At 52.6% G+C, this 121,896-nt stretch overlaps 1 protein-coding gene and 1 long non-coding RNA gene across 3 annotated transcripts; one reads left to right on the forward strand and one right to left on the reverse strand.

Moving 5' to 3' along the window:
* Nucleotides 1-28,664: 28,664 nt before the first annotated feature.
* LOC116597549 lies at nucleotides 28,665-34,834 on the reverse strand. Its single transcript, XR_004288662.1, has 2 exons — nucleotides 33,613-34,834; nucleotides 28,665-28,952 (listed from the first exon to the last, which is right to left on the reverse strand). It is a non-coding gene; the product is annotated as an uncharacterized LOC116597549 (long non-coding RNA).
* A 124-nt stretch (nucleotides 34,835-34,958) lies between these two features.
* Nucleotides 34,959-116,265, forward strand: BACE2 (beta-secretase 2). Of its 2 annotated transcripts, none has more exons than XM_032355404.1 (9): nucleotides 34,959-35,284; nucleotides 69,746-69,834; nucleotides 79,552-79,768; nucleotides 83,153-83,281; nucleotides 84,434-84,568; nucleotides 86,134-86,235; nucleotides 90,569-90,718; nucleotides 96,374-96,542; nucleotides 99,606-99,847. In XM_032355404.1, exons 1-9 carry the CDS (start codon nucleotides 34,994-34,996, stop codon nucleotides 99,656-99,658), a joined length of 1,335 nt encoding a protein of 444 aa, XP_032211295.1. In that variant the 5' UTR covers nucleotides 34,959-34,993; the 3' UTR covers nucleotides 99,659-99,847. The 2 variants fall into 2 exon arrangements, with proteins under 2 accessions (XP_032211295.1, XP_032211289.1); XM_032355398.1 differs by lacking the exon at nucleotides 99,606-99,847 and adding an exon at nucleotides 112,467-116,265 and having other exon boundaries at nucleotides 34,962-35,284.
* Nucleotides 116,266-121,896: the final 5,631 nt, after the last annotated feature.

Below are 121,896 nucleotides of genomic sequence, written 5' to 3' on the forward strand. Positions count from 1 at the left end.
CTGTGTGCTAAATGTGTGCGTTACACGAGTTCACCCACGTTCATTTCACTTTTTGGTCAGTATATTTTCACTTCACAGGGCACCATCTCAGACCACAACACCCTTTCCCGTCCAGGCCCCCAGAATTTTTGATTCTTAGCTATAAGGAGAACTGGACAAAATCCTCACACTAAAGGGAAACTTCTGCAGAAATGCACATGGCTCTTCCTCCTGCATCATGAAAAAATAATGCAATAGCCGAGGTCTACGGAGCGCTTTCTGGGCTGGGCTCCGTGCCACGCGCTTCACAGGTGCTGTGTCTGCGACTTCATCCCGCGACAGCCCACCCTGCTCTGCGGGAGGATACGGTGTGGTCTTCAACTTCAAATAAAGAAACTGTGGTCTGGGGAGGTTAAGTAACTTGCTGGAGGCACACAGCCCAGGGGTGGTGGGGCGGAGATGAGGACCTCAGCCGTCTGGCCGCAGGGTCCTGTCCTTAGCCGTCGGGTCATGGCACTGTCCTCGCTGACCTAAGCTAAAGAGTGCTGCTGTTCGAGCTGTAGCAGACACCACCAGCGTCCGCGGAAGCCGTGCAGCAACATCTGCCTGGGGGTAAAGGGAAGCTTTTCAGAGAAAATGATGCTCTGGGTCGGGAAGGATGAGCAGGAGTCGGTGGAGGCCGGAAGGAGCGAGTGGGGAGGGGGGAGGGGGGAGGGGCATTCCCGGCAGGAGGAACAGGAGCTGGATGGACAGACGCAGCAGTGGGGAAAGCCCGCTCCCGTGGGAGACCCGTGCAGGGATCGGTATCCAAACCCAGAAGAGGGAGGATTTGGGGTGGGATAAGCAGAAGAACGTAAGGGAAGGGGTGGGGGGAGGGGAGGAAGGAGGCAGAGGAAGGAAGGGGACAGAAGAAGGAAGAAGAGAAAACAACTCTAACAGGTCACACACTGAATCAAATCTAGAATTTGTTGGCCTCTTCTGCCCAGGGGTGGATTTTGAGCAAAACTAGTCTCCAATTAGTTAGGCAAAGAAGAGTCTGGAATCAACAAGCTCCCCTTCTTTCAAGCCAATAACCATAAAGTGAATTCTGGAGAGACTCAAGAGGTCCCTAAAAAACATTACTGAGAAGCTGTTATGCTCCAGGGACGGAGCTGGACCTAGACATGGCCACTGTTGTCACAGAGCGCACAGCCTGGGGAGCACACAGACCAGAAGACGGGCAGATCTAATGCAGTGTGTGCTGGGGTAGGGGAGTTCCCGGCTCTAGGCTTCATTTCTCCAGGGGCAACCCTTGAGACAAGAAGTTGATCTAACGGTCTATTTGGGAGGTGACCCCAAGTAGCACTGGTAGGGGATGGAGAGACGCGACAGAGGAGAGAAGGAGCCCATTGGTGGCGCCTGGTTGCCACTGTCGAGGCTCTAGCTCCCCCCACCCCGGGCATGTCTGGGGGACCTAGGGTCCTGCCAAGGGGAAAGGACCTGGGTGTTTAGCACCATCTCCCATCCACCACTGACGAAGGGCTGCTCTGGAACATTCAGATAGCCTAGAACGTTCAGAGAGCCCTATGCGCTGGCTGTGCAAAGGTCCTGGGACTGCAACGTGAATGGTGTCCCTAGGCAACAGGAAGAGCTCAAGAAGGCCTCCTGGGTGGCTCGGTGGGTTAAGCCTCTGCCTTCGGCTCAGGTCATGATCTCAGGGTATTGAGATCGAGCCCCGCGTCAGGCTCTCTGCTCAGCAGGGAGCCTGCTTCCCTTCCCCTCTCTCTGCCTGCCTCTCTGCCTACCTGTGATCTCTCTCTGTGTCAAATTAATTAATTAATTAATTTTAAAAAGAAGAAGAAGAAGGCCTCCTGGAGATACTGGTGCATAAGCATAAGTCAGTCCGAGTAAGGAGGAGGAGGGAGCAGAGCGTCCCTGGCAAAAGAACAACACTAACCATACTTATTAGAAGTGTGTGTGTGTGTGTGTGTGTGTGCGCACACGTGCGTGTGTGTCAGTCCCCGCTCCAAGTAAGTGTCTGCGGGACGTGCTTAAATCTCATTGATCTTTTTATTCAATTCGTCTTTCTCAAGCAACTGTTCCTTCTGTGCTGGACTAGGAAAATCTAAGATCAAAAAAACACAGGACAAGGTATAAAGGGGACACCTGGTCTACCCCCGTTCTAGCCCCAGAAAGAGATACCCCCCACGGAAGGACAACCTGAAACTCCCGTCACCACAGAGAAAGTTTAAAAATGTTTCCATGGGTATAACTTCGTGTGAAAGAAGCCACGCAGTTTGCTTCCTCAAAAACTTCATTATTTGTGTCCCAAAGAAAATATTTTTTTAAATTAAAATGTATAGAATGTACATTTTATAAAAGGATCACATTATACATGTTAATTTAACCTATTTTTTAAAAATATCAACAACATGCTATAGACACCGTGTATAGCCCCAAACATCTTTCTAGAAGGTTCTGGAACACCAGATCATGTCAGATTTCTTTGCCTTTTCTTAAGCCTATACTTACTTTGAGGCCTTCCACTGAGGTCAACAGAGGTCAATTTTTGCTTTCTGCTTTCTTCAATCCTTTGGAGATCTCGTGACTGTTCTCGAGACTAGGAAGCAAGTTCCCCCAAACCCTTGCTCGCGCTCTGGCAAAGGCAGGAATACAGGCCGCCATGATTTTGCAGGTGTGGACCCGTCGTTTATTCCTGGGGCTTTGGACATGCGAGAGCTGCTCTACCAGAGCCCTTGGCTTTGTCTGGCCGCCGGTCCTGCTGGACCTGCACTATACTGACATCTGGTGGCCGCCGAGAGGTCGCGGTTGGTAACGGCTACTCAGAATCAAGAAGGAAGCTCGTTGCTTTCCCTGTGTATGCGGAACTTAATTTTTATCCAGTTCTCGGGGCTTCAGTTAGCATCTGTACCAGTCTCCGCGCACAGCTACGCCTGTAATTGAAGGCTGCTTCTGAATGCAATTGGTGGGACCAGCCAAGGTCACTCAGCCACCACCCGAGAGTGTTCGTGGTGGAAACCGTGGACAGAGGGAAAACTTCCACAGGCTGTTACCAATGTACCTTATTTTCACGAGCTCTTCAGAGCCCAGGCTCGTGGGTCTGCCTCAGAGGAGGTGGGGTATGGGGCTGGAGGCTGCATGGGTTGAGTTTACGATTTATGATCCAGCTTCAGGCACATCTTCTAAATGCGGCACGCCCCTGAAAACACAGGCAGGCCACCACCTTTGCTCATCAGCATCTCTGCTGCTTGTCCCTCTCTGACCGTTCCCCCAGTCATCCCTCTCCAAGTGTGGGTCAGGAGGCCTCTGGAAGGAGCTCCTGCATCGCCTGCCGCAGAGTCCTGGGAGGTCACGGTCAACACAGAGAACCCTGAGCTCCAGAACTGGACCTCAGAACCACACTTCCTGGGTTTGGGCTGTCCATCTACACTCCCTGGGCTGTTGCCCACCCTGGGCGATTCTTTTTTTAAAATTTATTTATTTATGAGAGAGAGAGAGAGAGAGAGAATGAGTGGGGGGAGGGGCAGGGGGAAAGGGAGAGACTCTCAAGCAGGTCCCCCACTGAGGGCGGAGCTGGAGTCGGGGCTCGATCCCGCAACCCTGAGATCAGGAGCTGAGCAGAAATTAAAAGCCTCCTGCCCAGCCAGCTGAGCCACGCAGGCCCCTCTCCCTCCCCCTGGTTGATTCTTAAGTACATTAGAAAGTGAGAACTACCAGACTAGGGCCTCTAACTCGGGACATTGGACGGTGCATTCTGGAAAACGGGGAGACAATCAGCAGAAACCCTTCCTCGGTCTGGGGATCCGGAAGGCCAATGGTCCAGGCTGGCCTTCCCCTGGGCATGCCTGCGCACTGACTCCCGCGTCACCCAGAGCGCCCACTGCCCTGTAAGGGCAGCTCGGCGGTGCCGGGCATCTGCACGTGACCCCAGCTGCAGGTGAAGGAGCCCCGCCTCCTGCCTCGAGCTGCTGCTGCAGGAACAGCGGGTCCGGGCCACACTGGGTCCCCTGCCGCCTCTCCACCTCTATACCTGGGAACTGGCAGCACCCCCACACGGCCTGCGGCACACCAGCTCCCAGAGAGCACCGCCTGAGGAAAGGGGGTGCGACAGAGGTGGTGCAGGTGGGGACAGAGGAGAAGGGGGGCCAGAGGTGATGGAGCAGGGACAGAGGAGACGCAGGCCTGGACAGAGCACCAGGGAGGTGAGGACCTCTGGGCCAAGCGGTGGCCCCCGCCGGAGCGCCCCTCCTCCCTTCAAGCAGGTTGCGACCCTGCGGGGCAGCCCCATCCACCTCGCCCCCAGCTCCACCGGATTCTGACTTTTCCCGGCCCGGGCATTCGGGGTTCCAGTGGCAGGCCCCGAGCTCTGCTGGCAGGCCTTCGGGGCGGGGTCATGGCTTCACCACCTACTGCCTGGCTGAATGGCCTTCTGCAGGTGGGTATGGCCTGACTCGACGGTCCCCCAAGTTGGGGACTAACTGCAGGAGTGTCCCTGGGCTCTTGTCAGACGGAGGTACCCAGCTTTAAGGTGGGCCTGTAGTGTCTCCATAAACCAATCAATCCAGAAAGGCGGGCAGTCCCCTCCCTCTGTGGAACGCTCTCTGCAGGCCGCCTCCCCACCCCCCAACCTCCCCCTGCCCAGGCCCGCTATGAGCCGAACCCAAAGGCAGGCAGGTGGGAGTCCGGTGACCTCTGCACTCAGGCTCTTCCCAGGTCAGAGATGGTGGACCCCAGTGCCCCTGGCAGCTCAGGACTTCTAGACCCTCCCCAGGACAGAAGGGCCAGCTGGAACACAGAGACCCAGACACAGACACAGACATGACAGCCAGTTGTCCAACAAAAGAAGGGTCTCCACCCCCTGGCGAGCTAAGAAAGCCCTGGGATCTCCTCACGCCTCACCCTGACCTCTCCCAGCCAGCCTGGTCTGTGGGGCAGCCCCTTCCCCCGCAGGCTCTGGGCACAGCCCCCTCACTGCTGCCATGCTTCCAGAAGGTGGGCAGCGACCACAGCTCCGGCCCTCTGTTTCTGGCTTCCAGGCAAACGACAGGGGGACCTGGGCACCCAGGACTTTGGCGAGCCCCCTGGAGAGGGAGGCCCTCGCAGCAGCCGGAGCCGGAGCTTTCCCTTCGAGCTCCTCGGGTCTGAGATGCCAGGAAAAACTGTAAGCCTGGTGGGCCCTCGCTGGACAGTAACTCTGTCCCTGTTCTCATGCCATCTCTGTGGAAAGGTGTCAGCGCCGTCTGACGTGTGTGAAGACTGAGTCTCAGAGGGGTTGAGCTGATCCAGGGCCACCAGCGGGCAGCACAGCCTCAGTCGGAAGCCAGCTGTATCTGTTTCCCAAAAGAAGGCGGAGCTGGGGGCTCTTGTCTGCACGGGGGAGCCAGGGGTGCGGAGCCAGAGACAGGACGAGGAAGTCAGAAGCACGACGGGAGAGTCCCGGACAGGTCCCTGGCCCCCCGCCACAGGTGATGGACCGTGGTTGTGGCTGCCTGCAGTGGGGCATCTCCTGGGCCTCCACTCTCCACCCCTGCCCAAAAGGTCAGTTACCCACAGCCATGCTTTTTTCCTGCATTTTGAGTGCTGGATTCCCAGCGCCTCAACCGCCGTCTGGCTAGAGGGGGCGCTCAGCAGGAGTGGAACGCATCCGTCTGTCAGTCGGCGGGTGGCTGACCGGGCCAGGCAGAGAACTGAGCCGGCTAAGAACTCGGGACTCTGCCTCCTGACTCTCACAGAATTAATCGCAACTGGTGTCCACTGCAGGTCTCTTGAACACCCCTACATAGTGTGTCTTACACGCGCGCACACGCGCGCACACACACACACTCCTTAGCAAAAACCCCATCCGCGCACTTCTTGAATTAGGGGCGGTGAAAAGCACGGGGAGGGTGTGGTCTGCGCCTTGGGGAGAGAAATCCCTCAAGAAATGGCAGTTCCTTCCCATTCCTGCTCTACCACCTCCAACACCTCGCTGGAAGGGGAGAGGGGAAGATTTTAAATTGTGTCTGCATACGAAACCTCTCAAAACGGAAAAGGTAAAACAAGGGGTGTTTGTTTCCTCTCTGTGTACTTCCAAATTGGCTCCGAAGGAAGTTGGAGAAAAATCTCTGTCCATCTGCCGCCCAGACTTCGCTCCTCGGAACACGGCTCAGTCAGGGTTACGCGGAGCTGGAGAAATAATGGAAATGCACAGAAAGCCTCATGCCAACCCACACTGCTGATCATTTTCCAAAACAGCATTCTTGCCAAATGGGCTTTTGGCTTTATTCACTCAAACGACTTTCTTGTTCACTGCTTAGAAGAGGCGTTTTGGCAGGAAAAGGAACCCACCGTGTGAGTCTGACATGACATTTCCATTCTGATCGAGAGAACCGAGGTAGGAAACAAATACTGTGAAGCAGGTAGGGTTTATCTAGTGTTCCCTTTGCGGGGCTCTGCTCCCCGGAGTGCCTGTCCTCTTGTCACTCAGGGGCCCCGGGCAGCTGCCCCTCCGCCCCCCGCTGCCCACGGCCAGCTGCTGGTGTATGCGTTGGCCTCACAGATATACCTGCTTAGGACTTACGGTCAGTCTATTCTGATCGCCGCTATACAAACTGGAAGGTCGATATCATTCTCATACCCATTTTACAGATGAGGACACTGAGGCTCAAAGAGTTCAGGAACTTGCCTGAGGCCACACAGCTGGCAGAGGGCAGAGCCAGGCTCTACCAAGGCCCCTGTTCCAGATCCTCTTCTTGCTCCGCCAGCCCTGGAGAGGTGGACCGGCCTGGATCTCATCCCAGCAGAGCCCAGCATGGTCAGGGAGTTGGTCTGATCGCCCTTCTGCTCTGGGCGGGGGTGGGAGGGGGGAGTTAAAAGATGGTCTCCAGAAGAGTTTCCACCACTCAGAAGCCATTTGTCCTTCGAACTGAGGGTCAGGGCTCCCCCACGAGATTTTTCGGACCACCTTAGATCAACCGCTCATGCACTGGGACCCCTGTGGGCCAGGTTCTTCCACACTCTTCATTCCAGAAAATCCAAGACAACTCTCCCGTCCTTGCTTTGCTCAGAGGACCGTTTGAGAGACGAGGCTGGGAGCAGGCGGCACATGTTTGGGGACGTGTTTTTCAAGTGCGGTTTAGACTCTAGCGTTTGGCAGCAGATCTTGTATGAAACATCAGGAAGGCACAGTTTCCAATGTCCTTGGTTTTATTGCTGTTGGTCACCATTGGCGTTTGCTTTGTGGATAATTTCAGTATTTATTTGGTTATAAATGCCAATCTGCCTTCCAAATAGCTCGATATCGGCCCCGGGGGCACTAGGATCTCAGAAACACTGGGGGCTCGATGTAGGAAAGCCAGCCAGGGGAAAATGTTTAGCTACGTCCACTATGTCCTCATCAGGAGAAAAGAGAAGAGGAATTGGTAACACGGACGCATCCAAGTCCTGAGTGAGAAGGAAGGGTCGGATCTGAGCGTGGACGCACATCTGCCCAGGAAGGGCGGAGGGGGTGCTGGCTGTACCCGCTTGGGCAGCTAGAGCAGACGTCCACGAGAACCAGCCGCCACAGCACAGGACGGAGAAAGCCCCGGATGAGGGTGGAGGTGGCAGGTGCCCAGGCATGTCCCAGCCCCTGGGTCAGAGGGGAACGGCTTGAATCAGCTGTGCCACGTTTCCCCCCCAGAGCTCTTCCTTCCAGAGACCTTCCTGGGAACACGGTGTTCTACCAGCCAGCAGGAGGAGGGATGCTCCTCAACGGCTAGAAGTTTCAGGACCAGAAGCCACCCTGGGGCCTCCGGCTTCCGCCATACGGGAGTCCTGTCTGTCCCAGCGGCTCAGGAAACCCTGCCCGACCCAGAGTCTGGGGTCAGCTGTCAAAGGGGCAGAAGTGTGTGGCACACGGGGTGAAGCCTGGGGACAGGAGGTCTAGCTCGGAGGCAGTAGGGCTTCTCCCCGAGCAAGCTTGTCCCCGGGACAGAAACCAGGGCACAGAACTGGTCTCTGGGCATGATCCTTATACAAAGGTCCTAGGCCTGCCGTGACAAGGCACCCCCAGAGGCTTAAAACAACAGAAACGCACGGCCTCTCAGTGCGGGAGGCCAGAAGTCTGAGATGAAGGGGTCCGCAGGGCTGGGTGTCCCTGAGAGAGGGAGAATCTGCTCCAGGCTCTGCCCCAGATTCCGGGGCTTTGCTGACAGTCTTTGGCCCCACAGCTTGCCCCCGCATCTCTGCCTGAAGCACCCGACCAGGGAATAATCCTGTGCCTCCCACCCAGCCCCATGCAAACCTCACCAGCCCCGGGGGCAGCCGGGCTTCATTTGCCTGAAAGGATGTCACAGAGCAGGTCCCCACCGACGGAGCATGGAGGGCCTCACGGGGCCCCTTCAGGGGTCGAGATGCCCCCACTCAGCCTGCTATAGCCTCCCCCTCCATCACGGCCTGCACCCCGAACTCCAGGGGGCAGCAGCACAGGCTGGGACAGCAGGGCCCAGCCCCGCAGCAGGGCCCAGCCCCGCAGGGAGGAGCGCTGGGTTCATGTCCCCGTTGTGCTCCGCGGAAGGGCTTGGCCTGGTGTCTGGAGCCCTCCTGGACCTGAGCAACTTCTGTGCAAGGCGGGGCTTCTGGGAACGGCGCAGTCGGGCCGGTTAGACAAAGCAGGTGCAGGTGCAGGTGACGGGCAAGGGCTCCCTGCGTGTACGTTAGCCAAGCCCGGACGTGCCTTCTCTGGGGGGAACCCGACCACCTCACCGCGTGCCCGGAAATTGCGCATCAAGTCACCGTCCTGGGAGTCCACGCTGCCACCATCACCTGGCGGACCCGACTTCAGAAGAGAGGGCGGAAGCTCTCCTACGTCAGCAGAAACCAGCCGCAGGAAGGAGGCGGTGAAGGAGCCCTGTCTGTCCCCGGAGAGCGCCCAGGCCCGCAGCTCCAGCCGCCTACCCACACAGACAACCGGGCTCGGTGCGCAGGAGCGCCAGCGGACGTTTTAGCAAGCCTCCCTCTCCCTCTGCCTCTCTCTGTCTCTCCCTCAAATACATAAAAAATAAAATAAAACAAAACAAAACAAAATGTGAAGCTGTTCTGCATTTGTCCTGTGTACACAGGAAGGACAGAGCAGACCCGTGTTCTGGTTTTAAGTCGTGTCGTCACTGATGATTCTCAAATGACTCCCAAGAATAAACTGTGAGTGTTCCCAGTGCCCTTGGTCCCTGGGCTGGCAAGGTAGGAAGAGGCAGGGAAATGAGGTCCCCTTGTGGGGAACCCGCGTGCCCAGCTCTGGGTACCAGCCGAGCTTGGCGCCAGGATGGCCAAAGTCTCGTTTGCCCTCCTGGTCCGTGCCCTTCCTAGACAAGAAACAGGACCGTTGGGAACACGATGCCGAGCTCATCTGCCCCACCGACCTTTACAGAAACGAATGCCACACATCAGCCGAGTCTCCAGAAACCAGGGCTCGCCGTTCACATCCAACGAGGCGGGAACGGAAAGCAAACGCGTTTCGGGAATTGTGATAAAATGGAGGTGGCTTCTTCCCTGACGAACGTGACTGCTGGATGTTCGCCCTGAAAAGGAAACAAGAGAGGACAGCCGAGTTCAAAACATCCTCGCGCGCCCAGTTCAGAGAGGGGCCTGGGACCACCAGCAGGACCCAGCCGAAGCGGGCATGGCGCCGAGGGCCTGCTGCTTTGTGCCAAGGGGTGGAGAGACCTCGGAGTTTCCTGCAGCAAAGCATGCAGAGTTCAGTTGGAAAAGTACAAACAAGAAGAAAGCAGTGTATCAGGTCACAAAACTAGTTTTTCTGGTTTTTTCTTCCATCTCAGAGTGAGCTCGGAGTGAGCTCAGTAGCCCGGGGATCAGCAGCGCCCCCTCATTCAGCCAGGACCGACCGGCCGCAGCCTAGCCCTTGGCCACCTGCTCTGCCAAGACTCTAGCTGAAGCCTCCTCCTTACGGTCCCCCCACTGCCCTCCCTTCTTCCCCAGGCCCAGGGGTGTCTCTGACCCAACAGCCTTTGGCCTTCAGTCCCTACTGGAGCTAACCCTGCAGGTGCCATCTCTCGAGGCCCCCTTCCTGGGCTCCCCGGGCCCCGTGTCCACGGAGCCCCGGGCAGACACCCTGTCCCTCCCCCACAAGCTCGCAGCACAGGGGGCTCGGCGGCCCTCAGGGCGGAAAAGACGTCCCTCTGCTCACCGTCCCGTAAAAGGGTCATCCCACTGGGACCATCCTGCCATGGGCCAGCGGGAAAAGCAGTGGCCAGGATTTTCTTCAATCACCCACTTACCCAGCTGCCCTCGCTTACTGCCCAGGAAAATTTTCCAGAAAGACGCCATTTCCAGCTCCGAAGGCAAATCCAGCCAGGCCATGTTCTGCCACCCGTGGGGCGACAGCTCGGTCCTCGGGCCCCCGCCCGGGAGCCTGGGGCCACCCCAGACTGAGTGTGTATCAGGGTATCAGGTTCCGCGTGTTAGCAAGAAAACCACAGGCCCACAGTGGAATTGCTTAGGCCAAGCCACTGAACGGGGCTCCATCCCCAACTAACTTCAGTCCCAGTCTCCGTCCTCTCCAACGAGGTAAGCCTTCCCCTGGGGCCTCTCCCTCCATACTCTCCCGACCCTAGGAGAAGACCCCCTGGTCTTCCCTCGGAGGGAAGGTGACCCCGCCTGAAATGACCCTTTCTTTTCTTTTGCTAATTACGCCCTTGCCTCCATGGCCTTCCTATTAAAACCTTCCGTTTAGTCACAGTTTCCCAGAGCTCCCTTTCACTCACGGGACGGGATGCTCCCTAATTCATGAGCCGCTTAATAAAGCCCATTAGACCTTCCAAAGGACTCGGGTGAATTTTGTTTTTTAACTCGAGGAGCAACGTAGACAAAGCGTGAGGGTAGAGTGTGCTCAGGGCACGGGCACTTGCCTTTTCGTAACTACACCCAGAAACCGCAGTTTTAGGAAAGAAATTAGGTCTTTAGTAGAAAGAGTCAGAATATCCAAATTAAATGTTGGCTGTGGTAGCTCCTCGTTATTTGGGAGTTCAAACGGATCATCTGGGCTTACGCAAGCCCCAGGGAACTCCGTGTGGAAGCCAGAGGGGCTCCTCAGCTCCAGAGACTGTGAAGAAAATCCAGTTACATTGCGAAGTGAATATGGGTTTGTTTTTAATGTAAAGACCTGCAAAAGTGCGCGGTGTTTATTCTTGCCCCGCAGTAAAACAGAATTAATGTGATGGGTGTTACAGCCACAATCTCCCAGGTTTTGTAACAGTTAAGACAGGATGAGGATCGTGTAACCCCGGAAGAGCTTTCCTCTATCTTGACCGATGACAACAACAGACCGTTTTTCAAATATGTGATTAAAACCTCATAGGGGCGCCTGGGTGGCTGTCGGTTAAGTGTCTGCTTTCAGCTCAAGTCATGGTCTTGGGGTCCGCGGATCGAGTCCCCACTGGGGCTCTCTGCTCAGCGGGGAGTCTGCTTCTCCCTCACCAACTGCCCTCATGCTCTCTCTCTCTCTCTCTCTCTCTCATAAATCGATAAAATATTTTTAAATCAATCAATCAATCAATCAATAGAACCTAATAAACACGGGGCACCTGGCCAGCTCCGTCCAGGGGAAATACCACTCTTGAGCTCAGGGTTGTGAATTCGAGTCTCACATTGGGGGGGTAGGGATTACCTAAAAATAAAATCTGTAAAGATTAATTAATTAATTCCTTAATCTTAAAAAAACAAAAACAAAAACGAATAAATGCCTCTCTAAGAAAACAATCTAGAGCTACCCATTTCCACATGGCTATCATGAGGAACAAAGGGTATCGTGCAGGGACAGCTTCTGTGATCTCTGAAGAGCGGTCTGTATGTCCCTGGTGGCGGAGGCTGGGGGCTGCTGCCGTGACCCGTCCGAGAGCCACCGGCCACTGGAGGAGAAGGGAAGGTGGGGTGGCTGGGGCATGGTAGCCATAAGAGGGAGGAAGATGGACAAGCGTGCAGAGTCCCCTGGGAGGGAGAGAGCCCTCACTGGCCCCTGACGGATACTGTTACCTCCCTCCCAAGACTGGCCTAGAAGCCCGTCAGCCGGGGACAGCCCTAGGCAGAGGACAGGACTATCCAGAGCCCCTGGCTCAGGGAAAGTCTGCAAACAGATCAAGCCCTGAAACCCCTGCCTTACCTCAGTGAACACCATCAAACCATGAGGCTCGAAAATTCTAAGACTAGGTACTTGCCCCCTTCTTCCCTGATCTGTGAGCCGACAGCTGCCGAACCTCGTCACCTCTCGCTACTGAGCGCTCGGACCCCGTTCTGCTGCAGGAGCACAATTACGGTGTCACCTTTGCATCCCAGAACACCTGCCAGGAGGGGCTAATGAAGCAGGTGACACCTGAGAGGGTCACCGAGCCAGCTGACAGTCCCCCCAGGAGCGAATGACTGTTGGACACATTCCTGGGGGTGGCGGCAGGATGGGCAGCTCGGGTTCCCGGAGGAGCTGTCCATGCTCAGCGGGGTGGTCAAAGCAAACGCCGAAGGCCAGTGGATCATTGACCTAATTAGCATGACAAACGGGTGTTTTCCTGCGGCTGGAAGCCAGGAGTTAAAGCAGACGCGGCCCCCTGAGGAAGAGGGTGTGGACTGGGCTGGCCCAAGCGTCCCCATTCCAATGGAAATTGCTCCCCGGGGCTCCCCTGGGCCACCATCCAGAGCCGGGTCTGGAACGTGGCTTCTGGACGCTCAGGTCGCTCAGGGTGAGGAATGACCCCACGCCAGAGACTGCTGTTTGGGGAGGAAAGAAAATAAGCAGCTGGGTACGATGGCTTGCAGCTTCTTAGCCCAGCTTTGCTTTCCAGAATTCACGGTGCTTGGCCACTTGCTTCTGGGAACTCACTCGCTTCGAAATAGCCCCTCTCTGTGGTTCCTTGGAAACAAAGAACAGAAACATTAGAAAAACCCCTTCGTTACCTGGTACAGTGCTGCACATGGACACAACCGTGGGGGAGAGAAAAGCCTTGGCTTGTAGCCGGGAACAAAGAGGGATTCATGGACCCTGCTGAAAGAAACGCATACAGCAGACAAACCAATGCACCCTCCCCCCCCCCCCCCCGCCACCACCCCCCCACCCCGCCAATATATTTTAGCTGGAAGATAAAGCTTAATTTGGGAGAGGAAAAAATCAGTTGGGGACCAAACTTAATCAAACCAATTGGATATCCACATCCATATTTTAAAAATGAACCCCATGGACAAGCACCCTGCCCACTGAGGCAGAGGACCCTGGAGAGAGCAAACATTGGCCATAATAAAAGTGATTTCCCAAGACGGACCTGCTTACAAACTGGTGCTGGGGTCACAGGAGCTCATTTCCACTGTGTCTGCAGACAAGACCCAGCTGATCCCTTCAGCCCCAGAGCCTGGATGGCAGGCCAAAGAGAAAGTGCCAGAGCTAGAGAGACTGCATGGCCTGCCCAGCCCAGGAAGTGATTGGGAAGTGGGGAGAAGTACTTGCAGACAGAGTGGGGTCCAGGTTTATAAACCCCTGCCACGGGTAGAGGCATCTCGGGTATGCACACACTTAACTTTCCTCAACACAAGGCATTTCCTGGGAGTTAAGTGCCTGAGCAGCTGGTGCTGAGCTGGGGGGTGGGGAACGTGTGGAGGGTGGGCCTGGACACAGCAGGTGAGTGGAGGGAGCAGTGGTGGCACAGCCTCTCATGGAGAACACTGTGGTGTTCCCTGAGAACAGTGACCCTGAGTTCCAAACTGTGACCCCACATGCCCAGAGAAAGTCAGACCAACTTGTTCCTGCTGCTGCCCTTGGCAGACTGGCCTTTCTTCATTCTAGAGACACCTGCCCCATGTCAGAGCACACCGAGAGCAGAGTCCCAGGGGCAGAGGGCTTACATTCAACCCTGATGGTCTGCTCCTGGGCAGGGTGTGTGTGTGTGTGTGTGAGAGAGAGAGAGAGCGAGCGATGAAGGACAGCAGAGGCCACTGTGGACCAGGTGGCCGAGAAGCCTTCCAAGGGCATGAGTACAAACAGAGTTAAGCATCCCCAGAAAAAGAAAGACTTGAGATGCAGCCTTCTTGACATAAGAAAGACCATTTCAGGCCCCGGCCACCCTGGGATGTGTACCTGACCAGCACTACTCGCCCAGAGCACATTTCTTGCAGAACCTCCGGAGATCTGGCGAAATTGCAGAAGAACAGAGCCCCGTAGTTAAGGATTTTAGGGGAAGAGAAGAACATGAGGACGAGCGGCCACTGGCAGGCCAGGAGAGAGCGCAATGCTATCGGGGACAATTATCAGTGATGAAACTCCCAGGGCTGGTTCAAAAGTAAAGATTGGCCCAGCACGTTATGATTGTTTTTTAAAATTGTATTTATTTATTTGACACAACAAGAGACACAGCGAGAGAGGGAACACAAGCAAGGGGAGCAGGAGAGGGAGAAGCAGGCTTCCCACCGAGCAGAGAGCCTGATGCAGGGCTGATCCCAGGACCCCAGGATTATGACCTGAGCCAAAGGCAGATGCTCAACTGCTGAGCCACCCAGACACCCCCCAACACGTTATTATTTTTTAAAATATTTTATTTTTAAGGAATCCCTGCACCCAGGATGGGGCTCGAACTCACAACCCTGAGATAGGGAGTTGAACGCTGCCCCTACAGAGCCATCCGGGCATCTGGTCCAACACACTCTCGAGATATCACTGCGGGATCTCAACGCCGAGAACACTTAGACCCCAGAGCAACCGGACCCAGAGAACTGACACTGTCACCCCCGGCAGCCCCTGGCTTCCATCACTCAGGACCTGGACCCTGTCCCTTAAGATGGCTTTGCCCCAAGTCCATGCTGCCGTCCCGCTGCCCGGTGTGTTCTTCGCTTGCCCCAAGTACCACCTTCCTCGTCCTGTTCTTGGGCTGGTTTGGTTGTGCCTTTTGGCTCAAGACAGCCAACAAGAGGCGAACCCAGTTTCGGGTACCGTAAGGACTTGGTAGTGCTTTTCAGACGGGGATAGACAGAGCCAGGTTGGAGCTGCCGTCTGGGAGAAGCGCGTCGTAGATGGCTCGCTCAAGCAGCTGTGGACGGGAGGTCCTGGCCCGCAGGAGCACAGGATACCCCGCAGAACGGACTGAGCCCCAGTGTGGGATCTCCTCGCCTCTACAGCCATAGTGAAGGGACCTCGGGATTGTTGTGACCTTGGGGAGATACAGAAAGCTCTTGTTACAGAGGAAGACCCCAGAGTTGCTAGCAAAGTCCTTAAGGATACCATTCATCATACCCGGCAATACTGTTTTTTGTTGTTGTTGTTGTTTATTGTTTTCTTTTTTTTTTTAATATTGTAAAACACTCATGCAGCAAAATATTTTATTCAGGCATTGGAATCATCTATTCTTCCTACCCTCTAGAGATGGACAAGCAGCAAATCCCGGATGCCGTTTTTAAATTTGTGTGGGATCTCACATTTTGCCAAGCATTGTCAATACAGAATCACCGTGTACCAATACCCCGCGGGTCGTTTACAGAACCCCCTGCCCCACCGTCCCAGACGCACCACGAAGGTGGCCCCGCCAGCTGTGTCTTTCCGCAACGCCAGCTGCCGCAATCAGGAAGCCAGGTGCACTCACAGTTAGGAAGCAGGTTCAGGATTCCGGGCTCTCGGGGCAAGTGCCCCTGTGATTAGACGTGGCTTCTTACGCGGCACCCAGCGCAGGACAGAAGACCGGCCACACCAGGAACGAGACCACAGAAGGGAGCAGGCGGCGAGCAAAGCAAACGCGGCGTCGGTCCATGGGTCCGTGGTGCGCGCTTGAGATAAGGCCTCAGTCCGCCTCGGTCAGCTCTGGGCGCTTCTGCTGCGCACGGTCCACCGCAGGAGAATCTCTGCGCCTCTTGGGGACCAGACCGGCAGAGCGTCCGGTGGCAGCTGCCCTGTCTGGGTGGTAAGACATGGAGGCATGGAGGGGTCAGTCTGAAGAGTCTGACTGTTTGCTGTCAGACTATTTATTTTTAAGAGTTTGGTTATTTACTTGAGAGCGAGCACACGGGTGAGGCCAAGGGAGAAGCACGGAGCCTGACGTGGGACTCCATCCCAGACTCTGGGATCATGACCTGAGCCGATGACAGACACTCAACTCAGCAAGACACCCATAGGCGTGTAGTCCTTCCCTTTTTATGTATTTATTTTTAAAGATTTTATGTATTTATCTGACAGATCACAAGTAGGCAGAGAGGCAGGCAGAGAGAGAGGAGGAAGCAGGCTCCCTGCCAAGCAGAGAGCCCGATGCGGGACTCAATTCCAGGGCCCTAAGATCAATGACCTGAGCCGAAGGCAGAGGCTTTAACCCACTGAGCCACCCAGACACCCCAGTCCTTCCCTTTTTAAAGAGATTTAAGCAGTTTCGGGGTCTCTGCAAACCTCCTCTGTTTCTGCTGGGGTATCTGCCGAGGCTGGTCCCAGGAGTATCTTGTTGCTGCAGGACCTTAACTCCTTGCGTCATTGCTTGTCATGGGTTCCCGCTTGACATCAGAGCCTCTGTATCCCTCTCCACACCCATGGTTTCCTCTTCTGTGAAACCCGGGTGCTGGTTTATAAATGACTTAGTGAAGGTGGGGCGTTCATACCTGTGTACCAACCGAGGGCCAGCCCCTGCACCCCCAAGCTGGTCTCCATCGGGCAAGCTCTCTGCTTTATTTCTGATGCTAGGTTCCAGGACCTGTCGGCCTGGGGGTAGAAGACCCCCATGGACGTGAGGCCCAGGACGTGTCAAGGAGCAAAAAGGAAGGAGGAAGAGAGAAAGGCCCGGCTGAGCCAAGTACAGGAAAGATAAGCAGACTGGGCGTGGAGCCAGATACACGGGAGTACGTCTGTACACTCCTGCCCGCTTCCCAGCAGGATTTCCAAGCACACAGAAGTCTGGCCACATCCCGCCCCATCCCCGGTCCTCGTCCACTAGAGGTACAACTGAAAACCATTCCCCCGAAAGCCCGTATCCAGACCTGCTCACATTAACAGCATTTTTCAGAGATTGTATATCTTATTTCTAGAAGAACACAAGGACATTGTTTTTTAAGATTTTTTATTCATTGGGGACGCCTGGGTGGCTCAGTTGGTGAAGCGTCTGTCTGCCTTTGATACAGATCATGATCCCAGGGTCCTGGGATTGAGCTCCGTGTTGGGCTCCGTGGCTTCTCCTTCTGCCCCTCCCTGCCACCTGTGCAGGCTCGCTCTATCTCTCTCTCTCTCTCAAATAAATATTTGATCAAGAGAACACGAGCAGAGGGGAGGGGCAGAGGGAGAGGGAGAAGCAGGATCCCAGCTGAGCAGGGGCCTGACACAGGGATCTATCCCAGGATCCTGGGATCATGACCTGAGCAGAAGGCAGATGCTTCACCAAGTGAGCCACCCCGGAACCCCTTACTAGGATATTCTCATTAATATCTGCAGAATCCAAGCAAGAGTTTTTGTTTCTAGGGGCGCCTGGGTGGCTCAGTCAGTTAAGTGTCCAACTCTTCAAGTCATGATCTCAGGCTTGTGAGATCAAGCCCCACCTCCGGCTCCACACGGGGCATGGAGGCTGTAAGATTCTCCCTCTCCCTCTGCCCTCCCCCTTTTAAGAAAGAAAGAAAGAAAGAAAGAAAGGAAGGAAGGAAGGAACAAGACTTCTGGTGCCCTCAGCTTGCTCTTTTTAGTCTCTCCTTGACAGAGCTTTCTTTCTGTCCATACTTGGAGTCTCTCCTGCCCAGAAGATGAAGAGTGGGTTCCCACCACAGGTGTTGGGCCCAAGGCACTGCCATTGTCCTAGTCTAGTGGATGGTCCCACTCAACCTGAGAGCGGCACAGCCTCCCACGCACGAGAGCAGCGTGGCTGGGCTCACCCCGGCGATGCTTCGAGAGCCGCCCGTGGTGGCGACGATGTGCTAGGAGCAGCGCTGATGGGGTCTGGAGACCCCAGCCAGGAAAGAATTGTTGAGACCTCTTCGGGGAACAGGACCGGTGAGCAGAAAGAGCTTCTGCGGGAGACTGATTATATACTCTGGGGTTGGAGGAAGTCGAGGTAAAGGAAATCCCAAAAGGACTTTCATAGGCTAAAGAAGACTCGCAGGATACCCGTGGCCCTGCCTTTGTCACATCCAAGTGGTTTGACCCTCTGGCCAGGCGTTCCCATGAAGAGAGTCACTCTGCCCACCTCAAATATTTGTCAACGAGCTGCAGGTCATAAGGACATTTAATGTTGTCTCCGTTTCCTTCGGACTTTGTTTCCCAAGTCAGTGGCAGGAACCACAGGGGCCAAAAGAACTTTGAAGGACCACCCAGGCTGTAGGACACGCTGGGACTCTAGGAAGGAAGAGGAGTCTGGGGGTAACTTTGGGACCCAGCAACTCCTTCCTTCCTTCATTAGTTAAATATGTGCTGAGCCCCTCCGCCTGCCAACCTCTGTCCTAGGCATTTGGCGTGTGTCAATACGCAAGACCGGCCCAGACATGGGGGAGGGCAGCTGGAGGGCAAAATGGCAGAGGAGCATAAGGGCAGGGAAGCACCTGTGCAGGGGTCCCTGGGCAGGGCAGGGAGAGCGCGGCCGGCTGGGGCTGGAAACAGAGGGGTCACCTCTGAGCAGGGCCTGAGGGAGGCTGGGGGTGCAGGGCAGAGCAATTGCTGTGGAGGGAATGGGCAGCAAAGAGGCCTTGGGCGGGGAAGGGCTCCCCTGAACCCCAGAACAGCTGGAGGCTGAGCCCGAGAGGAGAGAGAGAAAGGCCTCCCCGTCCCTGGAGAATGTAGATCCCACAGAAACCACCGCAGGGGGCGGACGGAGAGGCCATGAGGAGCAGCACGTTTTAACAGGACCGCTGCGGTGGCTGGGCAGAGGACAGACCCCAGGGACAGAGGTGCCGGCCGGGAGCCCCGCTGGGAGCCTAGGGCAGGTGGGCTCAGTGGTGGCACTGAATGGCAGCGGAGGAGCTGGAAGCGAACGGCCTGTTTCGGCTGAGTTTTGCAGGTAGAGTCGGCCTGATCGCTGACGCCTGGATGGGACGTGTGCGGGGAGGAAGGGTCCCGAGGCCGCCCGCACCTGTAGGCCTGGGTGAGTGTGACGTTCACGGAGGTGGAGAAGACAGGATACCGGGAGAAAGGAAGGCAGAAGCCCCACGCTGACCCTGGTGAATCTGAGCTGTCCCCGTGGAGAAAGAGGCCGCAGTGTCTTGGTGCTGGGAGCTGAGGAGGGAGGGGCTGGGTGGGTCACGGTTCTGGGTGAGCAGGGCAAGGGAGAGGACCCCGTACTGCAAGCCGAGCCGGCATCTCCTGCAGCAATTGCTCCAGGAGGAGGAACCAGAGCCCGAGGAGGGCCTGGAGAGGCCTGAGGGGAACAGAGGGGCAGAGGTGGCAGAGAAGTCAGGAGAAAAAAGAATGAAGACAGAACGGTCCTCTCTGGCTGGAATGCTGCCCAGGGCTCGGCGCAGACGGGAATGCCCGACTCCTTTCTGGGGCTTGGAGCCAAGGATAATGTCCGTAACCTTGATTGCCCTTCCCTGGGCTGTGCAGGCCCATCCCCAGGGGTCACACTTGGTTTCCGTCAAGGAGCTCCATCAAGTTCAATGTCCAAAGTGGTGACAACAGGTTCTCAAGGATAGAAGCTTCTTTATTTAGCCTCCAGCTATGGGTACAAAAACACTCAGCCAAGGTTACCTCGAAGAAGCTGGAGAAGTAGAAACACTGCAGCCAGCACTTTCCAGGGAGAGAGCCAAGCTCACCGCCCAATGGCCACATTCTAGTAGAACACCGCCCGCCTTCCAGAACCGGTGGGCAAGACTGCGTTGCGTGCATGGAATACTGCTGGCCTACACCCTTGTAAAGGGCAGACACATCCGAGTGTTTTCTTTCAAAAACAAACAAAAGCTTCCCCCAAATGGAAACACTCTTAAAAGATTGATGAAGGGAAGACCCTCAAATTCTTCCTGAAGTTATTGGGGGATCCGGGACTAGGGTCGGGCATCCCCTCCACCCAGTATGGGGCAAGCACCGACCTCTCCAGGCCCCAGTGGCCTGGCCTGTAAATTGAGGACGATAATACTCACTGCGCACCGCTGCTTACGGAGCAGATGAGAGAAAGCGTGTGAGAGCCGGCCTGTGGGTATGAACGGCTCGAGACCGGCCGGCTTTAGACACGGCCCAAGAAGATAAACTTGTTTTTTAAGAAGATAAACTTTGACCAGAGGGATTCTCCCCCAAGCCCCCAAGAAGCCCCCCCAAAGTCCAGTCCTGACAGCGGCAGGCCCCAAGTGACCCTTAAGGGAGGGACGTCCTGGTAGAGCCTTTGGTGCCCAGGCCTTGGGGACAGGCCATTCAGGACCTTTCCTCAGCCACCTGGAAGGGCGTATGGCCCTTTGCCAGAGTTTGGACGGCTGAAGGGAGCTGCTGAGGACAGAGCTGATTTCTCATTCAAATCCTATGACTGTGATTTAACATCGAATAGTCAGGGACGTCTGGGTGGCTCCGTGGGTTAAGGGTCTGCCTTCAGCTCCGCTCATGGTCTCAGGGTCCAGCCCCGTGGCGGGCTCCCTGCCCCGAGGGCAGCTTCTTCCTCGCCCTCTCCTCCCTGCTGCTCGTGCTCTCTAATAAATAAATAAAATTTAAAAAAAAAAAAAAGTTGCCATCCCGCTGTGTACACAGGCCTACATCCAGCTCTTGGCACGAAGCAGAACTTTCCTGTGACTTTCTTATTGGCTCTGGACTCGGCTCCCACCCACCTGGGGAAACAGCCCCAACCTCCCAGAGAAAAGCAAACACGTATCCAGCCTCCAAAGCCGACCCCACCCAGCGCTGGGCCGCCAGACGCCTCGCCACGGGCTTAGTCAGGGACCAGCACACCCCACCGGCCTCTTCCTGGGCTTCCGGAAAGTGTTTCATGCCCCAGGCCCCCGCAGGGGCACCCGTTTTGTCCATGGGGCAGGGAGGCCAATATCCCACACCCAGAATGGTACTCGGAAAGGGTCTCGGGGAACTTTTTTTTTTTTTTTTTTTCAAGTGAGCTGTGGGCAGGACACGGGGCTGAACTCATGCCCTGGAGACAAAGAGTCACATGCTCCGCCAACTGAGCTCCCGAGCTGCTGGTCCCGTTTTATAACGGCATCGCTGAAATCCTAGGATTTTAAATTTTAAGAAACTTAAAAATACACTTTAACCTCTCTTTTCCTATCACCGTCAATAATGATAATTGCTATTCAATTAATAGCTAAAAAGCCCTTAAAACGTGCCCGTTCTAAAAAAAAAAAAAAAAAAAAAAAAAAAAGTGCCCGTCCTGTGTGAGGCGATTGGGCTGTATGTGTCTACGTCTCTCGGTGTCCGACGAAGAAGGCTTTAGCTCCCACATGACAGACGGGGAAGCCAAGGCAGCGTGAGGAGGCACAGCAGATGGTGTCAGGATTCAGCCCTCGTGTGTGTGTGCGCATGTGTGCGTGAGAGAGAGAGAGGGAGAGGGAGAGAGGCACGGAGTGTCTCCCTCTCCAGATAATCCTCCCCTACTCCCCTACCCCCACCCCCGCCAGCCCCATCCAGCCCCCCCCACCCCCGGCCAGATCCTGGGCTCTTCCTTCTTGTTCCTTCTTGTCCTTACCCCCTCCCGCCCGACTAGAAGAGTGGGTGAAATCTGCAGTTCTGTGCTCCACCAGCCTCTTCTGTTTCAAGAATTCATTCTTTTTTTATTATTTATTTAAATTCAATTAGTTCACATAAAGTTCTAGAGGCAGAGGTCCGTGGTCCATCGATTGTATGCAGCAGCCAGGGCTCATCACATCAGGTGCCCTCCTCAATGCCCATCCCCCATCCCCCCCACCTCCCCTCCAGAAACCCTCTTTATTTCCTGGAGTTTAGCATCTCTTACGGTTTGTTTCCTTCTCTGGTTTCCATCTTGTTTTGCTTTTTCCTCTCTTCCTCTATGATCCTCTGTTTTGTTTCTTTAATTCCTCGTATCAGAGAGATCGTATGATAATTGCCTTTCTCTGATTGACTTATTTCACTTTGCATAATACCCTCTAGTTCCATTCACATTGTTGCAAATGACAAGATTTCATTTTGTTAAAGTTTTCATTTACTTATTTGAGACAGAGAGAGAGAGAGATCACAGAGGGAGAGGGAGAAGCAGACTTGCCACTGAGCAGGAAGCCTGAAGAGGGACCCTGAGATCAAGACCTGAGCCGAAGGCAGACACTGCGTTGACAGCCATCCAGGCACTGCCAAGATTTTGTTCTTTGTGAAGGCTGAGTAGTATTCATTGTCTCCATATCCCACAACTTCTTTATCCATTCATCTGTTGGTGGACATCTGGGCTCTTTCCTTAGTTTGGCTATTGTAGACATTGCTGCTATAAACATTCAGGTGCACATGCCCCTTCGGATCACTACATTTGTATCTCTGGGGTAAATACCCAGTAGTGGAATTCCTGGGTTGTAGGATAGCTCTATTTTCAGCTTTTTGAGGACCCTCCATGCTGTTTTCCAGAGTGGTTGCACCAGCTTGCCTTCCCACCAATAGTGCAGGAGGCTCCCCTTTCTCCACATCCTCGCCAGCATCTGTTGTTTCCTGACTTGTTGATTTTAGCCATTCTGACTGGTGTGAGGTGGTATCTCACTGTGGTTTTGATTTGTATTTCCCTGATGCCGAGTGATATTGAGCCCTTTTTCATGTGTCTGTTGGCCATCTGGATAGCTTCTTTGCAGAAATGTCTGTTCATGTCCTCTGCCCATTTCTTTTTTTCTTTTTTTAAATATTTTATTTATTTATTTGACCAAGAGAGACACAGCGAGAGAGGGAACACAAGCAGTGGGAGGGGCAGAGGGAGAGGGAGAAGCAGGCTTCCAGCTGAGCAGGGAGTCCAATGTGTGGCTTAATCCCAGGACTCTGGGATCATGAACTGAGCTGAAGGCAGATGCTTAATAACTAAGCCACCCAGGTGTCCCTCTTCTGCCCATTTCTTGACTGGATTATTTGCTCTTTGGGTGTTGAGTTTAATAAGTTCTTTATAGATTTTAGATACTGGAGTTTTATCTGATATGTCATTTGAAAATATCTTCTTCCATTCTGTCAGTTGTCTTTTAGTTTTGTTGACTGTTTCCTTCACTATTTTTTTTATTTTGATGAAGTCCCAATAGTTCAATTTTGTCAAGAATTTGTTCTTAATTGTACTGCTTACATCTCTCGGTCATACTGTCAAAAGCCACTGAAATTCAGCTGCCATCTTTACTGCTGTCCTTTGTCACTGTTGCTTATACACCACATCTTCACTGTCTGGAATGCCTCCTCCTGGTTCATTTCTTTTTCATTTGGTTGGTGTGTGTCTTGAGGAAGAGCTTTGCCTGGCATGGCCCGTTTCTGTACCCCATGCTCCCTTCACACAGGGAAGATGGAGTCGGGGACCAATCCCTCCATCTCAGACCTGCTGTGCTCCTGTCTCCTGCTCTTCAGGATCTTAGAGATGAGCCCGTGTCACCCAGCACACAGGGCAAATGATTTTTATCTTTGCAATTCCTAAGTGCCTTCAAAATAATCCCACCCAGCCTTGGTGAGCCTTTGTGATCCCACATCTTCAGCCCAGCTAACGCTGGTTTCTCCGATCACCTCTCCCTTCTCTGTTCTCCCTTCCTAGGCTCAAGCGATGTGAAAGACAAGATCTCATGGGTTTCCCTTGGTGGTAAATACTGCCTTTCATGGTTCTCCCCCCACTCGGTCCTTTTGCTTTGGGGTGGCACCAATTCCTTGACTTATGTCGAGCCGCTTTCTGCCGTTTGCTGTCTCTCCTCAGTTTTTCTTTTATTTTCAAAAATTATGGCCTTTTCTCCAAGAATTCTTCTTTGAGCTCCAATTGCTCATTTCTTTTTAAACAGTAAAATCTCTTCTTTCCTTCACATAATAGCTTCTGAAATTTCCCTAGGGGAGGAAAAAAATAGCTCAAAATTAGTTCAAAAATCTTGGCTCAGTGGCCTTTTTCAGGCACTGACTCTCCTCATGTGTCTGGGAGCTTCTTGTTGTCTGTGCATACTTAGAAGCCGAAGCTAAGCCGATGAATTCTGGTGGCTGGCATGGGCTCTTTCTGCAACTAGTTGAGTGGGAGTCTTCGGGAGAGTAGAGACTGAAATTGGAGGTGGGGGTGAGCTGACATGCTTCCTCTTGGAAATGGTGCAGAGGCAGGATGGGGACAGGTGGGCAAGAGCTAAGACACCCGCTCGCAGGGGGTGGCTGCCATTTTGAGCCAAGTGGGTGGCTGTGAGCCCTTGAGTCTGCAGGCAAAGGCTGACGGTCACTCCGCATGCGACGCTCTGACGGAATTTCTCATGTTTCTCATGAGTATTCCCATAACTCCTCCAGGTTTGCCCACCCACCCTTCCAGCCTCTGTGTTAATGGGACATCTCTAAGAGATCAGAGGGGAAGCCAGAGAAGCTCATGGTCGGTCCGAGCATGCTTGGGCAATTTAGGGCTGCCTGAGCCTCCCTCCCCTTTCTTTTCATTGTGGTATCCTAAAGGGATCTGCAGCCCTACCCTCTCCCCTCTGGGTCCTTGCCTTTCTCTAAGGGCCGTGCCAGACCAGAAGTCCCACACACTCAACAGGCAGTCCATAGGGACAAGCAGGTCAAACACTAGGTCTCGTTACTGTCTCAGGAGCTCTTTTGCTCTCGGGGCCTCCTCCAAGCCCACCCAGATGATCCACTGTGGGCTGCTGCATGCTGAGCTTGTTGGCTGGGGTGGGGCTCTGTATGCGAGCTTGATGGGCACGTAGTTTCCTGGCCCACGTTGCTACTTTCTCAAGCAGAGATGAGAGATCTGAGCTGCAGAAGACCAGCTTGGGGGCTCTGAAACCCCACTGAGCCCAAGACCCACAGGAACAGGGGTGACAGTGCAGAGACTGGCAATTTCTCTGCACTTTCTTTGTCTCCTCCCCTGCGTCCGTTCTGCACTCTGTGTGCCTCCAACAAACTCATAAATCCCCACAGAGGACAGGCCCATTCCCCAAATGGCCCCTGTCCAAACAGATGCTTGAATTTGTCTTCCTCCAGACTTTTACCAGGAAAGGGACACCATCAAGCCTTTCCAAAGGTGACCAGAATAAATACGGCACATTAAAGAAGACGTGTGTGCCGCTGAAGGCACTGTCTACAGCCACGGAGCCACTCCTGGTTTTGGCCACTCGGGGCTCCACCTGCCTTGGTGTTGGTATCAGTTAGTTCTGACGATGCGAAGATGGAAGCCTGCAGGACAGCTATGAACTCCAGAAGGACGCTGACTCGGGTAAAGAGGACCACCCCTCCGCCAACCTGCGGGATCCTAGCCTAATGAGTTCTAGGCTCCAAGATGAGGATGGGAAGTGGTTCCCAGAGCAATGGGAATGGCTCAGCAGCTAGGTTACAGACGGGGGGAGACCATTCAGACAGATCCCTAGAACCGAGAAAAGATGACACTGCAGGTAGGCCCTCCAAATTCTTGGAAACACACAGCCAAGGGGCCAAGTCTTACCATCCAAGACATTTTCAGGGAAGCAAGTGTTAGTCCAGTGACTCCTATGTAAAAAGCAAGCCCACATGGGTTACGCTATGTCACTGACTATTGGGAAGGTAAAGTACACACCAGGGGCATCTGGGTGGCTCAGTCGGTTGAGCGTCTGACTCTTGGATCCAGCTCAGGTCACGATCTCATGGTCATGAGATCGAGCCTCCCATCAGGCTCCACACTCGGTGGGGAGTCAGTCTGAGAATCTCTCTCTCCCCCACCCTCTGTGCCCCCATCTAAAACAATTAATTAAAAAATACATGCCTAAGCCGAAAGAACCCTTATTTCGTGAACCACTAAGAAAAGGATACATTCCCATTAACCCGTGACAAGATACTTTCTTATCACTTGGGATTTCTGTTTCTTACCTATGAAAGAGGATTGGAGCCCTATGTAGACACTCCTGTGAGGACGTAAAACACAGGTGAACAGACTGGGTAAGTCATTCTTAACATTCTTCATGTTCCGGCACATTCTTCAAACCATCCTGGACTCGGTGGTCAATATCCGTGTTTTTCCGTATAACATCACCCTGTGTACCAGGAAGGTGTGAGGTGATGGTCTCCTGAAAAGGGAAGTCTTGGCTTCTGCTTGCTGGTGTCATAAACCGCCACAGGCTTCATGGTTGGAACACACGAATTTTATCCTCTGACCCTTGTATGACACGAGGTCCGAGGTCTCACCTGGGCCTCTCTGGGCCAAGGTCAAGGTGTAGATGGGGTGGCTTTGTTTCCCGGTGGCTCTGGGGACAGTGGCTTTTCTCACCCTTGCAAGTTTCTGAGGCCACCTGCGTTTCGTGACTTGTGGCCCCTTCCTCCTTCAAACCTCTAACCTCAGCTGGGAACGGTTCTCTGGTTTTGAAGATGCACAAGAATAGACTGGGCCCCACTGGGTAACCCAGGATGCCTTGTTCCTCCCAAGGGCCTTAACTTAGTCACATCTCAGAGTCCCTCCTGGCACAGAAGGTAATGACTTGCAGACCCTGGGGGTTTGGATGTGGGCATTCTAGGAGGCCACTATCCCGCTTCCCACAGGAGATTCCCGGCTCTAGTCTCCAGGGGACTCCCAGCCCCAGACGCCTTCTTGTAAGCATTCGTGGTGGGCTTTCTTGGCACTGCCTGCAAGCTCAGCAGAAAGTTTCAGACAACCCCCAAACTCACACACCTTTCACAAATGATGCTTCAGTTGTCTGGTAACTGGAATGCAGAGGGGAGTGGTCTTCCATCATGGCAACAGGAGTCCAGACCGAATCCGTCCCTTCACAGGTAAAGGCATCTGTGCCCCTGCTTCGGAGCGCTTAAAATGTGGATAGAATCAAGAGGTTATGGGATATGATTTAATTCTAACAAGGAGCCCCCCAAAGCAAGTAGATAAGCCATACGGCTGAACAATGTCCGGGGACCTCATCCATGCTGGATCTCTGAGAATGCGCAGCGGAGGTGGGCACCCGACACACATGGAAGGAAATCCGAGTCTGGGAGCAATAGAGAGGTCCTGGGCACAATCCCAGGGCTAAGGCCAAATCAGAAGTTGATCCCAGGTCTCGGGGCTCGGGACTCGGGACTATGCCCTTGCCATTGGTCTTTCTCTCCACACCGGCTGCAAGAGCGGGGTTGCTGGTGGAGAAACACGTGAGAACCTCCGTGGTTGGGGAGCCCATCTCTCCCGGCACAGCCTTCCCTGGTGGGTCCCAGCTGATGGAGTGTTGCCCTGACGGGCCCGATTTACCCAGCCGCTGTGTTGCAGAGAGTGGACAGGCTTCTTGGTTGGGGGTACCTATTTCACACGCATGAGAGGTAGTTGGTATTTAAAGGGAAGTTGGAGGTGAGTCTTATCTCCTTCTGTCCTAAATAAAATGTGCCTGCTTAGTCATTTTAAGAAGGCAGCTTGCTTCAGGTGAAAGAACACAGTTTCAGGGCCTGACTCACCGGGGGCGAATCTGGCTCATCACCACCTGCTGGGATCTCAGGCCCATCTTCAGGGCTCTGGGCCCTGGCGTTCTCCCGTGTGCCGTGGGCACAGGGAGCAGGCCCCGAGGTGGCAGAGAAGCCAGCAGCATCCGTGGGAGCTCGGGGTTGCTGACCTTGACTGTCCTCCTAAGTGGGGACATCCTCCATCCCCGTTCTCACTGTCCAAGAGTCAGAATGAGGCCGGGGTGTGACCGCGCGGTAGGGCTGGGCCGGCCCCAAGCCCACGGAAGGAATGCCCATGTCTGTCTAGCGCTCATGAGACCCCTCTGTCTACACTCGATGCTAACTTCTCCCTCTCTGTGCCGCCTGACACCTCAGGGATTCCTGTGGCGGCCTACTACTTGTCTCCCAGTCTCTGGGCTCACCCCCACCCACCTCTCCTCCACCGAGCTGGAGTGCTGTTTCCATAATGAACATGAACTTGTGGCGTGTCCTGCTACGCTGTCACCTCTCATGGAAGGGGCTACTCGAGAGGCAGCTCTAACTTGGTCAGTGGCACAGGAGGGGGGCCTTGGCTTCTCCATTAAACGAGCCGCGGGGATGCTGCCTACGGGATCTCCTGGGGGCTTCACCTTCTGGATGCTCCCCAGGCAGCGGTTCTGGGATCCTCTCCAGCTAGACCATCCTGTGATCCTTCAGAAAGGCCACATGGCAGGGGAGGTAAAGAGCACGGGCTCTGAAGTCTCCAGAATCGGAATCCCAGTCCCACCACTCAGCAGTCAGGTATCAGTTCTGTGCCTCGGTTTCTCATCTGTAAAATGGGAATAATAACGGTGCCTGCTAACAGAGTTATTAGTAAGATTGTATGTTTCACGGAGAATACTGACTGGCATGTTTTCTATCAACCCATATTGTTGTTGTTTTGAAAGAAATCTCATTTCATTCATAAATACCAGCATGTCTACCCTAAATTATACCTCTTCCACACACACATACACACACACTCAATACCATTATTACACCTAAAATTATTAATAATAATTCCATAACATCATCCAACCAGTGTTCAAATTTCCCCAATTATCTTATAACTAACTTTTCCTTTTTGTTCAATCAGAATTCAAGTGACATCCCAATATGACGACTCATTGATAAGAGTTTTGGGGCTCTCTTGATCTATAGCAAAAGGCTGGCAAACTTTTTCTGTGAAGAATTAGACAGTAAACATTTTAGCTCTCCAAGCCGAATCGTCTCTCTTGCCACTACTTCAACACATGTGCATGGCTGTGTTTCAATAAAGCTTTATTCGCAAAAACAGGCAGCAGGGCTGAGCTGGCCCCCAAGATGTGATGTAGAGCCTTAGTCAGATTCAGGTTTGATTTTCTGGTGAGAACATTTCACTGGCAGCTCTGTGGACTTCCATCAGGAAGCACAGAACGTTGGTGGTCTCTGTTTTTTGTGTGTAAAGTTATCAGCCATGTACGCTCAATGCCCCGATCTCTGAACTCATTAGGGTCTGCTCAGTGGCGACGTTGCAGTCCCATTTCTTCTTTATTTATTAGTGGCAATCCTCCTATAAAGAGAAATTTCCCCTCATCAATTATTTGGTTATACTGAGGTAGAGCTTGTTGAGGGAAGTCAAGATAAAATGCTTGATTCTTTCCCTTTCTCTGCCAGTTTTTAAAAATAATGCGTTGGGCTCCCTCTCCGTCTTCAAAAATAATCGGTGTACTTTCTCAAAGAACATTATGAACGAATAGGTTTCAACATAATTGAAGTGTTTTGAACCCTTATTGTTACTCCTTTTAATGGTGTTTGAATTGTCCCGGTTCTGTCCCAGCCCTGGACAGGGCCTCCAGAGTCTTTGGTCACATTCTTGCTTTCTGGGATGACAAAATGCTCCGGGGTGACCTTGCTCCGTTTCTTCCCCAGACCTGGAATCAGCCTTCTTGAGAGGAGGGGCACAGTTTGCTTTACAGGGAAGTGATATTTAGAAGCCCTAATGTAGGATCTGTGGGTGTTCATTGCATGTAGCCCTTTCCAGTAGACACAGCAAGGCTTATTACTATTTTTTTAAAAGACTTGATTTATTCATCTGAGAGAGAGAGAGAACACAAACAGGGAGAGGAGCAGAAAGAGAGGGAAAGAGAATGGGAGAAAATCTCCACAGACTCAGTACTGGGTGCCGAGCCCAACGTGGGGCTCGATCCCACCATCCCAAGATCACGACCCAAGCCCAAACGGAGAGTCAGAGCTCAACCAACGGAGACACCCAGGCACTCCCAAGCTTGTTTTTTAAAATATGAACGATCTCAGGGCACCTGGGGGGCTCCATCGGTGAAGCGTCTGCCTTCGGCTCAGGACATGGTCCCGGGGTTCTGGGATCAAGTCCCACATTGGGCTCCCTGCTCAGCGGGGAGCGTGCTTCTCCCTCTCCCTGAGTGCCAGCCCCTCTCCCCCGCCCCGCGCTCATGTGCTCTCTCTCCCTCTCTTTCTTTCTCTCAAATAGATAAAATCTCTCATTAAAAAAAAAAAAGAGGGGTGCCTGGGTGGCTCAGTGGGTTATGCCTCTACCATCAGCTCAGGTCATGATCCCAGGGTCCTGGGATCGAGTCCCGCATCGGGCTCTCTGCTCAGCGGGGAGCCTGCTTCCTCTCTCTCTTTCTCTCTGCCTACTTGTCTGTCAAATAAATAAATCAAATCTTCAAAAAAAAAAAAAAAAGGATCTCGGGAATACCTTCTGACATTTCCAAATCAATTCAGGACCACGTGGCTCCTGCATCTCTTCCGTCTGACACCTGCTCCCCTTTCTCCCGAGCTCTACTTCTGGTTCACCGGGGGAGCTTTTAGAAATCGCAGTGCTGGAGGCTGGTCCCAAACCAGCCGAATGGGAAGGATCCCCCAGGTGACTCGCTCAGCAGCCAGGCTTGGCTCGGAGGAACCAGCTGGAGTGCTGCCCAGGGGCCGGGTGGGAATGCGGACGGAGAAATGCTGAGCGGCCAGTCCCTTTGGGAGTGGAGGTCTGCAGGGTTAGGAGTGGCTGTCGTCGGAAGGAGCCCAAGCAGCTCGTCCACCCAGTGCGGCTCGAAGGGGAGGGAGATCAGGGCTGGTAACCGGCAGAAGTGGGATGAAGATGGGTTTAAAAAAAGAGAAGTGGGGGCTGCAAGCGTGTTTGGAAGTTTCTGAGAAGGAAGCAGGCGGCAGGCAGAAAATGAAGCTACGGGAGAATAAAGAGATGAGCTGACGGGCTCTCAGGGGCCTCGGTGGCTTCCTCTTGCTGAGTGCGGGAGGCGCTCAGGTAGCGAAGGAGCCCCTGACTGAGTCTGCAGTCGAGGGCAAGGACCAAACCTTCCTCCGCTGTTCTCTCCCAGTAGCCCGACACCATACCTGACCCCGAGCAGTCATTACATGCGGAAAATGGAGATGCAAACATAGAAACCGAAGACAGGACCAAACAGCGGGGCGCCAAGTCCGCTCTGACCCTTGCGCAGGGCCTCCCAGCTCAGAACGGTTTTTATCATGATTCTGAAGTGTTGTCTTTTTCACTTTTGTTCGGTTCTATGTGCTGGATAGAATTTTCCAGAGGCTTCCAAACAGACTGAATGCAGAAGCCTATAGGAGAACCCAGCTGCCTTCCATTAAGCCGGATAAAGAGACTTGCAAAAATGCAAAATAGCCATTCTTCTCGCTTTTTGAATAGATTAGTTTTCATTAAAATGTTATTTTATGTTGTTGTATAATGGGTTTATTGCATTATTTTTAAATACACTGTTACATATTGTTAAAATGTCTGTTTTAACCCCTAATTTGGTAACTACTGATAGATATGATCTATATAAATAAAAACTCCTTGGGGTCCTCCGCCTTTAAGTAATCTCTATATCCTACGTTGGGCTTGAACTCATGACCCTGATATCAAGACCTGAGCTGAGATCAAGAGTCGGATGCTTAACCCACTGAGACACCCAGGGGCCCCATGGGGGGTCCCCAATTTTTGAAGGGTTCTGAGACCCCAAATTTGAGGATTGCTGGTGTAAGAAGAGCTCAAAGCTAGCAGCGAGAGCTGGTGAACAGCCAACACATGGGTGACAATCTTCCCAGCCACGCAGCACGTACTTCTGGAAGGATTCCCTGGTTGGCTGCTTGGACAGGACGTAAGAACCACGCTCACTGTCTGCTGTCCAGGACAGTTCTTTTTTTTTTTTTTTTTTTTTTAAGATTTTATTTATTTAAGCATGGAGGACATGGGGACTTAGAGTGGAGAAGGGAGTTGGGGGAAATTGGAAGGGGAGGTGAACCATGAGAGACTATGGACTCTGAAAAACAATCTGAGGGTTTTGAAGGGACGGGGGGTGGGAGGTTGGGGTACCAGGTGGTGGGTATTATAGAGGGCACGGATTGCATGGAGCACGGGGTGTGGTGCAAAAATAATGAATACTGTTATGCTGGAAATAAAAAAAAAATAAAATAAATTAAATATTAAAAAAAAAAAAAAAAAAAAAAAAAAAAAAAAAAAAAAAAAAAAAAAAGATTTTATTTATTTATTTATTTGACAGAGAGAGAGAGAGAGAGATTGATCATAAGCAGGCAGAGAGGCAGGCAGAGAGAGAGGAGGAAGCAGGCTCCCTGCTGAGCAGAGAGCCCTATGTGGGGCTAGATCGCAGGACTCTGAGATCATAACCTGAGTCAAAGGCAGAGGATTAACCCACTGAGCCACCCAGGCGCCCCCAGAACAGTTCTTGGTCAGGAGGTTTGCTCTTTCCAAGGAGGATGGGCCAGTCTCACTTGTAGGCCCTGGTTTTTCTGAGTGGCCCAGGAAGTGCGTGGCTGGGGGCCTCAGGGCATGGAGGGGGAAAGGGGCAGTTTGAAGAGGGTGTGGCGCGTGAGGGGTCCCCCTTCTCCCCCTGTCTCGCTCACCCATGCAATGGGAAGTGGCTTCTTTCTTAGAGAAGCTTCTGGAAGGATAAAAAGACTCTCTAATCCTGCCCCCTGAGAGGCCTGCCCCAGAGGGTCTGTCTTCCTTCCTTCTCTCTCTCTCTCTCTCTTTCCTTCCTTCCTCTCTCTTTCTTTCTTTCATGTTAGTCACCATACAGTAGTACATCATTGGTTTTTTTTTTTTTAAAGATTTTATTCATCTATTTGACAGAGAGAGATCACAAGTAGTCAGAGAGGCAGGCAGAGAGAGAGGAGGAAGCAGGCTCCCTGCTGAGCAGAGAGCCCGATGCGGGACTCGATCCCAGGACCCCGAGATCATGACCTGAGCCGAAGGCAGCGGCTTAACCCACTGAGCCACCCAGGCGCCCACATCATTGGTTTTTGATGTCGTGTTCCGTGATTCATTGTTTGCGTGTGACCCCCGGTGCTCCCTGCAGTCTGTGCCCTCCCTAACCCCCACCGCCGGGCTCACCCATCTCCCTGCCCCCCTCAGAGAGAACACCTGGCAGGTGAAATGATTGTTTCCCAGACACAGGCAGAGCCATTGCTCTGAGGGGTTAAGAACCACCATCCACGAACCCATTCATAAAACGAAGACGGCCAAGGGCACGGTCATCTGAGGCTGTCGCTTCAGCCCACGTTCTTTTCTGACGAGAGAGCTCCTCTGCGACTAGACTTGAATGCATCCGTTTTCCCGTAAACCTACACTAGCCCTTTCAAAATGAAAAGTTCACAACGACTCCTCACACTGGGTGGAGTCAGGAGCCCGGTGAAGGACAAACCTTAATTAGACTTGATTTTTTAAGTTTTCCCTCGTGGTTTTTAATTATTAGAGCAAATGTCTCTGATGTTGAACTTCACGTCAGGGAGCCCCAATGCCAAGGCCCTTAATAAATTCCATGCACTTTTTACAAGGTTATGTTCTTCGGAGAACTGTCTGCACGTCTTTCCAAACCCCTCAAGACTGGACACTAAGGAGTATAAATAATCATTCTTTAAAAATTATACTTCCTCTACAACCTTGAATTTGAAATGTGAATATATGAATATAATAGGTCTGGAATTACTATGCAGATTTATGGGGATATCAATTTAGGTTATATCACAGGCCCAACTAGGCCTTTCATTCTGAGGCTGGGGATTTGTTAAAGCTGGGATAGAGTTTGGGGAAAACGTGATTCTCACAGACGCGACTGAAGCTCTCTGCCATGGGGGTCCTTTGCAGAGTTAGACCTGATTCTGAAATTGAGAAGACAGGAATAAAAATCAAATCTTGAACAGAAGTAGCTGGAAATTACAGGGAGGAGTGACGCTTTGCTCCAACCTTCCCACTGTTTCGAAGATGGGTTTGTTTGTTTTTTAAAACAGCCAGCATAATTCAGCTGGAGGAGGTAGAGAGATTTTTCTGCTCCTTGTTTCAGTAGAAATCGATGGGCTTTAGCAGGTGCAGCTGTCCCCCCCTGCGTTTAGTACCTCAAATAAAATCACCCTCCTTGTTGGCACGACTGATACTTCTTTGGTCTTCGTGTCCGCGGCTAAACAAGTATTAATTAGATAATCCGCCGAGGGCTGGCGGAGGGGGAGGCGACGGAGGGAAGGCAGCGGCCCAGACTTGGCCGCCCTGATTTGTGCATCGTGACTGCGAGTTGCTCGGTGGACGGAGGGAGTCCTGAGGGAGCTGAAGGAGCGGCTCCGGGCAGCTTCTCACCTGCATGACGGACGGTCCTGGGGAGGAGAAGCCCAAGTTCAAAGCCAGCGGCGGACACCACCTCCCGGGAGGTGACGACCGGCGCCTGGGGGAGCCGAGGCCCCCTCCCCCCTCCCCCCCCCCCCAAGATTTCTAGGGCGAGGTCTCGAAAGCTCTCGCGCTCTCCCTGGCCACCCCCAACCCACCCCCACCCCCCGCCGCTAGGGGCCGAAGTGGGGAGAGGGGAGAGGGAAGGAGCAGGATCCGGGGTGGGGGCGGGGCCTCGGCGCACTAGAAATGCCCAGAGACGCTGCCAGACTCGGGTGGGTGTAAGTGCGGCGGGGATGAACTTAGCGAGGGCAGGCGCTGACTCCCGAAGATGCTCGCGGCTCTCTGACGATTCTCTCTTCTCCTCTCCGACCCTCAGGTCACCCCCCACCGCTGCGGGGCTCCCTCGCGCGCGGGGCCACAGGGCCAGTTCAGGCCCTCGCTGCCCCTTTAAGGGTTCCCGAAACTTTCCCCCTGGTATCAGAGGAGCCTCGTCACATCCGTTGGCCGTAGCAGCGGGGCGCATTCCGAGGAAATTCAGGACTCGAGTTTCCCGGGGAAGAGGCGCGGCCCGACACGAGCGAGAGCGGGTAGGGCGCGCCCGGTGCGTTCCGGCGGACCCAGCGCTCCGCTGTGACCTTGGCCGCGGGGGAGGGGCCCGGCCCCTGCGGGGCAGCCGCCGCCCGCCAGAGGGGGCAGCGGCGACCAACTTGCTCAAGTTGGCGGCGCGGGCTGGGGCGGCTCCGGCTCCGGCGCCTCCTCCCGCTTCCCCGGTCCTCCTCCCGCGGCGCTCCTCCCAGCGGCCGCCGCCCGCCGGGTGCGCGCCCAGCCCTGCCCGCAGCCCCGCGCCGAGCCGCCGCGCCGCCGCCACCACCGCCACCGCCGCCACCAGCGCCGGACGGGACGGGCCGGGCCGGGCGCGCCCCCCGGGCCCCGCAGCGGGCATGGGCGCGCAGGCCCGGGCGCTGCTGCTGCCGCTGCTGGCCCAGTGGCTCCTGCGCGCAGCCCCGGCGCCAGCCCCCGCACCCCTCACGCTGCCCCTCCGCGTGGCCGCGCCCACCCCCGGGCCCGGGACCCCCGCCGCGCCCCGCGCTGCGCCCCAAGCCGACGGCCTGGCGCTCGCCCTGGAGCCCGCCGGCGGCCCAGCCAACTTCTTGGCCATGGTGGACAACCTGCAGGGGGACTCCGGCCGTGGCTACTACCTGGAGATGCTGATCGGAACCCCCCCGCAGAAGGTAGGTTGGCGGGCGCTCGCACACCCAGCGGACCCGCGCCCCACCACCCCTGCGGTCCCCCAGGCTGCAGCCGCGGGTTTTCCGGGGTTCGGGGGGGAGCGCCCAGCGGAGCGTGTGCGCGGTTTAGCGTCGCCCCCAACCACACCTCGGTAGAGCAGAGTGGGGACACGCCGGGAGGTCCCTCCGCGCCAGGAGCGGGGCGCGCGCCCTGGGGACGCGGAGCGCCGACCGTCCTGCCCCGGGCTCAGCCCAGGGTGTGCGCGAGTGTTTCAGAACTTGTTAGTCCTCCCCTCCGAGCGGCGGGGCGGCGAGCGCCTCCAACGGGCAGCCCTTCTGGCGAGCGGGGAGCCGGCACCGTGGGCCTCGGGCGCGATGCTGTGGCTCTTGGGGGCTCACCTTGGATGCCCGATCTCCTCCCCCCCCTCCCACCCCCTTGCTGTCTCATTGCTACGGGGGCTGGTGGCCGGCTCCGGAGGCGCAGTGCCTGGAGTGGGATCTGTGCGCGAGCCCCGCCGAGCCGCCCAGTACGCGGAGGCTCGCTGGCTGCGGGCGGAGGGGGCCGCGTGGCCGCCGCGCGGCTCTGCTCTCCCAGAGTTGGCTCGTCGGCTTCCTCCCGCCCGCCCAGCCGCCCAGCCTCGCTGCACCGAGCCAGCGTCTGCACACGTGTGTGTGCAATGTACTAAATGCGGTCCAGCTCCTGCGGAAAAATCCAGGCTGAGTAAGGCTTCCGGGGACCGAGTGGCCTCCGATGACCAAATAAAAATAAAACCCAGCAGCCTTCTTTTTATTTTAATCTGATTTTATTTATTAGCACTTCTTGTAGCAAGAAACGAATGCCCCCCCCCTCACCCCTCACCCCCGGCTCAGTAATCTTAAGAGAAACAATTCCCCAAGTCGATTTGGTCCCCCCCTTTCCACGTTTACCTGATCTAAGTGTGATTTGAAGTCAGGTTTTTCTTATCAATTGAGTACAGTCCCAAGATACTTTGTTTTTATTTTTAACATTGTCATTTGAGTTTCAATTCAGCTATGATTCCCCCATAAATAGAACATACTCATGACTTTGGTGTAATTCTAATTAAATTATTCAAGACTTGCTTAAGAGGAAAGACGCGCCATGCTAATTCTTTTTAAAAAAAGAAACTCTACTGAGTAACTTCTATACTTGCTTAATTAGTCTTTTAAAAAAAAAACCCTCCAGAAATGTGTTCTGCTCAAAACTTGAACTCTGGTTGCCTTTCCTCTAAGCCTTGCCTTCCCGGGTGGAGGGTGGGCAGGGAGGGGGAGGGTGTCAGCTGAGGGAGCTTAACTTGACCGCAGGAGTGTGGTTGCTGGTCAGAGCCGCCACGTGAAGACACGCACTCCTGGTGAGAACCTTGTACTTTCTGCCTTCCCAAGATTTCCCAGTATTTTGTGGATGACCCTCTTTTGTGGCTTTCGAACAGGAAATGACTCTCTGTTTATGAAATATGTGCTTTGTGGAGAAGTGCTCTTGTTAATTTTTGAGTGGAAGGGAAGTCTTTGTACTAAAGTAAAGATTTGGGCACTTTGGGCACTGTGATAAAAGGGGTCCTAGATATCTCCCTCCAGGGAAGACGGGAAGGGGGAAAAAAGCCTCAAGAGAAGGGGGCGGGGAATGGGAAGATTTCTCTTGGGCTCTCAAAAAAAAAAAAGCCTTTCATAAATAATACCTTTTCTTTACTAATTAATCCAGTGACCTTTATTTTATTATTTTTTTTAAAGTAAGCTCTAGGCCCACCGTGGGGCTTGAACTTACCTCCCGGAGATTGAGAGTCGCGTGGTCTGTGGGCTGAGCCAGCCAGGCATCCCAGTGACCTTTACTTTAAAATGATGAAGTTTAATTAACAGGATCATATTGCATGCCTAGTGCTTGTATCTTTACCTTGGCCAAGGAGGTAGTTCATTCAAGGTTATTTCTCAGTTAAAGATGAGCATGTTTCCAGGGAAGGCTGTTTTTAACAATCCAGATTTAATTTTTACATTTGACGGGGAATGAAATATTCTGTTCCTCCTTCTTGGCCTGATTTAGTAATAAGTTGTTTTATAGCACAATCCTTGCGTACGATCTCTCCAAAGGCCTACTATAAACTCTTGGGTACTAGTGACAAGCACATTGGGATTCATTTCTTCCCTCTCTCCTCCTGAAATGTCTCTGGCCACCAGCAAGATGTTCGCCGCAGGCCCTGGGGTGACTTCTGAACTCGGAGTGAGGTTTCCTGCTCTATTAACGGCCAAGAGTTATGCATTTATTCTTTGCTGATTCTCCTAAGCCTAAAATAAAACTTGCTTAGGTGGAGAGAAAAATGCAATTGTAAATTCAGGCATTAAATAACCAGGAGTTTTTGGAGAGGTAACAGTCCCTAGCCATGGGGAGGGCTCCCCTCGCGTCGAGCGCCGTGCCGTGGGGGTGTTGTCCTGGGGGGATCCTCGCAACCACCCCACGGCTCTGATACCCATTTAGGGGTTGGGAAAACAAGGGTGGAGAGGTTGAATGACTGGCCCAGGGAGCAGGACAAGAAAGCGGGAGAGCCAGCAGTGGACTGCGAGTAGTCCACGCGGCTGGACTCCAGAAGCTAGGTGGCTAGACTCCACTGGGCATATACCTGCCTGCTCCCTTTCTTCCCTGCTTCCTTTTCTTTTTCCCTTTTTTCTTTTTAAGATTTATTTATTTATTTGACAGAGAGCACAAGCAGGGGAGCGAGAGGGGGAGGGAAAAGCAGACTCCCCGCTGAGCAGGAAGCCCCAGGTGGGGCTCAACCCCAGGACCCTGGGATCATGACCTGAACCAAAGGCCGATGCTTGATCGACAGAGCCACCCCAGCACCCCTATTTTTCTCTTTTTAAACAAAATTTGGCCTTTAACTACCCTATCCAGGGAGAGATCCCTGGACCTTAAAGCCCAAGGTGTTAGGGACTTAATGGGTGACCAGCGATGGACTCCAGCCCCGTGCCGCCCTGCAGCCCTTCCCTCCCTGCAGGGCAACCTGCTGCATCGTTGGCTACAGGGACGCATGGGAGAGGGAAAGGTCAACAGGACCAGCGCTGCCCAGACCCCGCTCTCCTGTGGGAAAACCCCACTGTTGGACAGGTGCTCGTTCCCTGAATGCTTCCACCAAGAACTGGGGGGGTCCGTCGTTCTGCCTGCCACCGCTGAAGACATCACAGGCATGTGCCCCGAAGCCCGTGCGAGAGCAGGGCCACGTTGGCATGGAGATGAGTGCCAGGTGTTCGATACCATCACGTGACTCCTTGTGAACAGTAGAGAACCAGCCGCTTGAACCATGCAATTTGGTCTTATTAATAATAATAATGGTGTTCTAAAGTGATTATAATTATAGCAATTTCCATTATTTTAAAAAAAGGCTTTCACCCTGACGCAATCAATCTGCCTGGAAATGCTAAGGGTCTGCAGCTCTATACCTTGTAATGGCCTCAAAAAGCCCTTAGGGATTTCTGTTGAAAGATTTTCTGTCATCTCCGCTAATACGGAGGAAACAGACGGCAACACGATTTTCGTGTTTAAACATTCTACTGTAAGGAGCTAAGAAATTATTTTGGGGACTCACATTTTAATCATGGCGCATTGGCTTACCACTTCTTAGTACACAATTGTTTGGAAGACTTTGGATTGAAGATATGTGCCAAGTATATGCAATTTAGGAGTTTGTCTTTTTTAGAATAAGCAATCCAGTGTCCCTAAATTACATGAAACTCACTGCAGGCGAGGCTGGAAAAAGGAAGGCGATGGGCACCGAGAATAAACTTGATGGAACGCAGCGAGACGGTGAAGACGGAGGACAATGGGAAGCGGAGAGATGGCAGGGGTTCGAAGAACAGGAAAGGCAGAGCAAGTCTCCCCCCAGCTCCAGGGAGTGGCACATGGTAGTGGCGACTCTGAGCGTCGTGGAGGAGTTCAAGATGCAGGTCCTCCTTCGGAAGGCAGAAAAGCCAGGCCAAGGCACCTGCTGAAAGCACCTTAGAGGGACAGTCTGAGAAGTCACTAACAACCGTTAATATTAACAGCTAACCTTTATCCCAGGCTCACTGGATGGTGGGTACCATGCTAAGCGTTTTGCACAGATCACTTCATTTATTCTCCGAACAGCCCTAGGAAGGAGGTGTAAGTTGTGCGAGTTAATTATCAGACGGAGAGAGCAGAGCACAGAGAGGCCCAGTAATCTGTCCAAGGTCCCCCGGTGAGTGGCAGAGCTGGGGTGTCCGTCAGGGAGTCTGCCAGTTCCGTCCTGCAGACCCAGCCCTTCGCTCCTGCTCCCCTGTGCACTTGGACTTTAAAAAAAAAAACATTTTCATTCACCTGTGGAGGACTTGGGTGTGGCTGGAAGCATCCCGGATGCTGGTGGCTTTACACTGGTGATGGCAGTGGGCAGGTGATCGCACGTGCTGCCTTTCCCTTGTTGGTTGGAGATCTTTTGAGCTTTTAGCCTCCTACAGCCGCTGTCACAGATCCCACAAAGCAGGTGACTTAAGACAACAGAAGTATATTCTCTTGCAGTGCTGGAGGTCAGTCACCCCGAGGGAGATGCCGCCAGGGCCCTGTCCCTCCCCTGACTCTCCCAGCTTTGGTGGCTGCCTGGAGTCCTCCTCCTGTTCCACGGCTCCGGGCTGCATCTCTCCGGTCTCTGTGTCTGTCTGCAAATGAAATCCTCCCACCACCCCGTGTGTAAGTCTCTAGGTCCAAACTGGCTTCTGAAAATGACACCTGTCATTGCATTAGGGTTCACCCCGCTCTGTTCTGACCTTATCTCAGCTTCGTTACAACTGTAGAGACAGAGATTAGGATTTCAACCTATTTTTTTTTGTAATGCATTTTAGGGCCACCTGGGTGGCTCAGTTGGTTAAGCATCTGACTCTTGGTTTCTGCTTAGCTCTTGATCTCAGGGTTGAAATCAAGCCCCGTGTCAGCCTCCGTGCTCAACACGGAGCCTGCTTTTCCCTTTCCCTCTGCCCTTCCTCGCCGCTCCTGCTCTCTCTTTCAAATAAACAAAATATTTTTAAAAGGAAAAAAAAAAAAGACTCTAAAGCATCCATCACTCCTCTTTATTGAAGACGTTTGATAGAGAGTACAGACCTTTCTCCTCTAGTATGTCTTCCTGTCCCATAACACTTTCTTGACTTCTGATGTCCTCTGTTGAAGACAGGTGGGCATCACCTCATCCGGGCTTTCTGTTCCTCCTAGAACATTGCTGGCCCCTCTTAACTAAAAACCAAACGGGGGAGCTTAAGGTTGGTTCTTGTCGTGTTGGACCGACCCGAGGACAGACGTGTCAGGGCAGGGTTTTCCCTTCCCGCTGGTGCCTGGCAGCGTGCCTTGGGGTTCGTAGCTCAGACACAGAATGGAACAGGTCAGGCCTTTTGTGTCCGGATTCAGGGTCCACCTAGGCTAAAGGTCGGGGTTGGTGACTGCTGACCTTTGTCCCAACCCAGGCAGGATGTGGCGGGAGTACACAGGTCCATGGTGATGGTGGGCACTTCTGTCTCCAGCCGAACAGCTCCTCCAATGACCAGCAGTGGGGCCCCTGCTCACGCTCGGCTCCATGGCCCTACATCCTGGATTCCTTCTTGCCCAGCCTGGGCTTGGTGTGGCTTAGTGCACGTTGGTGACGATGGACACTATCTAGGAAACCAGTGCAGCTGCGAGGCAGGTGCGTGGCCCAGCTTGCCTTCTGTGACTTCGTGTATATATGTTCATGGGCAAAATGTGAGGAAGGGTGTATACCTCGTATTCCGGGCTAGTTTCCTGAGCCGTGGAGAATGTGCGTGATTCACAGTTGGATGGGCTATCGCTTGGCGCCCCATTGGCCCCTTCTGGTCCAAATGGACTATTTGATTTTTTGCCTGTGGCTGCTCAGTTGCTTTTTTGCTCTTGGAATTCTCAAAGAGGAAAAAAAAAAAAATACTCTTGGTGTAACCAAGTGAAAGAAACAAAACTGGTGTAACCGCATTTAAGAAACCAGGAGGTTTGTTTATGGGTTAATGTGTGCTAGCCAACACGGGTCCCGGGTTGGACATTTTTGGATTTTTATTATATGGTGCGTCATATACCTGTACCTGGAAATACACAGTCTTAGCATTTCCATTTTAGAAAGATAAAGAGGACTGTCGGAGGCGTAAAGCGAGTGCTGCCCTGGGCAAGCTTCATCATTCTGTGGAGCCGTAAAGGCTGTGGGAAACTTCTCTCCTTCCCTTTCACACTAGACCGGGAATGGCCCAGCGGGAGGATTTATACCTGGTCTCGCTCAGGCCAGGCTCGTGCTCCCACTGCTGAAGCCCTCCAGAGCCCGCACTGGATAGATGGCCTCAGTCGGCGGTGGGCAGGGGACTACCTCAGGCTGCCAGCCATGCAGACCCCCTGCCAGGAACAAAACAACAAACCCAAATGCCCCCAAACCCCCAAAACCCAGCCCTAAGCCAGCCCCTCAGAAAGTGGTGACGTGGGGGGCGAATGGAGGAGAATACTGAATCAGAAAGTCTTCCAGGCAGCAGAGAGGTGGGGACAATCAGGACCCTTGCCGGAAGGGACGCTGCCGCTTGGGGAAGGTGGATGTGGATTCCCGAAGCGTCTGTGGGCATCCAGAGCCCCTTCCGTGACGCCAGGCTGCCCCCTGGAAACCAGAAGCATCTTCCAGTCGGACAAGTTGCTGGGAAGCTGGCTGAACTGCATTCATTTGGGAATTGGGTGTTTGGGTGCTGATCCCGGAGGTGGGGCTTGCCGAGTGCTTGGTGTGGGAGAGCCTCTTGGCGCCTCATTCCTCAGCTTGTAAATGAGGAGATTGGACCGGGTGACCTGAGAGCCCTGCTAGGACTCGAACACTCAACGGCTATGATCTGTTGTAGTTCTGAGTGCTTTCAGAAGTTCGAATTTTCAGCAGGTGTGTGCAGGCAAGTCACCTAGATGTCTGTCAAAATGCAGAATCTATCTCGGTGTCCTGGGAAGGGCGGAGGGGCCAGAGGAGAATGGGTGCTGCAGGCTCCCCGGTCCCTGCTACAGCTTTTGTCCCCAAGCCCAGCAGGCCTAGGAAGGACTAAGGGCGCCTGCTACAGCTGGTTAAACACAGTTTCCCGGGATCCAGCCCAGATGGACCAGATGAGACACTGGGCCTGAGAATCTGCACTTTTACCCTGCCCTCCTGGTACCCTACCCCCACCCCCCATCAGTCGCTCGCCCCCCATCCATGGATGCTGTTTGGGAGCCACGAGAGAAGCGAGATCTTCTTCTGCTTCATGGTTCCCTGCGTGGAAGGGGTTGGTTCTTTTATCTTCCTAAGTGTGGTTGTTTGGTTAGCGTTGCCCTCTGCGGGTTTATTAGCAAAATCTCTACCTCAAGCAGATTGTGTTCCAAAAACTTCTTGTTTGGCAGGTTGGAAACACGGCTTGCGTTTTCTCTAGGGCGAATGTTCTAAAGGCGTGTGTGCTGACGGTGTCCTTTTTAAATTTCCTTCTGTCACAGAGCGATAATTTGTAAATCAATAAACATGAATTAGTAGGAAAACGAAATGAAAATAAAAAAATGTCTAGATAACAAGGGCTACTTTTTCAGTTATTGGGTTCAGCAGACATGGAGTTCTGGAGGGGAGCTGATGTCGGTTTCAGGCCCCCCATCCTGTGGCTACCTTGTTGCCGACTGGTAACTGTTGCTTTGTGGCTTGGTGCCCCTGCCAGCAGCGTGTGCTCTAGAAAGTGTCCTTGCTCTGGAAGAGGACGAATCGAATCAGAAGTTGTTACCAAAGGTTCAGTAACAGATTTGTGTTGCTGCCCCTCCCCCTAGTGGGAGGGTGGTTATTTTTGTTTAAGCGAAAAGGAAATGTGATAGTGTTGGTTTCTCTGCTTCCTAGTCCTCTCCACGGAGGGTGGGCAGAGAGCTTTTACCCAGGGCAGCAAATAGGTCTAACACAGACGTTTTTCCATCCCCCGTCCCCAGAAGCTGTGCCCTAGCTGGGGGACAAATGGTGCTGTCTTGAGACGTTTGGGTTGTTCCATATTGGGTGGTTTCACCAGGATGCTGCTGAAGGTCCTGCAAGGCACGGGACAGCCCCCCGTGACAAATAATGATGTAGTCACCCCTGGTGACTGAAATGTCACCAGGGGTGAGAAATCCTGGAAACAACCTGGCCTGGGAGCAGGGAGGGGAGAGTGTGCAGGAGGGGCAGGAGCAGGGAGTGACCGCTACGACACCTGCGGCTCGCCCCTGAGCCTCACCGCCCTGTCTCATTCCAGCATCGTGGTTCTGCTCATTCAGCATCTTTACTGAGCACCTACTGTGTGCCAGGCCCTGTGTGAAGCCCTGGGATGCACCACTGGTTGACAAGGACAGAGATGGTCCTTGATTTTCTAGAACCCATGTGCTCATTGGCAAGATAGACTGTCAGCACAATAAACAGAATTTCCAGTAACTGCTGGGACAGTCCAGCCTGGTGATGGGCATGGGTCAGAACAGACTGCTCCAGCCCGGCCGGGAGAGGAAAGCTCTTCGAGGAGGCACAGCTAGACGGTGACCAGCAGCGTGGAAGACCCAGCCTTGAGCAGTTGGGGAGAACTGGGTTCCAGGGTGAAGCCAGGCAGGTGAAGGCGCCTCCTGTACCCCCGGCGGGTGGGCAGGGGGAGACACATGCCGAGAGTGCACGTGGCAGGGGGAGACACACGCCGAGAGTGCACGTGGGCCCTGGGCACCTCTGAGGAGGTGCCGGCTTTGGGAGCAGCTCCTCTTTCCTCTATTTTAAAATTGGGTTTTGGGGTTAGATTTTATTACAACAAAGTCCTTATAGAGGCAGTGCGCGCACGCGCACGTGTGTGTGTGTGTGTGTGTGTGTGTGTGTGTGTGTGTGTGTGTGTGTCTAGTGAAGAGTTGGGGGAAGGGAGCTGAATATGGTTAGCCAGGAGTTTCTGACTTAAAAAGGAAAATTAAGCTCAGCCTGCCCGGGGACGAGGGGCTGCCAGGAGATCACTGTCAGGTTCCCCAGACACAGACGGAGACCAGCGTGCGAGCGGGCAGTGTGTTTGGGAGCGGATCTCGGGAATCGCACGTAGTGGGTGAAGTGAGAGGGAAGGGAAGCATGTAGCAGGGGAGGGTGCCGGTGTGGGCAGCGGGCACGGCCCCCGAGGATCCCTGGGAGCGGATGCCGGAGAGACTCAGTCCCAGCTGAGGACAAGGGCACGGGCATCCCTCCCCCTTCACCCCGACTCCCGCCCGGGCTCCTGCCAGGTATGGGCTGCCGCCGCGCGGGCTCACCTTCAGCGTCTGGGGTCCTCCGGCTGCTTAGAGAAGGCGGTCAGGCGGCGTGCAGGGTCGTGCACCCGGAGGCTGGAGGGTCACAGAACTGTTGGCTCAGTCTGCGGCCCTCCTGCGGGCACTGTGGCTGGCCAGGTTGGCCTCCTGTCTGGGGAATGAGGGAAGGAATGCTCTCTGTCCCTGAAGCTTTTTGAGAGCCTCATTCTGGCCCTGCAGAAAAACACTTTTAAAGCTTTGCTTTATTTATTTGTTTATTTTTAAGGCTCTGTACTTTAAAATCCTAACTCCCTAAAGTGATCTAGAATCTAACTCACAGAAGCTTCTGTGAGTCAGTCCGGAGTGTACCTCTCATTGATATCTGTCCTTTGAACTTTTTTCCAGAAGGGGAGAATGTGGGCACTGAGCCAGAGAAAATGGTTGGGGGTAGGGAGGGGGCAAAGGGAGATGATGTTTGAGGTTAAAAACAACCACAAAACCTCCTTTGAAGATCGAGTGCTCTGAACCAAAGACTTTCAACATCCCTTGCGTGCCTGGTGCCTTGCGATGCCCGAGAACAGGGTGACAAGGGGTACAGGATGGGGCCAGGTCCCCAGACCCACTGACACTCACATGTAATCCACGAGCTTCCTGGTGGCCTAAGAATTGATCACCCAGCTGTGTGCTTATTCCAGCATATGCACTCATTTCAGAAATAGATGAGATACTTTGTCACCCTTTGGTCAGATGACTTCTTAACCCTGTGCGACATGGTACTTTCTGGTACCCACTTCCCTGTTCATTCCACCCAAATGGGAGGGACTGTGGGCCGGCGGGTTGCAAGCCTTGCGCCGGGCGCTTGGTAGAGGGCCAACCGTGTGTCTGAGGACCATCGTCACCTTCCCCTGCACACCTGAGCTGGTGCCTTGCTCGGGGTTGCTTATCCCAGGGGCTGTGAACGCACGCCTCTCTGTCCTGCGTTTATGAGCCGGCCCAGCCGGAGAACTGAAACATCCTAGTGTCTGCGTTCAAGGCCTTGGGGCAAAGGCAGGGGCCTGCCTAGCCTAAAACCTCAGCCTCATGTCCCACCCCAGCGTCTGCAGAGCTGTGCATGGGGCTCCTGGCAGGGCCCAGGGAGAGGCACAGGGATCCTGTGGCTCCTTGGATCCGCATGACCTCTGATCCCTGCCCTGGGAGCGCGTGTGGACCCCAGGGCCCAGAGGTCCTGGATCTTCCAGCCAGCCCCCAGCCCCCTGCGTCCTGCAGAGATTAGCGCTCGCACTTTCACTCTGTGTGTACGGATCGTGTGTAAGCTAGTGAGCCGTGGGGGTGCCCACGTGCCGGATTCTGAGCGCTGGTCTTCTGAGATTCACCACGTGTCTTAGTATGGCTGGGGGCGGGGGGGGGGGGAGGGGGGATTTTGTTTTGTTTTTATGTTAGCACTTGGTCTTTTCAGGCTAGAAGCTCAGGATGTTGAATTCTAAGAAATCTTCTAGTAAAACATTCTTTTTTTTTTTTTTTTCAGGTCTTATTTGTTTACTTGACATAGAGAGAGAGAAAGAGAGGGAACATAAGCCAGGGGGCGGGGGGGGGGGGGGGGGGCGGGAGAGGGAGAAGCTGAGGTCCTGCTGAGCCGGGAGCCCGATGCGGGGCTCGATCCCAGGGCTCCGGGATCATGACCCGAGCCGAAGGCAGACGCCCAACAACCAAGCCCCCCAGGCACCCCCAGAACGTTCTCTTTCTTTGGGCTTCCCGTTATCCAGATGTTGGCCTTCTGGTTGGTCTCCTCCTAGTTCCCGTCCTTGGTCTTTGAGTTCTGGTCTGGGTTCATTTCTGCCACTTTCACTTTAATTTTCAAGAGCACTTCCTTTTCATCTCTGAATGTTCCTTTTTATGGTTGTACTTTACTCTCGCTTCAGAATTGCAGATTTGCTGTTTCTCTGAGGAAATAACTTACGATTTTTTTTTTTTTTTAATTTTTCTTTCGGCTTCCTGCCTTTTTTTCTTTTGGCCCCGAGTCCTTCTCTTGGGTTCTGCGTCTGGGCGTCTGGTCTGCGTCTCTCGCCAGAAGCTTTCCACAAATGTCCGGGGATTATTGGCTGACTGTTCGTGTTTAAAAAGGAAGTGTCAGGGGCGCCTGGCTGGCTCAGGCGGTGGAACACGTGACTCTTGATCTCCAGGTAGTGAGTGAGTTCAAGCCCCTTGCTGGGTGTGGAGTCCACTTAAAAAAAAAAAAAAAATTAAAAATAAATAAAAAGGAAATGTTACAAGGCATAAGCTGAGTATAGAGTGTATTTTTTAAAAAGATTCATTTGTTATTTTAGAGAGCGGGGGAAGGGGCAGAGGGAATGAATCTCCAGTGGACAACCCCCCCCCACGTAGCCCAGTGGGGGGCTTTAATCTCCCGACTCTGAGACGGGGACCTGAGCTGTCCAGGGTCGGACGCTAACCCACTAAGCCACCCATGGGCCCCTAGAGGACTTTTGTTACTTACGTGCCTGCTTAGGTCCTGAAACGCGGCAGTCACGGCGACGCTGTCACTTGGCCGGTGGCAGATGCATCCGCTGGTCGTTGAACCAAAACACCTTCTCAGCCTTCTTCTCTCTGGCCTGGAGCTTTTCCCTGCAGCTGCCAATGTAGGGACTTGGCTGTGGACGGGGGACCTAAGGTCTCCTGGAGGATTTCAGGGAATCTTATTTCTCTGGATAAAAGTGGCAGGCTTGGCTGGGGTGATGCTTTCTGCCCTTTCCTGCCTTTGATCAGGTCAACGGGGGGCTGACTTCTGACCTTGAGAGCTGACTTCTGACCTTGAGAGATGGGGGTTGGGGGGGAGCAGTGATTTGACGCTCATTTTCTTCGAGGTGCTGATCCGACACCAGCTGTCCCTAGACGCGCTTCTTGCTTCTCAGTGTGAAGAGTCCCAGCTCGTCTGAGTCGCTAGGAACCTCGCTTTTACTCGTAGCCAGAAATCAGGCACCATCGTAGCTTTGGGAGAAAAAAATAGCTTCATAATTCAAAAAAAAAAAAAAAAAAAGCTTTCAGATAGTTTGTCTTTCTTTTCTTCTCCTTGAAATCTCCCAGGAAGAGGAGGACAAGCCGAGAAGTCTTTTCTGTAGTGTCTTTGTTGCTGTTGTTGGCCAGAAGCTCATGTCCAGCGGGCACTGTGTGGGACCCCGTTACAGGGATGTAGGTATAGGCTTTGGCCATGGCAAAGGGCCATGGCAAAGGTCGTCTCCCAGAGGAGAGACGACCCATCTGGCTGTTTCTGTAAGGGCTTATTGGGAACGCAGCCATCGGATTGGTGGTTTACCTGTTGTCTGTGCATGTGTCCGCACTACAGAGGCAGAGTTAGCCTGAGTCTAGGGTCGTCCCTGTCCGGCTCTGTACAGAAAAAGTTTGCTGATCTCGGGGCTAGATCATCAGGTGCCAGAGACAAGGGAGGGAGGGAGCATCCGTGGCCAACAGGCGGGCTGTGGTTTTGTCCACCCCAGGACATACGGGGTGGGGTGCGAGCTCTGTGTGGTGGGAATGGGGGAAGGAATGCCCCACAGGAGGAAGGTTGAGTCGGAGGCATCAGCCACACCCGGAACGTGGTAGTCATGACGCGAGAGGAGCGCCTTCTTCCCCCGAACCTTCCTTCCCTCCTGTTCCGGGCGTTGTCGTGAGGCAGATGGGGAAACAGTGAATCCCACCGCGCCTCCCGGCCCCACTGTAGGCTTCTGAGGTGCACCCTGGGCCCACGGTATCGGACGCCAGATACGGGCTTTGTGCTTAAGTTTTGTCTTTAGATAGGACCGGACTTCTAATGTCCAAAACAAACAAACAGACAAACAAAATGAACGGCCACAAAGCTTTTGGAAAAATACAGTCTGTGCCCGAGATTTCATTCAAGGATGAGGAAGAAGAGTTTGCAGAGTGTTCCAGGGGGGGTGTGGGACAGGGACAGTTCTCCTCAGGTGACCTCCCGTCACACAAAGGCTATATGGAGGCGAGTTGGGGAGTTTCTAGTGAGGTCACGTAGTATCCTGTGGTGCGAAAATCCACTTCTGGGCATTTAGGCAAAGTTATGTCGGGGAAAGCTGTAAAAAGCGTTCTAGGCATCATGATGGCATCTGTGCCAGCAAGCCATTGGAGACCACCGCCCAGGTGTCCATGGGGAGGGCACCGGCGGAGGAAGTGACACGGTGCGGCATGGGGTGTCTGAGCGAGCGAGGACCCTCTTTAAGGACCGCAAGTGAGGAAAGCCAAGCGGAGACAAGAGGAGAGCCTGCATCTGGCAGAACGGGTGGGCACAGGCGCCTCTCCCCCCACTTCTCTCGAGACCGTCCGGGACCGAGGTCCCCTGAGCCGGGGGACGGTGCGGCTCACCGAGCCCCAGCCCTGCCCCATGCCCGTCCCTCTCCTGTGACAGCCACCCGCGCCCCCCCGCCCTCCCCGCACTCTGCGGGCTCCAGCACGTCATGGGTCTGCTGTGTGGGCAAGTTCAAGACCTCTGCAGATGCGTTCCGTGCTCTTTCTGCCCAGGAAGCCACCGGGCCAGATCGGCTTTGACTGCGAGGACAAGCGGCTGGCCGGGCTGTGCTGCGTCAGAGATACCGGAAAATAAACAAATACACGATTCAAGCAGGTCCCTGTCAGGTGATCTTTTCCCGTGGGTTCAGAAACTGCCTTTTCTTAAGAAGCTTCTGCTGCGGAGAGAGGTCTTTCTGAAGGTGGTACCGTGACATCCTTCCGTCCTTATTTGATTTCTGCCACCAGAAATGGTCTGTTTACTACGCATATAAATACTTGCGAACTCTTAGGTTAGAAACAGAGTTTACTACCTGTGTAAAAAATTTTCCAAAGAATTTTTATCCTTTTATTTAAAAAAAAAAAAAAAGATTATTTCAGAGCAGCAGGGAGGGCGGAGGGGCAGAGGGCGAGAATCTTCTCCCCGTCTAGGTGCAGAGCCCGAGGCCAGGCTTGATCTCATGACCCTGAGATCATGACCTGAGCCAAAACCAAGACTTGGAAGCCCAGCTGTCTGAGCCACGCAGCTGCCCCCAAAGAATTTTAGTTCTTCAAGGAAAAAAAAACCCAACAAATCAGAGAAAAGTAGTACCTTCTGGTTAGTTTCCTAGAGCCATTGACTGACATCGGGGAAAATGGAAGTTTAGGATTCATTACCCCCGTTTCACAGGTGAGGAGCCCGAGGCAGAGCCAGGATTTGAAAACAGCTGGTCTGGTCCCAGACCTTGTACCCTGAGCCACCGCTAAGCTGCCTCCTAGCACATAACTTGTAGATATACGCGGGGATAGGGTTGAGTGCTCAAAATGTTCTTTTGTTTTTTAAGATTTTTTTATTCATTTGAGAGAGAGAGAGAGAGAGAGACCACTGCAGGGGGAGTGACAGGCAGAAGGAGACGCAGACTCCCCGCCAAGCAGGGAGCCTGATGCAGGCTCATCCCAGGATCCTGAGACCATGATCTGAGCCAAAGGCAGACCCTTCACTGACTGAGCCCCCCAAGGACCCCCAAAATATTCTTCTCATTCCTATAGTTTATCCAAAATTGTCCATCACTGGTCCATGAGCACTGGGGAGCCCCGTACGGAATGGGGGACTCATTCAATTGAGGAGAAACATCCCGTCCGTGAGCGGAGTCTGTGTGCGTCTTGGAATCGCACAGGTGCCCCGTAAACAGTCGTCCATGGGTTTATTCGCCAGACTGTTCTGGACACTTGGCCTCCTGGAGGAGGTGCCGGCTGCCTTCCACAAGCTCCTCTCCCAGAGCAGCCCCGGAATAGCACTGGGCCATCGAAGGCTTGATCTGAACCGTAATGATCAACTCCCAGCAGCGATTGCCCTGCAGAACCTGCAGAGTGTGGCCGTCTCTCCCCTCTTTCCAATCAGCTGGCGACGGCGACGCCCGCCTTGTTTCAGTGCTGTCCGCTTGTTTGTGGGTGGTCTGAGAAGGCCAGGGGCCGCGTGGGTCCGCTGCTCTTTCGCCAGCTGTGTATGTGGGGTGGCGGGTCCGGCACCTTCCTACTTCAGGAGTCTGTCCAAGTCTCTGGAACTTCAGGGGCTCCCGGCTGGCTCAGGCCATGAAGCATGCAGCTCTTGATCTCAGGGTCGTGAGTTTGAGCCCCAGGTTAGGCTGTGTGTGTTTTTGTTTTTGTTTTTTAAAAAGGTAAATTTTTGGAACTTTAAATTTGGGCTCGAGTTGGTCTGTAGTCAGAGTGGTTGTCCCATCTGTCTCCACCGTTGCCCAAATAATAGTCGATGTCCTAACCCCCACTATGTCAGACCGGGACTGTATTTGGAGATGGGGCCTTGCAAAGGCGACTACATTAGGATGAGGTTATCAGGCCCTCCTCCTGTCTGCCCAGTGTCCTTCTTAGAAGAGGTTTGCACACACAGGTGGCAGGGCGTGTGTGCACAGGGGAATGGCCTCGTGGAGAGGCAGCAGGTGGACGGCCCTCGACACACCAAGGGGAGAGACTTCAGAGGAAACTAGCCCCCTCCTTGATCTTGGATTTCCAGCCTCAGAGCTGTCAAGAGGATGAATTTCTGTTCAGACCCAGGCTGAGCCAACTAACACAGCCTGCCTCCTGGTTCGTGGTGGGGTCCCAGTGCATGGGGCCCCCGGAGGTCCCCCCGGCTTTTCCCACCCTGCCGTCGCTCACCAGGCCTGGTCATGCTAGCAGGAAGGAGGACGGACTGGGCCTTCGGTGACAGAACGGTCCCTTTGCTGTAAGGTGACACCTGGCTCTATGTTCCGGACCATAACACACCTGTCTTGTGAAGTCCTGGTTCCTGAGTAAGTGAAGGCCGCGTGCCCACAGCCGCTGCTCTTAGCACTCGCTGGACGGAAGGGAAGCACGTTTCATGGGGTTACGCTTATTTATTTTTCTCAAATCAAGACACATGCACTTGGGGCAAAACCGTGACATTCGGGGCCGTGAGAAAATGACGACTGCTTTTGTAGCCAGCAACGCCAAGGCCAGGGCCGGCCCGCTGCCGGCCTTCCTGCGCACTTGAGACGGAAAGGATGGGCAGGGTTGGTCCGACACCGGGCCCTGCGCGCAGGAGGCTCTCTGCCTGGGCTCTCACCGTCTCGCCCCCGTCTCAGTGGTTCATCGATCTCAGACCCGGCAGCTTCCTCCGGGGAGCGGAGACTGGCGAGAGCAGCCGACTCAGATGTCTGTTCGGTCCGGGAGCCCCGAGGGGAGTGGCCGCGCCGAGGGCGAGTGCTCGATGGGTCTGGCCGCAGCTGCAGGCCCTCCTGGAAAGGAGAGAAAGTTGGAGTCCGTTTCAGCAATTTCCAGCAGTAATCAGCAGTTGTCAGTACTTTGCAGGCGAGCAAGCCCAGCATTCTGTAGGATCATTGACAGTAATTAAAACTCAGAGTTGACTGTTTGAGGGGCGCCTGGGTGGCTCAGTCAGTTCAGTGTCTGCGTTTGGCTCCAATCATAATCCGGGGGGCCTGGGATCGAGCCCCGAGTCGGGCTCCCTGCGGGGAACCTGCTTCTCTCTCTCCCTCTGCCCCTCCCCCACTTGTGCTGTCTCACTCTTGCTGTCTCTCAAATAAATAGAATCTTTAAAAAAAAAAAAATTATTTAAAAAGTTGAGGTGGCTGCTGTCAGCGACGGGCCCTGACGGGACGGGGCGGTGTGAACGGGAAAGGCTGAGAGTCTTTACCAAGTACAAAGCCGATTTTTGATGTTGGCTTTTCTGTGGGTTTTGCTGTCTTCAGGAACTGTGAAGTCATGGAAGACGGTTTCTACTGTGAATTGTTTTCACAGGTCCTCGTGACCCGTGGCAGAGGGGACAGTCGCCCAGTGTTGTGTGTGTGTGTCGTGGGACCAGAGTTTAGTTGCCTTGTATGGAAATAGAGAATGAGATTTTTTATTAGCTAAATTAGTTAAAGCCTAGTTAACCGGCAGCGTTCTACTGGTTTCAGGTGTACACTATTGTAATTCAGCAGTTTCTTGCATTACTCAGAGCTCTGACCATTGCACTCTTAACCCCTTCTGCTCTTAATCCCTTCTGTGTGGAAAACATGGGACACGTCGTGAGAATTCGCCTGTCGTCCGTGCTTAGCGGCTGCGCTAATCAGCGAGCACAATAACTAGATGTCTGGTTAGCAGATGGTTGCAAGGTGCTGAATGAAGGCTGGATATTGACTTCAAATGGGGGCGCTGGGCATGTGCCGTGATGACGAAGGGGTAGGAAGTCCCATCACGCGACCAACCCTTGGAGGCCTCCAGGGAGACGCGCATCCCATCTGCCGGCCCCAGAGGAGGGGTCTTGGGGGCCCTGGGAGGGCTCACTCACTTCAGATAATCCACAGGCTGCGCCGTGGCTCTGCTGGGAAGCAGTGGGGGCTGTGAGCCCTTCAGCCTTCCGGAAGCTCCGTGAGGACCAGCACTGAATCCATCCTCAATAAATAGTTGTTGAATTAAACTGTGAAAGGAAGAAGGGGCCAAAACAGACGCCCTCGACTCGTTACAAGTTAGGACATCGGGTAATGAGCGTCCCCCTTGCTGAGGGGTTTGGCAGAAATGTCCGCAGCTTTCTGGGTGGTTCTGGGTGGTGGTACCGCATTACAGGGGTTGGGCTGCGTCTGTGGTCCCCGTTCCCGCTGATGTCGGGTCCCCGGGGGCCCTGTTAAAGGTGTGGATTCCAGTTTCTGTTCTCTGGGTTGGAGCTGACCTGCAGGAGCTGCTGAAGTGATCCCAGTGGACACGACGGTGACCCCTCAGATTCATTCAAGTCTTCTGCTTCCACGCCCTCTGATAAAGTCTAGCCTCGTGTCCGAGGGTGGGTCGTGTGCTGTAAGGCAGTTACTCTAAGTCACAGGTGACTGACCGCGTACGGCAGGTAAACGATGTGTGTATCTACTCGCCTAGTCCTGTTCTGGGCAAAAGTGTTCAGCCGTGAGCCACAGAGACGTCCCATCCGGCCCGCTCAGATCTACATTGAGTGGGACGAGAAAGACACATCCAGTCAATATGCTGCTGTCTGGAAGGGGGGTTACAGCGCAGACAAAGGCACGTGGGGAGTAAGGAGGTGGGACTGTGTTCTGTAGGGTGGCCCAGGGCAGGGGTCTTCCAGGAGGCAGCACTGGAGGGAGGGAGTGAGGTCTGTGGGGACGGGTGTTCAGGCCCAGGGAACAGCCAGGACTAGGCCCTGAGAATGGTGTGTGTTTCCGTGATGGAGGAGGCCCAAGGAGGCTCCAGTTGGAGTGCAGGGGGCAAGCTGCGGGAGAGGCGGGGAGAGTCCAGTGGGAAGGGGGGCTTTGCTCTCGCTGAGAGCTATGTGGTCAAGAAGATAAAATGAGGAGATTGGTTTTTGGAAATGCCAAAGTGAGACGCCTTCTATGCGGCAAGGTGAGTGGTCCCGGGGCGGCTGAATTGGCAGGTGCGTTCAGAAAAGGGGTCCCTGACTGAGACGTAAACCTGAGTGTCGACCACAGAGCCTTGTGTGAAGCTGTGAGATGGAGGTGCAGTCTCCCGTGTGGGGACAGGTGAGGCCCAAGGACGGGCCCTGGAGACACCCCAAAACTTGGGGATTGGGGAGGTGAGGCGGAGTCAGCCGAGGGCCCTGAGAAGGAGCAGCAGGGAGATGGGGTGGGAACTGGAAGGTGGGGGCGTCCCAGAGCCAGGGGAAGCAGAGAGTTAGGAACACGCCCAAATCCCACGATGGCCGAGGGACAGGAGGTCCAGTGGTTGGCCTTGGCGCGGGAGGCGGAGAAGAGCGGTCCCCGTGGGTTCCAGCGAGAAGGGGGGGGGATTTGGTGCACCAGGGGCACTCAACGGTGGTACAGAAGCGCTCTCACGTGTGTTGGAGATCTCGCCAGGGTTAATACGTTGTACTCTTTCTAGCCAAGTCTTAATGTTTCCCATTTCTAAAATGTTCTGGAAGGTTTCTGTGTGGCTGTTCTATACCCTATTTAGAAAAAGTCTGTGTTTCGCTGGCGCAGAAACAAGAGGGGTGCATTCGTCATTTCTCCTTTGGGTTAGTATTCTTTCAAAATATCTGGACATCATAAAAATGTGGAGATCAATGGAGACTGAGATGTGATGTCTTTCCTGAGAGGAATTTACTTGGAAGGGCTTTAAAAAATCTTTTTAGCAGAGAATGATCTCTTTGATCGCCATATGCCTATTAAAACATTTTTCCCCCTCATGGGTTTAACGAGAAAAAAACCATCAAAGCCTTTCACAAACCACATAGAAGTAATCGTTTTCTTAAATGGCCAGCCTGAAATTAGCAAAGGCTGGCAAACCCCAACACAGTGCCCTTTCGGTGTGACTCCTTCCCGGTTTGGGCCGATGAGAAAGCATACAAGGAGAATGCAAAACGGAGACGACACTTGAGATTGTAAGAAGCGGCCACTGGAAGGGCTGCCTCTCGTCCCGCAGTGGCCGAACTGAGGATTCTTGGGTCCTCACTCGTGAGTCATTATCCATGTCGCTGGAAGGTAGGTGTTCATACCTGTGTGACCCTTAGGATTTAAGTCATGCTCTCTGCTTTCAGAGCCCATGATGGTGGTACCGTGGGTAGTTTCATAAAGTAAACCGTGAGCAGCTAACCTGGCAGGCCCATTTGGCTGATCAGTTTAAAATCTAGTACAGTGTTTGGACAGTTACGGGTCGTGTGATCGGCAGTTCGTGTCCCTGTGCTAATTCTTCTGTATTTCACACGGTATTGAAACTGATTCCTGTACCTAGACTGATAGCATCGCAAAACAGAGGGAGTTGTTTTTTTCTGAAGTGTATTGATTGGCAGAGTAAGGGGTTAGAAATTAAACTTGAAATTCAGTGGATAAGCCTCAAATAATTAATCTCTCGTTACTAGTGTTTCATTCTTCGCCAGCCCCATAGTCAACAGAGACTGAAGACCATCAGAAGACAGAAAAGCCTTTTTTTTTTTTTTGGTCTCAATATTAGGTGGTAAAATGTGGAAGGGGCACTTGGTCGTCGCTCCCTGAGCACATGGTAGCTGCTCACAAAATATCTATTGAGAAAAATAATCTTCCCCAAAACCTTGAAGCAGAATTTCGAAGAGCCAGGTGTACACCTGTGTCCTTAGTAGCCTTATTCAGCCAAAAGGTGGAAACAGCCCAAGTGTCTGTTGATGGATGAATGGACAAACGGAACCTGATGTCTCTGTGGGGGGGATTATTCTTCAGCCCTAAGAAGGAAGGACCTTCTGACACCTGCTACAGCAGGGATGACCTTGAGGACCTTGCGCTCAGTGAAATATACCAGAGGCAGGAAGAGAAACAATGTGTCCATTCCACTGGAGTAGTCAGAATCACAGACTCAGAAGGGGGGGGGGGGGCGAGGGCGGGGCCGGAGGAGGAAGGAGTCAGTGTCCCGTGGGAGCAGAGTTTCAATTTGGGGAAGATGGACGTGTTTTGGAGGTGGGCAGTGGCAATGGCTGCGCAGGACTGACCTGGATACTTAAACATGGTTAAGACAGCAGATTTTCTGTGTATTTCACCACGATTAAAAAAATGTATCTTATTGCTGAGAATAATAGCAAAAAATAACCACTGGGTGATAACCGTAAGTTGACAGTCTTGGCTTGATGCAGACAGTGATGCAGACAGTGCATATACACCTTGTCTTTCCTTTTTTTTTTTTTTTTAAACGTTGACTGAAAACTGACGATATTTGCATGTGGGACCTGGGTGAAGTTTATCTCCTGTCTCTTTTCTGATAGATCGTAAATAGCTTTGAATTCAATTGCGGTTAAGAACTCTTGAGCAAAAGGGAGCGTTTAGTGAACCTCTGGAAATATCTCGAGAGTCAGGCTGTCACACCTTTGATGAGAACCTGCTTAAACTACATTGGCAATTGTGTGAAAGAGCTGAGTTTTAGCTAAAACGATGTCTCCTAAGATCCCTGGAAACCTATAATGGGTTTGGGGGACAACAAAGTTGTGTCTTTGGGAAGGAAAAGGCCACCTTGCTCTCTGGAAATAGAAGTTTCCCTCCCTCCACAGTCACCCAAATAGGGACAAATCTGCTTTTGTACTTTATTTTAAAAAGCATTGTTTGGGGCGTCTGGTGGCTCAGTGGGTTAAGCGTCTGACTCTTGGTTTTGGCTCTGATCGTGATCAGAGTCTTGGGATGGAGCCCCAGGTCAGGCTCTGTGCTCAGTGGAGTCTGCAAGAGATTCTCTTTCTCCCTCTCCCTCCTTAAATAAATTTTTAAATGAAAATAAAAAAATAAAGCATTTTTAGTGTGAATGTTCTTTTCCATGGTAAAGAGGGTCATTATTTTCCATGGCTTCAGTGAATGAGGTCGAGCCTTGTGTCTACATGGGACTCTTACATGGGACTCTTTAAATATCCACCTTCATTCCTCCTTCTGTGGGATTGCTTCCCGCCAGCAGGTGGATTACATAAACCCAGAGGCCAAGAGAAACTCCAGTCTGGGAGGTCCCCCTTCGCTGGGACATCTCCTAGGAAAGGGGCCCTTTGTGCTCTTTTTCCCCTTCCTAGCCCCCTCCCGAGTTCGCCTACACAGAGGGAGGGGCTGAGCAGGCAGACAGAAGCATCCAGGCCACCTGTCACTGAATACTCCTTTGCAAACAAGCAGTGTGGCTTCCAGTTCTTCTAGAAGCTTGGTGGATGTCAGGCTGCTTCTGGCTGCTCCACTATCAGTGCTTGGCTTTGCTGTTCACGGGGCAGAGAACCAGACTCGTGGACTGTTTGGATCCCTGGAGATAGGCCACCGCATGCAGCCTCTTGGCCAACAGCCCGCTCCTTCTTCAGGTGTGATGCCAGTGGCTGTGAGCCCAGTGGTGACCTGGCTCCTGATCTAGACCGTGGCTCTGCTGGTCCCCAGTCAGGGCGGCCCTGGATGTGGGACCACCCCAGGGACCTGCATGTGGATGTTGTCTTGGGTCTCTGCAGCCAAAAGCACAGGTGGAGCCTTCAAGGGCCAAGTGAGGCACGCCTAGCAGTCTGTGTTCCTGTACAAGGATGTGTACCACAGACACCGCTCCATGAGGGCGGTGGGTTAAGAGGGTTCTGCTGTCTTCTTTCCAAGCATGCTCTGATGCTGTTGCTGTGCAGGGAAAAGCAACTGGTCTTGGACCTGGGAGGCTGAAGCCCCGTCTGGGCTGTGGGGGGGCTGACCCTCTGTCTGCTCGGCCCCATGGGTGTCCCTGCACACTGGGGAAGACCCACGCTCCAAATGGCCTCCCTTGTCTGAATTCTTTTTTTTTTTTCTTAAGATTTATTTGAGAGAGAGAGAAACTGCCAGCAGGGATGGGGAGAGGGGACAGAGTGAGAATCTCAAGCAGACTCCGTGCTGAGTATAGATCCTGACACAGGTCTCGGGCTCACGACCCTGAGATCATGACCTGAGCCATACCCAAGAGTCCGACACCTAACCAACAGTCAGATGCTGGACCGACTGAGCCACCAGGTGCCTCTTCCTTGTCTGAATTCTAAGAGCAACAGCTAAACTTAGACACGGTGATTTCATTTTATTTTATTTTACTTACTTATTTATTTATTTATTAAAATTTTATTTATACATTTGACAGACAGATCACAAGTAGGCAGAGAGGCCGGCGGGGGGGGACGGGGAAGCAGGCTCCCCGCTGAACAGAGAGCCCAATGCGGGGCTTGATCCCAGGACCCTGAGACCATGACCTGAGCCGAAGGCAGAGGCTTAACCTACTGAGCCACCCAGGTGCCCCAGACACAGTGATTTTAAAGGCTGAAATTATGCATCCATTTTATAGATGACCACACTGAGGTCACGAGATGACTGTTTAGCTGATTGTAGCAAAGTAGAGACCAGCTCTTACTGCCTCACGGTGGGCCCCGGGCCTCTGACATGTGGGGCGGGGGGACATCCAGTCAGTCTGCTTTGGGAGACGGGCTCAGACCCCTTCTTGGGAAACCAGTCTTAGGCATCTGCTGAGCTTCTGTGCGGAGGGAAGCACTTGGAGAGGTAGTCACGGAGAATTTGTTCAGCTGAGACGGGCGTTGTGGGCTGGGCTTGCGGGAGCAGGCTCTCAGCAGAGTGTATCTGGGGGTGCCCGTGGCCGTGAAAGGGGCGGAGGAAGCAGGAGTGGGCAGAGGGAAGGGGGGTCAGGCTGTGATGAAGCCCGGGACGGCCTCTCCTGCCCCACAGGGCACGCAGGAGCTAGAAGGACCTGCAGAGTGGACCCGGCTTGGGCAGAAATGGACCAGGCCTTTATCAGCCACTATCACGCAGTCTTTACCTGTGGCTGTCCCTAGGAAGGGCGTGACCTTGGGGGGTGGGGGGAGACAGGTGACCTCTCCCGCAGCTGGGCAGCTTGGCCTGCCCCACTGGAGGCTCTGGGCCGTGCCCACAGGTTTACCTCCGCCTTCCACAGCGCAAAGAGAGTCTTTAAAATCCCAGGTGCTTAGAGGACTCTCTTGCTTTCTGGGGGCAGGGGCGGGGCTCGTGGGCTTCCCATCAGTGGGAAGACCCATTTCTCTGCTGTTCTCCTGCGCTCCCAGGGGCTGGCTGGGAGAACAGAATGAAACCATTCGCCAGGAGAGGTCCCGAATAGTGTCACTTTTGCTCAGCATGGACAGCAGGAGGACAGGGCTGGAGAATGGGGCATTGGCACTGGGGGTCCTGCCACACCCCTCCCGCCCCCCCCCCGCAATGGCACCCAGTCTCTGTCCATGCCACAGTGGCCCCGGAGAGTAAGACACAACCATTAGAGGGGCCATGGGGGAGAAGCCAGGAGTCACTGCGTCCTGAGACCCCAGGGAGGGCATCAGACCCTCCAAAAACCATCCAGAGAGCGGGAGCTAACTGGCTCCCATTTCTGGGCGCAGGAGGGTCCTGCTCACTTATGCAGCAAAACTTGACTGAGCCCTTTGCTCAGAGCTGCTGACCTGAAGCCGCTGGGGGTGCTCCCGAGGAAGAGAGTGGGGGATCTCGGGCTTCCAGAGGACAGAGTGCAAACCTTGGTGGCCCTGGACTTCAAGTCTGAGCTGAGTGTGGGTGCCCCTGACACACGGGTCACCCCGCCCCCAGTGTTTCAGCAGGTGGTCACGTCCGTGTGGGCCCCGCCTGCTGCAGGGACCAGCGCTGTGACCCCTGGGACTGCTGAGGACGCTGTGGAGTTCTGGAGCTCACATGCCACCTCTGCTCCGGGTCTGCACTAGCGGCCAAGCAGGGACCGAGTGAAAGTCTTGTGGGTAATTGGATGCGAGTCCTGTTCTGCTTGGTGCTGAAAGTTGGTCCTGAACCAAAAGGAGAAACAGTCACACCACCCACTCTGAGAAGCTAAAACCTCCCGGTGTGCCAAGCACTTGTCTGGCCGCGACCCCCATAAGCTCCCCCCTGTGCCCCTCAGAACAGCACTCTTGATCACCCCACCTGACAGGTGGATGGCGGTGATGCCAGCACACAGGGAGGATGTGACATTGGCCTGAGGTTCCATAGCCAGCTGGGAGGGGGACAAGCCAGGGCTCAGATTGGGGTCTAGCAGACCCTGAAGCCACTGTTCCATCCCATGGCTTTGCCTTAGAGAAGGTGCAGCGTGTGTCCTGGGGCCACAGGTAGACAGTGAACTTAAAGCCAGCGTCCTATAAGTGGATGTAGTTGCCAACACGTTTCAGCAGTCCGGGCTCTGGGGTGCCGTAAATCTCCCCCAACTCCTCGCCTTTCTGGTCTTCCTAACAGGGACGGGTTGTCTGGAAAGCTTCAAAACTCAGGGACCACCCCGTGCCGGCATCCCACCACCCCAGGGATGGCTGTTCACCGCCGAGGGAGCAGGAACTCCTGTGTTTGGGGATGCATGACTCTTTGACTCCTAAAACAGTGACCCCCCACATCAACCCTCCTCCTCCCCAGACTTGACTCTCTCCACCTCCACCGCCAGAATTAACGGCCAAGTCCTGAGCATTGTGGACACCTTCCACCGTGCCGTCACTTGTGGCAGCGCTGGCGTCCCCAAAAGGAGCTGAGGGAATCCACGTGGCTCTTGACATGTGTTTCTCCAGGAGGAGCCCCATCGGAATCTTAAAGCACTAGTGTGCATGCTCGGGGGCCTGAATAAATTGCGTGATCAAGCTCCTCTTAGCCAAGTTCTGTTAACATCTGTTTGTGTGAAGTGCAGCCTTTTGAAAGTGATTTTTCCTCTTTCTTTAGAAAACACCCTTAATTGTAGATTGTGGAGAAATGGCGTGCAGCGGTTACTCTTGCTTTCTTCAAACAGACGTGTTTAAGTAAATGAGATTCCTCTCCGGAATTGAAGCGGGAATGAACCTGATTAACAAGATGTTATCCCGTGTTAGGGCTGTGGGTAGACAGCCCTGTAGCTGGGCCAGAGAGCGCCGTTGCTGCCGCGCGGGGCGGGGGGGGGGGGGGGGGGGGGGGCACGTGCCGGCTCCCTCAGCAGATGGGCTGCTAATGTAATTAGGGATCGTTGTGCTCAATGAGCCATTATTTAAATTATCTGCTAATTTTCCTATCTATTAACCTGCTGAAAAAGAGACAGTGATATCTGAGAAATGTCCAGCTGCTAATCACTAACGAGGCGCCTAACTCGTTTCTTCTCTTTAATGCAACCTCTTACCTTATTGCGGAGATAAGCAAATGGCTCTCTGGGAGGGGACGGCCCCGGGCATCCTCAGAAGGCAGAGGAGGGACAGACGTGGGGAGACAGAACAGCAGGGTCCACGTGTCAGTTTCCACCGGCGGCGGGACGGACCAATGATTCAGAGCCCTGCGAGGCTCTCCGCTTTCCTGGCCACACTGGTTTTGTTGCAATTAGGCTCTCTGAGTTGGAGGATATTTGGGGTTTGAGGTGCATGAGGCAAGGTTTGCAGAAGTCCACCTCCCCTAGCTTCTCCCTGGCCTGAGCCACTGGTGGGGGACAAGGTGGGGGGGGGTGCAAGAAGGAGCCTGTTACTGCCAAGGCGGCAGAGTAGGAGGAGGAGCCAGCAGGTGGAGGTCTTTATCCATGAGCGATTGTGTATTTTGGGCGGAGGGCGCTCCCAGGAGCGTTTCTGCCCTGGCATTGCAGGCCTGCCCTGGATGCTGGAGGCTGTTGACTTCAGAGTAACCGGGAGCTGGACTAAGTCCTAGGGCACATGGGAGGGCACCAAAACCTCATCTTGCATCCAACTTTGGTTATCCTTGGGTATTAAAGAGGGATATGTGTGGTTCTTTGGTAGAATAGCCAGGACGTGAGGTTGGCCCGCCCTCGCCATCTCCAGGAGACCTCAGTACTTTGCTCATGTGTATCAGGAGTTTGACCTCTGGAACAGCCTCCCGTTTCTTCCAGATTCTCAGCAGGTGTGCCCTTGTTTCTCCTCCCAGGTGTTGGCTCATGTGTGTCTTTCCCTCTTCGGGTCATGTGAGGAGCAAATGCCTGTTCATTGTAATCATGAATGGGCACCATGGAAAAGAGACCGGAAAATGCGTTTGGCCCTCCGGCACCTTACGAGCTCCTTGAGTATGGTATGCCATTGGGAGAGGTAGGAGTCCAGGAAAGACCCAGACCACCGGAAGCAAAATGAGGAAAAGCAGACCCCACAAAATGTGCCATTTTAAACATGAGTGAGCTGTGTCAGGCAAGGCAGGGCATGAGGATAAAGTCCTGGCCGCCCCCAAGTGCATGCCTAAAGGGAACATCCCGAAGAAACTGCCAGAGTCACAGAACCAGCCCTTGGCCAGAGGTCCCATGGACGTCATGGAGGTCATGTTGGTGGCTGCTGAGGACTGACCTCAGTCTTCTGTCTCCCTCTGAGATCTGCACGTGGATTCAGCACCAAGAGGTATGGCTCGCCCCCTGAGAGCCTATACCGGGGGCGCAGGTAAGGCACCTGACTGCGTTTGCCTCTCACAGGCGCCCTGTGGGAGCACTCCATTGCCCACCTTGTAGGTCAGGGAGCAGCTAGGCACAAGCAGAAGGACTCCGCGCAGATACAGGTCTGTGAGCAGTGGGGTGTGCCTTGATCCCAGGCTCTGTCTCTGCTCAGCAAAGTGGAGAAGCAGCTTTCTGACATGCAGATGGACTGCCTGTTCATGTTCCAAACCTATCCAGCTCCCACCCACTGGTAACAGGTGCAGAAGGGTGCACCAATGGTTATCCTTGTTTCAGGATTAATTTGTAGAGTGGTGTTGTTGCAGGCCTGGGTGGGACTGGGGGCCCTGGAGGGTACTGCTGAAGAGGTCCGCGTCTAAGAGGGAAGCGTTGGCTTTGGGGGTAGTAGGATTTTCACACATCATCTTGTGACTTCTAGAGCCGATGGTCTAAGATCTTTTTTGCCTTCTTGATCTTCTGTGTATAATTTGTAGGTATAAGCACAGACTTGTTTTATACTGCATAAACACATTCCTTTGGCCCAGAATACGCAGATCTGCTACTTAGTGTCCACTCAGTGAAAGTTGGTCTGTCTCCCACTTGTATAGTCCACAACTATTGGTTTATTGAGCACCTACTGTGCCCTGGGCGCTGTCCAAGGTGCTGTGAATGAAGAGTGGAACCACACCAGGGCCTGCCCTCCTGCAGGGCCCCCTTGCTGGGGGGTGTCCCCTGAAAAAGACTGTTGGACTCCATCCAATGTGAAAATGGTGCACCATGGGCTGGGGACACAGAATTCCCAGGAATGATGCATGTTTCCAAGAGCCTGGAGGAAGGAGGTATCTCTATCTGTAGAGGAGATGAGAAGGGAGGGGGCGTATCTGCAGAGGTGATGAGAAGAGGGGCCGTATCGGCAGGAGTGATGAGAAGGGGGCTATACCTGTGGGGGCGATGAGCATTGGGGGGATGGCAGGGAAAAGGAGGAAGGTGGTGTTTCTGAAGCTTCCAGGAGGACTGGTCAGTGTTGGCCGTGTGTACAATCTCCTGAGCAGGCAGAGACCTGCGAGGTCACCGGGGAGCCTCGCCGGCCTGGAGCCTGGACAGAAGCCCACCTGAGCAGACGGAGAGGGGAAAGGGGGTGAGGGATCCAGACACGAGCGAACTCCTGACGCTCGCCTGTCACGGGGCCAAGGGCAGGAGCTCTCGGGAGTGTGTTGGGTTTTTGCTGATTCTGAGAAGCGACCAAAAACTTGTCCCATTAACTCCTGCCTTTCTGGACCTTCCTGGGCCACTCGACCTGGACCACAGGCCGCTCTTGAGGACGGGCCTGTGGACATTTCGGTCCTCCCTGCGGGGTGCCTAGCTCTGCAGGGCCCGTATCTGCTGCTTTCCCTCCGCAGGGCCGTGTGCTGGCCCAGGGTCGGAGCAGCGAAGCCCAGGGGCCCCTGGAACACAGGCCCCAGCTGCTTGTGTCACACGTTGCTGTTTTCTAGAAGAAACAGAGCACGAGTTCCCCCGGCGTAGGGAGGCAAGGGGTCTCGCCCCTCTGGGCAGCCGGCATGTCTGCACCCTGGTAGAAGGCAGGGGCCGTCTTTCTTCAGCACTTCTAAGTCGTTTGCAGTTGTGTTTGGGTGGAGAGAGGTGTTCGGGTGGGGCAAGGTTGAGAGACTGTGCGTGCATCTTCAGTGTCCCTCGAAGGGGCCGAGGGACGTGCTCTGGGGTTAGACCATCATGTGTGTGGACTTGAACCCAAGGAAGCAGGAGGCAATTCTGGAAGTTCAGGATGAAGGATGCTGTGGAGGACCGTGCAGGTGCATGGAGTCAGGCTAAGAAGCGGCCGCACCCGGAGCCTTGGAGGCTCGGTCCTTTCAGAGTGCGTGGGGGGATGTGTATAGGGCCAGGGCATGGAGCTTCTTTCTCTGTGGTTGAGACCCCTTTCTGAGGGGAGGCGTGGCTTAGCCGGAAATCAGCACACTTGGTGGCTGCTTTTAACACCACCCCACGGAAGAAGGTGCTGGCTTGTTTGCTGTGCACCTGAAGTGCAACCCATAGTCTTGACCCTGGACATCTGTCCCTTGCCTGACTTTGGGCTGCCTCATCTCTTGGGATAATTTCTCTCCCCAGATCGGAGGCTCTGGGAAGCACTGGGGTGGCCAGCTTTGCCGAGCCACACCTCTGAACTGAATTTTCTTGCAAGCCGGCTCCTGCTCCTATTAGCTGGGAAAGAGGGTCATACCAAATGCCAGGAGGGTTTGGAGTTGTCTGTGTGTAAGTTCATGCGGTCTGTATTCCTGTGCAACTTTCTCTGCTTTTGTGCCCCCGGCCTCTGCAAAGGGGGCGTTGTGCATCGTGGTAGAGGGAGGAGCGGGGGTGTGTGAAAGCTCTGGGTTCTGAGATGATGCAGAGGCCGTGGGGGGACTGTCTACCCCGAAAGGCCTTGGTCACTGGGGCCATTATGCCAAGGACAGTAGTCTCATGTCCTTGTGACCACACTGTCTTGCACAGGAGCCTCTGGGGCAGATGTGGGATGCCCCAGTGGCCGGCCTTTCTGCACGTGGCTGCTGGGGGCTGGGCACCTGGAGACCCCAGAACACTCAGAGATGGCGCATTCTCCCGACATGGGCAGAAGGATGCTCGTGTTAGCATCTAGAGCTTTGATTGTGACTTTTAATGAGCAACAAGATATTCCTCGCTGTCGTACAGTTGGTGTTTGGTTTGGTTCTGTATTTTCCGGGTGATCGATGTGTCTTGACACATACACTGAGCGACGCTGTCTGCTTTTAAAGGCACAGAATCCTCTGATTGGCCTCATGAAGGAGACCCGTTTCTTTTTCTTCTCCATTGCCTCTGCGCTTTCATCCAAGCAACTTCAGAAAAGTTCATCTTGTCTCCAGGAGCCATTTAAGTCTGGACACAGGGTCCCATGATGAGCTTACGTCCCTTCAGACCTGGGGTCTGCTGTTGGGACAAAAAGTCCTGGTGCCTGACAAGGTGCATTTTGGAACGTCATTCCTGGGATGGGCAAAGGTCCCATCCTTGCCCTTTTACATTGGCTGTTTGTGGTCCTGTGACTTATAAGAAATTTGTATCTGGTCTTGTTCCAGTTCCTGGCGGGGCTCCTGAAACCCCAGGAATTCCCCCCGGGGAGAGGACTGATAAAGGCATCTTCTGTGACACCAAGCCGGCCCCTTTGGACCACACCTGCGTGACTTAATGAGCTGGTTCTGGGAAAACCCACAGGATGGGCCAGTGGGGGGGTGGGGGGGGTAGGGGGGTTGGGATCTGGCCTCTCCGGGAGCCAGAGGTGCTGGAGGCTGAACCGGTTGCCATCAACGATCTCGTGGACTGTTACCTGGCCCGCGCAACTGACCTGCCCATGAAGCTCGTCTGCCCAGCTTGCCTGCTCGGATGGCTGGATGCACAGGATCCCGTCACATCACCGGATCTCTCCCATCAAGCTGGCAGACGTGTAGATGCGCTTAGCGCGCCTCTGCACGTTCCTGAGAAATTCAGATGCAGTCCGAGCCACGTGTGGTTTGGGAGCTCAGGGCTGCTGGGCATCAGCTGTTTGAACAGGGAACCAGATCATTCTGATTCAAGCTGCGTGCTGTCTGAGATACCAGACCTCTCCATAGGCGGTGGGGGGGAGGGTGGTTCTGGCCCCCTTGTGAGTGACTCTGTGTTAGGAAATGCAGACAGAAGACAGAGGTCTCTTCCTAAAGACAAGACGCTTAAAGTGGCTTTTATCATCTCGTTATTTAGTGTGTTTTATTTTTTTTAAAACAAGACTTTATATATTTGAGAGAGTGAGAGAGAGAGCACAAGAGGGGGAGAGTTCAGAGGGAGAAGGAGCTTCCCCACTGAGCAGGGAGCTCGATGCGAGACTCGATCCCAGGATCATGACCTGAGCCTGAGCCTTGGGCACACTCCTAACCCACTGAGCCACCCGGGTGTCTGCTTAGTGCGTTTTGGATCCCGTCAGTCCCCAGATCCGTCTGCTGCTGTTCCTGCAGGTGCCACGGACAGGATCTTCAGTGGCAAGAAGGGCACCCTGGGCGCTCACAGAGTAGGCTCTGGTTTGAGATGTGATGTCACATTTCTTGTGCCCAGAGCTCCAGGGCAGGGGCTCCCAGGACGATTCCCTGCTGTTTCCATGGCCCCCGGCAGGGGAAGGCCCGTGCACCTAGTACAGCAGGGAAGCAGCCGCCAGGCTTGCCGTCGGATGCCCGGCATCCCAGAACCGGGCCTCTGGAGCCCACACACTGCAGGTTCAGGGACACCAACCCTACCTTGTTTATTTTTCCCCAGTCTAGAGTGTCCTCCTAGCAAGGGCGATGTCACCGTCTTTGGTCTTAGCTTTGAGAATTCATTTTGCGGTTCCTCCAGCAGATACCTCACTGTCTGCTCTGGGCCCGGCCCAGACGGAGCAGAGAACAAAAGGGCACAGATCCCGGCCCAAGACCCACACGTTGGCAGATAGGGGCGGCGGGGGACAGGGGGCTCCTGCAGCCTGGGGAGTGGTAGGTGAGTTAAGAGAAGGTGCTTGCAGGAAGGCAGCGTGGGTCAGCCCCAGCCCTGCCATGCCCCCGGCGTGGCCGGGCAGGGCCCCCCTCAGCACCTGATTGCCCCGTCTGTGAAGTGGGGGTCATGGTGGTGCTGTCGTGGGAGTTAAACAGGCTCGTGTCTCTGAAGCCCAGTGAGGAGCCGCTGGCACATTGTACATGCTGTTCGCCATCCGCTGTTATTGCCGGAGGGGAGGGAGGGGGTGCCCGCGGGCTGGGATGCACTCGGACGGGGGCACTGGAGGCAGAGAGCACGGGTACCTTGCAAGGGCCGTCTACATTGCCACAGACCATGCAGTTGCGGGGCACGGGGTGAGGCCCCCCTCCGAGCATCTGCACTGTCCAGGGAACAGCTCCGCGGTCAGCATGGCGAGGCGGAGTAAAGTCGGGGCACCATGGACTGGGCGGTCGAGCCGAGGGAGGGCAGGGGAGTGGCGTGCTCTGGCGTATGCTATTGTAGGGTCATGGTGGCCGATGGGTGGAGTGGACCCAGGGAGGAAGGAGGGACCCCGGCTGGGCAAGGCAGGCGACGGTCATGCCGTGGGCAGAGATGGCGAGAAGTGGGTGGGCGGTGCGTACAGCCTGGAGGAGGGGGCGCCGCACTTTCCTGATGGGCTGGATGTGGGGAGGAGGGAGAGGAGCGCGGACGGTGTCACCAAGCTGTTGGCCCTGAGCCAATGTGGTAGAGCCCCCGCTGGGGGATTGGAACGTCCGCGAACGCAGCAGGTCTGGGGGTGCCGGGAGTTCCATCCTGGACATGGCAGGCTTGAGATGAGTGTTTGTTCCCTGGGGTTACCGTGGTGACAGGCAGACCCGGTGGTCTAACAGCAGAAATGTCCCCTCTCACAGTCCAGAGGCCAGGAGTCTGATGTCAAGGGGGCTGCAGGGCCGAGCTCCCCCTGGGACCCCGGGGAAAGTCCGTCCTTGCGTCTCCTGGTCCTGGTGGTGGCCGCCGGTCTTCAGAGCACCGTGGCCCGCATCTGACTCTGTCACACGGCCTTCTCCTGGTGTGTCTGTGTCTTCTCGTGGTGTTTTCCTCATGAAGGACACCAGTCCGGTTGGATGAGGGGGTCTCACCTTAACTCAATGACATCTGCAAAGACCCCATTTCCAAGTCAAGCCACATTCACAGGTCCCAGGGCGTTAGGATTTTAGTGTGTCTTCTTGGGGGACATGGTTCAACCCTAATGGACAGCTGTTGGACGTCCCAAGTGGAGGTGTTGAGTAGGGAAGGCCTGGAACTCAGGGGCAGCCTGGGCGGGAGACACGGCGTCACAGGCAGGTGGAGGGCCCCGAAAGCCAGGCGACTCCGTGAGGTTGCCGCAGGGCTCGTGTGTGTGGTGCCCAGAGGTGGTTGCGGGGCCAACTGGTGGGAACAGCAGTGAGGCTGAGGTGGGCAGACAGAGACGTTGGAGGAACACTGGCTGTGCCATGTCCTGGAATCCAAGTGAAGACTATATTTCCAGAAGTTTCCAGAAGGACAGAGTGGCTGACCAAGGGACGTCCTGCTGGGTGGGGAGGGGGTGGTCAAGTAAGAGAAGGACTGAAAACACGGACTTCGGCAAAAACTGGGGATTTGACCAGAGTGTTGAGAGAATTCTAGGTAGAAACTTGCCCCCCTGGATTTCCTCATCTACGGCTTTTTAAACTTGATTTCCAGCCCCTGGGATTTTATCTGCCTGTTCCGTGTTTACTTCCGTGAAACGTTTCCTTGTGTGTACCGTGGGGTGTGCATCTGGACTTGGGCTGATGCTGAGCGCTGAACCACCCCCCCAGACGTGGCTTACTGGGTGTGGGAGCGGGGCAACGCTTCACAGACAGTGCGGCCGCTTGGGGTCACTGGTCACAGGGAGCAGCGGGTCAAAGCCACAGGAGGTCCCTGTCCACACTCACTAGAATGACCATCAGGAAAACAGCATGCCACACTGGCGGCAGATATGAAGAAAATGAACCAGAGGAACAAGGGACCCATCGCTTGAGGCAGTGTAACTTGGCATCTCTCCTTTGGTGTATTAAAAATACACTTGCTCTGTGATCCATCAAGTTGGAGCCCTAGGTGTCTACCCAAAAAGAATGGAAACAGACATCCACGGAGTGACGTCTATGGGAACGACCGTTAGAAGCCAGAAGCTGGCCCCTCACCCTGTCCACATTGTTACTCCGATAGACTGTCCAGTCCCTGGCGCTCGATTCAGAAAGTACCTGCTTCTGAGAAACAGGAGGGGTGGCCTGGAAAGGGCACAGGACGTGAGCTTTGGGGGATAATAGAAATGCCTGTCTCTTGCTTTGGGTACCACGTCAGAGCCCACCAGTAGAAAATCTAAGATCTCGCGTTGTTATCGTATGTAAATTTGAAGTCATTAAAACCACGAAGTGACCCATGTGACGGGTGTCCCGGGGGCTGTGTAGCAGTGCTGACGGAATGCCAGCTGCCGGGCTGGAGGAGGCTGGGGGGGCATCCTGGGCAGCGCCCCCCAGCCCACCTCCCCCACCACCATCTGGGCTTCCGTGGAGACTGGAAAGGCAGGGAGACAGAGCTGACCTGCAGCCCAGGGTGGGACCTGGCTCTGCCTCATCGGGAGTGCTAGTGGCTTAAAAAGGAAATCTCCGTTATTTTGCTGGATTGAGCTTCTTGTAAGGCAAAACGGATCCCCCTCCCTGCTGTAAGCTTCTTAACGGACTATGTTCAGATTTTAGTTTCAAAGCAGCTTTAAAAAATATATGTCTAATCAATACAGATCTTTTCCAAGTAATACATTGCTCTTGGTGCTTCGTTTTTGAAAGAATTATTCAACAGTGTTGCCTTATTCAAGTAACCTGATAGTGTCTATTTTTTCCCCTTGCAAATAAAAGCTGCAGATTCTCGTTGACACTGGAAGCAGCAACTTCGCCGTGGCAGGTGCCCCGCACTCTTACATAGACTCCTACTTTGATGCGGAGAGGTGAGTGATGGGGGCGTGGCTGGGCGCGGCCGGGTTTGGGGGGGCACCACACCCATGCTTGAGAATACACTGGACCAGGAGAAGCCAAAGCTCTATCATTTTAAGGGGGGTCTGTGTATATGTGTGTGTATGTGTAGCTGTCTGTGCCTATGGTTGTGTGTACCTGTGTATGTGTAGAGATCTGTGTGGAGGTATATACGATTGTGTGTATATTTGTGTGTGTGTATTTGTGTAGACATCTGTACATAGTTGTGTATTGTGTATATGTGTGTATGTAAATATTTGTATGTATGTGTAGGTATTTGCATGTGTTTGTGGTTGCATATGTGTTTGTGTGTATGAATATATATCTATGTATATGTATAGATATCTGTTTATGTATGGTTGTGTCTGTATTTGTGTAGATATTTACATTTGTGTATATGGTTGTGTATATATTTGTGTGTATGCATATATGTATGGTTGTGTGTCTGTATTTATATAGATATTTACATTTGTGTATATGGTTGTGTGTATATTTGTGTATATGCATATATGATTGTGTATATTTGTAGATATCTGTGTCTGTGTATATGGTTGTATATAAATGTATAGATATCTAATATGTGTATATGGTTGTGTGTATATTCGTGTGTATGTGCATACGGTTGTATATCTCTGTATATATCTGTGTATATGAGTAGATATATGCATATGTGTATCTGGTTATATGTATATTTGTGTGTATGTGTGTATGATTGTGTATATGGGTAGATATCTACATATGTGTATATGGTTGTGTGTATATCCGTGTGTTTGTGTGTATGGTTGTATATCTCTGTAGGTATATGTTTGTACATATGGTAGATATCTGTGTATGTGTATATGGTTGTGTATATTTGTATGTATGTGCGTATGGTTGTATATCTCTTTAAGTATATTGGTATATGGGTAGATATCTGCATATGTGTATATGGTTGTGTGTATATTTGTGTGTCTGTGTAGGCATCTATGTATATGTAGATGCCTGTGCCTGTAGATGATCATGTGTATATTTGCATGTATATCTATATTAGTGTGTATGTGTAGCTAATTTGCATATGTAAATATGATTGTGTGCATATTTCTGTGTGTAGACATCTGTGTATATGTCGATATCTGTATGTGTGGTGGTGTGTCTCTGTGAATGTGTATATGTTTGTGTATATCTGTAGCTGTGTGTGTGTGTGTGTGTGTGTTTTTGTGTTTTTCTGTGACTGGTGGATCTGTCCGGGTGCCTGTGTGTACGAGTTCCTTCCGGGGGAGTCCATGGGAGGATTTTCCTAATAGCTGTGGCGCGTGCTCCTGACCTTTACTTCCTGAAAATTCAGGCCAGCTGGACGTTGTGTGGTTCACCGACCGCAGAGAGCACAGCAGCCTTTCATGGTCATTGAGGCCTCCAGTCGTAAGCGGCGGAGGGCTGGAGTCGGGAAACGGGCATTTGGTGCAAGCGTGGGGCTGTTCTGGGCAGCGGCCTGGGTTCTTCGAAGCTCAGTCGTGGTCAAGGTGTGGTTCATGAAAACCACTTCCATGCGAGGAGGGTTTCTGGTGCCTGGCATCTGTGGCTTGCGTAGTAAGGCCCACGGAGCACTGAGGCGTAGGACCGGGCTCCGGGCCTCTGTTACAGGGCAGGGCTGTGAGGCCACAGTGGAGCCCGGCCAGCGGTCTCTGCGTGCTCTGGGCCTCAGAGAGCCCGAGGTGGGCTCCGGACAGAGCCGCCAGGGCCTCGTGGCAGCATTCGGTTCCCGGAGAGCCCGTGGGGCCAGAGCCACTACCTTCTGGTTGCATGTGTGGATTTCACATCCGTGCTTGTGACCGGAAAGTTGAAACAGATAAAACGAATAAGCCAACAGGTGGCTTGCTGTCCAGGGTCGCCAGCTGTTGCCTGACCCAGAGCGGCCCCAGTACACTCCCTGCTCACTTGCCTCGTCCACAGTCTCTGTTCCAACAAACCCCAGCGAATAACGGCTGGGAAGCTTCTGGAAATAGCGGGCAACTTTCCCAAGGTCGTCTAGCTGGCCCTGTGCAGAAGTGCCCATCTCTCTTTTCCTGGGAATGTGTCTTGGTCTCCCGTTTGGTAGGGCAAGAGGTGTGGTCTCCTGTGCGTGCAGCTGGAGCATGGTGGGAGCAGGTGCGAGACAGGCCTCCTGGGGCCCCCACACCCCCGGCTGCCCCTCCTCCAAGAGCCTGTAGCTTAGCGTATGACTCAGTGTATTGATAACATAGTAATGCCATCGTGGACATTCCGAATGAGCTTCCCGGCCAGGGGTATGTGCAGTGGGAGCAGGGCTATTCCCTGTGTGTGCAGGAGGTAAGGGGCTGCTCTCTGCCCCTCCCCGTCCTGATGGGTGGTCCGCCCATGTCCTCTGCCCCCGACAGTCCCCCGTCCCCAAGCTGCTTGCTCTGGACTACTTCGTCATGGAGCAGAACTTCCAGTTGGTCCTGACCTTGATTTTACTCGTGTAGTACAGGAGGTCCAGGAGGCCAGGAAGCTTCTCCGCATTCTAGCTTCTAGGTCTGCATTCGCAGACCGTCAGCCCCAGAACGCTGTTTTTCGAGCCAGTACTCTGTAATGCCCTGAATGGAAAGCAAAGGCCATACATAGCACTCGGCTCGTACCTAAGTCTAGACGCCCTGCTGTCGCACTGGGGAGAACCAAGAGAACGGTTGTCAGTACCGCGATACGGGCACGCTCTGGGTCGACAGTGGGGGGTCGTGAGTGTCCCCAGGACCTTGCAGCACCCGTTGCAGACTGATACAAGGGGGTCGAAGTAGACTCAGACCCCCCCCCAAGAGCCGCTTGGGTTGGGGACAAGATTTTCCAAATAGATGAAGGATCTTGGTAAAGTTTCCCCCCAATTTAGTTGCATTTCTGGAAAATGCAGTGTGTGTTCAAAGTATGTAAAAAGTGTTACTTTGGTGGCAAAGCAGTCCTAGCCCTACGTCTTTTCCATTGTAGGGCGATGGTCCCCACATGTCTCCAGTGTCCCAACACCTACCGTGGGGCCCAGAGCACACATGCTTGGAGCTCGGCTGTAACTTTAGTGGCTTTTCTTCGTAGTTCTGCCTTTCATCGCGGATCTGCAGACACACGAGACACAGTGAAGCCAAAGTATAGTCATGTTCGGCTCAAGTGTGTGGATTTACCCACGGGATGAGTATTTCCTTCCCATGCGTAAGCAGCATTTCCTTGGCATACACCCTCAGCCAGGGGTTGAGAGGGGCCGAACAGCACTTTGCAGGCCAGTCATGCATTTGCCGTGCAGATGCAGTTACGGAAACATTTGAGGGTGAGTCATAGCATTACAAATGCTGTGTACGATGGCAGTGAAGACGTACAGTATTTGAGGAACTGTAGGCTCCCGGTGTCTTATTTACCTCCTACTCTGTTCATGGTTTGGTTGAACAGTGGTTCACTTTCAGGCTTCAGTAGGACAGGTTTGTTTTTTTTTTTTTCTTTGACTCCCCACTGACTGAACGGGGAGCCCGATATAGGGTTTGATCCGAGGACCCTGAGATTGTGACCTGAGCCAAAATCAAGAGTCGAATGCCCAACCGACTGAGTCACCCAGGCGCTCCAGGACATGTCTTTCTAACTTACCTGCTCAATACTCTGGTTTCTCTTCAGATCGCATAAATCTTTCGCCTTTTACTAACTTACCTGCTCACCTTGCTGGCTGGGTTGGTGGTCAGGTGGCAGTTGTTACTGTTTTTCATGCTTAAACATGCAGCTTGGTTTAATGTGAAAACTCGTGGCTCCCACGATGGTGAAGCCTTCCTTTCTTCTCATTCTGTAAGAGAGCCGAGGGACCTCTGCCAGCTTTCTGAGCACTCAGGGTTCTCTTGGGTGCCCCATGTGTGAGCAAATAGAGAAATAACAGAACCAACCAGCGGGCAGGGGGTGCCCCAGGCTCTGTCACCCAGACATCAGCCCACCTTCTTTGTTCCCAGGTGTTGCTGAAAGGTCTTTAGGGCCGGTAAGATGCCACCCACATTTTGGACCCCTGGCCTTCCTTTTAAGAGAACTATTCTTGCCACAGGCTTGTCAGGTATCTTAACCGAATCAGATGGGAAGCATCGCATTGCTGAGTTTGCGGCAAGTTCTGTCCCATCAGCTGTGTCCCTACAAAGAGGGGTGCTTTGCAGATTAGGTACCTGCTCAGATTTGTGTTAACTTTTTTTCTCTCCCTTTCTCTGTTTTTATATCCCATGCTTCTCACACGCTTCTGTTTGACTCAAATTTATTTATTTATTTAAAAAAAAGATTATTTATTTGAGAGAGAGCATGTGTGTCTGAGCAGGGGGAGGGGCAGAGGGAAAGAGAGAAGTAGACTCCTCACTGAGCAGGGAGCCTGACTTGGGACTCAGTCCTAGGACCCTGGCATCATGACCTGAGGCCAAGGCAGATGCTGCACCGACTGAGCCACTGGGGCGCCCCAAACATGGATCTAATATTGTGAAGATAGGAACATTTTCTGTAAAATGGTGCATTGCTGATTTGCATATGGCTTCCAGCTGACTTTCTGATTGGCATAAGGTGTATGCTTTCCACCGTTGTATTTAATGGAAGCCAGGAGAACGTTCTCGCTTCCCATCTCCATTTCCAACAGAGGGTTCTTTTCTGAGATGCAGCTCCCTGCCCTGTGATGCTTCTGTGTTTGCTTGTCCCTCTGATCTCCCTGAGTTATAATAAGGTTTCTGGTTGGGTTTGTCAGCTCTGATTCCAGTTCCCCAGTCTTTGGATATTCAGGTTTTAATGCTTCCTGAAACATTTCCCAGTAATTGGAGATTTGGCATGGGGCTCTTTGACAAGAGCTCTTTGATTTCTGGAATGAGCCTCCAGGCTCCATCAGTCCTTTGTGTGGCCTCCTCCCATCGAGGCCCTCTTTTTATGGTGGCGAATGTTCCAATGAGTTTCTTCATGGCAAAAAGAAGATTGTGTGTTTCTTTAGATGTCCTTCTTTTTTAGCCAATAAAACAGCCTCCGGCCAGTTGGTTTGATTAAAGATCTGGTATACTCATCCCCCGACCTTCTGTTAGACTATCCGGGGAAATACTCCCATCTGGGTCAAGACACAAAGAGTAGTCGTGGCGAGGGGGCAATTAGTTTCCTCAAATGATGCTTGTGAGTGGTGGTAGGATGTTAGGGAATTACCAGGTAGCCTCCTTAAGGGGGCCGAGCTGGGCGCGTCTCTCCTCGGGCCGATGGGCCGTATGTGTGCCTGATGGTTGATTGTTCCTCAAGCCCACGTTTGTTTGCTTGTCCCGGAGGGGACTGCTGGCGCCCACGAGCGTTGGTCCTTGTTGGGCATGATGGCGACTCTCCAGGCTGGGCAGGCTGGTGGAGCGGCCACTGGGCCTTCAGTGGCCCCATCCACTCTGGTCTGGTCACTTCCGGAGCCTTCCAGAACCTTCCAGGGACCAACTTGGGCCAGTCTGACAACCCTGAAGGTAGGTTCCAACCCGCCCCCCAAATGCAGGAGAGCCCCTGGGTGCATTCTTCACCAGACTCCTCGTTCCCTGGGGGGGAGCAGACCCCAGGACTGTGAACTTTGCCCTCCCACCTGCTCTTTTCACGTCGTCCGAAAACAGTAGCGGGTTCCTTTTAAAATAAAATGTCTCTGGCTCTTTTCTCCCCTGTTCATGGATTTCCCCTTTCAGTCCTGTGTATCCTCAACACTCTTCCCGGAGGCAGAATGCCTTCTGAACTTGGTTCGAAGTGATTTTGTTGCTGAGTGGACTTCGTCCTGGCTACCCGTGTCCCTGACTGACGGCTGTTCCTGAGAACCCAGAACGGGAGCCGCAGGACGAGCCAGTCCGGGGTTTTCTCAAGATCGTAATTAATGCGCAGAGCAGTTGCGAGCCGAAGCATTTTAGTGCCAACAAATGGGCTGTTAGAGTCATGAAGATGGGGGAATACTTTTTTTTCCCCAATTCAATGCGGGAAACTCTACATCGATAGCCCTCAGATTTACTTACAATTCATCACCGGGGTTTTTGCCCTTGGAGGCTTAGCTCAAGGAGCTCAGAGAGGATGCACCTACTTTTTCTCTCGCCTTATCGAGAACTACGCTTTCTACCAGGGTAGCCGCAACCACGTGGGTATTTCAATTACCGAGCACTGGATGGAGTCAGCCTACCTCTCCAGTCCCTGTACAGTCGTATTTAGTGCTCAGGACGCCCCTGGTTACCATACTGGCCGGCATAGGGTACAGGATATTTCCGTCAGGGCGGCCGGTTCTGTTGGACGGCGCTGCTCTGGAAGGCCGGAGAACTCTGCCTTTAGAAACGGAGAGGCCCCCCGCCCCCATGGCTCCCCTCCCCGACGGCCCCTCACCGCCTTAACCAAGTTGTACAACAGACTAGCCCCTTCCCGTGGGGACGCTCGGACTTCCGGATGAGACTGTTTCTGGTATTCAGTACAAGTAACGCTGTAGGAGCATTTTCAGGGAATTAACTTTTTTTTAAAAGATTTATTTATTTATTTAGAGAGAGAAAGAGAGAGAGCATATATGTGAGCGGGGGAGGGGCAGGAAGGGAGAGAGGGTGCCAAGCAGACTCCCCGTGGAGCGCGGGGCCCCACTCAGGGCCCCATCCCACGACCCTGAGATCACGACCTGAGCCGAAAGCAAGAGGCGGACGCTCAACCGACTGAGCTGCCCAGGCGCCCCAGGGAAAAAATTCTTGCACTTTCTAGTAGTTGTTCACAGACGGAGTAAAGGCAGCAAGTGTTCGGATAATTATGATAGTACCAGGTGTTTTTCTTGTGCACCTGATCTGTCCCAGGGTTTGTTCTAAGTGCTTTCTGGAGTTTGCTCTCTTGGTCTTCAGAATTAACCCCACGGGATGTGGTACCGCGCAGTCTCCTTTTCCCATTGAAGCCGTAGAGGCACAGAGAGGTTAAGTAACCTGGGCTGGAGTCACACAGCTGAGCAGTGGAACTGGTGGTTGAACCCGAGCTTGTCCCATGAGGGGACAAGCAAGCTGGTCAGGATAGTGTAGGAACCTCACGGTCTACACCCACAAGGCTGCTTCGGGCGCTTAGACATTAGCAGGTTCTAATGAGTGTTCTGTAGTCTGGGCAGAGTAAAAATAAAACAGCTTCGCCCAAGGAAGTCGCGGCACTTTAGGCTGTATCGGGGAGAGAATGAATCTCTGCAGCCAGGAGCTGGCAAACGAGGCCCCTCTGGCTACCTCCAGCCTGCTCCTTCTGTTAATAAAACTTTATTAGAATCCAGCAGCGTGCATTCGGTCAGTTTCCTCGGTGGCTGCTTCCGCATTACACCCGCAGGGCTGGGGAGACGTAACAGAGATCATGGGACCCACAGAAGGCGGAACTTGTTTGCTCAGCCCTTGATGGAAAAAGCGTGCTGACCCTGGGCCAGATCCTGTTCTCTGCCCATTTCAGAACAGCCTTTTCTGTGAGCGGTAGTGTATTTGTACACACGAGGAACGACCCCAGATGGTCCAAAGTCGGGGTTCTCATTGCTGTTCAGCATACATGCGGATAGCCCGTCTCGCACCAGATACATTTCACTTGGTGCCGGCAGTCAACATGGGACGACAGTGACCCTCTGGTCTCCTGCTTCTGTGACCTGACGGCCCTGCCTGTGGGACCTCTGATGGGCGGGCCCCCAGCACTCCGTGTGCCCAGACCCGTCCCCTGTCACTCTCTGTCTGTGTCTGCCCTTGCCAGGAGACACACGCATGCGCGGTGTCCCCTAATGCTGCTGTCCCTTTAAGATCGTGGCCGACTGAATTAAGGTGGTAAATACTAAAATTAAGCAGCCTTCATATTTTGTATCCCATTTTGAAGTTCACATAAATCAAATTTCTCCAAAATGTGTATGCCAGACTTTGAAAGAATCACATATTTGTTCTTTATTTTTTATTTTTTAATATATTTTTAAAATGTCATTTATTTATTTGACAGACAAGAGTGCATAAGCATGGGGAGGGGCAGAGGGAGAGGGAGACATACACTCCCTGCTGAGCAGGGGACCCAATGTGGGGCTCGATCCCAGGACCCTGAGATCATGACCTGAGCTGAAGGCAGATGCTTAACTGACTGAGCCCCCCAGGCCCCCAAGAATCACTTTTTCCCCCTGATTATCAAAGCTATGTGTGCAGAAATTCCAGATGGGCCTGACCACAAGGAGAGTCTCCCTCCCAAATCCCACCCCCCAGAGGGAACCACCGAGAGTTCTTCAACCTTATTTCTGCGTCCTTGAAAATGACTTTGTAAATAGCATTCTTTGGTGCTACCTAATATTCCATCATTGGGGGGCACTATACTTTTACTGAATGGTTCCCTTTCTGCTGGGCATTTAGGTTGTTCTCAGCTGTTTGCTGTTTTAAAACATAGTGACTGTCTTTGTCCCTGAATCTCCGTCTTGTATCTCTGGGTATTTCTTTAGGATCAGACGCTCAGAAGTACCGTTACTGAACTAAAGACTGTTAACATATTTAAAGCTTAAGAGCTGTGCCCCCCAACGAAGAGGTCAGACCATCTCTGACTTAACTGCCTTCTGGACCCCTGGCAAGACTGTACTAGTTCGAACAGTCCTACGACACAGACTTGGCATTCAAAGGCTCAGTGTGAAAACAGTGAATGAAAACCTCGGGCAAACAGTAGCACTGGACAAGTGATCTGCTTGGTGAACGGATATCTCTCTGGGAATTTGGCAGTTTTCCTAGAGTGAGTGTGGTTGGAATGCTCAGATATTTGCCTAGAGACATTCTCTGGGTCCCGTCCTCTAATTCAGCAGAGTTTTCAAACTCAGATGGTATAGGAATTACCTTACAGGTTTGGACACCCCAGGGCCTTGACACCTGCTGTCCTTTGTCCAGAGCATCCTTCCCATGGGGCTCATTGTCTTCACGCGGGTCTCCTACAGAGGTGGCTGCACTGGAGAGGCCTGGGTGACTGCCAAGTCAATGCCCTTACCCGCACTCCCACTTTATTCCCTGGGCAGTCCTTCCACTTTACCACTGCCTAGAATGGAATTTTATGTATTTCTTTGTTTACTGTCTGTCTCTGAAAGCCCGAGGGCAGAATTCTCATCTGCCCTGCCTGTGGTCTGATCTGCTTCACATGACTCTGTTTAAGCAGGTCTTACCATAGGACACGTAGGACTGCAGACGGTGTCACAGGGATTCGTGTCACTACAGGCCACTAGCTGCACCCCTCCCCCATATTTGGAGACAGCCTGGAGGAGGAGGCTGTGACATCAGGACGCAATGTGGGCCCTGAGGAGGAAGGCGTGGGGGTAGTCTTTATTTGTCACATTGGCTGTGGGTGTGACGTCTAAACCTGAAGGTCCCTCCCTGTGTCATAGAGCAGCAGTGCGGGGCCCCTGCAAAGCCAGGGGGCCAGGCGGGTGCCCAGTTCGGGCCGTGTCTTCAAAGGCAGATGTGGTTAAGTAAGTTATGGCCCGCCGCCTTGGGTAACTGTTAAACTCGGGGCTATGTGTCGACCCCAGAGCTGTCTGCACACTTGGCATGGAAACACCAACCAGATGTGAGTGAGGCTGGCTAGTGCAATTGCCCACTGAGTCAACAGAATCGCCGTTAATGATGAAGAATTGCATGTGGTCGCTTTCCTGTGCTCAAGGGAGCAGTCGTGGCCACCGTGCCCGGCCACCTCGTCTGGACGCAGCGCGCGGAGCCAGCCCCAGGCCTTGTCTTTTCCTTCTCCAGGTCGAGCACTTACCGCTCCAAGGGCTTCGATGTCACGGTGAAGTACACGCAGGGAAGCTGGACGGGCTTTGTCGGGGAGGACGTCGTCACCATCCCGAAAGGCTTCAATAGCTCGTTCCTCGTCAACATCGCCACTATCTTTGAGTCCGAGAATTTCTTTCTGCCTGGGATCAAGTGGAACGGCATCCTGGGACTCGCCTACGCTGCTCTGGCCAAGGTGAGGCCGGTCTGGGGTCGAAGTAGGACGAGTCGGGCAGTTGGGGGGAGGGGGTCCCAGCTGCTGGAGATGACGCTGGTCGCTGAGAGTCACGTGGTGGAGACCAACCGTGGTCACCCAGTGAATTATGTTTCTAGGCATCTTGAAACTTTAAGGTAATGGTGAATCCATTGAACCTTCCTGCCACGATGCACCCATAGCATTAGTTTCATTTGTCTTTGTTTTTTCTTATTTTACTTCTGTAGTTTAAAAATGTGAACAGAATCCGAGTCACTTGAATTTTGGCATCGACCCATTTTTTTGGGGGGGGAGGATTAAAAGAAAACACACTTATTAGATTCATACGTTCTCACAAGGATGGTGGAGCCTGTGGCCGGCCCTGGAGCCTCGGCCAGGGAGACACCCCACCAGGGGAGAGAGCATCGTGCTGCTTCCCCGTGGGTGCGGACACCCCAGAGGGGCCACTGGAGCCCAGGGAAGGCCTGAAAGCGCGTCCCAGAGACCGCAGGCCAGTGGCCCAGGAGGCCCCGAGGGGAACGTGTGCAGCCCGTGCTCTCATCCGCATCGGAACTTGCACAAAATGGGAAAGACGGGATCTGCAAACTTTTGGACTCGGCCAGCCCAAAGGGAGTGACGTTGGTGTGCCTGGGTGGGGAGGCAGGCTGGGGAGTCTCCCCCAAGAGAGGAACCGGGTCAAGCGGATGAAATACCAGGGTGCGTCCTGGAGCAGAGCAGAAGGCGGTCACCCCTCCTGGCCGTCCTGGGCCCCGCATCTTGCCCTCTGATTGGTCAGCGCTCAGCTTGCAGCCAGAGAAGTGTGGACTGAGCAGAAGCAGGTTGGAGGGCTGCGGAGCCCGTCCTGGTCCATGAGGATGCTCGGGGGAAAGCCTGTTTTCTCTCCCACAGGGATGTTCGTCCCGGCCCCAGCTCACTAGTAATGGTGCACGGAGGGGCGAGGTGGGGAGCGGGCGGCAGGCAAGGGAGTTCCTGAGCCTGGGATTCTTTTCTTTTCTTTCTTTCTTTCTTTTTTTTTTTCTTTTTTTTAAAGATTGTATTTATTTATTTGAGAGTGAGAGAGAGTATGAGGGGGGAGAAGGTCAGAGGGAGAAGCCGTCCCCCTGCTGAGCTGGGAGCCCGATGCAGGACTCGATCCCGGGACTCTGGGATCATGACCTGAGCCGAAGGCAGTGGCTTAACCAGCTGAGCCACCCAGGCGCCCCCGAGCCTGAGACTCTTAAGGAGCGAGAGGCCTGTGAGACAGGCGGGCTGAGGACATCCCAGGACTTGGTTCCCTGGGTTCTGGTGACCTGTGGGTGGCCACGTTCTCCCATTTTACGGATGTGCAGACTGAGGGTCGGAGAGGTTTACCCTCCTCGCCCAGAGCCTGGGGGGCTCTGGAGCCCCTTTCTTCTCAGTACCGTAGGGTGAGCTTAATATGAACTGTGTAGACTCATTTTAATAACACACATTCCTCGGTACAAGTTCATAGACAGTGTGACCGAGGACAAAACATTGCTTTGTTACCTGGCTCGGACGGGGCAAGGTATGAGCATGGTTGGTTTCGTGCTGCTTCTCGGGGGGACTGCAGAATAAAGCTGACTTGCCTGCGGTGGATAGTACTGAAAATAAGCTTCCTTGCAAATAATGACTTCTGGGTCCCCAGGGTGGCCAGGCTTGCCACACGACCTTCTTGTGTGTGGAATTCTGAGATGACGGCGACTGGCTTCCTGTCCCAGGTTTGGGGAGATGGTCGGGATGGGTAGGGCGCGGTGCGTGGCTGGACGTGCGGCTTGGTGGGCCAGAGCGGCTGCGGAACTGGTTGGCTTAGCCCTCAGGGGTGGCCACGGCGCGTGGTGACCCCAGTCCGTCACGATGCTTCCCGCCAAGGATTCCCACCGAGGCTGTGCCTCAGACCCCGCCTGCCCTGCCGGGGTCTCACACCACAGATGCCTGCGTCCAGCGGCACGCCCACTAGCTGGACTCTCTCAGGTTGACCTTGGTACCTGTATGTTTTCAAACCTCCAGAGGGAACCTGAGGAATGACTGGGCAGAATCCTAATAGATCCCTCACTGCGGGCCAGGCACTGTTCCAAGGCTTTTGTGTGTACTGGCTCATCGAAGCCCCAGGAGCAGCTCCGGGAGGCTACTGGTTCCCCATTTCACAGATAAAGAAACAAAGGAACCGGTCACACGGGGAGCAGGTGGCGAAGCCAGAATTCAGTCCCAGGCGGTGTTGCCTTTGCTGCCTCCTACGCAGGTGGCCAGGAGGACGGCAGCCGGGTCAGCACCACGCCCAGCCCACTTCGTGTCCGTCGGCCCCCGGGACGCCAGCGCACACGTGGTGGGAGGATATCGTGCCCGGTCCTGCCAGAGAGGCCACAGAAACCGGAGGAGGCCAGACGCAACTGAGTTAAATAAATGGGAAGCTTTGTGCTTGCTCTCCCCAGAATTACAGTTTTCATTCTTACGGGCAGTAAATGATAGTCCCGATGTTGACTGCCGGTCGTCCGAATCTGCCCGGCAACGGGGCCACGACAAGTAAATTTCCATCAGGAACCAACATCTCTGAGTGACTGTATCCTCAGTTGTCAAACCCAAAGTCTGTGCTGCACAAGTCCCTGACTGGTCCTCGGGACCTGCAGGCCTGGAAGCCCACCCCCAGCGCAGAGCTGTGCGCACACTGAGTTCTGGAGACATGGGGCGCCCTGAGTGAGTGCTGGCTCTGTGGAAGGAAAGCATAGGCCACTTAGGTCCACTGAACTATGGTAGCTGGGAATCTGGGACTTTTCAAGCTCAGGGACGCAGGACTGTCCTTTGCTGCTGCTCTTCTGCTCCCCGGAGCTCAGCAGAGTCTGGGGTCTGAGAGGTCTCAAGCTTAGCACCTGGCGTGTGGCAGACGACCGTGGCCTAGAGAGGTGAAGCACGTTTTCCGAAGCCACGAAGGCCACTCCCAGAGGCGCTTCTCTCCTGGCTCACGCTGAGATGGGAGCCCACCAGCCCCGTTGGTGACCCACGTCCACGCCTCGTGCCTGCCTCACAGGGCGTCGTGGTGATAATGTGACGACGTACCAGCAGCTCTAGAAATAGTGTCTTAGGTTTGCGTCTCTTCCTTGCGCAGGGACCGCACGGATCTTCTCTGTCTCCTTCCGATTTTAGAAATACTATCTTATTTTTCCAGCAGAGCCACACAGACAGGAAAACATTGCGTAGTAGGAAGGTCTGTTGCTGGTTTCCGAATTACTGCCCTTGAACAGATGCTTGTTGTTTCCCCATGAAAACAGATATGAAGAAAACCAGGTTTGGACCCCATGCCCCGTGTCAACTTTGGCTTGGTCCTTATCTCCGCCGAGAGTCATGGGGCTGCTGTCCTTGTGTCTCCTACAGCCGTCAAGTTCCTTGGAGACGTTCTTCGATTCCCTGGTGGCCCAAGCAAGGATCCCCAACGTCTTCTCCATGCAGATGTGTGGGGCGGGGCTGCCCGTGGCTGGATCTGGTACCAACGGAGGTAGTCTTGTGGGTATCTTTTAGTCCTCAAGGGGGGAAAAATATCACAAATGAATCGGGCAGCTTTTCTGTTTTGTGAACACCCTGGTGGAAATGCTAGACACAGAAGTATACATCAGTACTGTGGACTTTTGATCGCCCTTCTTACAGAACCTTTAAAAAGAATGGGTAAAATTAGGTATTATTTTTATCTTTTCTAATTATCCTGCCAGCCAGAAGCTGATTCTCATTGCTTCCCCCAATTCTATGAAAGCTTTTTAAAATGATTTCCTAGAAAAATTTTGGCAGGTGGGAGAGGGGCGGGTGAGGACCGGTGGGGGCGTGGCCGGCGGGCCTTACCCAGGGTCCGTCCACTGGTTGGAGGAAAGTCTGGCGACTTCCTAATCTGGTGCCGAGACAGGGACACCTCTGTGTCCTTTCTCTACACGAGTGCGTACACACGTACACACACACAGCAGGAAGTTTTCTAGTGAAACACGATCAGATCAAGGCCACCAGCTCTGTGGATGTACTGAGGCTGAGTGTCCCCTCGATGGACCCTGCCCCCCCGCCCCGATGTCTCAAGCGAGAGGTGACAAGGACAGCGCACAAGAAGGGCCCCTCGGGGTGGGTGCTGACAACCCCCTAGTTGTCCGGCTGTGAGAAGCAGACACGCAGCTGCTTTCATTTGCTTACACTACACCCGATCTGAATACCTTACTTACCCCCGTTTTCAGGACAGAGGACAGCCTAGGATATGTGGGGTGATGTTTTATAGTTTTGCACCATCAGATTTTGATTAGGGACGCTCCTTTGTCTGCCTTCCATGCAAACGTGTGAGACCGTTGAGTCCTCCTCTGTCTTCTGAGGAACTGAATTCTTGTCCGACAGTGTTCTGCCTCATTCGATGGGGGGTACATCTTGGTATGATAAGGCTAGAAATGCAGGGCCATCCTTTGCAGAAGGGAGACCACCAGAGCATCTGGAACAGACGAGGGCACAAGACTGTTTGACCTTTGGATACATGGCCCCCAGATGTACCCTGTTTAATTTCTAAGCATCTGTGTTTTGTAACATCATCGTAAGACGTGGATGGGCATTCTGATTGTATGCTTCTCTGTGTAACCTGTGGCTATGCCTCCGTATTTTTTCTCTTATACCTGTAAATGTTTTCCTTCTCAGGTCCTGGGTGGAATTGAGCCAAGCTTGTACAAAGGAGACATCTGGTATACCCCTATTAAGGAGGAGTGGTACTACCAGATAGAGATTCTCAAGCTGGAAATCGGAGGCCAGAGCCTGAATCTGGATTGCAGAGAGGTATGCACATTGTGACCTCTTTGTGTCACTTTAATACTGTAGCTGGGACCGGAATAGGAAATTAGAAGGTATGGGGGGGCACCTGGGTGGGGCAGTCACTTAAGTGTCTGGCTCTTGGTTTAGCGCAGGTCGTGATCTCAGAACCCTGGGATGGAGCCCTAGGTTGGCTCTGTGTCCCGTGGAGAGTCAGCCTGGAGTCTCTTCAGTCTCTGCCCCTCCCCAGCCCCCGCCACAAGCATGCACGCCCTCTCTTTCTCTAAAATAAATAAATAAACCTTCAAAAAAAGCCCAAGAAAACTAGAAGGCACATTACAAGATAAATCAAAGATCCATACATTAAAAGTGATCGGGCCTTTTTGCATGATAATGAACTCCTCCTTCTAGAAGACTTGCTTCCTTCCAGTCACTCAGCTTCATATGGAAAAAAAAAGCATAAACCTGCGTGTGTGAAGAACACTGTAGAGCCCCTTTCGCCGTTCCCCTGGGCTTGATGGTTCCAGGACTGTGTTTCAGAGGTTGGAAGAGCAGGTTTTTAATCCGTGCAAGGGAGAAAACAGGGCTACAATTAAGCAAAATGAAACTCAAAGGAAACCATCCGCTTTGCCTTCTGTTCACCCCTCCACCGCCGCGCCCCTCTCCCTCCAGGACAGGTCATGCTCTGCAGAGCAGCGTGTCCTGACTGTCCTCACGGGGTAGGGGGCAGAAGTGCAGAGCTGGGGCGCCAGGTCCCGCAGGAGCGCTGTGCGCACCCTGTCTGCGCTGGGCGTTCCTGGGGGATGTAATGGCATCGTGAGGAGGACAGCTTGCGGCAGGCAGTCCCCCACAGTGCCTGCAGGCTGGGTATCTCCTTCTGTGCCTCCCTGCCACCACCTCCTTTCTCACGCGCCCACCACGGTTCCCACAGGCACAGATGCCTCTGAAACCCACCCGAGCCCAGGAGAGCAGTGCTTACTCCTTCTAGGAGAGTCTCCAGTCCTAAGGCCATAGAGCTGGCTCTCTGGTCAGAGGCACTTCCTTACACTAAAGAATCCAGTGAGCGACTCCAAGCGGAGGGCCACAACGCAGTGCAGACTTCCATGTGCGCACATGCGAGATCCTTTCTCTGAACGTGGCTGTGGTTCCATCCTAGATGCAGATATGGTGTGTCTGGCCATCCTAATCTTCTTTCTCCATTTCTGGGATAATAGTTGCTTCTGTAGGATTTGCATAAATGGTAATTGATGTGTCGTTTGAATCTGGAAAGACACAGGGGTCTGCTGCCTTTGCCCTTGGGAGCTCCTTGACAGGGACAGGGTCACCTGGGCACCTCCAGATGGGGCAGTTGTCTGTGAGGGGAGAGCTGTTGATTTTGGACACGTCCCTTCCCTTTCCTGGTCTCCGTTTCCTTTTCTGGGAAGTGAGAATGTTGGGCTAGTGTCCAAGTTCCTAGACTGTGCCATGAGTCGAGTCACCGAGGTCCCCCGGCTGCCGGAAGCTGTGTGTGGCGGACCCACACAGGGACAGCAGGCTAGAATCACATTGCCTGGAACTCATGCCCTCTCCCCACCAACCCGCCTCCGTTGCAGTATAACGCAGACAAGGCCATCGTGGACAGCGGCACCACACTCCTGCGCCTGCCCCAGAAGGTGTTCAACGCGGTGGTTGAGGCGGTGGCCCGCACGTCTCTGGTGAGTCCTCAGGGTTCTGATAAATCCTGGAGAGCCCTAGGTCATGACCACATGCTGGGGGAGGCAGCCCTTCTGTGTATTCAGTAGTCTTTATCTGAGGATTCTGAGGGATTGGGTTTTTTTTTTAATTTTTCAACTATTACTTATTAAGTACACAGTCTTCCTCTTAACTAGCAAAGAATTTCTTCAGACGAACCCCAGGGAATTTGGATCTGAAGGTGCCGGGCTGTTGATTATTTCAAATAATAGCAACCTGGATGGAGTACTTTTCTTTTTCTTTTTTTTTTAATAAGAAAAAAAGCCTCTTGGTAACATTCTATACTAGAGGAAATAGTGAACCAGGAATATGTTCACAGCCTCTAAAACAAGACCTGTGAACCCCAAGTCGTACTCTTTTTGGCCTTCGTTCAGGCTGTACGGAGATTTGAGTTCTTCTGTAAAAGAATGTGATTCACAGAAGACAAAGGCTGATCAGCCAGTGTAATGATTTTTAAAATCCTGCTCAAGAACAACATGAATTTTGGAGACGTGGCTGACAGCATCCCGGTACGGCCCCAGCTTCCCAGCTGGTTCCGGGCAGCAGGGTAGAGACCGAAGGGTAGACTGAGTGGGAAGAACAAGCCTTCCGGGGTCGGACGGACCCGAACGGAGGCTGGTTTCGGCTGCTCGCTAGCGCGGTGCCTGGGACGGGATTTGGGCCCTCGGAGCCTCCACGTTCCCCTCGCGGGGCTGTCGGGGGTTGCTGGAGCACAGTGTGCCCTGCACACGGGAGCTGTAGAACGAGAAGCGTCTGATGTCCCACCCGGGCAGCTGCTCTTTGTTCGAACGTGAGACGGATGTTCTCCGCACCCTGGGTGTTGTCCTAAGCCTGCCTTTGTACAGCGCCACCCTTGCAAGGTCACCAAAAACCCGTGTCTCCTGTGCAAAGTCTTTATGCTGCTGCTAACACCAGCCTGACTCTCCCACAACTCCCCCGGCCGAATCCAAAGAGTGATGGGAAAATGCTGAGCAGGTCTTTGCTGCCGGGTTCTAGCAGGAGCGGGGGAAGGAGGAAGGGGTTTTGGGCGTCCTGAGCCAAACTTCAGAAGTCTGGAGCTGGCGTGGGCGGAGCTGCAGGTGGGCGGAGCTGCAGGCGATCGGAGAGGACGGACAAGAGCCGGGACAAGAAGCAGCGCAGAGGCCCCTTCTGAGCTTGAAAGGACTTCCGGGCAGCAGTGGTCAAAAGCCAGAGGAAAGCTCCTATCTTAGCCCGTATCTGCTGAATCAGAAAAAAAGGCAAGGAAAGTTTTTAGTGCCCTCGATTCAGAACGCTGGCTGAAAATCAGACCGTGCTTAAAATATGGAGCCATATGCTGATTTTCTTTGGTAGTGAGAGTGTCCTCGGCAGACCCGACACGAGCCTCCTCAGACTGAGTATTCCGGGCTGGAAGTGTGTGAGGACCACCCCGCAGGACGGGCCCCGCCTCTGGGGGGCCAGGGACGCCAGCCCCCATGGGAGCCACAAGGGAACAGAGTGGCACCCCCAGGGCATCGTAGCCCATGGTTGGTGGTGGTAGAAATGGGATTACAAGATTTGTTTGCCTCGTCTAAAAGGATCCTCTGATTCCAGAGCCTGTGTCAGGAAGGCCAGGACCCGGGAAGGTTCTCCGGCTTGGGCAGGGAAAGCACAGCCAGCTGGGGGGAGGGAGAAGGAGGGGGACCGGGGAGACGGACAGGGGCACAGGGTCCCTGTGTCCGCGCGCCTGGCCCGAAGATGGGTGTGTTCTTTCTCACCTGTTGTGGCGTAGGCTTGCTTTCTGGTTAAAGGAATAACCTGGCTTCAGGGAATTAAATGCAATGTCAATGTTGGGCTGTCTCCGGCCCGGTTTGTTCAGATGGGATTCTAGGAATGCATGGTCTGTATTTTGAAATGGAGTTCCGTAGACATTAGAGGCCCAGGCACCCTCTCCTCCTAGCTGCAGCGCCCTGGTGCTCGGCCCAGCGCTCCCCCATCTGAAAAATCCAGATGCAGGATGACACCTGCCTTAGGATGACTTCTGACTCTGAACTCTGTGATCTGAGGGTCGAAACTGCCCTCCAAGGACACGTGGCATAGCCTCCGGGGAGGCCCTTGGACTCACAGATGCCTCTTTGGAGGCACGGGGCCCCCGTCCGATCCGGAACTGGGCTCCTTAGGTGAGTTACCAGGCCTGATCCTTCATCTGCAAATTGGAGCTGCCCACGGGCACTGACGTGGGGCTCCCTGCCCTGGGTGCAGACCCAGCCACCCCCCAGCTTAGCCCATCCTTCTGGCCAGCGAATGACCCTCACTGACTCATCTGGCCTCTGGGATTCTGCCCTCCGGCAGGTAGTTCAAATCAACTTAACTTTTACAAAAGGTGAAAATGTATTAACATTTTATGTTACAAATGTTACAATGTTACAAACTGTTAAAATGTTATTTTACAAACTGTTTAAATGTTACAAATCAGTCACTAACAGTGTCACAATGGGTGGCCCCTGGAGTAGATGAAAAACCCCAGGGCGTTTTCTCCCCACTGTGTGGTCCAGAGGGAGGGACGGACGGAGGGCCGAGGGCAGGCAGGCGCGCACCTGCGGCGTTGTCTTCCTGCAACAGAGCAGCCCGCACTCACGCTGTGACGCTCCACTGTCTCTGTACTTGCCCTGCTCAGTCTCCGCCCCATCGTGCTTTCTCTCCGTTCCCGTAGCACCCTCCTTCCTGGACTTCCCGTCCCTGTGCCCTCTTCGTGGCTGTCTGCTTTGCTGGCGCCATCCAGGGTGGGCCCTCGGCCCCTCTCTCCTCCCCGTATTCTCCTGAAAGGGATTCCCTTGGTGCCACATCATAGTTTCCCATCCGCCCATAGTACTCTCGAGTGGGCCTGGCTGGATAGGAGTTCAGATTCCAGAACTCGTGGCCTTTGTAAATCCCCTTTGGACTCGTAAATCACACCTGGCTCCCCGCAAAGCTCGGATCTCTGACAGATGATCTCTGCTGAAGACGCCAAGGCCACCAAGATAACCTCTGTCCCCGGGCTCCTGCTCCTTCCTATCCACAGCTCCGGCCTCTGTGGCTGCATCTGGTCCGTCCAGTGAGGCAGCTTCTGTGCGCGGCCCGCCCGCCCTCAGACTCATCTCCTGCTGCTCCCTGGCTCTTAGCTGACTTCAGCTTCCTAGGGACGCTCCCTTGATAGTCACCCCTCACGCCAGGTCAGGATTCTTCTAGCCCTGCCCCATCATATACCCTCCTAGCTCCGCCCCATTCCATCCTCTCCTAGCTCCACCCCGCCCCTAGCTCCGCCCCACCCCTAGCTCCGCCCCACCCCATACTCTCCTAGCTCCGCCCCCATCGCGTACACTACTAGCAGGTGCAGGGTAAGTCTGCTTAAAACCGTTCCTTGCCCTGGTGAGGTGGCAGGAGTTATTTGTGGGTAACTTGCAGACTGAGTGCGTAGCGGGCATGTGCAGGGGGCATCGCTCTTCATCGGGTTCAGCCGACCCCTGCTGGGAGGCTCTCAGGTGTGTGCTCTGTGTTCTTGGCTGTTTATTTTTACCACAAATATTTCCTGAGTTTCTCCTATGGGCCAGGTGTTAGAACCGTAAGGCAGGCAGACAGTACATCTCTGTCCTTCAAGGACTCAGATCACCGTGCAGGAAAGAGAAGGTGAGCAGTTACACCCAGAAATGTCAAACTACAGCTGTTACAGGGAGAGGGACCACGGGGAAGAGCTACATGATGGGACATCAGCAGGGTTGGGGGGCTTCCCGGAAGGTGGTGTCTGAGCTGATGTCTGCAGGAGGAAAAAGATATTCTGGGACTGCAGGGACCTCCCCCTCCCAGGGGGGTGGTGGGAAGACTCTACACCAGGGGGCATAATGCTATGCTCGAAATTCAGAGGAGAGGTGATGTCCAAAGCGGTCTAGAGGGCCACATGTGGGATGTAGCCTCTCTTCCAAAGGGCCATTGCCCACTACCGAGACCTGGGGCAGGTGGCTTCCCCTCTGTGTGCTCTGGTTTCCTCATCTCTAACGCGGGGCACGGGGGTGCTGCTACTGTGCCCATGGGGGTTTGCGAGAATTAAAGTAATCAGTGCTGCAGAGGGCTGGCTGCTGAGTCCGACGCCAGTCAGTACTCTGTGTGCCTGGGTGATCTTGACAGCCGCGTGTTTGTCATCAGTGGTCCCCTTCCGGAGGACTGCTGTCTCCGCCACGCCGTCCAAGAGAAACATGGTTTACCGCCACGGGCATCTGGCGAGGTGTCGAGGGGAGCTGGGAGCTGCTTCCTGTTGATGTGCCAGAGTAGTCCTGCTTTCTCACGTGATCTCGTTCTGCCCAGATTCCAGAATTCTCTGATGGTTTCTGGACCGGGTCCCAGCTGGCTTGCTGGACCAATTCGGAGACACCTTGGTCTTACTTCCCAAAAATCTCCATCTACCTGAGAGACGAGAACTCCAGCCGGTCGTTCCGTGTAACCATCCTGCCTCAGGTATGAGCGGGGACCTGGGCTGTTCTCCCTGAACAGGTGACCCGCCCAAGCGCGGTCAAGGTTCTCACGTCAGGTCGCGTATCTGTGCTAGGCTCGGAGTGTCACGAGGGTGCTGTTACCCCCCGCGAAACCGGGCGGCCACCACCAGTGGGCGTGGGCCCCTGCTCGTGAGTCCGGGCAGGCCTGCTGCTCTCAACACGCTCGTGGACACATCGGGACACCAGCCCTGTGTGTGGCCTCCCTCTTGAATCTGGTGGCTCGCTGGCGGAGCGCTGGGGCTCCAGACTCCACCATCCCACAGCTGCCTCGTGGTGGTGGTGGGACTCTGGGGGGCGACGCACCCAGGGGGCCCAGAGCAGGCCCACTGCTGTCTGCCTACGCCTTCACAGTGCTGCTCCCTCAGGGCCGAGGCAGCCCAGACCCCCTGGGCTGGGGAAGTAGAAGGCCCAGAATGGAGGACACTGGTGCAGTGTCCACCATAGCACCAAATACGTTCTTTTCTTTTATGTATTTATTTGTCTTTAAAGATTTTATTCATTTATGCGGGAGAGAGAGCGGGGGAGAGAGAGAACAAGCAGGGGGAGCAGGACAGAGAGGGAGAAGCACACCCTGGTGGGCGGGGAGCCTGATGTGGGGCTCGATCCCAGGGCCATGACCCAAGCTGAAGGCAGATGCCTAACCGACTGAGCCACCCAGATGCCCCTAAGATATGTTTTTTTTTTGTTTTTTTAAAAAAGATTTTATTTATTTATTTGACTGAGAGATCACAAGTAGGCAGAGAGGCAGGCAGAGAGAGGGGGGGAAGCCGGCTCCCCGCTGAGCAGAGATCCTGATGCGGGGCTCGATCCCAGGACCTGAGCCGAAGGCAGCGGCTTAACCCACTGAGCCAGCCAGGTGCCCCTACACTATGTTTTTTTGAAAAGGAGAGTAAAACGTGAAGCCCGAGAGATGAAGACAAGCTTCTGTTTTCCATATTCGAGGGCCACGGGCTCCTTCCTCTCCGTCCTCCTCCTACGCTTCTGATCAAGCGCAGCGTGCTCTGCCCTGCTCAGTCATGCTTCTCACCTCCTGGTGCCCGAGGCTTGCGCTCAGGTCCCCCTCTGTCGCCCTCTGGGGACCTCCACACACACTCTGTATGCCCAGTCCCCTCCTTTCTGCCCCTAAAACCCTCGCAAAGTGACCTTCCTAGGAGGCAGCGTTCGGCCCGCTGTCCCCGCCGTGAGCCATCATGAGTCCCCACCCTGTGCACACTGATGTCCTGCTTTCCTGGGGCTCTCCGGGCCTCCCTGGACCCTTCCACGCCCTTGAACCGCCACTCGCCAGTCGGCATGCTCCTGGGCTTCATGCTCGCTCTCCTGCCCTTTCCTTCTGCCACCCCCACCCCCGCCCGAAATGCCCTCACCTCCCCCACGCCCTCTGCATATCCAGATTCTTCCCATCCTTTGAGGTCCAACTCAGACAACCCTCTTTTGTTGAACCTCTGCTGAGCAAAATAGCCCGTTTGTGAGCCTGCCCTCCTGACTCATACCGCAGGCTTCCGAGTCTGTCCCTGCGGCATGCAGTCATCCCTTCGGGGGGTATTTTATGCTGGTGCCCTTTGCGTTTGAGCTCTCTTTTCTTTAAAAGCACATGCTCAGGCTTCTAGTTCTTCCTCAGTTACATTAATTCCTTGACGAGGAGAACCGTGAGATTGGAAGTCCTTGCTCCTTCCCCGGCGTGAGCGTGCACTGGGGACTGGCGTGTAATCACAGGTGTTTTGGAACAGACAGATCAATGTGCCTTTGTCGTGATTTGGTGACTTTGGGATAAAGGGTGGGATTGGGGCTAGGGAAGGAGGAAGGATTTCAGAAGTTAAACAAGTGAGAGTACTGCTGTTTCCCTTCTCAACTTGTCCGTGAGGACGTGCCTTCCAGGAATGGCGGGTTACTGGGGACAGGCTTGAGGGCCTCAACAGAGACCCGGGGATGGAGGACACAGTCACTGAGGCCTGAGCTACATGCTCAGCTCCGCCCCGACTCACACTGTAACGCTGAGCAGATCACTGAGCCCTTTCTCCGTCTGTCCCTTTAATGCTAAAGGGAGAAATCACAATACTTGCCAAAGACATTTTCACCGCATACAGTGATGCTTTCTCCATCTTTAAAATAATTGCTTTTTATGGTTAAATTTTGGTCCATCAAGCAGCACGATGTGGATGTCAGGGTGGTGTGTAACTAAAGTCAAAGCTCTAGGACAGAGGTGAACGTGTAATCGGGCGTGGGTTGGCAGAATCAGGGACTCGTAAGATGCAGGAGAAAACAGGCATTTGGGGGAAAATCTGTGATGTCCAGGGCAGGCAGTAGCCGCCAGAGCTGGAAGGTCCCTGAGGCTCAATGGCTGGTTCCAGGACCGGGTGGGGGCCGAGTGCAAGAACTTAATGAGGTAGGTTGGGGAGCGTTGCCTTTAATTTTTGTTATCTCTGCGTGAGAATTCAGTAGTATTCTCACGAGACTAGATGTTTTTTGGGTTGATTTGGATATGTTCACATTTTTGGTTTTCAAAAATCTGCTTCCCCTGCTGTTTTCCCTTTTTCTTCTGCAACATTCCCATTCCATTCTCTTTCTGTCACCTCTTCGGAGAAGGGCTTGAACAGGCAGTTGTGACCCATCCCGTGCTGATAACCTCCCAAGCTCTGTGTGGCACTGACGCAGCCCTCGGGGTCAGCACTGGGGTCAGGGGGGTGGGGGCACCTCCCAACACTACAGCTCTGTCTGCCTGCCTCCCTCTCCCTAAACTTTTAGGGCAATCGTCAGGGCTCCTTCCCACCAAGGTTTTAGAATACGGCCCATGGCTGGGACCTTTCTGGCATCGACAGTCCTAGAGGGGCATATGCTTGCTCGCGCAGGAAGGAGCTGTGTCAAAGGCAATTGTCTTAAATTATGTCTGTCTCCAGCCTTTCCCCAAAACACACGGGCTGCTGCTTTTTTGGCCTGTTGACAAAAGCAACCCCCAACCCCAGCCCACGGGCAAATTCTGGTTTTCTTTTCCACATACCCCTAAAAATGTAAATAATTTCAGTCTACCACCGGTTGGTCTATTTGTGCTATTTTAGCTGAAGACAGACAGTTTATTCTGAGCTCTAGCCATCCTTCAGCTTTCCCCAGCTCGTTACAGCATCTACAGTCTGGAACTTCTATTGGCAGTCAGCTGGGGCACACATACGAGAGTAAAAGATACACACATTCGGTCTGCATATTTTTGCATCGATATCCTCAGTTACATGATAGGTGATAATGGATTGGGTTTTATTATAGAATTGGTTTCTTCAGAAGTCAAGGTGTGTTTTGTGTGTGTGTGTGTGTCCACGGACGTGCCTGGGGCTCGCTTGCAGACCCTTGGGTGAAGGTGCCGAGGCAGCAGGTCAGGGTATCCCCTGCCTTTGCCTCGTTAGAGTTGATCATGAGAAGTTGCGTCTTTTGTTTGATGTTCGTCAAGCTCAGCACCCCCTACATTTAGTGAGGCCCTCCTGGGTACATCCCGTCCCCTTGAAGATTGGGCTCCGGGAGCACAGCAGAGAACAGACCGACTCCCGGCCTCAAGGGAGGGTTTGCAGACAGACAGCCCAGTCGGGGAGGGTTCTGGCTGTGGGTGCGGCTCTTGGACCCAGCAGTGGCCCCAGATCTAACTGTTGAGGACGCCAGGGGCTGCCAGCGTTATGTCCTTGCTCACCCCGCTGCCACACAGCCCCTCCTCCTCTCGCCATCCAGACGCTGGCAGGGGCGTTGAAGTTCATCTTCCTCTGGGGTCAGCTTGATTGTGATTGATCTCCTGTAGTGTGACTTCTAGTTTCCTGTCCCGCCCAGACCTCAAATAGTGCTCCTGTGTTCCCACCCCGGGGAGGGGGTGCTGGCTCCCTGTCCCACCTGTCTGCTGTGGTTTGCCTCCAGGCCGCACCCCTCCCTTGTGACCTGGTGCAGCCCCTTCCAGCCGAACCCTCTCAAAATCCCCTCACACCCCCTCCGGCTCCCAGCCTTTCCCACCTCAATCTTTCTTCCCGCGTTTACCCCTTGAGGGCTGGTCTGTACTCACAAGGAAGCCCTTCTTCCTACTCATCTTGCCCTTTATTGCCTTTTTCCGCAGACATTCAGTATTTTATCTTGCTAAGCCACTCTCTTCTCTTGGTTGGCTGCATTTGCATACTTTGCTGTTAAAACACGGAGGGATTGTTCCCCTGAGTGACACCGGCTTGCTCCCTGATTAAGTTTTGACTCATTTCCTCACACTCGCGCCCCCAGAGGACGTCAGGGCCACGAGCTGTGTTGATGGAACATGCACAGCCCGTGGTCCTCACCCTCGCGAGAGCTTCCTACGAGAGGGTGCTGGGTCTTCTGTCTGTGACCACTTCTCTCTCGCCGATGGAGGAAATAAATCATCTTGCTTCCACCTGCTGCCAACTTTTAAGCTCTCTTTGGCAGAGGATGACAGAGACGGCATCCTGGGGCCCGTGGGGAGCCAGAACCATGTCTGGACCAGGGCGGTAGCCATGGGGATGGGAGGTGTGATGGGGTTCGGATGCCATTTCAGAGGAAGGCCTGCAGCCTCTGGGTATGGTTTCCACGTAAGGAAAGAGATCCTGGCCCGGTGCTGTAGGGCCTGAGGAAATGAGTGAATCATAGATTTACTGAAACAGAAGACCTTGAGAAAAGCAGATTTGGGGAGAATGTCCTGAGTCCGGTTTCTCTGATATTACATTTGAGATGCCTGTTGAGTGTGGCTGTGGCAGCAAAGATCTATTGGAGGTCAGGATTGGGGCATCAGCAGAGAGCCCCGGGCTATGCTTAGGACCACGGGGCCACATAGGTCACCTGGGGTGGAGAGGGGTGCGGGGCGTGGCCACCAGAGGCCAGAGCCCTGGCGTTCTCTGATGCTTGCAGGGGACGAAGGTAAAGTGGACCCTACACGGGTGCCTGAGAATGAGCAGCCGGTGTTGGGAGGAAGAGGAGACCGCCCTTTCTCAGAGGCCACGGGAAGGAGGAGTTTGAGGCAGAGAGTTTGCTGGTCCCATTACTGTAGAAGGGGCCTGTCCCGCTCCCCTTCATTTACCTGCCCCCTTGCCGGATGGGAAGCCTCGAGGGCAGAGGGACTATGTGTTTGTTGCTGATACTGGGACAGTATTTAGGCCATGCCAAGTGATAGATGGATGGATGGACGGATGGATGGATTGGATGGATGGACAATGGATGGATGGATGGATGGATGGATGGATGGACGGTTGGACAGATGGATGGATGGATGGATGGAAGGGTGGATGGATGGACAGACGGACAGATGGACAGATGGATGGATGTATGGACCGTTGGACAGATGGATGGATAGACAGACGGACGGATAGATGGATGGACAGATGGATGGATGGACGGACGGATGGACATCTGTGTGGGTGCATCTGTGCGTGGTTACGGGAGGCGCACTTGTTTGTTTATCACTTTCAGTCGTGTTTATCGCCATGCTTGTGATGTCGTCTTCCGGATGGCAGGGTGATGTCATCTCCTTCTCGCCCTGCATCACCCCATGGCTCCTGGGAGGGTTGGAACACACTGTGGCCTTGAGAGCTTTGTGAGGTTGCTGGGTTCATGCTTTTCCCTGTCTGTCTGCCTGCTCTCTCCTCGTAAACAGCTCTACATCCAGCCCATGATGGGGGCCGGCCTGAATTACGAATGCTACCGATTCGGCATTTCACCTTCCACAAACGCACTGGTGATTGGTGCGACCGTGATGGAGGGCTTCTACGTGATCTTCGACAGAGCTCGGAAGAGGGTGGGCTTTGCAGCCAGCCCCTGTGCAGGTAAGCGATGCTCGTGCTGGACAGGGAACCCCCGGCCAGAGTACTTGGCATCCATTCATGAATTTGGAAGCAACTCTTGAGGATGGGTCAGTTGCCTTTGAATTCTTTCCCACAGGCCTGTCATCCAGAGCGTCTTAGCAGTAAGACGCTCGGCAGGATGTAGAGAAGAGGAAGTGAGGCCGTCCTATAAAATGTTTAATCCCATGCTTGACACAAAACAGATGCGTGATTGACATTAGTATTAGAGTTACGTCTCACATTAAATTTAGAATGGTATCTCACACCACTGAATAAAGATAGGGGACCTTGGGGGAAAATTACAGTTTTTTGACAGGAGAATTAAAGATTCATAGGTAAGCTGTGTATTTTTTTTTTCTATCAAAGCAGTCTTCGTGCAAAAAGAAGTAAATGCCTGTCATTGCTGTTTCTTGAAATCTTAAAATGAGGAGATCAAGAAGCGTGTTTTTCTCCTAGAACCCCCTTGAAGAGCTGGTTTGGGGGTGAGTCGGCAATGTACGGCTGGTGTTCGGGGAAACCACAGTCAAGAGGGCAGGAAAGGTGAGGGGTGGTAAGCCCCCCAGACTGTAAGATGTCTGTAGACAAGCCGTTGGCTGGGATGGGGTGTCCACCTAGAGCACGGTGTAGCGGGAGGGTCAGGTACTTGGAAGAAAAGACCAGTCCTGGACATGGGCATGAGCCAGGATTGCTGGGATGCGTGGAAAGTGCACGTGTGACCAGGCAACAGGCAGGCGCTGCCGGGCTCCTGGGCAGGATTTCAGGACTGACAGGTCCTGGCACGTGGGGTTCAGAGTTGGCAGGTAACATGCCAACGAAGAGAAAAATTAAGCACATGTGAGGCAGCGAGGACATGGGACAGGAGAAAATGAGAGGCTGTGGGGTGAGACTTGGGTCCCCACACAGTATGGGGAGGGAGGCGTGAATGTATGAAACACCCGGGACAGTGACCCACGGGCAGGAGTGCTGGCTGTGCCGGTCACCCCGACCTTCACTGGGATCAAAAACCCACGGAGGAGTCTGGGGGAGAGCCGTGGAGATGGGGAGGGGGTGCAGGCAAAATGTCGGATGATCTCAGCTGGTTTATTCCAAAGGGGGACATTTCAGACCTTATTTACCATCTGACTCGCAGAGGTCAAGTCGGTGTCCTGGTGGATAAAGCAGGTCAGTCATGCTGCCCATCCTTGTTTGGACACGGGATTCCCGGAGGATGAAATAACAATTTGGGGAGTGGGAGGAGAGGCATATCCAGGGAAAAATGTACATCGGGAATATTAGTCCTGCTCACGTGGTGTATGAACAAAACCACCCAACGCCACGTACACACTTGGTTGCTGCGAATGCCTTCTTCGGTGTTCACACAGAGCGCTCTGACTCTGCCCTAGGGACCGGGCTCCGGATCCCCGGGGCTTGTCCTTTTGTCCTCTTCGTGGGGAGTGAATGTTTACCTCTCAGAGTGCATTAACTGTAGCCTGGGAGGTATCCCTGGGGGAGACCTTCCTCTGTGGCACTGCCTGGGACTTCGCGATGGGAGAAGCTACCGGTCTGCCAGCTGTGAGTGTTTCACGTCTCATAACCCAGGGAACTAAGCACTAAAGCAATTTTCCCCACAATTTCTGTTCTCTTGTTAAATACCATTAAAATAGAGGCTACTATGGCAACAGCCATATCGTCCACTTTACTTAATACCGCAGAGCGCGTAATCACCATGTCTCCTAAGTGAATTGCTGTTGGAAATAGTTTAATACTAAGTGTCTGCAGGGAAAGCAGCATTCATTCCTGCCTTTCAACATGAATTCTTTGTTAGGTGTGCTTATCGAAGTTTGGGTTTTGTTTTGTTTTTCTTGGTTACTATTTTTAAAAAGGCGTATTTAAGATTTTGGTACTTAAACATTTGATTTTCTCAGCAGTGGGAATATACACAGATAGGTCTCCTCTTCCGTGCAAACTGTTTAGCCATTAAAGTAATTACTTCCCCAAAAGGCACAATTAGGAGCCAGACAGTGGTCTATAGCGCTGTAATAAATGGAAGAGATACACTGCCTTTTTTTTCTCTTTAAAAGTGTTTATTTTTAATTTATCACATGCTTTAAATAACAAAATGATTTAAGTCCTAGGAAATCATGTGCTCTGGGCACACTTACGGAACACCCAGATTTAACAAATGCTAACGTTTTGTCAGATTTGCTTCAAAAATTTGTTATAGAAACAGAAAATAAATGTAGCTTAAAGCCCCAGTCCATGGCGTTTCCCAGAATGATCCTTTATCCTCAGACTAGTGTAGATTCTTCTCTAATTACTACGCACTTAAGATTTTGCGACGTAGTTATCAGTGCCTTGCATTAGCTGTCTCTTGCTTGGTAACAGTTTAGCCCCACGGTTAGCAGCTCTGTCTGACTTGGCAGGTGCTGAGGGTCAGCAGTGGAGGAGCGGCGTAGCTGGGTGGTTCTGGGTCCTACTGGAAGCTCACTCATGGGGTCGGAGAGAGGAACGCTCCTTTCCTCACCATTGGGACTTCCCGCCAGTCTTCCCTGACCATCCTTAAGATGGGCACCCAGTCACCCCAGAGCAAGTGATTCCAGAAAGTCAAAGTGCCACAGAGTACCCAGGCTGGTCTTTTTATGCCCAGTTTTGAAACTGACATGCGGTCACTTCTGCCCTATTCTGTTGGCTGCTCAGAACAGCCCCGGCCCGGGGTGGGAGGGAATTACACAAACGCAACTACCAGGGAGCCAGGATCATTGGAGTCCCCTTAGAAGCTGTCTGCCGGCTACCTATAAATAAGTGCCTTGTAACAAAATGTTGGTTGGTTGGGTGGGTGGGGGGTTTGGGTATTTTCACACTTGTATGAACGCTCTGTAGTACGGTGTGTATCCTTCTTCAGTCTGCTGATTGCTCAGCATCACACGGTTACTAGATCTTCCCTGGTGGCAGGAGTCCTAGGTCACTCATTTTGACAGCTGTGTAGTATCCTATCGTATGAATATACCCAGATTATGTACCCAGTTCTGGCCTGATTACCATCTGGAATGTTTCTGATATTTGCAGTTACAAAGAGTACTGCAGCGGACATCTTTCTGCGTGCTATCGTGATCTTCTGAAGATGGAAGTTCTAGGGGGTTTGGTATGCTAGTCTGCAGTGTTACTGGCCACGTCAGGTTTGCCTTCCACGCAGCTGGACCATGAGAATTACATCAGACTGTGCCTTTGTTTTCTTTTGTTTTTGTTTTTTGCCAATCTGTGTGAAATAGTGTCACAGTTTGATTACTTCTAAGATGATGCAACTTTTTTTTTTTTTTTAAGATTTATTTGGGAGCGGGGGGAACAGCAGAAGAAGGAGAGGGAGAGGGAGAATCTCAAGCAGACTCCCCACTGAGTGCAGAGCCCATCTCCTGGCTCGATCCCCAGACCCTGAGATCATGACCTGAGCTGAAACCAAGAGTCAGACACTCAACCAACTGAGCCATCCAGGTGTCCTGAGATGATGCAACTTTTGATATATTTATGGAGTGTCTGAGCTTTTTCTCTCATGGTGAATTTTTCTACCAATAGCTTATGCACATTTTTCTAGCTATCTTTTTAATTGATGAGTATACATTCTTAATATCTGATCCATTCATTTAGGGGGCTTATGCATGGTGGATAAGATCTGCAAATCTCTCTGGATTTCTTCTACTTGTTTTTCTTATCTTTCTTTTACTTTTTTTAAATTTAGTGAGATGGAAGGTACCAGTGTCTTCCTGCCAGTGTCTTCATGCCACCTACATGCCCCTCACCATCTAGATCTGATTTGCCATATATCAGTATGTATGTATATGTGTATATGTAGTTTTGTTTGAGCCGTTTTCAAATGGGTTGCATATATCATGATATTTTCCTCCTGAATATTTCACTCTATGATATTTCATCCATAAAGACCTCTTAAAAATAAGGGCATGTTCATACATAAATGTAATACCATTATGACACCCCCAAATTAGCAGTATTTACATTGTATTATGTAATATTTAGGCTGTATTCAGATTTTCCCAGTTACCTCGAAAATGGTATTCTTGGGGCTCCTGGGTGGCTCAGTGGGTTAAAGTCTCTGCCTTCAGCTCAGGTCATGATCCCAGGGTCATGGGATTAAACCCCACATTGGGCTCTCTGCTCAGCGGGGAGCCTGCTTTCCTTCCTTCTCTCTCTCTGCCTGCCTCTCTGCCTACTTGTGATCTCTGTCAAATAAATAATATCTTAAAAAAGAGAATATTAATTTAAAAAATGGTATCCTTGGCTATGATTTTTTTTTTTCTTTTGATGGCCATTTGTTTTGTAGAATATGTCATATTCAGATTGGTCTGGATTTTTCCTAATAGTAGCATTTAACATGTTCATTTAACCTTACATTTCTATAGACTTGAACTTAGGTCTAGAAGCTTGGTTAGATTCAGGTTAAATTAATTTTGCAAGGTACCTACTAAATTTGGGGCACCTGGGTGGTTCAGTCGATTTAGCATCTGCCTTCTGCTCATGTCATGATCTCAGGGTCCTGGGATCGAGTTCCACATCAGGCTTTCTGCTTAGTGGGGAGCCTGCTTCTCCCTCTGCCTGCTACTCCCCTTGCTTGTATGCTCTCTGTCTGTGTCAAATAAAGAAAGAAAAACTCTTAAAAAAAAAAATACAGATACTTACTAAATTGTAATAATCTCTTTGTCACTTACCACAGTACGTGTGTGGATGTGTTACTCTGAACATTCTCTTCTATCCCACCAGTGTAGTTGCTGTCCCTGTGCTGTAACACACAGTTTAACATCTGTAGTTACAGTAAGACTTAATATCCGGCAAGGGCTCCCCTCTTCTCCTTATTCTCCTTCGGATGCTCTTGGCTACGTTCGCCCTTCTATTCAACTTGTCAAGATCTCAGAACTCTAACGGGGTTTTGATTGCAACTGCACTGGATTTGCAGGTTAACTTGAAAATAAATCAAGTCTTTATTATACAAGTCTTCCCCCCGTGAATGTACGAATTCTCATTTGTTTGGGTCTTTTCTGTCCTGCAGCCACTTTGTGGTTTTCTCCAAGAGGGTCTTACGCATATATTTCCTCTTAGATGCCTGTTAGCTCTTAATGTTACTGAGATTGTAAGCGAGATTGTTTTAAACTGCGTTTGATTGTTTGGTATATAGGCATGCAGGGGCTTTTTGTATATTAATCTTCTATCCAGCCACCTCACTGAATTCTCCTTTTATTTTTTTAAAAAATATTTTATTTATTTATTTGACAGAGAGAGAGATGACAAGGTCTCTCTGCTGAATAGAGAGTCTGATGCAGGGCTCGATCCCAGGACCCTGAGACCTTGACTGAGCTGAAGGCGGAGGCTTAACCCACTGAGCCACCCAGGTGCCCCTGAATTCTCCTTTTAAAAAAATAGCTGTCAGTGTTGCTGGGATTGTCTATGAAAGCAGATACATAGTGTGAGGCAGGGGCAGGTTTGTGAACTTCCCTTTGAATCCCCAGTTAAGGGATTCTCAGTTTGCTGAAATTGTTTGGTCTGAGTGGGAAAACAGACTGACATTTTCTACTAATGTTAAACATATTCCTAGTCTGTGACTCAGCAACCTCCCTCTTAGGTATCTGCAGTGGGGAGACGAAAGTGTGTGTCTACCCAAAGACTTGACCAGAAGCAGCTTTATTCATAAAATGAAGCAAAGTACTACTTCATTCAGTAATTACATCATTACATAAAACCACCATTTTTATCAAACTAAAAAGAGCCCAAAGTGTATGGAAGGAGACAGGGTAAACAAATGATGACACAGCAATTTTCCTTACGCTGAAAGATGTGCTTGAGGATCTCTTTCAAATTTCATTTCATTTTGCCCCAATTTTTGGATCATAGTTTAACTGCATATGGAATTTTTTTTAAAGAATTTACTTATTTGTTTATTTATTTGTCAGAGAGTGTGAGCACACAAGCGTGGAGGAGGGGCAGAGGCAGAGGGAGAAGCAGGTTCCTCACTGAGCAGGGACTCTGAATGTGGGACTTGATTCCAGGACCCCAGGATCCTGACCTGGCCAAAGGCAGACACTTAACTGACTGCTTAACGACTGAGCCCCCTCCCCCCTCCACCAGGCACCCCAGGCATTTGGAATCTTGACGGGTAATGTCACTTTGCCTTTCAAGGAGGCTGTCCTCTTTATACCTGGTTGTACCAGGTCTCTAGCACCGTGCACAATGGCCTGACTTCGCAGTCAGCATCACCAACAAGTTGTTGTCAACGCTTTGGGAAATGTTGCCAACCTGATAGGTAGGAACAATGATCTGTGTAGTTTTTAACTTCATTACTTTATATGTGTGAGGTTGAGTTTATTTTCATGTGTCTAAGGGTATTTTTTTCATTCTCTGCGAACTATGTGCTCATGATATCTTCACCTTATTATTTTCTATTGGGTTTTTAGGTTTTTTTTAAGATTTTATTTATTCATTTGACACAAAGAGAGAGAGTGCACAAGTAGGCAGAGCAGCAGCCAGAGGGAGAAATAAGCTCTCCACTGAGCAGGGAGCCTGATGTAGGGCTCGACCCCATGACTTTGGGATCATGACCTGAGCTGAAGGCAGAGGCTTAACTGACTGAGCCACCCAGGCGTCCCTTGGTTTTTAGTTTTTTATATTGATTTGTAGAACCCCCATGTAATGGAGTAATTAACCATTTAGAGAAAAAACCTATAATTCATGTTTTATTTATACATTATTTAAAAATTTACTTTGCTGATCATGAATTTTATTGTGAAAGTGCTTTTATGTTTTTAAATATATGCGTCTTTTGTCTTAAGGCTTTTAGGTTTGAAGTCACATTTTAAATGACCTTTACTGAAATTGTTTTGTGATTTGTGCAAGTACTTTGATATTTGATTTACCGTGATGTAGTCTGTATGGATAACCCTTTTTTCCCCCCAAGATGACTACCCCATTGTTCCTATAACATTTTTCAGATAATCCACATTTTCTTCACTGATCTGAAATTCCACAGTTACAGTATACCAAATTCCAGTAAATATTTGGAAATATTTATCTTTAGATTTCCTGTTCAAGTGATACATCCTACAGTGGTAGTTTCTGTCCATTATTCTTCTTTATTCAAAATCTCCCTGTTGTTCTTAATTTTATTTTCCCTTGTGGACTTTTAAATCAGCCTGTTAAAAAAAAGTCTTGTTAGTATTTTTGTGAGGTTTTCATCACCGCAAACACAGCTCTTACGTAATCTCAAGCGTTGTGTGCTCTTTTCCTCTCGTTGATGGAAAGCTGATCTCTCTGTGTTTGGGGCTCTGGACTCTTCTCCCCGTGGTGCATTTTCTTCTCACTTGGTTTGCAGCTTTTTGTTGTGAGCTTATCTTTAGTGGGAATGGTTTTTTTTTCCCCTTCCTTTGGAGAGAGTTCAGTGCACCTTGGGTTGTACAAATGTTGTTCTAAAGCAACTTTGCATTTGTTTCTGCTGAGTGTGAAGCAGTGAGAACTTTGGGGATTTTTACAGCAAGCTGTGTAAATGTTGATGCCTGTCTTGCTCGAGGTGGGGGCCGGGAGACTGTTCCTCCCGAACAGTCTTTCTTGCCTTGCTCTCTCCCCTCCTCCGACTTCAGGCAGAGTCCAGCTTCCTGGTTAGCAGAATTTTCCCGGTGCCCTCCGCCAGGGAACCGGGCTCTGTCACCCATCTCCATGGTGCTGGGGTCAAGTCTTCTGCCCGCCCCCCTCCAGCCCCTCCCGCCCGTCCCTCCGTGGGCATCGGATCCCCAGTTCTAGGGCCTATTTCTAGGCTCATCTACATATTTAAAAATACAAGATTATCATCTTTTCTATGTGTTACAGTAGGAGGAAATTCTACCTTGCTGCCAACTAGCACTTGGCGAAGCCCAGACCTTTGGGAACTTCCCTTTTCTCTTGGTATCTTTTATTTGCTTTTCATAATAATTGGTGTTTGTCAGACAACACTTAGCTAGAGGATTAGGCTTTTCTGTAGGGCCTGGGACTCGGCAGGAAGGGGAGTAGTGCATGCAAGCTCTTGGAAGGCTCTTCCCCCGGCAGGAAGGGGAGTAGTGCATGCAAGCTCTTGGAAGGCTCTTCCCCCGGCAGGAAGGGGAGTAGTGCATGCAAGCTCTTGGAAGGCTCTTCCCCCGGGAGCTGTCCCGAAGACACTGGCCCGCGCCCTCCCCTCCTTTACCAGCCAGGCAGGGTGTATGAGGATGGCGGTGGGCGGCAGGGTGATGGTTATTTTGGAAAAAGATGCACAGATGCTTCTCTTATGCTGCCCTGCCTCTCCTCCCCTCACCCCCAACCCCTGCGAAGAGTCACTCTTCCGGTCTCAGATCAGAGCCTGGTAAGTAAGGTTGGTGGCCCCCTGGGTGCTGGGGCGCTCGCTGACCTGGAGCTGCGGGTAGAGAATGTCCTGTGCCAGGAGCAGGTGTTAGAGGCTGGAGCCCCTGCGGCCACCTCCATGCTGCCCCGGGCCAAGCATCTGCGAGCTGGGAAGATAATAGAGTGCGAAGAGTGACAGCTCTCTCTTAATGTATCCAAAGCTTCTGAAATACCACATATCTCTTTTTATAGATCGAGACATTTAGCACCCAAGAGCTGTGTAGATTGAAGCTTTTACAACTTGAGACTCCTCGTGGAGCGTGGCAGTCACTTCTCTGCGAATTTCCCTTGCTGCAGGTTCAAAGTAGATCATCTGGTACATATTCGTGTTTAAAAATAGGCAAGTTAGCTGCTAAGAGCAGAGCTGCAGAGATAAGCCTCTGCTGTCTCCTTCGAATCCAATCGAAAGAGGCAGCAGTCGGTGCCTGGGGGGCTTCGTAGGTGAAGCGTCTGCCTCCCGCTCAGGTCATGATCCTGGGGGGCCTGGGTTGGAGTCCCACCTCAGGCTCCCTTCTCAGTGGGGAGCCTGCTTCTCCCTCTCCCTCTGCTGCTCCCCTGCTTGTGCTCTCTCACTCTGTCAAATAAATAAATAAAATCTTAAAAAAAAAAAAAAGATGCCAAAGCCAGAGCCCCCAGAGACATGGATCATTAGTCCTCATTCCTCCCTTGATAGGAAAGAACACTGAGGACTCGGGGTGCTAAGTGGTTTCATGTAGTTGCAGAACAAAATGGCCCCGAGCCCAGGACACCCGTCCCGTAGACTCCAGAACACTCTCCCATGTGAACCACAGAACCACAGCGACTCAGAAGGCAGCTTAGAATCAAATTGTTGGTCTGGGGAGTTGGTTCACTTGATTTTGCATACCATGGCAGAGAAGACCCAATCAGGGTAATTTTTATAGCTGGCAAATTCATGTGTCTTCCTCAGATGTTTTTATCTGCCTGGGTTGGATCTTCCGGGAGATAAGACAGAGACAATGCAATTAATTGTAATCCAAGACATTGATAAGAGATTTAAGATAACAGTATATTAACAGGAGCCACTGAGGAAGCAGGGACCTCACCCCAGCACTGTGCTGAAGGACCTTTGGTTGACTCCATGATCCGTTCAACAAGATACGCAAACTGAGGGGCAAAGAAATGAAGTCAGTTGGTCAAGATGACACAGCTTAGAAAGTGGGCACGAGGACTTGAACCCCAGCAGCCTGAGCCCAGGGTCTGTGCTCTTAACCCATGCGTAGGATGACCTCATAAATAATTACAGTATAAAAAATTAGAATCTATTAGTAGGATGTGTAAATAAGTATACAGATTATCCAGTGAACGCATTCCTAGAAAATAGCCTCCAGGAGTTATGTTATTTTTTTTTTTTTAAGATTTTATTTATTTGACGGAAACACAGGGAGAGAAGGAAAACAAGTGGGGGGAGTGGGAGGGGGAGAAGCAGGCTTCCCGCTGAGCAGGGAGCCTGATAGGGTTTTCCATCCCAGGACCCTGGGATCAGGACCTGAGCCGAAGACAGACACTTAAGGACTGAGCCACCCCCAGCAACCCACCCCCTTTTATTTTAAACAGTTTCATTGAGATGTAATTGGTGTAAAGTGGACAGTCTGTGTTACTGGGGGACCAGGTTGCTGAATTTTTAGGTATGAATGGGACTCAGAAAAGCTCCGGGTCCCCTTGGGTGACTTTGCCCACAGCACAGACCCTCCCTCTGTTCCTGACTTCTGACTGGATTCCACTGGGGTCAGAGAACAGAGGATCAGCTGAATTCTTCTAAATTTCTCGCTGTTTGTTCTTATGGCCCAGAATGTGGTCTATATTGGTAAATATCCTCCTGAAAACAATGTATGTTGGGTGGTGTGGGCGGGGCGTTCTGCGCGTGGCCGTGAGGTCGCGCTGGTGGGGACACTGTTCAGGTGGGCTCTGCCCTCGCCTCACTCCTAACCACTTGCTCGCACAGAGGATGGGGCTGCCGAAGTCTCTGTCTCCGTGAGTTTTCATAAACTGCTGCGGCTTCATCCTGCTTGTTTCTTCCTTCTCAGAACTCTTACGAGGTGCACAATGTTCGGTGTTGTCTGTGCTGTGTTCACGTTGAGCCTTTCGGTTTTGCAATGCTGTCACCACCCCAGTCATCCTGTTTGCTGTAACACCTGAGGTTAATGTCACCGCTCCGTATTTTTTCCTTTTTTTTTTTTAAATCAAAGTATAGTTGGGTTTTGTTTTTTTTTAAAGATTTTATGTATATATTTTGAGAGAGAGAGCATGAATGAGGGGGAGGGGCAGACAGAGAGGGAGAAGCAGGCTCCCCACAGAGCAGGGAGCCCCACATGGGGCTCGATCCCATGACCTCAGGATCCTGACCTGAGCTGAAGGCAGATGCCCAACCGAGGGAGCCACGAGGCTCCTCTCTCGGCGTTACTTTTGATTAGCATTAGCTCAATACCTCTTTTTCCAACCTGTGACTTTTAAGGAATTTGAGTATTTCCATTTTAAGGGAGCTTCCCGTGGGGAGCAAACAGTAGGGTCTTGCTTTTTATCTTAATTCGACCATCTCTGCTTTTTCTTCCGGGTGTTTAGACCAGAGATTGGCAGATAACAGCCTGCAGGCCAAATCTGGCCTGTCTTGTCTTTTTTTTTTTTTTTTTTTTCCGTACGGCCTATAAAAATGGTTTTACATTTTTAAAGGGGTGTGAAAAAATCCGAAAAGAATGTGACAAAAATCCTCCATGGCCCACAAAGCCTTAACACGTTACTTTCTGATCCTTTTCCAGAAAAAGTTTGCTGACCACCCCCACCCCCATGTGGATCCTGCTTCATGTGATGATTGACAAGACGGCTCTTCCTCCCATCTGTGGCCCCATGTTGTCTCTGTGTCTTGCCCCCCTTTTCTGCCTCCTTTTGGATTATTTTTATTTTTCTTTATCTCGGCCAGAGCTCTGTGTCCGCGCGGCGGTTGCTGGGGGATTTGTAGTGTGCGCCCTTGAGGATCGCTCCCTGCCGCTGACCACAGCAGAAGTTCTGGGGCCCGTGCGCTCCTTTCTGTCGCCCCTCGCAGTCTTGCTGGCATGCATGTAACCTACACACGTGTTCTAAACCACCCCTGACACCAGTGCCATTTTTGCCCCGAACCAGTTATCTTCCTAAGTATTTAAAGTGAAAAGGGCAGACGTGATCATTGCCCAGGTAGACACCACGTCTGATGCGCACCCCTCCTTTGTGTGGGTCCCGATTTCCGGCGACAGCACTGATCCGATCGAAGGTCGTCTGTGCGGGTAGTTTTAGTGCAAGGGGACTGTGATGATTTCCTTCTTTGTTTCAGCTTCATTGAGGTCTAATTGACACATAAGAGCTACATACATTTAAGGTATGTAGGTGAAGTGTTTTTTTTTTAACTACATATAAAAATATGTAGGTTAAGTTTTTTATTTACGTATGAGGTGTTACTGTATGTAAGTATGGTAAAATAATGACCGCCAGCGGACGCCCGGCCGCTTACGTGGGCCCCACTGTCTTGTTGTTGCCCCTTTCTTTCGCCTTCACCCCCTTCCCCCCACTGCTCTGCTCTCTGCTGCTGAGTTTGGACTCTGAGATTCTGCGGACGAGTGAGACCCTGCAGGGTTTGTCTTTCTCCGTCTGGCTTATCTCACTTGGCGCCGTGTCCGTGTCCATCGCACACGGCGGGACGTCCTTCTGTAAGGCTGGATAATGCTCTAGTGCGTGGGGCTCTTCTTGGGAGGAACCCCTCCAGCTCGCGTGTGTCTGAGAGCATCCCGATCTTCACCCTGAAGGACACTCTTGCTTGGTACACGGTGCTGAGTTGACCGGGTTTTCCTTGCCCGCACTCCGCAGTCATTTCTGAGATGAAATTAGCTCTCGCTCTTTCATTCCTTCGTACAGAATATTTCGTCTTGTTTTTATCCTCCGTGCTTTCTTGACTCTCTCGTTATCACTGCTTTTCAGCGGCTCACTGGTGTAAGCTACTTCATCGTTCTTAGGCTTGGGGATCTTGGAGCCTCTGGGATCTGTGAGCTCACTGTTGCCCTCAAGTTTGGGAAGGATTCGGTGATTATTTTTTCCGGTGCTTTGTGCCTCCCGCCCCTCCTCTCGGGGCCCCTAACTACGCGGATACCGTGTTTCCTTCACGTGGTCCCACAGTTTACCGATATTCTCCCTTTATGTTTTCAGGATTTTGTTCTGTTTCCTGGATAGTTTCTGCTATGTTTGCAAGTTCACTAGGCCTTTTTTTTTTTTTCCCCTGCAGATATATATTCTATTAATACCATGCAGTGTATTTCTTGTCTCACGTCCGGTAGTTATTATCTCTAGAAATTTGACTTAGGTCTTGATTATAGCTCCTGTGTCCCTGCTTCTCATGTCCGGCGTCCCGAGTGGAATGCAGTCACAGTAACTGTTACTTCGTAGCCAGTCTACTAATACTACCATCTGTATCACTTCTCGCCAAGCTGCAAAGGATCGATTTTTCCCCCCTTGCCATGCGTGAATTGTGTTTTTCTACTTCTGTGTGAGTCACAAATTGTGTTTTCCTGCGTCATTTTTCTATTGGATGCCAAACACTGAACTTCAACTTGCAGGGTGCTTGGGACATTACGATTTATAAGAAATATGCGTTTGGTATTTGTCTCCATTTCTGGCACCCAGCTCCTGGAATTTCCTAAGCGATAAGACGATAAGACGTCTTTCGTTATGTTAATAAGGACTTTGGAAAGCCTCCAAGGGTGGGGCTGCCCGATGACTCCCAATGACTCCCTGGGGAACTTTCATTCCGCCCCCTGACCTGGAGGTGGCTGGAGGTTGAAGCAGTCTCCAGGGGTCAGTGATTTCATCTGTCCTGTCTGTGCAATGACACCACCGTAAAAACCCAAAAGGAGAGGGTTTGGAGCGCTTCCAGGCTGGTGAACACGGGGGACCTGGAGGGCACGGAAGCGCCCCCTCTTTCCCAGACCTGGCCCTGGGCATCTCTTCATCTGGCTGTTCCTGAGTTACAGGCTTTTGTAATAAACCAGTAATCTAGTGAGTTCTCTGAGTTCCCAGAACCGCTCCTGCAAATTAGTCAAACTCAAGGTCAGGGAGTGGTCGGTACCTCTGATGAAATTTTAGATACAAGTGAGGTTTGGTGGGGTGAGGTCCAGAGCTAATGACCCAGAAAGAATTCTTGAGATATCTTTGGTGCAAAACGGGGGGGGGGGGGCAGGGGGGGATCAGAAGCACAGGTGACAACATCCTGGGCTTTTAACTCTCATCGGAAGTAGTGGGGGAGGGGCAGGCGGGTAGGACTTCACCTGTGGGATCTGATGCTGTTTTGGGGTAGATAGTGTCAGGAGTGAGTTGAATTCCTGCATCGGCTGCTGGTGTGGAGAATCGCCTGTTGGTAATTTAACCCCCAGCACATTGAAATTGGGTCCAGGTAGCCCAAAGGGTGCTGAACACTTTCGTCTTCTTGCTGGTGCTCTTGAGCTGTGTCCTGGGTCACGTTTAGGTTACTTCGAGTCCTGCCTGTCTTGCTCGGAAGCTTTAGATGCGATCAGAGCCGTGTGCCCTGTGCGGTTCCTCCCCCCGCCCCCCACCCCCGCCCCCACCGGGACGGAGGAGAGACCCTTAAGACTCTAACGGATGCCCTGTGAATTCCTGCTTGGGTGTTTTTGGTTTTGTTTTTACTTTTTTCCACTCAGGGAAGCAGAGTAAACAGGAAGCAGTTGGCGGTGGGTACTGTTCTCAGCCAGGGAGCTCCGAGCTCTGTTCTTTCTAATCTTTCCCAGTGGTCCTTTGACCAGCCTCCATTCATTGGTGGTCAGCACTCAGCCTTGCCCTTGGGATGCATGGAATTTCTGCCCTACATTGTGCCTTCGAGCTCCAGGAGCCCCCAGCCCAATCTCCCAGCCTTGCCCCCCAGGCCTAGCCCTACCCTCCAGCCCTACCCTGTTTCCCAGCCTTGACCTCCATAGCCCTGCCCCCCAGCCCTGTCTCCAGCCTTGTCCCCCAGCCCTAGTCCTAGCCCCAGCCCTGTCCCAGCCTTAGCCCTGCCCCCCACAAGCCCTGCCCTGCCTCCCAGCCTTGCCCTGTCCTTCCGGCCCAGGAGGCTGCCCACCTCTGCCCATGTCCCCCTGCCTGCGCCAAACCCAGAAATGTCCTCAAGGCCACTGTGGGCTCCCTTCATCTGTCCTCCCCTCTCGCAGGACGTCGTGCTCCTTGCTCTGTTGACAGTATCTTCAGAGACTTTGTTTCTTCGTGTGTTTTGCCCAGTATTTTAGTTGTCTCCGGTCGGGGGTGAATCTGGCCCCTCTTCCTCCATTTGGTCTGGAAGAAGAAATGGTTTCCAGTGATGCTCTTGGCCTGTTGCTCGGCAGTGTCAGGGTCTTTGCACCGAGCACGCCTCCCCCACATTAGGGTATGCCTTAAAGCTTCTGTATCCACAGAGCAGGTGAGTTTTTAACGAGACAGATGACCTACTGTGGAAGGGCGTTTGCCACTTCAGGTTCTACCATCTAGAGGATCCCTGCAAATCAGGAGAAAAAGAAATTGTAACAGACATTATATAAATGGCCAATGAGTGTGTGTTTTAAGTGGTGGCTTTGGCCCTGGGCATCTGGGCTCCCAATGGACCCAAGACCATCCTCTCCTGTCCCTGGGTGCAGGCAGGCCCTGGGGCGTTGCTGGACTCGTCCAGCTCCTGCAGAAGAGCCCCAAATCCATGCAAACAGAATCTACATTAGCAAGAAAATGTTCTCACCCAGTCTGTATCTTCCCCTCATTTTAACCCATTCTGTTAAGACCATTGTTCCATTGTTATTTTGAGTCTTTCTGTCTTCAGTAAAAAAAAAAAAAAAAAAAGAAAGAAAGAAAGAAAGAGAAAGGGTGTTATTTGGCAGGCGTTAGGGTCTTGAGGCTTTAGTGACAGAGATAGGAAATGCGCAGCAACATTGCTTTTTCATGCCTAAATGTTCATTATGGGGATTAAACATGGGTGAGGCGGGGAACAATGCTTTTTTCTTTTTTCAAGTGAAACGTCAAATGCCAGGTAAAGTCTGTACTTCTGAGAAGAGCAGATACACCCGCTGGAGAGAAATGAAGACTGGTAGTCCCCAAACCTGCCTTAAGAAATCCTCTCGCCTCCTTCCCTGAGAACACTGTTCTGCCAGGGCCCGCGAGCACCGGACGTCCCGCGAATTGTAGCTGTGTGTCCCTTTGATCCCGGGTGGCCGGGGAATGTACCCCTCCTGATTCCGGGTTCTCCCTACACTGTCGGTGGGACACGGGACGAGCAAGGGGCTGGGGAAGAGTCTCCTGGTCTGGTCGGGTAGTCCCGGAGCCCCTTCAGAGTGTGGGTCAGACTGAGAGGACAGTCGTCACCAGAGCGCGTCAAGTCAGGTTGACGACGGCGGGGACATCCCGGGATTGGCGCAGCACGTTTCCTAACGCAAGTGCTTCTCTCTTTTGCCAAAGGGTGCGGACGGACTGCTCACCTCATAGCTGTGGGTTCTCCCCTTTCTGTCTCCTCAGAAATTGCAGGTGCTCCGGTGTCTGAGATCTCTGGGCCTTTCTCGACAGACGACATCGCCAGCAACTGCGTCCCCGCCCTGCCTCTGAATGAGCCCATCCTGTGGATCGTGTCCTACGCGCTCCTGAGCGTGTGTGGGATCATCCTTCTCACCCTCATCGTCCTGCTGCTCCTTCCCTTTCGGTGTCGGCACCTGCCCCGCGATCCCGAGGTGGTCAATGACGAGTCCTCGCTCGTCCGGCACCGCTGGAAATGAAGAGCGAGCGGAACCCGAGCTCGAGCGACCTTGAACTCTCGGCGAAGAGAATTCCGTCACCCGTGGAGCAGGCGAGGTCATGAGGCAGAGTGTCTTCCGGTCCACTAGTCTCAAATCTGTTCTGCTCCCAGATGCCTTCCAGATTCACTGTATTCTGATTCTTGATCTTAAAGCTTCCTTCTTCTCCCTCACTTGCAAGAAAAAATATAATAAAAACCACCTCATTCTAAACCAAAACAGAGTGAATTGGGCTTCAGGATTTATGGGACTGATTGTGCCAGACTGTCCAGGTGTGCCACCAAAAACAAAAACAAAAAAAAAAGAGGGGGCAAGCTTTTGGCTAGTTCTCCTCTTCCTCTGTCTCTGGAGCTGTGAGTTCTCATGGTTCATAACTGCTCTTAGCTGATGGGAAGCTTTTCATATTAATCACATTTAAGGGTATTTTGCACCTGGGTCCAAGAATACAAGAGGTTTGCGATATGGTGGCAAGAGAACCAGCCCAGGGCCTGACGATCTCACCATCCTGCCTGCTTCTGACCCGGAAACAGAGCCCTTGTCTGAGCCTCTCTGTGCTCTGAGTGAGAGCCAGAACTTTCTCGGAGGGGAACATCACTCAGCGGTCTTCACCAGCCTCTTCTGAAGAGGAAAGCCTTTGTCCATCGTGGTAGAGTGGGAAGGAAACCTACACTTTCGTATTCAGTGCTTCTGTAGTCTTGTTGGTATAAAGAGAAAAAGCTACCTCTGTGGAGACTTTGCCCAGGGCGCTGTGCCCAGCTGGGGCTATGGGCAGCCTGGCTCTAGCCATTGCCCTTGCTGAAAAGAATCCTCCTTTCAACAGGCGAGGGTAACAGGTGCTGTCCTGTGGCCAAGTGGGCCGTTATTTCACATGCTTACTCTTCCTTAAAATTAACAAAAGATGTTCTGGTGAGAAAAGCAGATCCCACGTCACTAGCCTAGATGTGTGTGTTTCCAAATCTCTGGCTGAAGGGAAAGCAGGAAATGGCTCAGTGCCCATCCTTCTGACCAACTCTCGGGGGAAGGAAGACACCAGATGAACAGAGGGCTTGAAGGACCTTCTCCCACGCTTTCAGGCCCTGTGTTTGCCTTTGCAGAAACCCCTAGACTCCAGCACAGACGCCCGAGCACATCTGTGGAGCCGTTGACCCACACGCTTCCTCCCTGTGGCGTGTTCAGTCTTCGGTGATGAGGTGGGTATGCGGTACTCTCCTTCTGTGAGGTACCTCCCTCTTACTACCATTTATTTGATCAATTAATTTCATCGCCCAAAAAAAAGCAGAAGCCTTAACTCGATGCAGTCAGCCTTCCCTGATCAGATACAATTAGAAGACGGGTTCAAAGGCAATATCCCATCTCTCGTTTGTATGCCAAGTTCAATGTTCGCTTTGCATTGCTATTGGGATGGGCTGGATCTATGATAGAACCCCACTAAAAGGGCTAACTGGAGTGTCTCCTCTGGCTGGATCGTCATTTATTTCCAAGACAGCCTGCGCATGGGTGTTTCAGCCATTGGCTCTGCTTACTGGACTGGGGCACGTCCATACTGGGGAATATGTGGCTGGAGAACTGTGGGGTCACTCACACGTGTGTGGTGTCCTGGTGGATGCTCCAGCAGCAGCAGGTTTGAGTTGTATCTTAGAACCTGAGCCTTCCGAGTCCTCTTCAAGAAACTGTCTGAGTGCGGCATGTATGAGTCCCTCTGGACATGGGGTCACAGGCGGGGGTACCGTTACCAGGTACTCCTTATCGTGTCTGGTCTCAGCTAGGTGAATGGTAGTAACTGCAAAGTACATTTCAGTGTAGACATCACTAGAAGTCTAATTCTCTTGTCCCACGGGCTTTTTCATTGGTTCCCGTTTTATGGTCCACTTTGCACAGAAGGGAAGGCCATCCTTCATGGAGCGGACCTTCCCCGTGCTCTGACAGTCCGGGCCCCCGAAAGAAAAGGAGGGAGTTGCAGAGATCACCCCGTTCCTTTGGCTACTTATTCCCTCACACAGGCGTCTTCTCCAGTTTCCCGCGTTCGGTTTCTGAGCTGGGAACCTTTCTGTTGGCGTAGATCAGCAGGTGCTGTTCCCAGAGTACAGGTTAAGGGCACAGCCGATTTCAAGCTCCTTACTCTAATGCTGTGCATTTCCCCTCCGAGTTCTCCACCTTTTCTTCTCAGATGTCACTGGATGTGACATTCTAATGGAAATGCTTAAATTACAAAAGCCTAACTTAACAACAAGAATGAAACAGACAATTGAACGGGGTGGACATTTTCCTGGCATGCCTTGCTATGGAAAATTGGACTTGGAGTCAAAACCCTGGTTGGTGACACCCACCTCCTTGAGTTCTGTAAATTGATACTGAGCTTGGAGAACCTTCAAGGAGGCTTGCTTTGAGCGAGAAAGGAAGTAACAACCGTCTGAGGGGGTCATTTTCACCTTGCAGCCATGGAAAAGGCTGGACGATGGTCCTTTCCTGAAAGGTGCTCTCAGCATTTTGCTGTTGTCAGATGCTGTCAACTCTCCCATAAGAAATGGATTCTTCCTGAAAAATGTTTTTTTTACTAGGGTGATACTTTGTATCCTTGATAAGTTATTTGGAAGCCCCAAAGGAAATCCTGTCTTTAGGAGCTGGAACTATGGAAACTAGCAAGAAACAAGATGACAACTGCATCTGATTTTTCTCCCCCCGCCCCCCATCCCGGGAGTTTTAAAACACACCACCGTGATTGGTGCCAGATTGTCTGGCGTCTCCCGTAGACTCTGCTGTATTTCTTCTGAACCAAAAAATAAGTACCTGGCATTAAATATTCTTGGCATGTCACTTCTGGGAACGTTTGCCAGGAACACAGTCCACTCCTGAACGTTTGGGAGGATTTTACCTGACTCATTCGGAGATGCAGAGGTTTTGGGTTGGGGATCCCTTGGGGTCAGTTATAATTCAAAATTAGGAAACTAATCCCCAGCAAGGCAACATTAACAGCTCCTCAGAGCTTTGGGGACTACAAGCAGGCCTGATTTAGGGATCGCATTATCTTATTGAAGAAGTGAGAGAAGATTGTCATAATTTAATAGGTTCCTGTGCAAATGAAAATTTGCCACATTCTTACCGGGCCCCTGTGTGGTGGATTGCCAAGCGTGGTTCAGCTTTAAGTTCTGGCCTAGGGCCACATGAGTCACGTGGAATAAATCACTTCCCCCAAAAGCCTCATCCAACAATGATTGAGTTTCACCAACTTTTCCTTATGAGCGGGAACCAGATCCTTGGGTGGGCTCCTGGTGTGCCTTTGTCCTGCAAACTGATCGGAATGGATCACAGGGCTGTTCAGACGAAACGCTTGCTGCGGATTTTTTTTCTATTTTAGGAAAAACTACTAAACATCGTAAAATGTAAAATTCAGGAGATACTAGATTTTTAGTGCCAAGGAAACTCCGCAACGGCAGCAGCTGCCATGTACATTTCTGGTGGGTTTTAAGAATTTCAGATTTGGACTTAATGGCGCTTTACCAATTAAATGGCCAGCAGGAAAAATACATTTTGAGAGTGGGGAAGGAAAGAAGACACATAAAGTATGCTGTCAAAGAAAGAAGAAGAAGCTGTTCTGGGGAAGTGGCTTTTATTAATCCCAGGAGCCCTCAGATTTACCCGTGAAGTGGCAGCGTCGACTGCAAATGTGAGGCGATCCACACAGCCACGAGTCCCACGCTTCCAGAGTGTTCGAGCTGGAGTCGTGTCTGATGTCAACATGGGCCGAGGGAGAATGTGGCCCCTTACACTTGGCCCCAGCAAGGTGAAGACTGGTTCATTCGAGGAATAGGAAAGGGGATGGTTGGGACCTGGAAGGTTCTAGAATGGGGGAAGGGAGGGGGTGTAGGAAGTTGTATCCCTTGATCAGCAGATGACTTCAAAGGGCTGGGTAAACTGAGGACATCCCAGGAGGTTCTGGGCTACCCATTTCCACCCTTGGAAGTGATTTTTTTGTGCCCCTACTTTTCAAGACTTTCCAAAGGAACCTCAGGATTATAGTTTGTTGAAGAGAACCTTACTTTGCAGCCATATTTAGACACCTGCCTTCTAACAAAACTGCAGACGCATGAACTCCCGAGCAAGTCACGGTCCTTAGGCTGTAGGTTCACATTTGTGCGCTGGGATCCACAGGACAGGATCAAGAGGCTGAAGTGAGCAGGGGTGGTCGGCAGTTACCTTTGGGGTCTGAGCATCTGACAGTCGCATTGAAGGTCACAGCGACGCGGACACAGCCACATCCCCTCAACCCTGCTGGGGCAGCCCACTGATTTCAGAAAGAATCCGACTGGTTCCTGACCACCTCCCTTCTCGGGGAGCACCTGCTGTCAGACACTTGTGCAGAAAGGAGTGTCAGCCCCTGAGCCACCCCCCACCTCCGCCCGCCTCGCATCAGTGTGGCCGTGCAGCATCTCGTGGAGGCCTTGCCGTCCTGGAGCTCCCCCTGTCCTGGTCAGAATGTGCAGTTCAGTGGGCTCTCTGGGTGTCCTGGTGAAGCCAGGCGGGGCTTGGGGAAACGTCCTGGTTTGGTGAGAACGTCCGCCCTATTGCGACACCAGTGCATCGGTGAAACCTCAAGTCACCTGCGATTAATTTTGAGTGTTATGAGGACACATGACCTCAGTCCATCAATACAGATCCAGATAAATCCAGATCCAGCGCACGCACCGCAAGAGCCGCTCTAGGGTACCTGACCTTCGAAGTCCGAAGGCCTTCACGTGTCCTGGGACGCCCTCGGGTACTGGTTGGGCACCGTTGCCAAAGCAGAAAGCCTGGCTGTGTCCAGCTAGCATCTCAGGACACAGGACAGGTGTGCTAGTAAAATCCCCATCTCGCCTCTAAGTATTTGCTCATTGGCATTTGCCTGAGCCCACGGGGCAGTGAGGAGACGTGAACAGCTTCCTTCGCAGAGGGAGACATATTTGTGCAGCAACAGAAGTGGATAAACCAGTAGAGTGGATGTTGCCGCACACAGATGTACTCGAGACCTACAGTAGTTTGCCAATACAGATTTGTAATAATGACTTATGCAATTGCACGTGATCAGTTTATAAAAGAGGTTCATAGAATAGCATCACCAAGGGGAGAATTGAAACCTTGAGCATCTTGGAAACCTTCATTTCCTTTGGGGTTTTTCCGCAGGATTTTCTTCATTGAGGTTGGAATATATGTATTTTTTTCATGGGGCATGCACGGACCAGAAGACCATGAGAAGGCAGGTGTCTCCAAAGGGTGGGGCTTCCTTTTTCTCTGTGAAATGCCGTTTGTACAGGCCGCTGAAAAGTTCCCATAAAACCAGGGTTTTCGCTTGCTTCTGTCTCCCCATCGAAGTAAAATTACAAAGCCTTACAATTTCGAAGTTAATGCTTCTGAATGAAAGTTACGAAAACATTAAAAGATGATCTTTCCGAGGTAAAAAACAAAGCTGGTTAAGGATCTGTTTCATCTATAGTGAAAATCACCCAAAATAAACTTCCTTAATTCTATTTCCTTGTACGATTTTGTGTTCTCTGTTGCTAGGGGTAACGACTTGGAATTGCTTTTTCTCCTTCTCCTTGGAGATCATGTGTTATCTAGAGTGGAAGGTGGTAAACATTCTGAACGGTGAGCTTGGCGGTCCTGTCTGGGCTTGGAATGACCCGGAACGTGTGAGGGGCCACATGAGCAAGGGTCGTGTACTTTGGGAATCAGCGTGTCTGAAACACAAAGCAAGTGGGACTGGCCGTGTGCTGATAAAAGCCGGGTTTCTGTAATCTAGGGGAGGTATTTCCTGCTATTTCTGTTCATTCCCACAGTCAGATACACCGCAAGCTTGAAACCCCCATGTTCAGTGCCTGCACTCTGGGATCTGTTTTGTTCTTAAAAAGGGTGGCTTCGCTGCTGCCTTGCGGGGTGTCCGCTCGGGCCGGGAGCTCACGCACCTTGTCTTCTGAAGCCGTGCTCCCTCGGCCTCGGGGCTTTGCAGAATGTATTTCTGTGTGCAACTTGTATTTCTGAAAAGACTTAAGATAACTGGTTTCCCTTCTGGGCGTCCCCTGTGTTTCGGCGCGCCATGTGGAGCTACACGGAAGCGTGTGGGCCAGCAGTTGGGGTGAGGGGACGTGCACCCTGCCTCAGAGGTGGCCCCATGACTATGGCCCTGCGCCGGGGGTTGTGCGCCTCAAAACTCAAGTTTTCTATAAGAATCTTATTTTTCTACTTGTATGCACCACGAATTTAAGATGTATACCATTGAAAAGGAAATAAAAGGAGTTTGGTTTGTTTGAATAAACAATACTTTCAACCTGTTGGGCTTGGAATTGTTTTGATGCTTTTGTTCACGTCGCGCTTCTGAGATGACTGTCGGGCGTGTCCTCGCCGGCTCCTCACCTCCGCGGCCACCGGAGGGGTTCCTGGAAAGCATCAGAGAGAAGGCTGAGCATAGGGCGAGTCTGAGCCCAGTCTGTGAGGTCCACCTCGCTTTGCAATGTGAGGACCCTCAGGAGTGGGATGAGACCGGGGATAGATACACACATTTTAAGGGGTCGAAAGATTGCACGGGGTGTCGGCCTCCTCCTGGGGGGAACTGACCTGGGCCGGGCGGGTGCTCCATGAGGGGCTCTGCTCGCCCATCCCCCTGCCAGGACATGGTGTCCTCCAAGTCCAGCAGATAGACACATGCCCAGGAAGGCACAGCCGGAAAGTATCTGCCTGGGAGCGGACCCTGGTTCGTCCCCCTGAGAGCAAACCTCTGCCCCCCACGGCCTTGCCAGGCAATGGGCTGAGCCACACCTTCCCGGATCGGAAGGGTCCCGCTGAGGGGGGCAGTTTCTCAAGAGGGATGCAGCCAACTTGGGGAAAGCGGAAACAACGCACGAAGACAGATGTCACTCGCGAGCGGCCCCAGACCTTGGCAAAAGGCTTCTCTCTCCACAGTTAGACGGGTCTGGTGCCAAGGCGGATAAGAAGGAATTCCAAACCGTGCGGAGTGAGGCCGTATAGCCCTGGAGAAACAGAATAGGGTGCTTGCTTTCTAACAGTGAGAAAGACCATTTGATTTCAGCCTTTTTTTTCCTACGCCGCTTGATCATTTCGCCTTTCTGGAGCTGCGGGTGACGTTGCGGGTGTGTTTTGTGCGTCTGTCACTAGGTGGTGCTGTTGTGAAACTGGAATGACATTTGTGATTTTTTATTTTATTTATTTATTTTTTTTGGTAAATTCTGTGTGCATTTGTTGGTAAACTTTGAGTGTGTGCATGTAATTACACCCAGCAATTATCCAAGCATGTTTACTCCTCCGTTCTACTCTAAGATAGAATCTTCACGATATGCAGGCTAGATATGTAGTAAATCTTGGGGGAGGATCCCCAAATGTGCCTTTCCAACCCCTGGCCTGTCTTCTTTGGGTGCCGCACTGGAAGGAAACTGAGTCACAGAGAGGTGCCACGTTCTCATTCAGTGGCAGGTCCAGATTCGAAACACCACAGTTTGTCTAATGACTGACCTATGAACTCAACCATTCAGCGGCTGTCTTTAGAAAGGATAAACATTGAGAATCGAAAGGAAAATTATATTTAAAAATTAAAATGGATATATGCTTAAAGAAAAATGCTACCAGGGAAGATGTGGGGGGACATATTTGTATGTTTACACATTTACAAATATACATTTGTATATCTACAAATAAAAGGACGGAAGCTAACGTTCACTGAAGAGGGAATTCTGGCCAGACATACGGGCTGGACCGGCATTCCATCCTCACACCCGGCCCTGGCAGGTACACACTGTTACTAAAAATATTTTTCAACCACAGGGTGGAAGGCAAGGGCACAAAGAAGACATATTCAGAGAAATTCACAAGTCTGGGGAAAAGAAGCTCTTACCCTGGGATGAGTCTGGAGACCAAGGTCTTAAGTGGGTCATCGTGGTTAAAAAAAATAAATAAAATGGCCTGCTGTCCTTTGCATATAAAAATTTCATACCAGTAAGCCAAATGTGTTAACCATGTTTGTATTTTCTGTGCTCTGACCCTTTGACGTGGAGTGCCTTGCAGACCACGAGAGACGGGACTCCCAAGTTAGCCAATTCCTTGAAAGAGCTAGCAGTTCCCTTCAGAGTAAATCACGCCCCTGGGTGCTGGCCTTTCAAAGGCAAGCCTGGCAGTCCAGAGCTTCCACCTGTCGCCTTCGCCTGGTTCCCATACTCTGGGCCACTGTCCCCTGCCCAAATCGCCCCAGGGGCAGGTACCAGGCAGGGAAGGACCACAGCCCCGACGCCCCAGAGCCTGCTGAGATGACTCAATCTAGCCAGACCTGAGCCTCTCCACCCTGCCTGGCCCATTCCTTGCTGTGGAAACCACAGTGAAGGCTCCTGTGTTCTCTTCCTCCTGCCTCTGGCCCCCTGTCGTCCCTGGTGCTTCCCCGCGTGGCCCCATGGGACATGCCGCCTGAGTCCCAGGACCTTCCTTCCAGACAGTGCCTTCCACTCCTGCTGTCTCACCGTCCCTCAGCAAAACAAATCCCCCCACCCTTGAAACACCAGAGAAGGACGTAGGAGCCCCGAAGAAAAGCCTGCAAAACGCTGTAAACAAACGTGGGACCCCAGTGGTCAGGAAACAGGAGAGGCTCAATGGCTCTTATAATGCATGAAAGATGTTTCCGTAGTTAGAAATCAAGCAAACACACCCTTTCATGACCAAGAGCTTCGGAAGAGGTGAACGGCCTCCTGCAGGGCTGCTGAGGGTTAAGTCGGAGCGATCCTTCCAGAGAGCCCAAAAAATACCCACATCATCCCTGAATCGATCCTTCCTCTGGAATTGATCCTAAAGAAGCAGAAATGTGGGCAAACCAGGAAATAATGCAGAGGGAGATAAGCGGTTTGCTGAATGGTGTGCCAGTACCAGATCCATTTTTAAAGAGAAATCTACTGGGGGCGGGGGCAGCGTGTGTAAGACACAAGCGTCTAGCAATTGTACGACATTCACACGGACTTGTTACCTCCAGAAGTGGGGATCCTGGATGAGAGGAATACTTTAGGGGTTTCTAATTCATTTATTTTTTATTCAAGTCATACATCGACATTATTAAAAGTTCAAAAAATTCCAGGAGGCTTTTCACAAAAAGCAGTGGTCCCTTGCCTCACCCCTACCCACCTTGGTGTCCTACT

The sequence above is a fragment of the Mustela erminea genome, chromosome 1 (assembly GCF_009829155.1).
Source record: "Mustela erminea isolate mMusErm1 chromosome 1, mMusErm1.Pri, whole genome shotgun sequence".
NCBI lineage: Eukaryota > Metazoa > Chordata > Mammalia > Carnivora > Mustelidae > Mustela > Mustela erminea.

Coding starts and splice junctions, on each gene's coding strand:
- BACE2 (XM_032355398.1), top strand. CDS start 34,994: ATGGGCGCGCAGGCCCGGGCGCTGCTGCTGCCGCTGCTGGCCCAGTGG. Junction 69,835..79,551: donor TCCTACTTTGATGCGGAGAG/GTGAGTGATGGG, acceptor TTCCTTCTCCAG/GTCGAGCACTTACCGCTCCA. Junction 83,282..84,433: donor GTACCAACGGAGGTAGTCTT/GTGGGTATCTTT, acceptor TTTCCTTCTCAG/GTCCTGGGTGGAATTGAGCC.